Genomic DNA, 144,179 nt, shown 5'->3' on the forward strand with positions numbered 1-144,179 from the left:
TGCTGGCCACTACTTCCCACAGCTCCTATTGGACAGGAACAGTGAGCTGAGGCCCAAGAGATCTGTGGGCAGCCATACCTGCAGATACAAGGTAAACAACCTGTCTGGTGGCCTGCCAGAGGCTTACCCTGACGAGCCATGTGCAAAATGGGTTCAGAGTCTTTCATTCAAGCTCATGGGTTCAGAGTCTTTCATTCAAGACTGGATATTTTTCCAATACTTACACTCTACATCAACCATAAATTGTTGGGGCTGACACAAGAATTTCTGACTAATAAGCTAGCCTGTATTGTGCAGGAGAGCAGACTCAAAGATTGTAATTGGGATTAAAATTACCAAAACTATGTAACGCTAATGAGTGTCAAAGTTACAAGGTTTCAAGGGCTGGTTCAGAGAAGCTGACGTAATTCATACAAAGCCGAGTCAGAGTTCTTCTGAGGAAATCATTAGACTTTCTCATTAGATAACTCCTTCTGAATTTTCCTCTGGTCAGAGATCCTCTGAGAATAGCCACTGTTAATGGCAAATTGACATTTCTGTTTCCACCTGAAAGTAGGAAGTGGGGAGGACGAATGATGATCCCCATCTTGGCCAACATACCGGGGACCGATTCCGTGATCTCTAGAGCTAAGCGCCTAAGCTGCTTTTGCTTGAGCTAATGAGCAAAGACTCTGTAACTGGGGGCTGTCAACTCCAGGACTCCGTACTGAAAGGGACTTGTAATATGCACCCACCAGCGGGATACAAATGACTCATCATTTTAAAGAGGAACGTGTCAGCCATGTTTCTACTGAGCTCAACAAATGTTTAGTAAGATCAAAGCTTTGGGATAAGAGGAGGCTGGGCAGCTGGACAGTGAAGCTCTGGTGGGATGCATACTGTCCCCATGTCAGAACGGTCAGAACTGCAGCATTATCAGGATTCGGCCCTATGTATTGTAAACAAAGTGTCAGTGGATGTGTGCTTCAGCTGCAAATGTAAGCCATGTCTCATTAACCCCTGCCCTAGTAGCTGGTCACCCTTAGATTCTTTCCCCAATGTGCGGCTTTCTATGTGGTGCTGGTACAGCGACCATTTCTGCAACACAGGGGTGGTGTGCAGAAAACTCTGCATGGCTGCTTACTCCTCCGATATGTCCCTTTGTGGGACCTTGTACTGACCTCCCCACCAGGGAGGTAGGACTCGGGCTCTATATGAAGAGTCACCTTTCGGGATTAAGTATCAGAGGGGTAGCTGTGTTAGTCTGAATCTGCAAAAGCGGCAAGGAGTCCAGTGGCACCTTCTAGACTAACAGAAGTGTTGGAGCATAAGCTTTTGTGGGCAAAGACCCACTTGGTCAGATGCATGTAGTGGAAATTTCCCAGAGGCAGGTATAAATATGCAGGCCAGAATCAGGCTAGAGATAACCAGGTCAGTATGTAGGCTCCAACACTTCTGTTAGTCTATAAGGTGCCACAGGGCTTCTCGCCGCTTTCGGGATTAGTGACAGGAGTGTGCATCTCTGCGTTTACATGTGCATCATAGATTCCAAGGGCGAAAGGGGCCACTGTGATCACCTAGTCCGACCTCCGTCATAACACAGGCCAGTGAACATCCCTAAATTAATTCCTGTTTGAACTACAGCAGAGCTTTGAGAAAACCAGTGAGGCTTGATATTAAAATGGCCTGTGATGGAGAATTCCTCATTTTGGTAAGTCGTTGAGTTGATATTACCCTCACTGTCCAACATTTACACCTGATTTTGTTTAGATTGGAGGTTTTCAACCTATGGTCTGCCACCCCTGAGGATCTACAGACTATGTCTAAGTTTTCCAAAGGAGTCTGCAGCACTTGCATTTGAAATTTTTTTAGGGGTCCACAAATGAAAATAGGCTGAAAACCACTGGTCCTAGATTCAACTTCCAGCCATTGGATCTTTTTATACTTCTGTTTGATAGACGGAAGTGCCCATTATTAGATACGTGTTCCCCATGTAGGTACTTACAGACTTTTAGCAGGTCATCCCTTAACTATGGTTTTGCTAAGATAAATTGATTGAGCTGCTTGAGTCTAACACTATAAGGCACCTTTTCCAATCCTTTAATAACTTGGGTGGCTCTTCTCGCACCTCCAGGCTATCAACATCCTTCTTGAATTGTGGGCACCAGAACTGGAGACACTATTCCAGCAGGGGGCTGCACCAGTGTAAATACAGAGGTAAAATTACCTCTCCACATCTGTTTGAGGTTCCTTTGTTATTGCATCCCAGGATCACGTTAAATTCTCTTTGCACTGGAGGTACATGTTCTGCTTTTTATCCAACACAAATTCTAAGTCTTTTTCAGGGTCACTGCTTTTCAAGGGAGAGAACTGCCCCCCCATGTAAGTATGTCTTGTATTCTTTGACCCACAACACCTACAGTTTGCTTGTGCCCAGTTTCCCAAGCAATCCAGCTTGCTCTGAACATGTGATCTGACCTCTTCATTATTTACCACGCTGCCAAATTTTGTCACCTGCACACTTTATCAGCGATGCTTTTATGTTTGGACCATTTGCTCACTTATTTAGGAGGGTGTTAATAACATCAGAATGTGAGCCAGATCCTCATGGAGTATAAATCATGCAAATGTGGTTTTAGGACTCTAAATTTAGACACCCATACTTGGAAATCTAAGCCCATGGTTTTGCATATTTCCCTGAGTCTGATATATCGTTTTAATTTTAGCACAGTCTGATCCATAATAATAATTGCTAGAAGCTTACCCTGTAGCAAGAGAAAGTAGGGGGAAATTATTTCCATAAACAGAATGATAACAGATACTAAAAATAAACAAGTGCAAGTACAAACACAGCCTGGGTCAGAATGATCATGCAGCGTTAATATATTCTGGCCCTTGTTTTCTTATATGTTTTGACAGAGGTTCATTTAGGCTTGTGAATGAATTATTCCCTCATGTACAGTTAACAATAATTTGATTCCCCATAAAGAAAAATACCTGGAAAATAGGACAAGTCTATTTTTAACTGTAATAATTGTCAATAAATATTTACCTGAATGAGTCCTTTGTTAAAGGCATTCCTATCAGGCTAAACAAATGTTACAGTTACTAGGGGGTTCTGTGAAGAGAGCGATATTAATGTCATGAGACTTGATCCTGAGCTGGTATCAATCAGTATCATTCCACTGACTTCAGTGAAGCTACGCAAATTTATACCAACTAGGGATCTGGTGCCTGTATTCTATTTTCTACCCCAGAACAGAGAAATTTTCATCTCCGCATTCAGCTAACTCCCCTAAACCAGGTAATTAAAAACAATAATCACATCACAATTTGCTCGGTGTGAGCCGCTTTTGTTCGGAATAGTTCCCTGTCACTTTAATTAGCATCCTAAAAGAAAGTCCTTTGTTTCCAGCCCTCACATACGACTGATTTGCAAAGAGCCCTTGGACCACATTCCTGGCTCTCTCTTCTCATGTGGGAGGAAAATAACAAGGTATCACTGACACGCAGGCCAACAAATGGATAATGGAAGCATTGATTCCGAGATCTATAATTTTTAATCATTTTTAAACTAGCTACAAAATGTCAATCACGTCACAAACTGACAGGAGACAGAAAGAATTTCATTTTACATGCTTCAATGATATTAATCTCACAGTTTATCTAGATTTCATTCATGTAGGATATTTTTATTATTATTTTTCAATAAGTCAGCTACTAAACATCTCAGCGATTTGGTGTGCATAGCTCTAGGTAAGCAACAGAGAACTGTACTGATAACAAACCACACGAGGATAGCGACTAGGAAGATAGGGCCTTATAAAAATTACATTTCTTTGCATCAATTCCTATGGTAGTCGTTTCCTCCAAATGATAGTCTTCAAAAGCAACAGACAAACCCAATATATTACACCCGTTTCTTTTGGTCTTTGACATGTTTTCACCCAAAGTTTCAATTTTACTGGCAATGATTAAATGGCGAGTGCCAAATCCACCTTTTTTCATAATTAAAAAAATGACCATGGTTAAGAACTGTATATATATATATTTATATATATCAACAAGAGAAAAAGTGGCACTACTGCAAACTTGCTGGTATAACATAGTCCCAACACAGTCCCAATACCGAGCATGCTTTTGTTGTCATTTGTTGATGTGCTACTGCCATGGGAAAAGTCTCGTTTAAGTAGGAGTCTAGGAGTCTATTTATTTCTCATGCATAAATGCATAAATCACATCACTTTTTAGTGCAATGCTTGTTATAGTTATAGAATTCCACATCGTCTAATCATGAAATCAGAACAACAGAGGACAGCGATGGAGAACTGAAGACAGGAAGTTTAAGTGATACCCAAAGACAGGAGTATGGCAGTAGCTCTGTGGAATGTCACAGTTTTACAAGAACAATACTGTATATTTAAAGGTTAACAGCACAGTTAGCATTCCAACATTGTTGTCATTCAGCAAACATAAAGGAAAAAAGAACCAAAAATAAAAGAAAGCAACCCAAAAGAGAAAGAAAGGATCAAAACCAACAAACAGAAAAACCCCAATCGAACAATCCCCCAAAACTTCAAAGTTTGAGCTATAGCCATCAAATCAGCGCTATGTACAACCTTTGGAAAGAAAGATATCTAGAAAAAAATAATTACAAGTATCATTTTTGGAAAGCTGACAAACTACACAGGACAACATTTACAATGGGAGCTGATATGTGCATGTGTGCAAACCTAGTAGGTAAATACCATGAGAAAAGCGTGAAGACACTGCCATCTTGGACAGTGGAAAGAAAGAAATGCACCAGGTGGCATTTAACCACTGCCCAGCATTTTCGTTGCACGTTGGTTGGCTTCATCAATCCTGGTTTTGTTGGAGTCAGCCTAGGGAGAAGGAAGGGAAGAAACAATTGGTTACACAGCAGAGAGAGAACATCTGCTTTGCAAAGTATGTACAGGTTGAAACTTTGTAATCCGGACTTCCCTAGTCCGGCATCATCGGGATGATCATCGGGGCCAGGAGCGCTGCCAGACTACATGGATTGAGAGAGCGGAGTCAAGGATAGCAGCAGAGATCCAGGCAGAAGCAGAGCCACTGGAGAGAGCCTGTGGCAGGAGTAGGGCCACTGGATGGAATGCACCCAGCAGAGCCATGGGGGGAGAGGAGAACCCCAGGCAGCAGTGGGGAGGCCCAGGAGGAAAAGCAAAGCTCCTGGTGCATTGATCTCTCCTGGTCTGGCAAATTCTCTGGTCTAGGACCAGTCAGGTCCCGAGGGTGCAAGACCAGGGAGGTTCCATCTGTAGTAGAGTGTTTCACCGATCAAGGCCTAGAAGCACCTACCTTTGCTTCCCGGTCCTGGCCAAGTCAGGAAGGGAAAGCTCAGAAATACCATGAGAATGGCTGTTCTTGTGGATTTGGAGGCCCAGCAGGAAGAAATACTACATTGTAGATGGGGTCCATTCTTACCTCAAACTGCATGATTCTGGACTAATAGAAATCACCTTTCCATTAGCGCAGTAGTCCTTGGCCTTACCCAAAGCTTACTAGAGCCCTTGGGCTAGTCAATTCCTTTTGCATGGGATTTCTACCTCAGTTTGCCAGCCCAAGGGCCTCAGGCAGGCTTGGGGTAAGCATTTCCCATTTTTGGTTTTTGTCTGGGCTCCCAAATGCTAGCTCACACCCCAGGCAGATGTAAACTGATATCCCACCACTGAGGATAATGCTGAGAATCTGACCCAGTTTGAAATCCATCCATCAACAATTGCAACAGATGTGCAGCTTTTATGGACACAAGGCTTCATTCGGCTTTTCTATTATATAAGCCCGTGGGATGTTGTAGATCTGGGCCCTGCCCTGGCTGAATGATTATTTAAAACTTGTCCAGGCTGTCTAATGCTTTTGTTTGTGTTGTACTGGCAAAGCAAAGGGCAGAGAGGTTGTCCTCTCATGTAAAACCATTGAGAAAAGTCTTTTGAAAGTACATCAGATGGGATCCTCAAGTCAGAGCAACACTTGCTGTCCCCATAGTGGGAAGGGAGTAGGAGGTTTTATGCCACCCTTCCACAAGATCTACTGGCACAAATTAGAGCAGCATTAAGGCTGCTCTAATGTGCACCAACAGATAGCACAAAGGAGAATTAAGAGGGACCAATGATCTGGCCTATCAGTTCCACTGCTTGCTGGTGTGTAAGATGTAGACAAGGACTTACAATGCTCCCAAACCTTTATTCCTCACACGTGATTGTGCTTCAAAATCCCATTGAAGTGGCCGGCATTCAAGGGGAATGGGAATGGCTGGCATTCAAGGAAGGAAGGATTAGGTCCATAAAAAGAAGCAAAATTAATCAGATTTCTGGAGCCTCCTTGGAAACGGGTTCCAAGGAAGATGCTCCGCTCACTCCCTGCAACACTCCTTTGATGTGGAAGGAAAGGGTCCAAGAATCCAGTTCCACCATCTTGGAGCTCACTGGAATCTCACTGTAAGATGGCCAGGTGCGGTGGTATTTCTAAAGGGACGGCAATTGCTTCTGAGAAATGTAAATAGCCTCTGAAATAATCAGATTCTATCATATTGAATATAGGCAGTTAAATTAATCCTCCATTCTCCTCCAGGGATGAATCTAGCCTAGTAATTTTGAAAATAAAACAACTCCATTTTTTTGGCAAAGGGACTCATTTTTCAATGGGGTCCCATTTTGACCTGGGGTGTAGTAGCTGACCAAAGTCATCTTTGGAGATAAAGGAGCAGTATCTAAACTGAAGTCAACTGATTCAGCTGCATCCATGTGGATGTTGCTACACTGACTGACACCAGCTGAAGATCTGGTTTTAAATGTTCTTCCGTGTACAATCCAATGTACGTAGATGGGAGAAGTAGGGTTACCACCTGGTATCGGGTGTACTCCTGGAGGTTTCATTGAAGCACATAATCTTTAAAGATTAATCTTTTATTCCTGGAGCCTCCAGGACAATCCCGGAGGGCTGGCAACAAACTGGGAAGGGTGAGAATGGTGTTATTGCTTGGTTAGAATTTATTTCAAATGAGCCATTGGCCATTTCATTTTATTAGCTCATGTTTTGCATCACTGCTGCTTTTCATGATGACTATCCAGGTAGCAATATGGTGACACATTCCTGTCATTTCAAGGTATGGGCCCGTTCTCATTGCTGTTGATGGGAGTTTGGTCTGTCATTTCCGTGGCGGGGTTTGCAAAGATTTTGAACAGAACAAAAATTGTGGGGGGTGTGGGATTGGTGAGGCGGTCTGAAATAATGGGTCCTTTCAAAATGCCTGGGGAGTCTGGGTCTTTTTAGAGCCACTTTCTAGCCCATTCACAGGTACAAATGTGGAGGGGAAGAGAACTTTAAACCTTTTGGCTGCGTCTACACTGGCATGAATTTCCGGAACTGCTTAAAACGGAATACTATTCCGTTTTCAGTTTTTTTGGAAAAGGAGCGTCTACATTGGCAGGCTGCTTTTCCAGAAAAGCCCTTTTTCCGGAAAAGCATCTGTGGCCAATGTAGACGCGCTTTTCCGGAAAAGAGCCCCGATCGCCATTTTTGCGATCGGGGCTTTTTTCCGGAAAAGACTACTGGGCTGTCTACACTGGCCCTTTTCCAGAACAGTGTTCCGGAATAAGGACTTATGCCCAAGCGGGAGCAGCGTAGCTTTTCCGGGATAGTGGCTGATTTTGTACAGTAAAGCATCGTTGCTTTTCCGGAAATTCAAGGGCCAGTGTAGACAGCTCGCAGCTTATTCCGGAAAAGCGGCTGATTTTCCGGAATAAGTGGCCCAGTGTAGACACAGCCTTTCTGAGCAAAGGAGCCTCTTTTCCTGTTAAAGTGGCGAGGAGTCCTGTGGCACCTTATAGACTAACTGAAGTGTAGGAGCATAAGCTTTTGTGGGCAAAGACCCACTTCGTCAGATGCATGTCTACCCCTCTGATACTTTTCTCCTGTTGTGATTCTCCAGGGCAGAGACTCAGCAACTAGAACAGTAAACTGAGAGCTGGGTTCTAGGTCAGACTCTACCACTGCCTGGCTGGCTGGTCTCAGGCAAGTTACCTCCCTTCTCTGAGCTCAGTGTTCAGAGCTGGGGATATGGATAATCTAGAGAGCTAAATGAAAAGTCCTGTGAAAGGGTGAGAGAGTGTTACTATACCTCCTCTGTGTAAAAGATCTCAGGGGGTAGCAGTGTTAGTCTGTAACTTCAAAAACAACAAGTAGTCTCTATGCAAATTGTGTAGCTTATTTTGTAATTTGGCGCTGTCTACACAGCACCAAATTTCAAAATAAACCACTGTTCCAAAACATCCCTTAATCCTCATGGAATGAGGTTTGCACGGACATCAGAATAGCACATCCATTATTTTGAAAGATATTTAGAAATAATAGGTGCATTCTCAAGATGCAGAATAGCTATTTCGGGATACCGGAAGTATCCTGAAATAGTGCCGCAGTGTAGACATACCCCAAGAAGCCACAGGACTAATAAAAAATAAATAGTATCATCAGCTTTCATGGGCAAAACCCATTTCATCAGATGAGCTGGAGTGGAAATAACAGAAACAAAGAAACCAAGTGGAAATAACAGCTGCTTCTCATCTACCTACCCCGACCACACAGCTTCTGCTGGCTACAGTTCTCCGTTATTGATCAATGGGAGCTGCAGGACTGGTGTCCGCAGGCAAGGACAGCATGTGAAGACCCCCTGCTCTTACTTTCTCAGGGGCTGCAGGGACATGCCATATGTATATAAACTAGCCAATTAGCCCATCATAAGATGAGATTTTCAGGTTTCTCCTCCACGTCAGTCTTCTCTCCTGAGCCTCCGTTCTCTCGCTTTGTGTCTCTTCCTCTCTCTCCTCCTCCTACTGCCTCCCCTTTTCTCTCTCAGTTCTCCTCCGCCTTCTGCCTCTCTCTCCATCTCTCTCTTTCTCTTCTCCCCCTCCCTCCTCTCACTCTGCGTTTCTCTTCTCTTCCTCCTGCTGCGTCTCTCTCACTCTCTCTCATGCTGTCCTCCGCCTCCTCCATTCTCCTCTCTGTCTCCTCTCCATGTCCTCTGTGTCTGCTCCACTTTCTTACTTCTGAATCCGGTGCCCTTTCCTGACGTCCGAGATGCACGCTCGTCCAGGCCCCGCCCCCTGGCTGTTCGCTTTGGGTGGCGCTGTTGCCTCCCACTGTGGCACTCGGCTGACTTCTGCGTTGCTCAGCCAGGCCACCGTGCAGGTGCAAGCGGCCGTTTGGGCCCCGTGCTCCCCATGCAACACCCCCATGCTGCATGGGGAGCACGGACCCCAAACAGCCGCTTGCTCCCACGTGGTGGCCCGGCTGCATGGCGCAGAAGTCAATTGAGCGCTACGGTGGGAGGAAATAGCGCCACCCAGAGGGAACAGCCAGCGTTTCAGCGTTACAGAGTCACAGACATTAGGTTACTATATATATGATAACAGCATTTTATCAGAACTAGGTATTGTTTGAGTTTCTCCACTTTTGGTAAAGTTAATATTATTGCCATTAACATTTTTTGCCTTTGCAAGCGGCTAAAGATATGGCAGTATTCCTTATGTACTGTAGGTTTGGTGTTTTCTGTTTGTGTCCCATAACTGATTTGACAAATGCTACGCAGAAAGATATTTTTGCACAGTAATGAATGCAGTGCTATTTTTTTTAAATCTGTGGGCCAACCTCTTAACAAGTATAAATCTGCATAATTCCTTTGATGTCATCGGCGCTATTCTCATTTATACAGGATGTGGATTTGGCTCCAGGTATCTCTGGTTAGCTCTATTCATGGCAAAAAGGGCCTCTTGTGAAATTTTAGAATGCTGGAAAACTGTAAACAGTTTCCCATGAAAGAACAAGCCTGGGGCAAGGTTATATTTCATCAGAGATGAAGGCATGACAGTCAATTTGAACACGGTAAAGGCCATGGGTAGGCACTGAACTTGGTGAGAACATTACAGTTCACCTCCCTTAATGGGAGCTGAGGTAGGCCAAGGCCGAGCACTTTTGAAAACCCCATCATGTATTCATCACTGTAACCCAAAGTCCTCTGGAGAATGTGCCAAGCCTCCAGGACATTCTTGAGTGTTTATATCTGGATCTCAGACTTAAGGCCAGGTCTACACTAGACCTGGCAGCTCAGCTTAAGGAATGCAAATCCAGCTAAGTAGAATACATAGCTGGAATTGGCTTACCTTAAGCTGAGCTTGGTGGCATCCCCCACGGCGTGAGGCTGATGGGAGCAAACGCTCTCGTCAGCTTCCCTTACTCCTTGTAAAAGGAGGAGTACTGGATGCGGGTGACATTGGCCTCTGAGTTCAATTTAGTGAGTTTTAACTAGGCTTGCTAAATCAAACTCCGGAAGATCAATTGCAGTAGCAATGATCTTGTAGACAAGGCCTTAAGAGATGGAAAGAACAAAGGGTTTTATTAACCACTCTCCTTTGGAAAGGCAAGGCAAGTGCTCAGAGCTCTGAGGAAGCTCCAAGTTGCTCAAACATCCAGTTACACTCCAATGCTGTATATCCACACAGCTGGCATTGTTGTCTGCTTTGACAAAGAGTGGCAGTGGGGGGATTTGTAATGACTCCTAATGATGGAGGCTGCAGATTCCCATCTCCTCTGAGTGACAGCACCTCGAGCAACACAGTGCCCCAGATCCCCAGGACAGACCATTAGTCCATTGCTGACTCATGAGGAAGTGTCCTTCCTGAATCACCATCCCGGCTTACAGGAGCTCCTGGGTTTCTTCACCCTGAGATTCACCTGTTCCAGGCTTTGCTGGCCTTAAGTCTCACACACTGAAGTAATTGTAGACTCATAGAACACTAGGACTGGAAGGGACCTCAAGAGATCATGAAGTCCAGTCTCCTACACTCATGGCAGGGCCAAGCATCATGTAGATTATCCTGGACAGATCTGCTCTTAAAATCTCCAGTGATGGAGACGCTACAATAGCTGTAGGCTTCAAGAGACTGATTTGGTACCATTCTTGGGTTGTTTTCATGAGCCAAGGACTTGGTCAATTTAAGGATCCATTATTTTTCTGTGTTGGTCTCAATTGCCAGTGCTTAGAAAAAAGGAAGACTCCCCGGTTGGGAAATGGTCCCTAGTGACAATAATTTTTAAGGAAGGATGTTGAAATTTAAGCAGAGCTTGGTTCAAAGCGAAGTGTTTACCCTTTCAAAAACATGATGCTTGCTCTGTGAGCGTGGTGGGCAGGTCCATAATACAGGAGCACATGGATCTGTATTCTCACCCAATCCTTAAAGGTATGTCTACACTGCCACCCTAGTTCAAACTGGGGTGGCTAATGTAGGCATTCGAACTTGCAAATGAAGCCTGGAATTTAAATATCCTGGGCTTCATTTGCGTGTTCCCGGGCGGGCGCCATTTTAAAATGCCTGTAGTTTGAAGTACCTGCCCGCGGCTACATGCGACACGGACTAGGTAGCTCGAATTAAAGCTCCTAATTCAAACTACCGTTAAACCTCCTTGCAGGAAGAATAATGGTAGTTTGAATTAGGAGCTTTAATTGAAACTACCTAGTCCGTGCCGCGTGTAGCCGCGGGTAGGTAGTTCGAACTATGGTCATTTAAAAATGCGCCCGCCTGGGAACATGCAAACGAAGCCTGGGATATTTAAATCCCAGGCTTCATTTGCAAGTTCAAATGCCTACATTAGCCACCCTAGTTCGAACTAGGGTGGCAGTGTAGACATACCCTTAGGGACTGGCTGAGAATACAGATCCATGTGCAGACATACAGTGCAGACATACCCTAAGAAGCTAAGAGTCCTGCCAAGTGAGTGCTGTTCCTCAGGCTGGGTTTAAATGTCTGAGTTAGTTTAAGAAGCTCTGGTGTCGCTGATGTACATAGTTGTGCATCTAACTTTGTAAGAGGTTTGCATAAAGAGCCTCAGCTGGTACAACTCAGTGTCAGTGCATTAATACCTAAGCTACACCCGTTTGTACCAGCTAGTCCCCTGGTACACAGGCTTTACCTACACAACGTGCCTAGTCAGTGTTTTCAGCATCAGTGAGGATGTTTTCTAAGCAAGAACATGCCCTAAGCCAGCAATGGAATGTTCCTCTCTAGTATTCAGAGCATCATTCTGTCCCACAGGCACAAATGCCATCCACCCAAGTTTCATCCGTGTTAAATGACCTGCTAGGAAGATTGTCATGCTACTGTTGGCTGCTAGCATGGCATAGCAGGCACTTCACCTAAAAAAAGCAGGTGTGTATTGTGCCTCCCATTTCTAAGTTCAATAGGACACATGCCACGCTGTAATACTGTAATCCTTTTGTGGGTAGGCAATTTTCAGTCAACACTGAGCTGAATCTTAGCAATCACAACGCCCCTTCTCAGTTCTGAAGGTGCCACTAATTTCTCCGTGTATTCTTGCTCCTTTTCTTACTAAAGTTTAGATTTGCTCACAGACTTCAAAGAGAAGCTTCAGAATTGTCATTCATGCTTAAATTTGACACTTTATGTATGAGTCTCAACAAAGATGCTAATTATCTCACCCATTACAAAGATAGCTTCCCCAATTATCACCCCTAATATCATTATCTCATAGACACTAACCTCACCCACTCATCCCCCCTCTGTTCTAAAATCTGATTTGTCAACTGTATATGTGTTCACTTTTTTTGATTGTATCTCTTTGGTATATATGGTCATGCTAATTTTCTTCCACAGTTTGATTTGAGGAAGTGGGTCTGGCCCACGAAAGCTCATCACCTAAAAAGCCATCTTGTTAGCCTTTAAAGTGCTGAATAGTCCTGTCTTTTGTTTTATCACAGCTACAGTTACTCTCATCACATTGTCAGGCACTTCATTCATGGCATCTGATGTCACAAAGTGCTGTGGGTCCCTGAATGTGCTTATGTTTTGTACTGGGCTCTCTGATTTACCCAGCGGATGTGAGAAGTACATGTGGCCGCTGCTTTCTCTATTGGCTCCAGGTGTCAGGAGGCTCAATAGTGCAAGTTATTCTGGCTACGGTCAAGGCCAAACTCTCAGCCAACATAAATCTCCACTCAACAGAGCCACAGTGATTTACATCCACTGAGGTTCCACCCCGCCCCCCTTATTTTCCTTTCTAGAGATCTGACAAAACAAATGCAGGGACTATGTGGACCTTAGGCTGTGAGGCTGCTAATAAATTCTCAGTTGAGCCTGCAAGTTGCAGTAACCTCCTTGAATATAAAAATAGACCCAGACTCCAAAGACCTGCAGTGCAGCTCCAGTGCTGGTAGTCCTGACTTTTTAGCAGGTCTGGGCTTAATAGTGATTTCAAATGTGGTATCTATTATTTGCATTGTAGTAGCACCCAGAAGTCCCATAGGGAAGGGGGGGAATTAAACCTTCCCTACCCTTGAAGTGACAGGCAATTCAGCTCCCACCCCCCAAATCTGCAGATCTCTAGGGACTTCTACATTGGGAGCACACTCCTCCCCCCCAATCCCCAACCTCCTACAGGAGCCATACTGAGCTATGCTTTCTCCTAGCTGCTGCTGCCCGTAGCTCAGAAGGGCCAGCAGCACAAATTACTGTAGATGCTTCAGCAGCATGCACAGCTCTGTCCTAAAGATTTTGGAGGGAGAATCTGTCAGTTCCCTCACCCAGCTCCCTCTTCCCACAGCCAAGAAATGTGTCTCTGCAGAGTAACTGCCGAAGGGTCTCCACAGGGTTGGAGGAGGGGAATTGCCGCAGGGTGCAGGTGAAGGCTTGCAGGGCAGAGGGTGGGGGTGTTCCATCTGGCAATGCCTGCCAGGCAACGTGACTTTTCCGGATTAGGGTGAAAAAGTTGTTAGTTCCGGCAGCAACTCAGCGCTCACCTTCTCCATGATCCTGTCGATTTGGCGGTTCTGTGTGTCAATCTCGTTGCCCATATCCAGGGCCATGTGACGGAGATTTCCAATGATGCCGCTGACCTGCTCGAGGTTTTCGTCCATTTCACCTTCTCGGTCATCATTTGTTACCCTGCAAGAGAACACACAGCACTTTAGAATGGAGCTGGGCTCAGCCAGTCTGGGTACCTCTGCAGCTATCCAGAGGCCCTCATTCTTTTAGCCCTGCCAGGTCCTCCCCAACCTTACATCCATTTTCCCCTCCACTTTGAGCTGTCCAACCTTCCTCTGGGCCATCCACCATCAGCCACTCTAACCTAGCCACTGCCAGAAGTACTGCTTGCAGTGCTGACAGGTGTCAGTCTGGGCTGTCACCACCAGCACTGTAGCCTTTAGTGATGGCTCTTCTGAGCATCGCTCCTTTTGGACTTGAGATCTTGCCTTTGAGTGAACAGAATATTGGAGAGCTACGTGCAGGCTGCCGAGCCAAGAGATCCCCTCTACTTGCTTTGAGTTATTGGTGTCTAACTCATGACTAATCAAAGCACTGCCCAGGAGCAGCCTCGTGTCTGAAAATTTTGGCTTAAATGATTCATTGTTAAGTAATTAAAAAAAATTAACAGAACGTATCTTGGATTCATCAGCTTCAGAATACATTCCCTGTGGCCCCTGTTAATCCCGTATAATGTTGGCATCTTAACAAGAAGATTCAAGCTGATGGTGAGCAGACCCTGCAAAAGAGCTCAGTCATTCAGTCTTGAGTTATGCATCTCAACTCTCATAGTTGGCCAGTTGTGCAGGGACTTACCAGTCCGTGATTCAAACACTGGAAAAAGTTCGGCCTGCTTGGAAAAGCTTGGAAAGACAGGGTACGTCTACACTACAGCGCTAGTTCGAACTAACTTAGTTCGAATTAGTTAATTCGAACTAAGCTAATTCGAACTAATGCGTCTAGAACTAAAAACTAGTTCGAATTAGCGTTTTGCTAATTCGAACTAGCAAGTCCACATTGAGTGGACTCTGAACAGGGCTTAAGGATGGCCGGAAGCAGTGCCGGCAGGGCATAAAAGGAGGACTTAGAGCATGGAGATGCTGTCTCAGGCTAGCCGAGGGCTGCGCTTAAAGGGTCCCGACCCCCACCCCGGACACACAGTTCTAAGGGGTGCCCCGCTTGCAAAGAAGTTCTGGCTTGGAGTGCCCGGAGTACCCACACTGGGCACATCACACCACTCGGCCATCAGCCCGGCTGCACTTGCCGCAGGCTGCCATCTGGGGATAGGGGGCAATTGGGGGGCTGCAGGAGAGCTTCCACCCCCAGAAGCCCGCAGAGCCAGCCCAGTCCTCCCCATCGGGGGCTCATACCCCATTCCTCCCTCACCTCCTTCCACTTACCCTTCCCTAGCCCCCCTTCTTATTGATGTACAAAATAAAGATAACGTTTCTTCCAACATTGACTCTGTCTTTATTGAAAAAAACTGGGGGAGACTGGGAAAAGGAGGTGGGAGAGGGGAAGAGAAAGGCTGGGAAAAGGGAGGGCAACTAACATGATCAGGGGTTGGGAACAGGTCCCAGATGAAGAAAGGCTACAGAGACTGGGACTGTTCAGCTTAGAAAAGAGGAGACGGAGGGGGGACAGGATAGAGGTCTATAAAAGCAGGAGTTGGGTGGAGAGGGTGCATTCAGAAAAGTTCTTCCTGAGTTCCCATAAAGAAGGACTAGAGGACACCAAAGGAAAGGAATGGGTAGCAGGCTTGAAACTAGTAAGAGAAAGTTGTTGTTCTTGACAAAGCAAATAGTTAACCTGCGGAACTCCTTGCTGCAGGAGGCTGTGGAGGCTACAACTAGAACAGAGTTTAAAGGGAAGTGAGATCAAGTCATGGAGGTTGAGTCCATGGAGTGCTATTAGCCAGGGGGTAGGAGTGGTGTCCCTGCCCAAAGTTTGTGGAAGGCTGGAGAGGGATGGCACGAGACAAATGGCTTGGTCACTGTCTTCGGTCCATCCCCTCCAGGGTTCCTAGGGTTGGCCGCTGTCAGCAGACAGGCTACTGGGCTAGATGGACCTTTGGTCTGACCCAGTACGGCCATTGTAAGCTCAGGGCTCAGGGTCGGGGGTCTCAGTGGACCCCCTTGATTTTCATGCACACCTGCTCCTGGGTGACCAGGCTGGCAGCTCTCCTGCCCTAGACGGCCACTTTCCTGTGCCTAGTGCGGAGATCGTGGACGAGGTCCACGATCTCCGCACTAGCCCAGGAAGGTGCCCGCCTCTTGCGGTCCAGGGCAAGCTCCCGGGAGCCGCCAGCCTGGTCCCGGGAAGAGGGGGTGGGCTGGTGGGCATCGGGTGGGTGGCTCTGTGCCGTGCCAGGTGCAGGGTCTGCTGGCTGGGTGCTGGCAGGCTTGCACCTGGCACGGGCACCGTAGCCAGCCCGTGCCCCTTTAAGGGGTCCGGGGCCGGGAGGGGGGCACAGAGTTTCCCTGGTGTTGGCCAGAGTGGCCACCAGGGAAACCTGGGGAGGGCTAGCCTCCCACTAGTTCGAACTAAAGGGCTACACAGCCCTTAGTTCGAACTAGCTAGTTCGAACTAGGCGTTAGTCCTCGTAAAATGAGGTTTACCTAGTTCGAACTAAGCGCTCCGTTAGTTCGAATTAAGTTCGAACTAACGGAGCGCTAGTGTAGCGCCTAGGAAAGTTAGTTCGAACTAACGTCTGTTAGTTCGAACTAACTTTGTAGTGTAGACATACCCACACTGCTTTTCACCATCGCCTATGTTCCTTAATGGATCACAAACAGTGGCAATGGGATAACCCTGAAGACAGATCCACAGGACAAATATGGCACAGGCCATGGAAATACAAGTTTCCCCTGTGATATCATGCCCCCAAGGGCATACTACTGTGCCATCATGCCCCCAAGGTTGAAAAAGTAAATGGCGGTCTCAGTGTACCTGATCCGCAGCTGGGTCCCATTTGGGTCAATTCCCTCCAGTTCCATCACAGTACACATGCCATAGCATCCACAAAGTTAACAGAAGATTCTTTACCTATGAATCCAGTTACCTCTGTCTTCAGAGAGCAAAGCTTTGCACAGCGGGAGATCTTTCCATGGAGCAGCTGTCAGTATGAACGTAAATGCCACCTACCTCTCTGTTTTACAGACCCTCTAATCCATATTTACTCACCACTGTCTCCTTTGCTAAAAGAGAAGGTTAGCAGGGGGATGCCAGGACAGAACATTTTTCTGTTATAAATGGATTTCATTTCCGCACCGGAGGTTGCCATTAAATGTGCACCAGGTTATGCACCAGCTACTGCCCGTTACCCCAGTTCAGCCAGAGCCATTGGGTTGTGTGGAGCATTAAGCTCTGGCTAGTTCCACTGAAGACAACGGCACCTCTCATCTGCACTCACTCCAGGGCCTTGTTGAGTGGGAGCCTACACTGCTATTCTCTTAGGGTATGTCTACACTACCCCGCTAGTTCGAACTAGCGGGGTAATGTAGGCATACCGCACTTGCTAATGAAGCCCGGGATTTGAATTTCCCGGGCTTCATTAGCATAAGCGGGGAGCCGCCATTTTTAAATCCCCGCTGCTTCGAACCCCGTGCAGCGCGGCTACATGGGGCTCGAACTAGGTAGTTCGGACTAGGTTCCTATTCCGAACTACCGTTACTCCTCGTGAAACGAGGTGTACTGGTAGTTCGGAATAGGCACCCTAGTCCGAACTACCTAGTTCGAGCCCCGTGTAGCCGCGCTGCACGGGGTTCGAAGCAGCGGGGATTTTAAAATGGCGGCTCCCCGCTTATGCTAATGAAGCCCGGGAAATTCAAATCCCGGGCTTCATTAGCAAGTGCGGTATGCATACATTACCCTCCTAGTTCGAACTAGGAGGGTAGTGTAGACATACCCTTAGGGTACATCTAAACTACATGGCTCCGTCGATGGAGCCATATAGATTAGTGTACTCGAAAAAGGGAAATGAAGTGGCGATTTAAATAATTGCCATTTCATTTAAATCAAAATGGCTGCCGTGCTGCGCTGATCAGCTGTTTGTCGGCACAGCGTGGCAGTCTAGACGGGGATCTGCCGACCCCAGAACCCTTCGTCGACAGATCCTGTAAGCCTCATTTCACGAGGCGTAAAGGATCTGTCGACGAAGGGTTTTGGGGTTGGCAGATCCCCATCTAGACTGCCACGCTGTGCCGACAATCAGCTGATCGGCGCAGCATAGCGGTCATTTTGATTTAAATGAAGTGGTGATTATTTTAATCGCCACTTCATTTCCCTTTGCCATCCTGCCTAATCTACATGGCTCCGTCGACGGCTGACACACTGGAGCTTGTGGGACTCGTGTGCCCATCCTAAACATAGCAGTGCAGAGAGGAGGCGGGCTTAGCCTCTTGCTTGAGCCACAACTCAAAAGTGCTGTCTGTACAGGCATTCCTGCAGCCCTCGCCTGAGCTCGCTAGCCCTACCCTGACAATCCAGGCTAGGAGGCTGGTTGTTGATGTATCTGTAGCTAGAAAATAAGGGGGGTCTCAATTCAGTGATGCACTGTCTGCTGGCAATTGATGATAAACCACTAGGTATCTTGGAAAGTAATTATAAACTTGTATTTATAGAACACCTTTGAAAGTACTTTGCCATCATTAACTACTTACAGCCCCTCTCTCCCGTGTAGTACTGTGCCCACAGAGAAGCCCACTGTGACCCAACTATGTGGGCATAGAAGTTCACCCACATGCTATCCTTTGCAGGTTCAGGCCTGGTCTACACTACATTGGAAGGTTGAAGTAAAATACACAACTGCAGCTATGTAAATTACGCAGCTGGAGTCAACGTCTCTTACATCGCGTTTCCGTGTTGTTCATACAGCGGGAGGCCGATGGGCGCAAACGCTCCCCTTACTCCCTAATGAGTAGCACAAGTACCGGCACTGACTGGGCATCCTTTCAATTCAATCTAGCGAGTCTATACTAGACATGTTAAATAGAACCCTGCAAGATTGACTGTGGCAGCACTGGTCTTCAGCGTAGTGTAGACATGCTCTCAGTGCCTTAATCCTAACAACACCTTGGTCCAGTAGGCAAGTAATTATAATAGTCCCATTTTACAGCTGGGGAAACTGAAGGAGAGAGGTTAACGGCCACTCTTTCAAGAGGCCACTAATGGTGACTCCTGAGGGCCTTATTTTCTGATCTATTGGGCATACACCAGTCAAGCTAATGTCAACGAGAGCTGCCGACATTCAGCACCTCTGAAAATCACACCTCAGGTGGGTGTGAGCACCATCTAAGCCATAGAAAATGTTGGCCTAAGGAACTTCCCTAGTGCCACAGAGTGAATTAGGGTGTGTCTAGACTACCTAGTTTTGTCGACAAAAGTGGACTTTTGTCGACAAAACTATACCAGCGTCTACACTACCGCTGAGTTCTGTCGACATAACGTTGACAGAACTCAGCAGTTTTGTCGACGCTGGTATACCTCATTTTACGAGGCATAACACCTTCTGTCGACAGAGTTCTGTCGACAGAAGGTGTTATTGCTTGTAACACTGCGTCCAGACTACGGAGTTCTGTCGACAAAGCAGCTTGCTTTGTCGACAGAACTCAATGTGTCTGGACGCTCTTTGTCGACGGAAGTTTTGTCAACAGTATCTGTCGACAAAACTTCCGTCGACAAAACGCGGTAGTCTAGACGTACCCTAAATGAAGAATACAGGATTTCAGACAATATGGAAGAAATATATTAGCACCAGGGAAAATAGAAAGAAAACAGTGGATAACAAGGCTCACCTGCGGATAAAGCCACCACTGATGGCCATTTGCTCCCGTTCATCCACAACACGTGCAGGCTGGCTGGCTACAACCCCATCTTGATTATTGCCCCAGGCTTTTTTGTAAGCATCACTTGATTTAAGCCTATGCAAAAAAGAGGGTGAGCAACAAAGCACCAAGTAGAAAGAGACAAGTGCAAAAATCTTTACTTCTCCACGCTAAGAGCTACGTCAAGCAAATGAGTTTTAAGATAGAGGGGCTTTTATCGTATACCGATATATCATACGCCTCAACAAAACTTTTTTTTTTCTGCCACCACCACCATAATGCTTCAAGATTTCATTTCCAATAGAGTGAATTGTAATAGTCAAGTCTGCAACATGGCACACTGGATTTTGGTTTGTTGGCTTGGTTTCCAAGCACAAAAAAAACAAACAAAAAACCGATAATGGGAATAACATTCAGTTGTATTACAGCAACATGTGAGGATTTTGACATAGAACACAGAGAACATACTGGCAGACAGACATTGAAACAAAACTGCCAAATATAGTGTGTACATCACATCACAGCAACACACTGGTTTAGAGAAAAATAGATTAGGCTAGATTTTAACACAGTCTCATGCAAAAGGTTCCTTTTTAAATAGATATCTGTGGTGTAATGGGCATCTCAGGCCATAACTTTTCCAATGTTTTTAAAAGTATATAACATTGCAGGAGGAGGGGCTGGTTTTGAGCATTGGAGTTGCAGTGAGCGTAATTTCATTAGATTTCTCAATAATATATCGGTACTTGAAAATAGTAACCATACATCGACAGTTGATGTACAAACCTTTGTCCACAGAGACAAAAAGTAAAATAGGCAGAAGTGGGATGAGTGCAGGAGAAAATAAATACAAGCAAACTAGCATCAGAAAGGGAAATTCCTCTACACTTTCTTCATGCACCAGCTACAGGCATGAATAAGAAGTGAAGCATTCTCATTAAGCACAACTGCCCCAGTGGTTCATCATACTCTTAATGCACCAGCAGTAACAGCCCTTTGCAATGAGCAACACACAGGCAAAAATGGATCTTGGCCTTCTTCAGCAATCCTGAAACCTCAGGACTTAAAAAAAAAAAAAAAAAAAACAGCCTTCTAACAGGTCATTGCATTATGCAAACTTTCCAAGAGCCACTTTTGACTGAGCCGCCATGATGAGAAAAATTAAAATCCAGGCATACCTGCAGTGGCAAATATTAAGATGTGCAGCATACTTCGGGTTGTTCTGACACTTAAGTGATCAAAGGACTTCAATGGGAGAAATCGTCAACTTTGTGGTCTGTAACCACAGAACTTCATTTTGTTCCAGAAAGAAGCCTGTTTCAGCCAAGCTCTGGGGAACGGCAAATTTCCCAGTTCTGCACACACCTATGAATGTGCATAAAACAAAACAGCCCTGCAGCTTGCATTTGGTGGAGGGAGTGAACAAACTTTCAGAAGAATTGGGGAGGTTACTGAAAAAACTTCAGATATTCCCACCATGTAATTCCATACTCCCTGAAGTTGCCAGGAATTTGTTTTGTGCAAAGATGAGTTACATACCAAAAGAGTATCAATAAAACATCATTTAAGGGGATTTTCCAGAGACACATCAAAGCTGCTGTTTTTTGTCTCTTAGAATATAGTAAGACAAAATAAATTTAGGTTTTTTTTCTAGGTGAAGTGCATTATACACCATCTTTGGCGGCATTTCTGGAAATGAATTAGGGAAATGTCTCTAAACAGTGCTAGTAATTAGCATCCCAAATGCTGCACATATAGTTATTACTATGCATTTTCTTTTAGACCTTTGCCACATGCAGAGAATAAGATATCTCATGGGCATTCTTCTATCCACCCAGAGCCTGAACCCCCATTTTTTGTGCATGCCAACCTCCCACCCCAAAACAGCAGGTGAAATGTTGGTCTTGTTGTTAGCTTTGCCATGGCCTGCAAGGAGGCCAAGATTTCACCCAATCAGAATTTTGGCTGCTGAAGGAATGTAGGAATGGGCCCTAAATTAGAACCCGCGGTTCAGTTAATGTTATTCACATGTAGCAGGGAATTCTTATATATGAAAGTGTCTCCTTATTTATGGCTACCCAGGAAAAGGAACGGTGGGCACATTGCAGTGCTGTTGGTATTTAGGCCCTTACGGGTTTCGCTTTGTGCTGCATGGCACCTCTAAGAACAGCTGCCCTTTCTAGAGCAGTTGACTCCTGTCTTGATATCTGTGAAAACTGCCTCTAAAAAAGACGGCTCAATTCTAAAGCCTGCCAAGGTGAGCAACCTCACTGATCAGTAGCCTGGCTTGCTTATTGAGCCCTCATAGTACAACTGCAGGTCTGTTACTCTGAACGAATTGGTAACACTGCGCAGCACTGTGACACCTCTCCTAACTAATATATACTGCCTCACATACCTGCAGGACCCTTTCTATGTGCACTCAGGAGAGTCCATGGTGCTGCCATCACCGCCAAGTGGTAAATATCTGAGTGTCAAATTCTCAGGCACAAAAACTGAAACAGGTGTGTGGGTGTCAATGGAGCTAAACTGAATTACCACAGTTAGCCCTGAGTTTTTAGCGGCTTTGCTGTGAGTTGGTGCACTCAAGAAGTCAAGACTGACTACAGTAGCCCATGGGATTCTCTGTACCTACAAGGCTAGCTTAGGGCATTGGGTTTGCAGCAGATTCCCTCCCCAATGGAACTCCCAGGGGCACTGTTCCTATCTCAGGTACAATGACTCCAGGAGTGCTGGAGAAGGGAGACTGCTGGATCTACCCTGTGAAAAGAGTCAGCACGTGCTCCTTCCTGCAGTTCCACGCTCCAGTCCAGAGGGGAGACAGGATAGACCTGAGACTCCAGGCCACCCTGCAGCCCATGCGAGAGCCCAGCGGGCAGGGAGCTCTTGCACGGCATGTGTGTGCATGTGTCTCTCTTGGAAATCTCTTCCCAATGCCACTTTGTGCACCCTGGCAGGGCTAGTCACACTCTGGGGCAAAATGTCGACTGCAGCAGGTATTTACACCTTGGCGCAGCATATCAGAGTAAGACAATTGACCTCTTAAGCTGAACTGCTGTATTTAGGGCCTGTTCCCCTCTCCCAAACAAATACCAGTATTATATACCCCCTCCCTGCCAAGAAATTAACTTTAAAAGAAACGGTGATTGCTCAGAGAAAAACACTAGTCCTGCTGTTCTTGCTCAGTGAAAATTCCCAGGGAATTCTAGGGGAGTTTTGACAAGGTTTGCCAGAGTAAGAATAGCAGCAAGATCAGGCCCCAGTTATGAACTAAATTAGGCAGCTGTGCTCCTCAGAAGGCCGCAACATGTTATAATCACCCCAGTGAAAACTTAGGGTTTGTTAATTATAAATTGTATTCTTAATAACACTCTATTCTCATAACCTTTGCATTGCCTGACTGCATGCGAAAAATCTGGTCTTTCCAGTAGATTTCCATACTTCCTTACCCATGCAACCACATATCACATTTTTCTGCTGCATTTGAAACAAGTTTTGAAGTACTTCAAGAACAATTATATTGGAGTGTGATGGCATGCAAGTGAGCTAGACACATTTCAACATTTCTGCGTAGTGTACGCTCTACCCAGTGAAGGGAAATTTGGCATGACCAGTTCAGTGGTCCTACATTTTTATTCTTTATAACAAGATGGTAAATAGCACAGTTTGGGATCAAATTGCAAAACATCATGCTCTTTCAAGATCACGTCAAGGGAGGTATCTGTTGAGCAATGGGAAGATAATGATTTCCCTTCCAGAATTTTGAGAGATACTTATCCCAAATGACCTTTTCTGCATGTTTGAGCCACAGCTCTTCAACTTGATTAACCTTGATCATGATACTGTTTGTTTTAAAATTTAGGGTCTCCAGAAAAAAACAGTCCTGCTCTTACCATGATTTTTGTCAGCGAGGTAGCTGTAACATGGAGTACACTTTCTGTAAAATGTTGAAACTTGGATCATTAAAAGTCATTTACAGTAAAGTTTTCACTGCAGTATGCCTGATTTTAATGCATCTACAGTAATTCCCACTGAGTTGTCTACACTATGAGATGAACGCATTTGACCCAGAATCGTTCTATCTGCATGCCACATGCTCATCCTGTCCATGTGCCTAGCGAGGATGAGCTTCGCAAGGCTTTCAAGATCGGCCTTGAGTGCTCAAAAAGATTCAGGCAGGCAGGCAGCACCTACTTGTTACATGGACAGACACAAAGACCACAGAATTTTCCTAGGTCCGTCAAATTCTTTTCTGCTTCTTTCATGTCCTTATTGATTTGGTCCATTCCCTCTTCGATGCGTTCCAGTTGTTCTGATTAAACACAAGTATTTTATCCCCACAGAATGAAGCAAATGGAAAAGGACAAAGAAAAAAAAGACAAAAAACTTCAGACATTCACTGTGACAAAAAAACTGGACACCACATAGCAGAGCCGGTACCCAGTACCTACTTGTTACAAGGACATATGAAAAGGCCACAGCATTTCCCTAAATCTTTTAAATTTTTCTCAGCCTCCTTCATGTCTTGGTTGATATGGTTCATGCCTTCTTCAACACGATCGAGTTGTTCTGGTCAGGACAAAGGGATGACAGCATGGAATGAATTGTATTTTTTGCTGCTTGTTTGTCTTCAACAGAACATGAAAAATGACCATGGGAAACGGAATTAATAGCAATATTACAATGCATTAATCTGAGCGGATGCATTGCTGCTGGGATGTATGCCAAGCTAGATGTTGAAGTGCAATGCCTTTCACTAGCATGGGTAGAGTAAAGCAAAACAAAGCAAGAAAGAGAGAGATGTTTGAAATATATTAAACAGGATGTAATGGTGTAGAAACACGGTCATAATCCTTAAATCCAGAAACATAATACAATACATCCACTTACTAAGACACCAATGACATCCAAGAGAAAGAAAGAGATAGGGTTATCATCCTGCATTTATGCATGTTAATAAAAGAGCGAGTCTCTTTCAATGGACAATAACTTGATTACTTACACTTACAAAGGCCTTTGAATTGGATAATACGACTGGTTTGATTTGTGGGTGAGTAAGTGAAGGGACAGTTAATAATGATGTTAGGAATGGGCATGAGCTGTCTTGTTAAGACTTATGTCCAGGTGCATACTTTTTCAGGGACTGGGAGAGCTGAGATCCAAAAAGTCAGTTCTGGTCCATCTCTAGTCAGAAAAGTCTTCTCTTGGGGATTCTTTTGTAAGTTGGTAGTCAAAGGCTCTATGCTGATTTATAGACTCGGACCAAAGTTAATTGACTTCAGTGGGCTTTGTATTGGGCCCCTCAGGGAAGTTTACAACAATCTTATGCCACTATAATTCCATTTACTTTAACAGGGATCCTGATTTGCATTAGGACTAATGAGCGAAGCATCCAGCCCAATAAAGGGGTTAACACAGACATCACGCTGCTCCCCTGACATCAGTTGGGGTCTGGTTTACACTAGGGCTCAATTTGTTGCATATTTTTCTAGGTAACACTGTGGCTAAGAATAATTTCACACAGTAATTTCTGTCCTGAAATTAAAACTGAAAAAATTGTCCAAAGCAGCAATATGCAGTAATGTAAAATTCTAGGCTCAGTCTTAAGGTTCTAAAAATAGTCCTAACTCCACTAGGACCTTAACTTTGACTTCAACGGAGCTATACCATTTTGCACCAGCGGAGATTCTGGCTTTTCTTTTTCTTTTAAAGGGAAAAATGTATGATGTGTTGGACAAACATTGCTTACGGTTCTATTTTAATCTCTCAAAACTTTTAGTCAAGTAAATCGATATTGGTTATGCACAAATAAGGAATGAGCAACAAGTGTTAAACTGGCTAATTCACATTTCCTGCATTGGATACAGAACATATATCCAGACATTTCCGAGTGTTAGGTCGGGGGTGAGGGAAGGGGGAGAAGGACTAGAGAACACAAAAGTGTAATAGAAATACAATGTGATGCCTGAGTGAAACAAGCCATGTCAAGATAAAAATAATGTATTTTAGAAACGAGAGCCTGTTCGTGCCTCCATTAAAGTCATTGGAAATCTTCCATTAGCTTCATTGAGAAGAGGAGCAGTCCTCATTTCTTCCTTGGGTTTCTGATAACACTTTGAGATGAAGGTTTTCAAGGCTTTCTAGAGTATTTGAATGCCCATTTCCCATGACAATTAATTTAATGCATTTTAAATTATTTGAATGGGAGTTGGACATTTTACCTCCGGGGGACTTTGAAAATCTCAATCCCGATTACATAAGCAGAAAGTATTCTAAACCGTGAATTTACCATTCAGTATTTATGCTATTTGAGGGTTTTTTCCTAATATGAAAGTGAAAGTAGGTGTGTCAGCAGGTTGTATGTTGGTTTCACTTTTCTTGGTCTCATCCCCCATCTGGATGTTCATGAGTTTGGGTTCACAGTGCTGCGGGGGACTGTCTGAATCTAAATTCAACCCTACATCTTGAGGCCTAAATTACCTGATTGTGTTCTTTAGAAGGAATAGACCTCACCAGGTTTAAGAGTTAAACATTAATATGAAAATCTGAGCAGCATATTTCACCCTTTTCGTTAAATTGTTGATCAAAGAACCAAAAATAAAATGGGTAGTTTGTTTTGAGAAACAATATATTTTTGGTATTGAGGCTTAACAGAAGCTTTGATTTGACCATTATCATTAGAGTCTTCACAAACTAACTTAGCTGATCAGCAATTCTGCCTGACAGTGGCAGTGTCATTGGAAAAATGACCCTGTGATGTAAAAATGGCATTTCTGCTCACTTGCTCTGCTCCCAGTGCATTCAAAGTCAGCTGCTGCCGCTGCCTATTTGACTAACACTCTTTTGCTCTGCACAGCACATGCAGCTGTGGGGGAGCAATCTGGATTCTATTCTGACTCATGCATCATGATGAGAATTACTAGTTTAAGGCCCAGTTATGGATTATTTTTCACTGCGGGTGATGAAAGAACCGGACTTGCTGATCCCAGACGGGGCTATCAGTTAGATGAATCATCTTTTTACTTGAAAATTTTGACAAGGCAATCACCGAAAGTGGCAATACCTACAAAAACATATGGTGCCATGTTTACAGTTGCTTTGCAGAGGATAACCATGTATAGGTTCTCAAAATCATTTGGCCAGTCGGAAGCACTGAGATAAGACAGCAAGGGTCAATCACAGATCAAATATGAATGATGAACCTTGAGTACGATCTGGCACTCCTCACACAGGCAAACACCCTCTGAATCAAGAGTAGGATGGAGTTTTGAACTTTACTTCCAAGAGATTCCCTGTAATCTTCCTTTTCATGGCCAGGTGATGCAAGGCTTAACTGAAGAGTATATTTTGCATGGCTCAAGGACTTCTCTTTAAAACATGCATCTCACCACAGCTTTGCTTTAATTTATCATCCTTTAGGATTTGCGAATGTACCGCTGTTTGTGATTCCACTTGATGGCAGGTTATGTGATTCCTGAGGAACAAAGCTACCGACAGGCAATTTATCTTCCATTAAGGAAAACCTCATCAGTCTAAAAAGCCTGCATTGACTAGTAGCCTAGCAGTCTAGACATGTGTCTGCTCCTTCTAAACTGGCTTGTTTAATTTAAACCCAATAGGCCGGATTCTTAGTGGATTTAAATCAGCATAACTCCAGGGGCTTCAATGGAGCAATGCCAGTTCACCTGAGCTGAAAACCTGCCTACAGGCAACGTGGAGAAACAAGACTCTTGATCTGGATCAACATTCCAGTGGAATAAAAGTGCCGTGGGGTAACTCTGGATATGTTGGTTTAACAGATTAGAACCTGGCCCAGAGTTTTTTAATGATGCAGAATTTGGTGGCTAACAAAAAGTTAATGTCATATATATTTAACGGGCTTCCTCTGTTCTAATTTCCTCTCTTGTACCAGATCAGCTGGGGCAGAAGCTATGACAATTTTCACTACTAGATTTAGTATAACCGACTCTCCATCTCAAATAGCTATGAATGATGTGAATTCCAGCAATCCCGCCTGGAGAGAATGAGCACACAGTTTACCATGGCTAGAGCCTTATCTGTGAGAAAAGGGTACAGCCTCTGAATAACTGGAAGAAAAGGAAGCTCTTGATATCGGTTCTGTCTGATCAGTGAGTCCAGTGGACAAATCTATGGGACCCTTGAGGTTTTTCCCTATTGTGACCAATGTGGTACAGATGGGAGGGGAACCAGTGTCATGACTAGTTCTTCAAAGCACCTTTCCCTCCTGGCTAGCATCATTGTGTCTTGCTAAGGGGTAATTTGAGCCAGTTGTCCTCCTTCCAACCATGAAGTTTCTCTGACAGCTTTGACTTTGACAGCGGAAAATGAGCTACAGCTGCGTGTGACTGGAGTCATGTTGGCTGCAGAATTATGGCATCTCACAATCTCTCCACGTGGTCTCATGTAGGTACCAAAGGGGGATGGGGACATGGTAACTCTCTGTCGGACTCCTCAGGTAGAGTTGTCACCATTGTCTGTGTCTTGTCGGAGAGGACGGACCAGAGTCTTTGTAGTTACCTCAACAACTTCTTCAGCTTCGCCCTGTCAGTAACTCAGCGGTTCCTTTTGCTCAGCAGTGTCAAAAGCTGCAGGCAGGTCAAGTAGGAGGAGCACTGAGCTATGACCAGCGTCAGAGGGGCAACCATGCTAATCTACAGCCGCAAAAACAACAAGGAGTCCTGTGGCACCTTAAAGACTACCAGACTCATTTGGGCATCAGCTTTCATCAGAAGTGGGTCTTTGCCCACGAAAGCTGATGCCCAAATAAATCTGTTAGGATACACCTGCACTGCACAGCTATTTAGCTACCCGTGTCTACACGAGCCATCCATTATTTTGAAATATTTTTTGAAATAACAGACATGCTATTTCGCCATCCCAGTAAACCTTGTTACACGAGGGTTAAAGGATGGCTCAAAATAGCACATTATTTAAAAATCTGGCGCTGTGCAGATGTGCCAAATTTCAAAATAAGCTATTTTGAAATAGTTTCGAAATAAGATACACAATTTGCATAGCGCAAATTACGATCTTATTTCAAGTTTAGGGTGCACCCTTAGTCTATAAGATGCCACAGGACTCCTCAGTTTTTGTGTTTGTTTTGAGATCACAATCCATTGGAATGTGGAGTTCATGCCGTAATACTGCTGCTAGGGCGTTATCTCCATGATGTGGCCTGGGATGAAGTCCAGCTGTGATGTACCCAAGGCAACAGCAATTGTCACAGGTTATTGGAGCTTGGTTGTTACTGCTTTCTCAGCAATTTTGCTGAGAAATGGGAGAGGAAAGGTTGTCTGCATCCAGGCTTGGGTTTTTGAGGTCTGGTCAGCGCCTGACATTTTTCATTGGAGTTGGCAGGTTCTCCTCTCTAAAGGGTTGCTTTGTCCTGCTTTGCTGCTGGGCACACTTGTTCTTTGCTAGCTTTGACCATGCAGGCCAGGCCTGTATCTGTTTTCCAGGCGGTGGCACCATACCTATTTCTCAAGGATTCTTGGTTCTTGCCACGTCTAATACTGCCAAACAATCAGGCATGGTGGAGCATCTAAAGCCATCTGCTCCGAGGTAGATTTTTTCCTCATGGAGTTCATCTGGACAATCTTATCTGTGGCGTAGAAAGGGAGCTTTTCACAGAGGTTGCTGCTGGTGTCTGATGGTGGCATTATGCCATTGAGTTGATTCGCTTGTTCACTTGGTACTGGGGCTCTGTTGGCTCTGTGTTTGCTGCTGCAGTGGCAGGGAAGGGTCTCTTGGCTTCCTTTACTGAGGTAGTGCATTCCTAGTGGCTGACAAATGAAAGATGGAGGCATTCATCTGCCTGGTCTCGAGTGAAACATTTGTGTGAAACCCAGGCTTGCTTGTGCTGAAGTCAATGGGAAGACTTTCTCTTTCAACAGAAGTAGAGCCAAGCCTGCTACTTCTCTCTGCAGCAGACCACGCACATGAATCACCATACCCATCTCCAAGGACACTAGGGCTGAGCTAGCACTGTCTGAGCTTGCATCCAAGTGTGGTGCTCCTGGATATGAGAAGGCACTCTCTCCACCTGGAGGGTGAGGACGACAGCTTATGGAACCTTGCCATCCCGTTACGCTGATGGGTGAGAGCCACGTTTCACTTCATTGTCTCATCGCCCACTGTCAGCTGAAACTGCGAGAAGTGGTATCAAACTACTTTTGATATTAAATAACATATAACATATAGCCGCAGTCATGCAGAATGCAATGCTATTCACAGCCTTAAAAACAATTCTAACATCATAATCAAAGAGGCTGACAAAGAGGGCATTGTAGTCATCATGGACAGAACAGATTATGAACAGGAGGCAACCAGACAACTCACCAATAACAGATTCTACAAGCCTCTCTCCTGTGATCTCACTAAAGAATACCAAAAAAACCCTCTGAAACAACTGCTCATAAAGCTCTCTGATGCTGCTCAGGACCAGATTTACACTAACACCTCCCACCCCAATTCCTGAAGAGGAGTTTTCTGTCTGCTACCCAAGATACACAAACCTGGAAATCCCGGACGACCGATCATCTCAAGCGTTGGCACACTTACAACAGGATTATCTGGCTCTCTCCTCAGACCCCATGCCACCAGCACCCCTAGCTACCTTTGCGACACTACTGACTTCTTGAGGAAACTACAAAATATCAGTAATCTACCTGAAAACACCATCCTGGCCACCATGGATGTAGAAGCCCTGTACACCAACATTTCAAATGAAGATGGATTACAGGCTATCAGGAACACCATTCCTGATGACAGCACTGCACACCTGGTTACAGTGCTCTGTGACTTTGTCCTCACCCACAACTACTTCCAATTTGGAGATAATTTGTATCTTTAAGTCAGAGGCACAGCCATGGGCAACTGCATAGCACCACAATATGCCAACGTCTTCATGACTGACGTTGAACAACGTTTCCTCAGCTCTCGCCTTCTAACATCTTTACTCTATTTACATTACATTGACGACATCTTCATCATATAGACCCACGGGAAAGAGACCATTGAAGAATTTCACAAGGATTTCAACAGCTTCCACCTTACCATCAACCTCAGCCTGGATCACTCCACACAAGAAATCCACTTCCTTGACACTATAGTACAATTAAATGATGGACAAATTTCCACCACCATATACCGGAAACCCACTGACTGCTACACTCACCTTCATACCTCTAGCTTTCATCCCAGACACATTTCTCAATCTATTGTATACAGCCAAGCCCTAATATACAACTGGATTTGCTCCATTCCCACAGAGACAAAAACCTACAAGATCTATATAGAACTTTCTTAAAACTGAAATACTCACCTGGAAAAGTGAAAAAACAGATTGACAGAGCCAAAAAAGTACCCAGACATGAACTCCTTTAAGACAGGCCCCAAAAGGAAAACCGAATTCCACTTGTTATCATCTACAGTCCACCATTTATCCTGGAAAACAACCTTGGGAAAGGCCAGTTCTTGTTTACAGACAACCCCCTAACCTGAAAAAAATTATTTCTGGTAACCACGCAGCACAGCTACATCATAAGCATCCAGGAATCCACCCCTGCAATCACCCCGTTGCCAACTCTGCTCACACATCTACACAAGCGTTTTCATCACTGGACCCAACTATATCAGCCACCAAATCAGAGCTTCATTTAACTGCACATCCACAAATGTGATCTATGCCATCAAATGCCAGCAATGCCCCACTGCAATGTATATCAGCCAAACTGGACAGTCTCTACGGAAAAATTAATGGACACAAATCAGATATCCGAAAAGGCAACACACAAAAACCTGTTGGAGAACACTTGAATCTTCCTGTACACTCATTAATGGATCTCCAAGTCGCTGTTTTGTTTCAGATCAATTCCACAAGCCAAATACAAAGAGAAGGACTGGAGCTTAACTTCATTCACAAGTTTAATTCTTATACTAATGGTTTGAATCATGATATCAGATGGCTCGCACATTATCAACCAACCAAACAATGAAGGTGCTAATGGTTCTTGATGTCTGCATAGAATCTGGTATTGGTCATCTTCCTTTACAAGTGCAAACTAATGGTTCTTATCAGCCTCTTTTAACTATTTAGTCTTAAGGTGCTACTAGACTAATTGTTGTTTTTTTAAGTTTTTCCTGTTACATACTAACTCGGCTATTCCTCTGAAACTTATCTACTCACTGTCCTTTTTTACTTCTTCCCCTTCCCTCCTTGCCTTATTTATTCTTGAATTTGGACTTCCAGCATTCTGGTCATCAGAAGAAGTGGGCTGTGCCCACGAAAGCTGTTGATACCATCTACATGTTTTGTTAGTCTTTAAAGTGCTACCAGACTATCTGTGGTTTTTTAAGTTTTTCCTGTTACAGACTAACTCGACTAACCCTCTGATATTGCAAACAGTCATCTTATAAATACAGCTACATTTTAACATCCGTTAAAGTTAGTATCAATTGGAGAAATAACAAATTACAGTTATTGTAATTACACAAACAATCCTTTATTGCCCCATGGATTTGGAGTATAAGATTTATGATTTGACAAAAATGGAAGCTACCTTTTGTGGGTCACGGGGCTTGCTTTGGGCTGTATGAGTAACACTGTCAAAAGCTCTTAAATGACTTCACAGCCTAAGTCCCATTTTCACATGATTAGGGCCAGGTCTTTAAAAGGTATTTGGGTGCCTATAGATTCAGACAGGCGCCAAATGGGATTTTCAAATGCACCATGGCAGCTTACTTATGAAGCGTGAATGGGTACCTAGGTGATTTTGAATATCTTACTATCCACCTATCTGCCTAAATGCCTGGCCCTGCATCACTTTTGAAAATAGATCTTAGGCTGCTTAGTTATTTCAGCCCAGCTCCTCAATGGTATTCAGGTGCCTGACTCCCACTGATTGGAGATGTAAATTTTGTACATTATGATGGAGTTTGGGTTATAAAGCAACATCTTAGGAATAATATGAAGCATATATTTAACACTGTAAAAGGAGAACACAAGAGTGTGTTTCTTCTGCTTTTTTTCTTGATAAGATCTGCAACACGGACAAAACCAGGTAGTATCCTGTGGGTTGACTCTGGGAAACTGGACAGTCTACAATCTTCACTGAAGTCAATGGGCCAAATTCTGAGGTCCTCATACCCTACATGCAGAGGAAACCCTGCTGGCAGAGATATCAACATATGCAAAAGGAGGTCCATTCTCCTTTCCCTCAGTGTCTCCTACTCCCACCACCCAACCATGCCCTGTAGAATACATTAGGGCCTGTGAGGGTAGAGAAGTAGAGGAAGGAGTGGAACGACCATCATTCCCCAGGAATCCTTTTGTAGCTCAGGGAAAAAGATGATGTAACCTCAAGCCATGTTATATCTCACACCTCTCCTCTCACACTAGGGATGCCCCTTCATGAGGTGGAAGAAGTAATTGCTGGTAATGAAAGCCTTACCAAGCAGCTCCATTGGAGTCACATAACCAAGATGGATAGGCTTCAGGAGACCCACAGTGGCAGTGAAAGCATGGGGCAGCTGTGTGGGGCAGCTGTGTGGATGGACAAGGGACCTTTAAGGATTTTAGGAGCCTTTGGAGGGAACTCACAGCTTATTCATAAAGGGCAGAAATGAATGGGAAAAAAATCTACACAAGGAGAACCTCCTCCTCCTTTAAGCTTCTTTCAGTGGATAGCCCCTTGGGAGGAGCAGTTTTGATATATTCCTTACTGAGGCTAATTCCAATGGCTTTGGAGGGAATATCTGGCTCCTTGGGAGTTTTGGGTACCAAGTGTTGCAGGACCTGATCTAAAGCCCAATTGAGTCACTGGAAAGATCCCTGCTGATTTCAGCTGGCTTTGGTCCAGGCTCTTAGTTTTCACAAGTCACATTCCTTGGGTGGCCTGTTATAATGAAGAGCATTGTGATGGCTCACCTTGCAGTAGCCAGTTATGGGATACACTGTACTGACTGGCCTACAGACCCACAAACTAGACAGAGCTCTTACAGCCCTAAGGAGCTAGCCAAACGCCTAAATACCTCTGCAGTGATGGTCTCAAAGACCTTTGCTTACTGATGCCAGAAAGCGAGTTCTACCCTGTGCTATTAACATGGAAGTTGGCTTAGCTGTATCTACTAAGGTGTGTGCAACATCAAAGCAAACATGTTGTCTAGAAAACCTACCAACAGAAAAACCCAAATGGGTACGTTTAAACTGTTTTTTCTTCGAAAGAGGATATGCAAATTCCATGGGAATTTGAAAAGGTACATCTAAACTACATTTTTTTTTTCTGAAAGAGGATATGCAAATTCTGCGGGAATTTGTATATCTTCTTCCGATCGCTTTTTTGAAAGCGGGTCTTTCCAAAGTGAAAATAGTCTTGATGCGGGGTTTTTTTTTGGAAAAAAGCCCTCTTTTTCGAAAAACTGCAAAAACCTCCTTTTTTTAGGAATAGTGGTTTTTCAAAAAAGAGGGTTTTTTCCACCTCTCCCCTCTCCCCCGTGTCCAGACTACTTTCACTTTCGAAAGACCCACTTTCATAAAAGTGATCATAAGATATGTTGGGATGAGTGGTTGGAAAGATTAGATCTTCTGTTAGCCACCCATTGGAAAGATCACTGCAATATTCTTTTCTAGGTGTCACCTAATAATCTTAAGTAACTTGTGCTACAAGGTCAGTTGAAAAAAGATCACGCAGGTGTGTTAACAAATGCTTTCATTCATCCCATAATCTGCTAAGACATTCATGAGTTATGCACTGCAAAAACTGTATGGTTTTAAAAGACATCATAGGCATATTTTGTCCAATTACACGTAATAGGTGTATCGCAATTTAAAAAAAACAAGTTTCAGCAATTATTAATAGAACAACACTGCTAAATATTACACAAACATAATTAAAGTGCATTTAACATACTACCATGATTGCAATATTCCTGGAGCTTGCAGCATGCTCTGTCTCTTTTACTTGAGAAAACTGTAATCTATAATTATCAGAGTAATTTACTGATACAACCATAACCATTTTAAAGAAACTTTTATATTGTCTGAGTCTTTCCAGTTGTATTGACTGGCTGAATACTGGATCTTACAATGTCCATGTATGTTCAAAGGGACTGAAGCACAAAGATTCCTGGATTATAAGTGGTCAAATGGCCCAATCCTGAAACCCTTATGTATGCAATCTTTGCTCAAGTGTGCAGTCCATGTGTAGTTAATGGGACTACTCACATGACTGAGGACTCTTTGTATGTACAAGGCTTGTCAGAAAGATTCATTTGGTTAGTTGCAGGCTTTCACTCACAATATATGTGATTGATTTAGTTTTCAATGTGCAGTTCATTTCTGTGCATCGTAAAGGATACATGTTATTTATGTAGACACTGTATCTGGTTTGACACAGCTAATCTTTGATTTCTGAATCTCGTTGCTGTTGTTATTCATCAAAAATTAGAGCTGTGCAAACTTGATTCCAGTAAGAGTGTATGTGAAAAAAAGATTTATCTGGGGCTTTAAGGCTGAAACTCACTCCTGTGCAGACAGTCCCTATACTGACGCACCACTTCAATCCCACTAAAGCCCTTGAAATTGGGAAAAAGTTAGACTGAAGTGGTGCTACTACTTTGTACCTCCCCGTACTGAGGGGTGAATTTTGTACTCAAAGAAAACAGACTTAGGTTGTTTTTTTTTTTAATCAATTTCTGGCACTCCCTTTATAAATACTGAAAGGAGCTCTGTATGTGACAGAGAGGAGAATGTATCTCCTCCTTTGAAATAGGTTTTTCTTAGGACTGGATTCTGGATCTGGATTTATGATTGCAGATTTCACTGGTGTCTATAGTAGAGCTTAGTGAAATCCCAAGGCAGATGCAACTCCGATGAGTTTTGTCTGGTTTTGATGCAAAAGGCTATAAAACAAAGCTTTCGTTCGGAAAGGTCATGAACCTTAGTGCACTCTCCAGTACAGTTAGTTTGGAATTTGGAATGAAACACAATCCTGGGAGCGTTTCAAGCATTTTCCGTACTTAGCAGCTATTGCTGGGCAAACACGCATGGTCTGAATTGTGGCTTTGACAAGCAGGTATCCAGAATGGTTATGGGCCAAATCCTGCTTGTTTGCAAATTAGTGCCAATGGGAGTTTTCAGCAGACAAGGAATGGCCTGTGGACTTGTACTTGTAATGCCACGCGATAGTCACACATGTAGCTCCTATGTCTTCAACTGAGAGTTTGATATGCTCAAGAAAGCCAGGATCAGTGATAACCTGTTATTAACTGAGGATCTGAAGCAACGTTTACATTATGGTTTTGAATACTTGTGTTAGCCTTTTAGCAAGAAGAGGCAAAACCTCAGCTGGCCCAGCTCCGTTAGGATCTGGTCCCAAGCCTCTCACTTCGGGGTGATCGTTGGAATAATATGATAAGCACATTTCCACCTTTTCCCTTTAAAGAGAAATACCGTTGCAGGTAGCAAGGGCTCTGTCAAGAAGTTCTTTTGTGATACCAAGCAACTAATCCATGCATCCATGTTGCACTGTGAAATAACTGCATTATTAACAGGAGCTGTAAATGTTACACCAAAGTGGCACTCCATATATTGAGACTCAGAACTGAAAAGTCTCTTTGTAGACTTAACTTTTAATGAAACAGTCATTTCATGGTAACTCTCAGATCAAATATATGAGGTTCTGCTCTTAAAAAAAATAAGGAAGGAGGGAAAAAATATTTCCATTTAGATTCTGCTATAATGTTGCATTCATGTTAACATCCTAGAAGCAAAAAATATTACAGAAAAAGGGCTATTATGTTATCTACTCCATTCCCTCCTACTATAAGATCATTCCTCGTGCTTTTTTTCTGCAATAGAATGTTGTTAAGTGTCTAAACAACATTCTCCACTGATGTCTCATATTCTGTTCTATTGAAACAGGCATCAAAGTCTCCTGTTGGAGGCTGGTATGAGACAAGGCAGCAGGAATAAATAGTATATTGGGGCATTTGTTTTAGGAGATACCATTTTGTTGCTGCTGTGGGACTGCAGCAAAATGGATGCTCTTTAATTTTATTGAAAATATTCCAATTACTGCTCAATGGGCCAAAAGTGTCATTTCCCAGGGTTTATATTAAACATACCCAATGTCTGGTTTTGCCCATATCAGATCCATACACTGAGCTCCCTTCTAAGCCTGTAAGCGTCTGTATTGTACCTCATAATGAGCTATATTTGGCCATCATTTTTAATGCAGAGCTCCCATTGACTTCAATGAGCATTCTGCACAGGGAATGTGCATCTGATGTGCCTGTTTTATTTTCTCTATGGCTTGGGATTACTGCCTGCTCTTGAATCACAGCAAAAAAAGGAGAAATCATACAACACATGCATAAGTAATGCTGTATTTTAAACAAAGTATGCAGGGACACTTTCTCCCTCATTTGTGTGTTGCTATGGCTTGATCGAAAGCCCAGTGAAAGATTTTTTTTGTTTATTTCAATGTGTGTTGGAACAGGTCCCTTTGCATAAATGAGTGCCATATATACATACATCAAATGCAAAATAGACCTTCCCCCATATGCTTATTGTAGGTTACTCTGGTTCACAAAGAGGTTAGAGACAATAGGACTGACCAGATCTAACCTCTTACACAAATACATTGCTAGTGATCAATGTTCCCTCTAATCTTTTCCATCCACGAGCGGATTTTTTTCATCCATGTGCAAAATAAATTGTTATGAGCACCAAGGCATATACACCAAAAGCCTAGCTGTGGCTGCTCTGTTAATCAGCTGGGCAGCAATTGAATCTCTCCTGTACAAGCACACTGCTTACAGGGAACACTGCCAGTGATTAATGTATCATTGCATATCATTAATACACTTTTTTGAGAGTGCTTTTATTTTTTGACTGAAGCAATCTGAACTTACCTCCTTGCTCATCCAACATAACCAAAGTCCTGATACCAGCATCTTTACTCTACATTCCAGTAACGGAAGCAAGATAAGAAGAGGGAGAAAGACAAAAAAAAAAAGAGAGAGAGAGAGAAAGAGAGAGATCAGTGAGGGAACCATTAGCACTAGATTTGGGATTTAGGAAATCAAAGAAAAAACAGTAAAAGGTATGGTAGGGTTCTTAGGGCCTAGCTGAATAACTAGAAGCCATCATGTGAATGAATACAGTAACGGGAGCTGCGCATTCTCCGTGGCACCATGAACCCGTTGGTCCTCATTGGGGTGTAAAGCTCCTACAAAACATGTAACAGCCAATGGCTTCATTTGGAAATTAACATTTGAAACGACAGTCATGTTCTTAAAAGAAAGTTGAATCTTAAGGCTCCACAGCTGGCCACATTCATGTTGCAAACGCTCATTTGTTCCCTGGAGGAAATTCCAATGGAAAACATCTTGTGTAACCCACACACCATGGCTATGTCTATACTGGCAGGTTGTTGTTCCATAAATATGCAAATGAAGCTAAGCGTGGAATATCGCTGAGCCTCATTTGCATACCTAATGAGCCGTCATTTTTGCGGAAGAGGCTCTTGCGCCAGAAGGAGAGTCTACACTGCCCCTTCTTGTGCAAGAAAAACCCTCTTGCGCAACGCCGTTATTCCTGAAAATAATCAGCGTAGCGACATTGCGCGAGAGGGTTTTTCTTGCGAAAGAAGGGGCAGTGTAGACACTCGTTCTGGTGCAAGAGCCTCTTCCGCAAAAATGACGGCTCATTAGGTATGCAAATGAGGCTCGGCCATATTCCACGCTTAGCCTCATTTGCATATTTCTGGTGCAACAACCCGCCAGTGTAGATGCACTGGAATATAAAACAAAACATGTATAACAGCAATTAAAAGAAGTTCTTTTTCTTCCATTTTTAGGTGCTCCATGCTTCAGCATTCTAATTGCTAACAAATTAGCCTTTTCATAAAGGGCTTTGTCTAGCAAAGAATTTCATGCTTAATTTTAAGCACACGGGTCAAGCCATTGCTTAAAGTGCAGCACATGCTTAAATGTTTCCTGGCTCTTTTTCCTAATTAGAAAGCTGCAGCCGGGAGTGGCATATGATTTTTCAATCTATGGGTCAAATTCCACCTTGGAACTATCACTGTAAACTTGCATAATTTCAATCAAAGCAGAGTAAGCAAGAGTAGAATTTGACCTGTCAGTGACTATAGCATACTCTTGTTTAATTACAGTCTCATTCAAAGCCCAGTGGAGCCAAAGGAAATACTCCCAACAAGGTTTCCACAGCACCTTGGAGATTAAATGGATTGCTATATAACTGCTAATTATTATTATTATTATATGGCTTAATTTCCCAAGGAGGGAATGAAACTGGGATGGATAAAGAATAATTACTCAAAAGCCACATCAATCATTTCTGAAGCAGAGTGGCCCTCTTTCTCCCCTGGTTTGCCCCTTGTGCAGATGTTCACACCTGTGCAAAGTGTCTGCAAAGTGCACCTTTTCTGATATTGTGGCGGTCTGCACACACCTTTTCTTTGCCAGGTGCAAAGGACAGTGCAAGTTGCCAGGCACTGAAGAAATCTAGCCCAGAGAATGTATCAGCTGGTGAATGAGAATGACAATGAATGTTTTCCATATGTTTCAGTAGGTACATTTTAAAAAACAAATATATGCTTGATCTTGATCAAATCCGATAGCAGGCACAGAAACCCAGTTAAATAAAGAATTCTACTTCAATCAATATGGCATATAGACTTTGTTCTGAATAAATTAGTGCAGACAATTATCTACCAGGCCAGACTGACATTGCTCGCAGTTCACAAAGACACTAAAGAGAAGTGTCAATACCATAAAGACAAAAGTCTGGCCAATGAGGTATTTTGTAGTCATGCGTGGTGGCATATTTCTACAGCCCCTTTGTCGAGTTAGCAGTAGCTCTATGCAGTGCAGTGCTCTCCCTCCAGTCTGATTAAAGGAATTAATCCATTCTTTCACTCCTGGAATACACCTGATAGTTGAAAACATCATCTGCTGTAAATTAATGTAGTTCCATTGAAATCTGTGGGCTGGCTCCTCCGCTGGCATACAGAGAAACAGCTCCAGTGACTTCAAGGCAAATGCGTCAATTTACACCATCTAAGGACTTGGCCCTGTACACTTGCAATTGACGCCAAGATACACAGATTCCAAGGCCAGAAGTGACCACTGTGATCATCTAGTCTGACCTCCTGTGTAACATGGGCCATAGAACTTCTCCAAAATAACTCCCAGAGCAGCGCTTTCAGGAAAACATCCCATTTGTGTTGAAAACAGTCAGCAGGGGAGCATCCACCCTGACCCTTGGTAAGCTGTTCCAGCAGTTCATTACTCAAAATTAAAAGGTACATTTTATATTTGGTCTGAATTTGTCAAGCTTCATTGTGGTTCTAGCTACTGGCTCATGTGATACCTTTCTCTGCTGGAATGAGGAGCCAATATTTGTTCCTCTATAGATAATTTTAGACTGTCATTAACTCACTTCCCTTCACCTTCTCTTTGTTCCATTCAATGGCTTGAGCTCCGTGAGTCTGTGATAAGGAAAGCTATCTGTTCCTTTAGGATCACGCTTCGTTTTTGGCAGACAACTTGCTTCCATAGAGATACATTAAGTATGTAATACTCTTCCTTGACTAGGGGCCAGTCCAAAACCCGGTGAAATCAAAGGGATTCTGTTGCAATGGACGTCGGTGGGTTTTCAAATAGGCTTTCTATTGTCCAACGTGTTATTGTATGTAGTGCTTGTGAGGCTACCTTTTAAGGAATATTCAGAACAAAAGAGTGAAATCAGGAGGAAAACCTCTCCCCATTATAGATGAAGGCACATTAATGTATAAGAAAGTCAGCTAAGATCGTGACCTTGCATTAAGCATCCAGCTTGAAATGGTGTCGTAGGATTAGCCAATGAAACATTTCTACCCTACAGTTTCCATTCTGAAATATCAGAGAGTTTAGATGTGAAACCCCATCTTACAACATGAGAAAAGAGCCCCATTTGGTTTGGGGTCTAACAAAGCTGCTCTTAAGTCCACACAAGCTGCCAGTGCCTTTTTGCTGGAATTTCTGCAGTACTGATCTTGTTGGTTTATTTCCCCCCTCCCCAGTTCATGGCTAGAAACCATCTCCCCACATCCCTCTGCATCATAATTAGTTTTCTCTAAAGGCCAAGCTGCTTTCATATGGAAACCATGGAAGAGGCACCACTTTTCCCCTACTGGCTTATTCCATATTTAATTATTTAATCAGCCCAGGGTGAAAAGTGTGAACAGGAAGGGTTGTTGGCTCCAAGCTGTGCATGACTATAGTCCCCATCCTTCTGCCCCAATTCATTGCTATTTTGGGACACAAACTCTGCACCACAGCACTATAAAAAAAAACCCCCATAAATTCACAGCACATTATTACAACAACCAAGTGGCTCACACTTAGCATAAATAATCACTGATCATTAGCTATACTAAACGTATAGCTAAGAGAGGAGGCTGTAGAGGGGGAAGCAGGTGGGTTAAGATGCATACCCGTATGCAGGGTGCGTGTGAATGTTGAGAATGTAGCCCCTCATGGTCTTCCAAGTAAGCACGAGGCTTGGGCGGTGCATTACCCCAGGCTCCCTCCCACCATGTTCTGGTCAGCCAGGAGAAGGCAGGAGCAGCATGTTGCCTCAGCTTCCCTCCCCCGTGCTCCAGCTGGCTATGGGGAGGCTGGGGCTGATTATCCTCCACCCAGTAGAGAGGCCAGGAGTGGGGCTGGGCCACGCAGGCAGGGGGCCACGCAGCCACCAACCCCTCCCACAGCTCGCACTCCCCCCCACAAATTCCTGCGTACGGGCCTGAGATGAGATTGTTTCAGGACAGGGGGGAGACAAAAATATCCTTGAATTGTGAGGGAACAAGCCAGGAGAGAGAAAGAGGTGAAGTAGGCAGGAGGAGAATTGCAGCTGTTGTGTGCACTTGTCAACAGGTGTAGGACTTGACAATACAAGGCCCGACTCCATGTCAGCTGAAGTCACAGGCAAACGTCACTGATTTCAGTGAGGGTAGGAAATGAAAATGGGCCTTTTTACAGTTCATAAATGCATGACTCGGGGCTATTTCCTTCCCTTTGTCTTTGCTTGGATCTGCCATTGTTGTCAGTGCAAGTCAGGCATGAGGGTAGAAGCTGCCTTGCAATACTAAAGTCTGTCAGGGTAGATGACTTATTATGTGTCATCACCCCATAAATAAAATCTAACAGCTGAAACCATAGGTCAGGTGACTAAGGGATGCTGATGGGTGATATCAGGTCAGTGTTCCAGATTATAACCACCATGAACACTATGGATCGGCCCCGGAGTGAACAATCCTTTTCCTCCCACAAGGGTCAATTAAGCAAGCTTGCATTGCCACTCCCAGTGCTGTGAGGGATCAGAGGTCTTCTGTCTGTCAGTTTGCCATCGGTCAGGAGCCCTAAAACCCCCTAATCATAGACTCCTCGGGCTGGAAGAGCCCTCTGGAGGTCATTGAATCAAAAGCAGGGCCAATCCCAACTAAACTATCCCAGCCAGGGCTTTGTCAAGCCGGGGCTTAACATACCACTCTAAAGAGAAGGTGAAGAAGCATCGCCTAGATACTGCAATGAGTGGGGTTCTGGAAAGACCCAACATGGCTGAGGAGTCGATCACATCCCTGCCTTTTTCTCCATTGACTTCTATGGAGCTTAGTAGCTCCCTATAGCCTGATCCCAGTGTGTGTGTGTATGGGGCCCATAATAACTGACCAGAGGTCATGTACAAAGGGTGTTTCATTGCTTTAGCTTGACTATTTCATTTCAACCAAAATTACAATATGGACCAGATACAGTCCCCATTAGCCACAGTAGTCAGCCCTGCAGTACAGCTGAGACTTTAAATTGCTTCATCAGCTTTATCAACTGCTGCACCACATCTTGTAGGGACCTAATTTGCGAGACCCATTTTAGGGGAGTAGAAAGGCTGGGAGTAAGAATGGAGAGGATCGGGGTAGAACTAGAGAAGAGGATTAAGAAGGATTGATTGTTTTAAGGCATGTTCACCGAGTTAAGTGGCAGAGGGTGGAAGGGAGGAGGCAGTAGAGGGAGAGGCAGGTGGGTTGAGATGAGATTGTTTTAGGATAGGGGGCGGAGAGATAAAAACAACACTGGGAAAGCCACTGACTGGTTATGAGCGACACTTTTGAACACGCCACGCTTTATGATCAAAAAAGCCTGTGGAGACGCCCTCGGTGTGTGACACATCAGCAGGCAGTCCAGGCATTTGTCTGTCAGGCTTTCCCAAATTTCTCTACAAAGGAAGCGACGAGGAGTCCTGTGGCACCTTATAGACTAACTGAAGTGTAGGAGCATAAGCTTTCGTGGGCAAAGACCCACTTCGTCAGATGCATCTGACGAAGTGGGTCTTTGCCCACGAAAGCTTATGCTCCTACACTTCAGTTAGTCTATAAGGTGCCACAGGACTCCTCATCGCTTTTGCAGATTCAGACTAACACGGCTACCCCTCTGATACTCTACAAAGAAAGGGAGGGGAAAGGGTAGGCTCTTACCTCTTCAACAAGCTGCAGCATACGCCGGGTGCTTTCAAGGGACTGAAAGAAAAACACAGCAGAAAAACAGGTTAGAGTTGGAAAATGCAGTTTCCCTCACTAGTATGCAGGCTTGTATACATGAAGTCTTTGAGTACTTCCCCCCCATTCTCCAATAGCCAGATCACAGCTGTCCCCGCATGGGACTGCTGGGAGGCGAGATGGCGTTTCTCCAGGCACTCTGCCCTGGGAGGAAGCTGGAATTCTGCAGCTGGAATTCTGTTGCCAGGGATACATGCTCCTAGAAGGGGAGCATAGCCTTGTCCTTGTCCCCCTTCCCCATCTAAAAGGTGGGATCTGGGCTCTGAGACCCCCTCCCCGCCAGGTTTCAAACCTTGGGCTCCAGTCCCAGCCCAAACGTCTGCACTGCTGTTTTCAGCCTGGCAGCCTGAGCCACAGTCGGTTGACCTAGGCCCGGCCATGGGTTTTTCTTTCCAGTGTAGACCTACCCTTAGCACCTAATTCTTCCTTAACTCCCTCCAGCCTCACTCCTATTTTTTCCTCCCACTGGTACCTTGGCTCTTGAGATCAGCTGGAGCACTGGAGCTTGCAGACCCATGGTTTAAACAAGGGTAAATGGGCAGCAGGGCACTTTCAGGGAGAGACCCTGGATGCTGATGTATTCTGATATTCTCAGCCTGTTGCCCCCTAGGAGATGGGTCAATGGGAGAGGGGTGGAGTTCTAAATCCTGATGGGTAGAGTAGATTTTGTTATTTCATTGCCTTTTGCTCAGCCTAACTAAACCCAAAACAAAGTGAGGGCAGAACTGGGTCCTTAGAACCTAATCCAAAACCCACCCACATCAATGAAAAAAGCCTCCCAAAAGGGCTTTGAATCAGGTCTTTGGGTGAGATTTTCAAAAGGGCTCAGCGCTGGTTTAAGGCCATGTCTCTGCGTACAGCGCTGCAGGGTATCTGGTGTGGAAGCTCTGTGCCAATGGGAAAGAGCCAGTGCTCCCTGAAAGCTAAGCGGTTGGGTGGCCAACCAGGAGAGATTCAAATGCCACTCCGCTGATTGGCAGAGCCCACACAGTGTCCACTGCCAGCACCATGGGTTTCTACTGAGGGTGCGCATCCACTCATGCCTCGGTGCACATAAGAAAATGTATTCCACTCATGCATGGAAAACATAGGGGGGAACATTGGAGAGAGCTGTCCCATCAGCCTAATCAAACCATCTGGAAGAATGGCAGAAGCTATGTCAGAACTTCTCCCGCCGACATTGCACTGTGCACACGAACGCTCATGTCGGTTACACTGACATAGGCACAGTGTAGGCACAGCTTCACACCTGCTCCTTCTGAAGTTGGTGGGAGCTTTTCTGCTGACAGTGGGAGAAGAGACAGCTCAACTTTAAGCACTTTGGAAACCTCACCCTTAATATTTTTGGTTTTCACTGTGCTCCCTCAGTCTTTTCCCCTCTTCTCTACAATCTGGCTGATTCCACAGTGAAGAGTTCAAGGGGGGGAAGAGCAAACTTTCAGGTTAACAGAGCCATTCAGGCTAACACACCTTCAGGACACCTTAAATTTGTCCCCTCTACAATGTGCTCCACTCTCAGGTATGGGTCTCCCACATAGCCCCCTTGATTGGGTCCATTCACCGCCTCACCATGCTAGTTTCCACTGCCTATGGTGTTCTAGGAATCTCCTGCACTAGCTATACCCATAGGCTGTGTCTAGACTGGCCAGTTTTTCCGGAAAATCAGCCGCTTTTCCGGAAAAACTTGCCAGCTGTCTACACTGGCTTCTTGAATTTCCGCAAAAGCACTGACTTCCTACTGTAAGAAATCAGTGCTTTTTGCAGAAATACTATGCTGCTCCCATTCGGGCAAAAGTCCCTTTGCACAAAAGTTTTGTGCAAAAAGGCCAGTGTAGACCGCTCAGATTTGTTTTCTGCAAAAAAAGCGCCAATCGCGAAAATGGCGATCGGGGCTCTTTTGCGGAAAAGCGCATCTAGATTGGCACGGACGCTTTAGCATCTGTGCCAGTCTAGACGCGCTTTTCCGAAAATGCTTTTAACGGAAAACTTTTCAGTTAAAAGCATTTCCGGAAAATCATGCCAGTCTAGACGTAGCCATATTGTGCTTGGACTATTTAGTGTGCTGTGGCTACGCTATTTTAAAAATAGCTTCTGGGAATTCCAACTAAGTTTTTCCTAGCTACCTGGTTTGATTTACACTGTTCGAGCCTCCCGAGAAATTAACTAGCAGCTTGTCTCTCTGAGATCATTTGATCTGATATTGATGCGAATATCAAATCAAACTCATCCAAAGATCATTCTGATGGGCAAGACTCACACAGATAAACGCGCATCTGCTATGACTTTTGGACAGTGAGGATTGGAGTTGGATGTGAAGACCCACCATGGTCCTTGTATCTACCGGCTCCAGAATGACCATGACTCATTTTTATTGCAAGTTTTCCCTTTTCTTCCCTTTCCACAGAGGTCTCAGCCCAAAACGTTTAAGCCAGTGATTCCCAACTGGTGAAAATAAGGGTTCCGCAAGAATTCGGCACTTCCCCATCCCCTCTTAAAGGGGACAAAGCTTTTTGCGGTGGATTTGGTGGGTCCTTTTTTTTTTTTTTTGATAACTTTTGCCATGGCGACCCTAGGGGTTCCTTGAAATTCTTTCAAGCTGAAAAGGGTTCCATGGCCAAATAAAATTGGCAAACACTGGTCTAAACAGCCTAATGCTGCTGTCACCAACATGGTGCAAATCCAGAGTAATTCCATTGACTTCAGAGGATGGGAACTTGTGTTGGTGACAGCAGAATGCGGTCCAGCCAAATGACACAAGCGTAAAGCAAAAGCAACCGCAGAAGCACTTTGCTAGCGCTGTGCACATTTCTGGATGTAGCCTACGGATGGCAAAAAGAACCTCAATTTTTCCCAGCCTCCTCATGCGCCATTGGTTTTACCTCATCTGCCAGCTGGTCCGCACGCCGCTGCATTTCTTCCAGCTCATTGCGCATATCAAGTTCTTCTGCCATTTTAGCTGCGAGGGTGTTTGCCGAGGCTTCAGATCAAGGATCTGTGTTTGTTCTGCCTGTGAGCCTGCAGTACAGCAAATAGGGAAAAAATACTGGGGTTAAATGTGCTGCACTCTGCGGATTTGTGCTTAAACGTCAATTCCCTCAGAAATGCTGTTATATTAGTGCTCTCGCCAGCAATCTTTCATCAGGGCAGGCGGGTCGTACAAACTACAGAGCGCTCACGAATTGTTCAAGGTGATAGTGTATTCCTGGGCTATTAGTCATGCCCTTATATAGGAGCATGGATGGATCCTTGCTGCCTTCCCTAAAGAGAAATTAATTCATCTGTATTTTCTCATGAAAAACACAAATAAAAAATCCCATGAACTGCCATTACACACCAACCACTTACAAAATGCAGGTTAAGAAAGATGACATAGGCTTGGGCAGTGATAGAAATGTAGCCGTGTTAGTCTGGGGTAGTTGAAGCAAAATGCAGGACAATGTAGCACTTTAAAGACTAACAAGATGGTTTATTAGATGATGAGCTTTCGTGGGCCAGACCCACTTCCTCAGATCAAATAGTGGAAGAAAGCAGTCACAACCATATATACCAAAGGATACAATTAAAAAAAATGAACAAATATGAAAAGGACAAATCACATTGCAGAACAGAAGAGGGATGCGGGGGGGTGGGAAGGGGGAGGAAGGAAGGTAAGTGTCTGTGAATTGCTGATATTAAAGGTAGGGAGAGTGGGATGTTTGTGAGTTAATGGTATTACAGGTGATAGGCTTGGGCTGTAGTCAAGCTTCTCTAAAGTTGAAAAGATTCACCTCTAGGGTTTTGCTCTATATCCATATTATCTTGGGGTGTGTCTAAACTACATGGCTCTGTTGATTAGGCTGATCAGCAGAGGGCAATGAAGCCGCAGTTTAAATAATCGCGGCTTCATTTAAATTTAAATGGCTGCCACGCTGAGTCGGCAAACAGCTGATCAGCTATTTGTTGGCTCAGCACACTAGTCTGGATGCTCCCGCACCGACCTGAAAGCCCTTTATCGACCTCCCCGTTATGCCTCGTAGGATGAGATTTACCAGGGAGATCGATAAAGGGCTTTCATGTCGACAGGGGAGCATCCAGACTGCCCCGATCAGCCGACAAACAGCTGATCAGCAGAGCGGGGCAGCCATTTAAATTTAAATGAAGCCGCGATTATTTAAATCGCAGTTTCATTTCCCTTTGCCGAACAAACAAATCTTCATGGCTCCGTCGACAGAGCCATGTAGTCTAGACATACCCTTGCAAGCAGACCTGCTGAGAGGGGCTATCTGTCTCTGGCCCCGCCCTTCTGCCTGAGGCCACACCCCTTCTGGGAGTGTAGATTTGCTCCCACCCACCTGACTCAGAATTCTGAGATTTAAAATGACACCAGCTATGTTTAGAAAGCATGGCAGAGGGTTGTAGTCTGTCACCCCACATATACCAGTTGCCCACAAGGCAAGGAGTCATACATGCTGCTTCCAGTGCAATAAATTGGATGGTTCCCACTCTGCTGCTGGCCTTCCCTCTCCATTGTTTTTCCTCTTACGGGGCTGGCTTGTTCTTTTTGTGTGGATTTTTTTGGTGGGTTGTTATTGGCCTATGTTTATCCACTGTTGTCCTGCTCTCACGCTCCCTCGCTAAACTCCCTCGCAGAACTCTCGTGATCACTAGCACCTCAGTGTGCTTGCATGCGGTCTTGTAAAACCCTCTTCTCCCTCAGATAGCCCTATCCCCTTGTCAAGGTTTCTGGACACTGGAGCCTCGTAGGAAGCTCCCAACTTTGCTTGATAGGCTGATAGGCTCAGCGAACCCTTCTTTCCCCCCGCAAGCTGTCCATGCGCTACTGTTCAGTCAAGCAGGCCCATGGCAAGCAAGAAGCACACAACGGCAGACCACAAACTCACCCCACAGATACGCCGTCACCCCCAAGACTCCCTCGCCAAAGCCCCCTTTGCCGCTCCTTGCAACGGCAGGGCAGGACAGAAGAACTCCTTATAGTAAAGCTCGATCAACACAAACTACCCTGGACCTGCCCTGCCCTGGGCTTACGCTAGGGATGTTAAATTTCAATTAATCAGCAAATTGAGTAGTCAATGGCATTTCCATCAACTACTCGATTAGTCAATAAGGGGGGCACTCGCTTTCTGCACAGCGGGGATTGCTTTGGTCCCAGCTTATGCCATTTCCCCTGCTGCACCTCTGCCTCCCCTCCCCGCCTCCCCTTTTAAGCTGGCTCCCCCCCGCACCGGCTCCTGCTCCTCTCCCCTTTGGTACAGAGGTAGCGGGGAGGTCGGGAGGGGAGGGGGGAAGCAGCTAGTGGAGTAGTGACTCAACTACCTGATAAGCCTAGGCTTATCGGGTAGTCAACTAGTCACTCACATCCTTAGTTTACACCCTGTGCTGCTTTAATGGACTTAAAGGAGTCCGGGCAACCTCCAGCCCCAGGAGTCTGCCAGCAAATAAACCATAAAACCTTGTCATTATATACTGAAGGTGGGCTCAATCCTCACTCAGACAATGCTCTCGCCGATGCCAGTAGGAGTACACTCTAAGGACAGCAGGATGGACCAGGCAGGGCCACTGACCGAGGGGGGGAGGGGAAGACAAAGGAGAAGGATGCCCCAGGGCCAGGATTCCTGGCTGCTGCAGCAGTGGTGACAGCTGGAGCCCTGAGCCCTTTAAATCACCATTGGAGAACCGCACAACACACTCTGGGTGGCTCTGAGGGCTGAGAAGGTCGTGGGATGCGCTGGGCAGCACTGAGGGCCGGATGCTCCAGCCCCACCCCCGCCAAGAGCACAGAGCCATCTCCCCCCTTTGCCCAGGAGCCTGGCAAATCTGTCGGTCCCCAGCACCAGACCCCAACGTCTGCAAACAGGGATGCCTCCAGGAACATGAATAGCCTCCTTCCCCTATGCAAACTCCTCCTGGCTCTCGCAGACTGAGCCCCAGAAGTGCACATGGGGGGCACAAACACCTCCCCCAGGGAGCTCCATGCCTGCTGCCAACCCACCCCTCAGAAGATCCACACCACTTCTGTCACACTGAACGGGAAGGGCCAACATTTGCCTCAGCAACATGGGACATCCACCAGCCAGGTGTCCAAGTTAGCCTGGGGTGAGAGGAGCGCTGCACAATAACACTGCCCACGGAGGGCCACCGTGGTGTTTGCTTTGGTAACACATGCCCTTGAAATAAAGCTGCACAAAAGGCAGCTGGCTAGACGCAGACACAACTGTTGGCTCCCATTTCAGCAGAACGCACATACCAGCCCACCCAAACTGTCCAAGAAGCAATCAGCCAATATATGGCCGAGAGTTAAACTTGGGTTTGGATTAGACGTCCTTTCATATTAATCTACCAAGCTCTTTTTTCCCTCTTCCCCCTCCTCCTTTCCCAGGGACTCTTCAGCAGCAGGCCGACTTTTTCTCTGCATTAATCAACTTCCTCCAAGGCAGGATCCATGGCCTTCCGGCAAGGACCAGAAGGCCACAGATATTTGTTGCTGAATCAAGGTCTGTCTGCGTACAAATAAGAAAACCAGACAGCTGCTTACGTGCTCTCTGCAGCTTCTGCAAAGGATTGTTGTTATATAAGGGGGGAAATGTACGACCTTCATGCTTTTACACGAGCTGTGCTCTCACTTGAGGGTGCTCTAGCTTTTTCATTCTAAAGCAGGAAGAAATCCATCTTGAAGAGACCAAAGAGCCAACCCTCAAGCAACCAGCTTAGCATTCTGTTTACATCAATCTCAAACCCAGAACACATCACAATATCGCTGTCTGAGGGAGGCTAACATCTTGTGACGGGTCTCTTCAAATCTAGAAGTTATAATATATGGAGATATACCATCTCATAGAGCTGGAAGGGACCTTGAGAAGTCATCAAGTCCAGTCCCTTGCCCTCACAGCAGGACCAAGCACCATCCCTGATAGATTTGCCTCAGATCCTTAAATGGTCCCTTGAAGGATTGAACTCACAATCCTGGGTGTAGCAGGCCACTGCTCAAACCACTGAGCAATCCCACCAATATAACCCAGAGCAGTGGGTGGGTGGGCAGTGCCCCCTGGTGTTTTGGATAGCTGGGCAATTCGCAGCAGCATTAGGGACCGACTGCAAGAAATTCATCTGTGAGCCCAGCTGATGCAAATGCTGGCTTAGTGGCATGATGAATAATCAGTTGGACATCAGACGCTTTTGGGTCGCTTGCTGTCAGCAGACAACAAGTTTTGCCCCAAACCAGAGCTCTCCAGGGAAAGCCATGGCAGAAACACATCAGGGATCCTTCTGCTTTCAAAGAACAGGGCCGGCTTGATTATTTGCAGGGTCTAGTTTGAATGGGGCACTGCAGCTTGGACTGCCGGTGACCACACAGGTTGATTGGTTGACAGGCTGATTGGAACTGTTTCTTTTTTTTAATACAGCACGTAGAATGGATTGAAAAACACCACAAAGCACTGTTACAGACAAGCCATTTCACATTGTGTTTTAGTCATAAACAAGACTGCCCTACCATGGAGCGGATTCAACTTCATTTATAGACAACCATGCACAATAATCAATACAAGTTACTCATTGGCTCACGGTATGGTAAACGGTGTAATCCCTCTGGATGTCTGGATGCTGGCTAACATTGTGTGTATTTTGCAGTTGATTCATACTGTTGACTGCCCGTATATTTATAATCATCTTAAGCACAGGGGATGGTAAACGCTGGGGATGGGATTAGTTAGTTAGATACCTAACAACCAGTGATGTTCATAGGGAGCTGGGTGCTTATCTCATTTTAAATTAAAATAAACACTGACGCCAGGTAAAAACCCCTTCTGTTTCCCTAGACATTGCAGATTTGATTTATGGAAGCAATTATTCTTCGACAATTTAGATTAATATCTTGCCCACTGATACCGGATACTGTACTTCAGAGTAAATGTTAAAGTATCACTGTTAACAAAATAAAGTGTTTATCTTAGAAAAAACAAACTCTAGGGCAAATGCCAGTCTCAAAGTTCCAGCCATGTAAATCCACTGAAGCGTCTGCAACTAGATGGTTACTTGTTGGCACTCAAAATGGTCAGGATAGCAAATGGTTAATGTTTGGCATGGCCTTCTGCGTGTAAGGCCAGGCCTACATTAGGGGGCAAAGTCGAACTCAGACACGCAACTCCAGCTATGTGACTAGCACAGCTGGAATCAACCTACCTTAGTTGGACTTAACTTGGCTTCTCCACTACAGGGGATTGATGGGAGAAATTCACCCACTGACTTCTTACTCTTCGTGACCCAGTGGAGTACTGGAGTCCACAGGAGCACCTTCAGCGATAAACTTAGTATGTCCTCATTAGACTCACTAAATAAACCCCTGGGAAATCAATCTCTGCCGTTTCGATCTCCCAGGAAATGAAGACAAGGTCTAAGTCAGTGGGGGGTTTGCTCTTAATTTGATTGGGAACAGGAGGTGGTATTCTTGGAAAATCTCTCAGTGCAAAATTTGTGGCTTTAGAAATGCTTGGTATTTTAGCTTTTCAAAGCCAGCTGGGGGATTTGGATGCCAGTTCTTAGTTGTCTTTGAAAGTTTCTTACATGATTGAGAATATTTCTCTCATGGGTTTCTGTTTGTTTCACTATGCCACAATGATCCAAACCAGCTGTCTACACTGGCCGCTTGAATTTCCGCAAGAACACTGACGATCTCATGTAAGATTGTCAGTGTTCTTGTGGAAATATTGTGCTGCTCCCATTCAGGCAAAAGCCCTGTTGCGCAAATCATTTGTGCAAGAGGGCCAGTGTAAACAGCACAGTACTGTTTTGTGCAAAAAAGCCCCGATCGCAAAAATGGCGATCAGGGCTTTTTTGCTCGAAACCGCGTCTAGATTGGCCACGGACACTTTTCCGCAAAAAGTGCTTTTGCGGAAAAGCATCCTGCCAATCTAGACGCGATTTTCCGAAAATGCTTTTAACGGAAAACTTTTCCATTAAAAGCATTTCCGGAAAATCATGCCAGTGTAGACGTAGCCATGCATGTGTGTACAAATGTAAACACAAAATTTCATGCAGACCTTGGGCTTCTCACTTAAAAAATGTGGGCCCCTTGTGTTCATGGGCCCCTTTTAGGTACAGCAAAAAATACAAATACAGGTTAAACCTTTCTAATTCGGCACTCTCTGATCTGGAAATATCTGTGGTCCGGCATGAGTTTGATTAGTCGGATGGCCACATATCCTGAGTGTGGCAAAGTTTCCCGTGGTCCCATATTCTTTGTTGATAGAATCTGTTATTTAGCTCCAATTTCCCCCTAAATGTCTCCTAAGAACCCCCACAAAAATAGGGTTCTCACTGGGAGGCCCACATTCCCTTGCCCCACCCAGCTCACATTACTACCCTCTCAAATGTCACTAGATAGTTGGCAGGCCTGATTTCATACATGCTGACCCCAAGCTCTGGTTACCATTTGCTTATACAGGTTGAACCTCTGCCCAGGAAGCAGTGGAAGTGTTTGGTAATGCTGCTAGACAATATTGACCTCCCATGGTCTGGCAAATTCGCTCATTAGGAACTGGTCAGGTCCCAAGGGTGCTGGACAAGAGAGGTTCAACCTGTATTATACAAATTTGACTGTAAACCACATGTACAGAACTGGGCTCTGTCAAAGTGTAAACCCAAAGAAACTCCATTCATTTACATAATTGGAACTGGGAACAGAATGTATAAATATTGATAAAGAAGAAGATTAGGAAACTGAGGGTTAAAGAGAAAGTAATAAAGAAACTGACTTGAGAAGAACACATTGTCTACTTCAGTTTGAACAGCTCATTTATTATATTACAGGTTTATTTCGGTAAAGTTCAGATGCAATGAAGAATCAGGTAGCTAAAATGTATAATCTATGGGGAGTTATTCTAAAGCTCTGTGTGAACCATCTTATATCCCTGTAGAGGGAGAAATACAATGGGTGACCTTTAAAAGGAAGTATTTACTTTACTGGGATGTAAACTCTTCAAGGTAGTAAATATAGGAAAATGAAAATGCAGCTATTTACCATGGCAAACTCAACCCTGCAATAAAGCAACTGCTTTTTTTCCCCCCAAGCACTCTCATTGTATTAAAGTGCAGATCTATTTTTCCCCCGGATATTCTTAGCCAGAGGATGACTGCATTGGCACATTCTGCACAAAGAAAATATATGTACAGAGAGAGAGAACAGTACTTTGTATGGAGACTTTTCTTCTGTAGATTTCACAGAGCTTTGCAAAGATGGGTAAGCATTATGATCCCTATTGAACATAGGGGAAAACTGATGCACAAAGAGATTGAATGCCTTGTCCAAAGTTCCAGAGCATGTCAATGGAGAAGCCACAGATAGAACGCCCACAAAAATAGGGTTCTCACTGGGAGGCCCACATTCCCCTGCCCCACCCAGCTCACATTACTACCCTCTCAAATGTCGCTAGATAGTTGGCAGGCCTGATTTCATACATGCTGACCCCAAGCTCTGGTTACCATTTGCTTATACAGGTTGAACCTCTCTAGTCTGGCACACTCTCGTCTAGCAACATCTGAAATCCAGCATGATTTTAGTTAGCCAAGTTTCTTGTGGTCACAGAAAGTTTGTTTACAGCCACCAGTCCTGGCTCTCAGTGTTCTGTGCTGTTCTTTAGCTCCAATTTGCTCCTAAATGTCTCCTAAGTGCCCAGCAAGCAGTGGAAGTGTTGGTAATGCTGCTGGACAATATTGACCTCCTGTGGCTTGGCAAATTCTCTGGTTCGGCCCCAAAGGTGCCAGACTAGGGAGGTTCAACCTGCACTGGGACTCACCAGTCTCTGCCGTAACAGCTGTACTTGTGCATGCTCCCTGCAAGGTCCTCCATTGCTCAGCATGCCAGGCCAGCAGCGATTAATTCTCTCTCTAGCTGGTGTGACTGTTGCAAAGATTGCATGCTCTGTTGCAGCTCCTGCTACCGGCCCACCAACTGCTGCGGTCTGCTCCATCGTCTGGGCACCAAATACTCTGAGGCTTCCCCTGGGTGTCTCTGAATTGCCACCACTGGGGGAGTCCAGCTACTAGACGAGCCTTCACATGTCAAAGGGCCTTCTCCCTGCAGAAACTGTACAGAGTCCAGGGGCGGTGCCTTCACTGTGTGCTTTTAAATTCCCCCTACCACTCTCATAATGACCCTGTGCAAAATCTGATACAGCACCTGCAGTGGTTTTTGGCCCTCTCCCCAGGACATGAGGGGAGCAGGGCTCTCTGTCCCTTGAGGCCCCTGCGCAATAGAACTCAACGGCTGTGTCTAGGCTGGCCAGTTTTTCTGGAAAATCAGTCGCTTTTCCGGAAAAACTTGCCAGCTGTCTACACTGGCCACTTAAATTTCCGCAAAAGCACTGACTTCCTACTGTCCGAAATCAGTGCTTCTTGCAGAAATACTATTCTGCTCCCGTTCAGGCAAAAGTCCTTTTGCGCAATAGGGCCAGTGTAGACAGCTCAGGTTTGTTTTGTGCAAAAAAGCCCCGATTGCGAAAATGGTGATCGGGGCCTTTTTGCGGAAACGCGCGTCTAGATTGGCCATGGACGCTTTTCCGCTTAAATTGCTTTTGCAGAAAAGCATCTGTGCCAATCTAGACGCTCTTTTCCGAAAATGCTTTTAACGGAAAACTTTTCCGTTAAAAGCATTTCTGGAAAATCATGCCAATCTAGACGTAGCCAAGTAGTCCTAACCCCTACTCTCTCCTTTGGCACGTCCTTCTGACTCTTTCTCTGCCTTTGGGGCTGATGAGCTAATTGGCTTCTTATCCCACCCAGCTGGCCAGGCTGGCTGTCTAATGACCTCCAGTACCTCCACCTTCTGCGAGGCTCAGCCTCCCCAAGCCCTATAGTCTTGTATCCGGGAGACCCCGTTGAGTCAAAGAAGAATAATGCTACTGCATCAGGTTTCACCTTGGAAGCCTGTCATCCCTTGTTCTCAGAGCTTTGCCCATCTGAATTCCAGCTCAGATAGTGTCTTGAGAACATTATGCCTAAAAATAAATGCCAGCTGCTACCAGAATGTGCAGAAAGATTTATGTTTTTGAGGTGTAATCTGCCCACACTCAGTGCTATATACTAATGCTTACTGGGGTAGATTTTCAAAAGTGCCAAAAGGACGTGGGAGCATCATTCCCATGGGGCACGTGCTATTAAATCCCATGGATGTTCTTGAAATTCTTCCCACAGTATATAATTCTGCACCAGGTTTTAACTTTGTTCTACTTGTGGTACAGGCCTCAGGTGGCTTAGGGTATGTCTACACTACCCTCCTAGTTCAAACTAGGAGGGTAATGTAGGCATACCGCACTTGCAAATGAAGCCCGGGATTTGAATTTCCTGGGCTTCATTTGCATAAGCGGGGAGCCACCATTTTTAAAACCCCGCTGGTTCGAACCCCGTGCAGCGCGGAGGAGTAACTGTAGTTCGAACTAGGAAGCCTAGTTCGAACTACCTAGTTCGTGCCCCGGGTAGCCACGCTGTATGGGGTTCGAACCAGCGGGGTTTTAAAAATGGCGGCTCCCCAATTCAAATTTACATGGCTGCAGTGCTGAGCCGACAAACAGCTGATCAGCTGTTTGTCAGCTCAGCGCGCTAGTCTGGACGCTCTGCGCCGACCTGAAAGCCCTTTATCAACATCCCCGTTATGCCTCATAGGAGGAGGTATACCTGGGATGTCGATAAAAGGCTTTCTGATCAGCTGTTTGTCGGCTCAGCATGGCAGCCATGTAAATTTAAATGAAGCCGCGATTATTTAAATCGCCGCTTCATTTCCCTTTGCCAAACAAACAAATCTACATGGCTCCGTCGACAGAGTTACAGACTAACATGTCTACCTCTGAGACCTAGCTACAGATGTATTGCTATCACTTTGAAAGAGGGATGTAAGTGAGTAGTCAACTACTTGACTACTTGCATTTCTTCCCCCTGCTGCCTCTGATACAGAGGCAGCAAGGGTAGGGGGGGAAAGCAGGAGCTTGTGCTGGGGGATCCAGCTTAAAAGCCGGTACCCCCCAGCACCATACCTGCAGTGCTGCCTATCCCCCCCCCCATGCTATCAGCAGTGTGGCGGGGGAGCAGGGAAGGCTGTCGCGAAGCAGCCTCTGCCTGCGGTGAGCCCAGGTTCTCCATGAGCAGAGGCTGCTCCACATCCTGCAGAGCAGCCCCTGTCTGTGGGAGATCCCTGCGGGGCCCCCTAGGCACAGGATACTGCCAGAGCTGCCTCTGTTCATGACCAGCCTTAGCCACCATGGACAGGGGCTGCTTCATGGCAGCAGCTCCTCTCCGCTGGGGGTCCCAGCTCCTCGCTGAGACCCCCGGAGACAGGGGCTGCTGCCAGAGCAGCTTGTGTTTGCAGCCAGCCTGAGCTGCTGTGGGCAGGGGCTGCTTTGTAGCAGAAGCCCCTGTCTGCAGAGGATCCCAAGCTGGGACCCCCTGCAGACAGCTGGGCTTGCTCAGTCCTGGCTTACACCAGATCAGGGACCTACCCCCGCTGGGGCTCTGCAGTTTAAATGCAGTAGGAGCCAGGTTGCCCGCCTGCCTGGCTCCTAGTACAGTAAAACTTCAATGGTCCGGCATCCAGTGGTCCGGCACTCCTGATGGTCCGGCACCATCTGGAACCCGGAAGTGCTCCGGGCAACTGGACAATTGGGGCTGCTCTGCCCCCAGTTTTCCCGATTCAGCCACTGCTGAAACTGACCAGCAGCTGACTCGGGGAAGCCGGGGGCAGAGCAGCTCAGGTACTGCAGGGCTGGTCTCCTAGCGCCGCCCCTCGGTGTCTCTGCCCCAGCTGCTCTGCCCCAGGCATCCCCAAGTCAGCTGCTGCTGAAACTGACCAGTGGCTGACTTGGGGAAGCCCGGGGCAGAGCAGCTGGGGTGCTGCTGGGTTGGTCCCTCAGCGCCAAGGGGTGCATCCCCCCACTCCACCCCAGACTCCTCATAGCCCCCCCTTCCGATAGTCCAGCATATCTGATAATCCGGCACCCCCTGGGTCCTAAAGGTGCCGGATTATCGGAAGTTTACTGTACATTTAAACTGTGGAGCCGCAGCGGAAGTTGCTCCTGGACCTGGTGTGAGCCAGGACCGAGTGCCTTCCCTTATCGACTAATCATTTAGTCAGTACAAATTGTACTGACTACATGGTGAGCCAATTACCCGCCTCTTAACAGCCTTACTTTGAGCATTATTAACAAGTTATTTAAATATAATCATATATATAGTAGCCCAATGTCTGAGACTCTGTAATGCTGAAATGCTGGCTGTTCCCTCTGGGTAGCGCTGTTGCCTCCCTGGCTGTTCCCTCTGGGCGGCGCTGTTGCCTGAGTCACATCCTTCGCTTCCCGCCGTGGCGCTCGGCTGACTTCTACACCACTCAGACGGGCTGCCGCAGGGGAGCAAGTGGCACAAGCGGCCGTTTGGGAGCCATGGTCCCCATGCAGCACGGGAGTGCTGCATGCGGAGCACGGGGCCCAAACCGTCGCTTGTGCCACTTGTTCCCCCGTGGCAGCCCGGCTGAGCGGTGTAGAAGTCAGCCGAGCGCCACGGCGGGAGGGGAAGGGGGATGGGACCATGACGTGCGGCGTGACAGTAGCTCCAGGCCCCGCCCCCTGGCCATGAACACCGCCCCCCTGCCCTCCTTCACCTCCCACAGTGGGACTCAGCTGACTTCTGCGCCGCTCAGCCGGGCCACCGTGTGGGAGCAAGTGGTGGAAGCAAGAGAGAGAGAGACGGAGCGAGAGACCGAAGGCTCAGGAGAGAAGACCGATATGGAGGAGAGACCTGAAAATCCTGTTTTATGATGGGATAATTGGCTAGTATCTAAATAAATAGATATGTGAATTCAAAATAGATATGTGAATCCAAAACTTTGAGTAAAAATTGTGTTATATAAAAACTGATTGTCTGGATTCTCTAGGATTCAGTAAATTTGTAGGGGAATTGTCATCCAGTAATTCCAAAGAAATAAGGTTTGCCACTGATAAATTTCAGCATCATTCAAAGCTTCAGCATCCACCTTTTTGTGATTTGTGCTAATGTACACACTTGGGACCTGGTCCAGCTCTGCACAGGTCCACAAAGCATGTGACTAATTAATCTGTCTGCCATAGAAAACAGCAAAGATTAGCAATCAATAGGAGTAAAGCCTCAAAAAGGAATCATATTAGAATAGATCAGGAGAATGACCTTGCAGATTGGAATTCAGGAGACCTGGGTGTAATTCCCAGTTTGGCCACAATCTTCCCGGGTGTCCTTCAGCAAGTCACTCAACTGCCGTGTGACTTAATACTCTCTCTGTAACATGGGGATAATAATACTCCATTCCTCTCATCCTTTGTCCTGTGTAGAGAGCAGGCAAAGACCTTGGTTCAGAAAGAATCTCTCACAATGTGTTAGTACAGCCCTTGGCACAAGATGGACCCAATCTCAACTGAGGTACTTGGGAGCTAATGTAACAGAAACCATGAATAACGGCACGGTTATGACATGACCCCCTTCCTGCATCTTTCCCTGAGTTAGTCAGAAGACCACCAGGGAGCAAAAATCCATCTGGAAAGAGCACTCTTCTTTCAAAGGCCAAACCAAAGATGTTTGCTGAAGTATCAATAGATAGAATCGGGAGATATGTTGCAATTTGTTGGAAAAATAATTCAAAAGCAATTTCTTTATGGGTTGGTCTTCACACAGTTTTTGTACAGTTAAGGCTATCACCATATCAAAACTGAATGTTAAAGTGGTACAACCCTAATGTAGACATCACTGTACTGGTATAAATGTACATCTATTGGTATAGCACAGTGCTCCCCAACCTTTTGGGGCTGCCGGGTGCCCGGGGGCGGTGCCGCGCGTGCGCCACACGCCCAGGACGTGGGGCACAAGAATGTCTCAGGCTGGCCCTGGTCACTAGGTGGGCACACATAAATGCCCCAGCGGGCGCCATGGCACGCGTGGGCACCACACTGGGAACCACTAGATAGCTTATTCTCATTAAGCTATGCACCCTCACACTGGTATACCTCCCCACAGTAGAGGGTTATGCCACTGGAATGATGTCGATTTAAAAACTGATATAGCTGTACAAAAAATGTGTAGCCCTTGGTGAAAATGTAGCTAGTAATAAAATCACAAGGTTCCCCCAAATATAAGCGAAAGAACAGCACGATACCTTCAAAAAAATGTGACAACAGTGAGACGGTTGTGGTACCGAGAACAATAAGGATGTGTTCCTGACTGTCTATATCCAGCTGTCTCTCTTGGCTTATACTTAGGTTGTAAGCATTTTTGAGCATAGACCATCTTTTTGTTCGGTGTCGATACAACGCTTAGCACAACAGAGTCCTGGTCCACAGTTAGGGTGCTTAGGTTGTATGGTAACACAAATAACATTATCACAACAACAAATACTTCCCCACACTGAAAGAGAGAGACTTCTAATATTGGGAGCAAGACTTCTGCCGGGAGCAAGACAGAGGAGAAAAGGTTGTCATTGGCATTGAAAGTCTCCCTCGTCATGAAGTTGCTACAACCCAAAGTTAGACCTGTCCGGGAGTTCTTTGGAGTTACATACAAAGACGATGTGCTATCATCACTCTATATTGTCTCGGACTGAAACCCAACACTGACACCTGAGATGTGCAAGACACAAGAAGGATCATCACGTACTCCAGATCACTATTTTATAAATGTGTGGCTGCTGTGAAGTATGCAAGTAACGTTGACGCAAATGCTCTTGGGACTTGCAAAGAGAGGGGCCAATGAGTAACACATTCCATGCTTTTTGCTCCCCCAGGCGCTGAAATAGGAGAGAAGTGACAGGTGAAAAAAAGTTGCTTTTGACATCTCAGAGCTTTACAATAGGACCCAGAATGTATGCCCGGAGCCATGTCCCCCACATGACAAAGCAATTCATTGTTCTGCCAGTGGGCTGACAACACTTGTGTTTTATAAGGATGAAACGACAGCGGAGGTGTTGATACGCTGCACTTCACACACTGGTTTTCTTTAGCTGGCTTCTATACTGGAGAAGAAAGCAGAGGGCAGACATTTTGTCTTTCTTTCACCTCAAATAATTGATTTGCTTTCTGTGCATTTTCCTGTTAATCAAAACCTTTTCAAAGCATTTTTCAGCATTGTACCTCTTCATGGCCATTTCTCCCATCTATTTATCCACTCGAGTTGACTCAACCAAACAATATCTTTAGTGAATCGTGTTTCTATGGGCAGAAAGTGATGGACCTACCTCAGTGGGAAGTTAAACAAAAGAGCCACCATAGGGTATGGGGCATTCACATGGTCATAAATGCAGTTTATTTCTAGACAGTGGATGATTAAAGAAAATGGCTTGAACCTTGCTTCCAATTACCAACGTTTATTTACTTTCCTTAGTGAGAATTTAACTTGGAAGCAAATTAGAAAAAGTGCCATAAGCGATGTTGTAATAGCACTTCCTGAACTTATGGGACTTGTGCTCCTAGATCACAGAGCTGTTTTTTTGAAAATCCCTAATGTCTAGAGCAAACAAAAAGAAACATGTCTGGCTACAAGAAGATTCCTTTTCTCCTTTTGGTTCTATTTCCTCTAAGATAAGTCACAGCTTGTTCACACTTCTGCTGCTGAGTCACTAAACCTTGTTCAAAGAGAGCTCTTGTAGCAAGGGATAAAATGAATGCCCCATTGAAGTCATTGGAGAAATGAATAAAATGGGGACTTTTCAGCTCGGAAAAGAGATGACTAAGGGTGGATATGACCAAGGGCTATAAAATCACGATGGGTGAAGATAAAGTAAATAAGGAAGTTTTATTTACTCCTCATAAGACAAGAGTTAAGGCTCACGAAATGAAATTAATGAGCATCAGGTTTAAAACAAACAAAAGGAAGGCTGTGTCTACACTGGTATCCCTTCCGGAAAAGGGATGCTAATGTAGCACTTTGGAATAGGCAAATCCGTGGGGGATTTAAATATCCCCCGCAGTATTTGCATTAACATGGCTGCCACTTTTTTCCGGCTTGGAGATAAGCCGGAGAAAAGCGCCAGTCTAGACGTGATTCTCCGGAAAATAAAGCCTTTTCTGGAGGATCTCTTATTCCTACTTGAAAGTAGGAATAAGAGATCCTCCAGAAAAGGGCTTATTTTCCAGAGAATCACGTCTAGACTGGCGCTTTTCTCCGGCTTAACTCCAAGCCGGAAAAAAGCGGCGGCCATGTTAATGCAAATACCGTGGGGGATATTTAAATCCCCCGCGGATTTGCCTATTCCAAAGTGCTACATTAGCATCCCTTTTCTGGAAGGGATGCCAGTGTAGACACAGCCGAAGTGTTTAGTCACACAACACACAGTCAACCAGAGTATGTTGTGAAGGCCAAGACTACAACAGGGTCCCTAAAAGAACTGGATAAGTTAATGGAAGATAGGTCCATCTATTTTTATTAGCAAGGATGGGCAGTGATGGCGTCTCTGTTTGCCAGATGCTGGGAATGAAGAATAGGTGATGGATCACTTGACGATTATTCATTCTGCGCAACATCTAGCACCGGCCACTGTGAGAAGATGGGACACTGAGCTAGATGGACCTTTGGTCAGACCCAGTGTGACTGTTCTTTTTATGTCAAGGGGCACTGGCATTATTTGTGTGTGTGTGTGTGTGTGTGTGTGTGTGTGTGTGTGTGTGTGTGTGTGTGTGTGTGTGAGACTTGCTCCTTATCTCAAGATAGGGATGCAAATGTAGCCGACCGAAATTGCTAATGAAGTGGAGATTTAAATATCCCGCGTTTCATTAGCATAATCTCGTCCGTGCGCTATTCCAATCGCCAGCTGATTCGAACCAGGAAGTGCTCCCTGGGACGCTTTAGTTCGAATCAAACCCCTTGGTTCGAACTAATGTTACTCCTCATTTTTTGAGCAGTAGCATTAGTTCGAACCAAGGTGTTTCATTCAAACTAACGTGGTCCGGAGCACACTTCCTGGTTCGAATCAGCTGGCGATCAGAATAGCGTGTGGGTGAGATTATGCTAATGAAGCGTGGGATATTTAGATCCCCGCTTCATTAGCAATTTTGGTCGGCTACATTTGCATCCCTATCTCAGATGCCATGCAATGACCAGACCCCAAATATGATAGTGTGATCCGAGACATGCGTGAAACTAGAGTAAGATTCTGTGCAGCATCAGCCAACAGTTTGTCTGATATAAGGAGAAACCAAACTGTTACAGGGAGGCCAGAGTGTTTGTTTGCATTGATCCATTGATCTGCAAGTCCTAATTACTGCAGTTTTTGTGCTCTATAATCCTGTGATTAGGCCATCTGGAAATTCTATGGCCGTTTCATTTTAATTAGCAGGTGAGGTTTTCAATCAATGAAATAGGAAAATGAGTTATTCTGAAAGTCTGTATTCTATGTCCACAGGACTATGCTAAATTTTGTTCAAGGTATGCCTTGTGAAGTACAATTGAACCCTCATTATTTGCTGATCATTATTGTCCTGAAAAATGTGCATGGCAACATTATATTTAAAGTTATAAGATTCTACTTATGGTATGTATGGTGTTATCAAGACATATTTTAACTCTGGGGAAAAGGCCGGAAACCAGTTTCTCATAGACGAAAGGCAAAGTGATGCTTTGGCCAGGTGTTAGTGAAATCAACTGGTTAAATTGCTGTTCTTTGGTAGGTAACATGCACAAGAAATGTACGTCTTAGCAAAGAAACAGCTGAAGGTTTCTATAGACTTTCTGTCTCCTGAATCCTAGCTGGAAATAATTCTCAAAGAAGAGGAAAAAGTATAAAGAATGGGGAACAGATACCCTAAACCTTCTCTCCCTTCACCTCAACACCTAGCATCAACAACGCTTGAAAGACAAAGAAATCCTCACTAGACTAGGGTAGGATTTTGGCAGAAAGGAACCCAACCAATAAGACTGCTAGAACATGTGGTGGGAGGGGCTTTTGCTTTGAATTCACTTTGCTTGATAAGTTAGGCCTTAGTTGCATTTATTTTATTTTATTGTAACCAATTTTGACTTTTAGGTCTTATTACTTGTATTCACTTAATATCCATATTTCTGTTGTTAATACACTTGTTTTTATCTAAAGCAGTGTGCTTGGATTGAAATGTTTGGGAAACTCCATTTGAGATAACAGGTTTTGTGCATATACAGTAAAACTCCAGTTGTCTGGCATCCAGTGGTCCGACCCTCCTGATAGTCCGGCACCAACAGGAACCTGGAAGTGCTCTGGACAGCCGGACAATTGAAGCTTCCCCAAGTCCCCCGCTGGTCAGTTTCAGCAGTGGTGGACCTGGGGAAGCCCTGGGGCAGAACAACCCTTCTGCTCTGCCCCCGGCTTCCCCAAGTCCACTGCTGCTGAAACTGACCAGCGGCTGACTTGGGGAAGCCGGGGGCAGAGCAGCTGGGGTGCTGCCGGGTTGGTCCCACAGCGCAGCCCTCTCCCACACTGCACAATTCCCCGCTGATCCCTCCACCCCCACCCCAGACCCGTTATAGCTCCCCTTCCGGTACTCCAGCATACCTGATAACCCGGCACCCCCTGGGTCCTAAAGGTGACGGATTATTGGAAGTTTACTGTAATTATCTATTAATTAAAAATGACAGACTTTATATCAGCTTGCATTGCCTGGGATTGGGCTAGGCCATACAACGTGCACATTTCTGGGGGAAGTTCTGGGACTGGGAGTTTGCAGGTGTTGCCCTGCAGTGTAATTCAAGATTGGCTGGCCATAGCACTCATATAGTATAGCTGGGAGTAATTTACATGCTGGAGTCTGGGTGTGAGCAGACTCTCAGCTGAGCAGTGTAAAAGATACCCCTAGTTGGAAAATTAAAGTGACACAGCTGTTCAACAGCCCAGATTGTACCCCAGTGTCACAGTAATACAGTCAGTACAGTAGCCCTGTGTTCTTTATTTGATATTAAAGTCACTTAATTTTATTCTCTCCCTTCATTTTCAATTTTGATGATGCATAATTTCATCAGAGAAGCTGTCAGGATGAATCTAGCATTGTCGGGAGCTGACTGAAGGATGGCTGGAGGCTTTAGTACACAGGAAAGCATGGGAAGAAGTTTGGGGTTGTGAGATGTGCACAATAGCTAGCTATTTGTGCTAAAATGATTGGCAAAGAGATGGTGAGCAATGCTGACATTTAATAGGTCATGTCTTAGATTTCAGGCTTTCTGAGATGAATAAGACAAACCACTCCTCTCTGAGACATTGTTTCAGACTTTATGGAGTCAGAGAAATGACAGTGCATTGGTTTGTGCTTGGTTTACATTTTTTACAAAGTTTTCTTTCTAGCAATAAGGGCCAGAAAACAACACATACAGGCTACGTCTACACGGGCATGATTTTCCGAAAATGCTTTTAACGGAAAAGTTTTCCGTTAAAAGCATTTTAGGAAAAGTGCGTCTAGATTGGCAGGATGCTTTTCCGCTAAAGCACTTTTTGCTGAAAAGCGTCCGTGGCCAATCTAGACGTGGTTTTCCACAAAAAAGCCCCGATCGCCATTTTCGCAATTGGGGCTTTTTTGTGGAAAACAGTACTGTGCTGTCTACACTGACCCTTTTGTGCAAAAGTCTTTCGGAAAAAGACTTTTGCCTGAATGGGAGCAGCATAGTATTTCCAGAAAAGCACTGACAATCTTACATAAGATCGTCAGTGCTTTTCCGGAAATTCAAGCGGCCAGTGTAGACAGCTGGCAAGTTTTTCCGGAAAAGCGCTGATTTTCCGGAAAAACTTGCCAGTCTAGACACAGCCACATTGTTTTAGCACAAATAGACACTTCTAGGAGTCTGGCTTTGCGTGTTCTGGTTATTACTTGATAGCCATGCGTTCATTGGAATATATGATGAATAAGCCCAGTCCTTTCACCTCTCTTGCCCAGCATTTGTGTTCATTGGCAGGGGAGATCGTGGGATGCATTGTCAATATGCTGGCAATCCTAATCAAATGGGTTTTTTTTTCCATCCAGCAGAAATGATGTTGAGTCCCAGCTGTCCCAGTGTCTGGGGGGTATCTGGTGAAAGGAATGTAGGCTCAGTCTGTAACTCTAGGAAAGGTGCAGGTGATGTTATTAGGAAGAGAAACTATTCTGGTGAATTGGCGTGAGCGAGGAGCTCACCCTTTACTGCGGATATCTGCTTCTGATGGTCATCTGTGTGATTCCTCAGAGAATCACCTAAATAAGCCTCAGAGGCCAGAAATCCCTTTTATCTCCCTGGGTATGTCTACACTACCCCGCTAGTTCATTTCACGAGGAGTAATGGTAGTTCGAACTAGGAAGCCTAGTTCGAACTACCTAGTGCGTGCCCCATGTAGCCGCGCTGCACGGGGTTCGAACCAGCGGGGTTTTAAAATGGCGGCTCCCCGCTTATGCAAATGAAGCCCGGGAAATTCAAATCCCGGGCTTCATTTGCAAGTGCGGTTGCTACATTACCCTCCTAGTTCGAACTAGGAGGGTAGTGTAGACATACCCCCTGTCCTCTAAGTGGGGTCATAGTCACAATGATCTATTGCTCCTGCACAGCCAGCCTGCTGCTCTCCATAGAGTTTGAGGGTGACTGAAATCGTCCACACCACAGGTACCGTCCCACATTCATTAATGAGCTAGCAACGGCAGAACAATACCATGGACTCTTTGCCAGGTTGCTAACCAGCTCTGGAGCTCTTCCGAGGTGGGGGCTCCAATCTCCAAATCTCTTTCTGGGCTAGGCCCAAGCTCTCTCTGAAATCTACTGAGGATCTGGGGCCTAGAAGCTGAGTCTGTAGAACCTGGGACAGCAGGTGTTCTCAGAGTGCTGCCAGGAGGCCAGAGAGGCACAACCAGGAAGCATTATGGGGAGTAGGCACCATAGGGAATACCACCCAAGAGGGCCAGAATGTAGTACCCTGTGGCCCACTGGTTGGGCAAGTGCCCTATTTAACCCTAGGGATTGCCCTCAGGGAGTTGCCTGGGAAACCACAGAGATTGCTGCCATGCCAGACTTTCCTGTACAGCGACTACAATCGCTAGGGGTGGCCCTCAGCCCAGCTGTGACTGCTAGACCTGACTGCCTCCACACCACTCTCTTACATCCCGTTTCCATAGGACCACTGCTACAACAGGCATGTCAGAAGTGACCATTGTAGCGGTCACTTCTGCTACCACAGATAAGACCACATTTAGGTGACAAGACTGGACTCATCGCTGTGCTCAGACTTTCATCCTAAAAGAAAGCTACAGTATAAGATGGCCTAGTCCCATTCTACTGGAAGAAAAAACACCAAAGGGCTACTTTAGACAGTGGCAGAATTGAGTGAGAGAAAGAGATTGTTGGTCTTATTGTGTACAGAAGTCAATCATTTGCTTACAGGTATGATCATCTAGATACTGCAGAGATGAGAGCATTCGAAATGCAGATAGAGTTTAACCAACAGCAATAGGTACAGTCACAAAATTTCAAGTTAATTCAGCCCCTCATTTTTGCTTGCTGGTAGATGTGCACATATTTTTACCAGAGACCTCATATATTTTCAGAAGAAGGATCGCTCCGTCGGCAGACACAAGTCAGCAACTGACAAAATACAGACATTGTAAAACAGGATGGGTAGTTTTATTTTTACAGAATAATTTTCAGCAGAAGGTTGTTGGGAGGGTAGGAGTGGAGGGAAGATCTTATAGTCCTTGTGATATTTGATGAAGATGAATATTTTACTAATGAATATACTGCCCTTTTATTTAGAGGGATAGATCCTCACTTACTGTAAATCAGAATAGCTCCACTGAATTCAATATCTGTCTGTCAGTCCTTCCCGTATATGTCATCTGTCTGTCAGTCTGTCTGAGAGTAGTTTAAGTAAACCACAATAAGAGAAAGAGCTCCTCAATTTTAGTGCCTGCCCATGTCTAATAGTGATAGAAATGTAGCCGTGTTAGTCTGGTGTAGCTGAAACAAAATCAGGACTATGTAGCACTTTAAAGACTAACAAGATGGTTTATTAGGTGATGAGCTTTCGTGGGCCAGACCCACTTCCTCAGATCAAATAGTGGAAGAAAATTGTCACAACCATATATACCAAAGGATACAATTAAAAAAGTGAACACATATGAAAAGGACAAATCAAATTTCAGAACAGAAGGGGGATAGGGGGGAGGTAAATGTCTGTGAGCTAATGATATTAGAGGTGATAATTGGGGAAGCTATCTTTGTAATGGGTAAGATAATTAGTGTCTTTATTCAAACTTGAGAGTAAAGTGTTGAATTTAAGCATGAATGACAGTTCAGAGGATTCTCTTTCAAGTGAAGTCTTAAAAGGCCTTTGAAGCAGGATGCAGGTAATCAAGTAGTTGAGTCAATGTCCTTTGCAGGGGTCTCCAAATGGTAGGGCATGGCCCCCTGGCAGTGTGTGGAGGAATGTTTGTTGGGGGCCAGACCAGCTCCCACAGTGGGCAGGGAGGGAATGCCACCAGCCCATCTCTGCTGCTACCTCTGCTCCAGTCCCACCCATGGCTGTGGCCAAGCATGACTCTGCTTCTGGCTTCAGCTCCTGCCTCAGCCTTGGCCCCTGACTCCTGGCCCAGCTGCAGCACCACACTTGGTAGGGTCCTCGTGCCTGGCTCTGGCCTTGGCCCAGCCATGCCTCCACTTCTGGCCCTGGCCCCACCCCTGCCTCCTAGCCAGCTGCAGCTCTGGCTCTCTTACCTCTGCCCACAACCACCCCTCTCAGGAGCTACCAGGTCCTGGCCCTAATTGCCAATTATAGCTCGTGGGGAGGGGAGGAAGGGCGTGAGGGGAAGAGCACACACAGGGTGGGGGGGGATGTCACATGAAAGGTCTGGGAACCACTGCATTGGGGGGGGGGGGGGTTGCCCTGCAGCTGGGAAGTGTAATCCCTATCTATGGGTGCTCTGCTGATGGCTCCAGCACTGACTGAGCATCTCAGATGGGATAGACATCCTTGTTTTTGGGAGCTTGCTCAATTAGAGCTTGTGCTGGTACCCCCACTAAAGCTGGGAGTTATGGCTCCCGGGGCAGAGCCTATCCGGTGAGGGTACAGTGCACCATCGTGTGGCAACGGAGTGAAACACGGGGAGAAGAACGGGCACGAGAGGGGAAGCCCATTTAAGTCAACATAAGCCCTTGCTAAATATATCCACAAGAGGTTCATGTCCCCAGGCAGGCCTGGACAGAAGCATGTGATTTTGCCTGCAATCTAAGGACACGGCTGCCCACTAGTTTCTCTCAGGATGGTGAATGCAGGTTCATGGAAGAGCGAATAACACGGGGTGAGCTAAGAGGCACCTCTCCATTCCAGCACACCCTGTTTCATGCCCTTCCTGTTAGCTGCGCCCTAGGCAGTGCAAAGTGACTTTCTAGCTCTTTATTCTGCTAAGCCACCGCTCCTGCCACAGAACCGTCCCCACTGGCATGAGGGGAGGGAGGGAGCTGCCAAAAGAGAGAGGAATGGGGGATGTATCGGAGCTGGATTCTGCTATGTCTGTTTCTCCAGTGGCATGTAGTCGCGTGGAGAGTTTCCATCAGAAGTGCATGTTAAAGCTTCAGCGAGCCTTGGGAGAACGACAAATACTCCAGCATTTCTGAAATAGTTTTTCTTTAAATATAATGTCCATGGGACCTAATCCAAATCCACCTGTAGTTAATGGCCTATTTAGAGTACATAGTGGTATAAATATATAATGGGTTAATTGCCTGTCATTTGTGCATGTGAGATCATCTGCCTACCTCACTTATTCCTTCATCCGTCATCCTCCATAGGTGATGTGAGCATCCTGAACTAATCTCATATCTCAGAGTGGTAGCCATGTTAGTCTTTAAAGTGCTACATTGTCCTGCATTTTGCTTCAGTGGTAGCCATGTTAGTCTGTAACTTTAAAAACAACATGTGCTGTTATGGCCCCTTAGAGGCTAACCAAAATATATAGGATCATGAGCTTTCATGGGCAAAGCCCACTTCAACAGATGAACTGGAGTGGAAATAGCTGAAACGAAGAAATATATAGCACCAGAAAAGGTACCTATCAATTGTAGGATCTCTGTAATGAGGCTAATTAAGTGGGTTAGATGTGTCTCATACATAGCTTTTGATGTGGAAATGCAGCTGTTAATGGTAGGAGAAACTGGCTTTGTAATGTGCCAACCAATTAGTGTCTTTATTCAAGCCCAGGGTAATGATGTTAAATTTGTAGATGAATTCCAGTTCTGAAGACTCTCTCTGTAATTGGTTAGTGAAATTCCTTTGTAGAAGAATGGCTACTTTTAAATCCATGACTGAGTGACCAGCCAAGTTAAAATGTTCCCTTTACATTTTAAAATGTGCCCTTCTCCATTCCAGCACACCCCATTTCACGCCCTTCCTGTTAGCTGCCCTGTAGGCAGTGCAAAGGGACTTTCTAGCTCTTTATTCTGCTAAGCCACTGCTCCTGCCACAGAACCATCCCCACTGGCATGAGGGGAGGAAGGAAGTTATCATTTCTGATGTTTGATTTGAGTTCATTTATCCTTTGTAATGCAAGACTGTCTAGTTTGGCCAATATACATCCAGTGCAAGCAATGCCCTCTGCCAAACATTTTGGGTAAACCAGACACTCCAATTCATCGGAGGAGGTGGGTTTTGCACATGAAAACTCATGATTCTGTATATTTTGGTTAGTCTCTAATGGATCATATTAGTCCAAAAACAATGGACTCATTGTTTTTAATGCTCATGTAACATGTATAACCTGCCAGGCCTCCAGTAAGGCTGCCGTGCTCCATTTTCCTTTGCATAGAGAGATGATGTCCATTCTGATATGTCTCTCAGTCCAACACACACAAGCAACCCCCTGCATTGAAGTGTGGTCTATGCTATTAAGAAATTTGCGGTCCCCCTCCTTATTCTAATAGATCTATCTTCAGCTCTGACTTTAGGGGTTATGTCAAATCTCACGGCAGAGTTCCAAAGTGCTAAAATCCCAGGCCAGACCTCCAGTGGCTGCCAATCGGCTTAGCTCCCTCAAAGCCAGTGAGACTCCACGTGAGAGTTGCTGTTTATCAGTGTGAATGAGAGAGGTTCACAATCTGGCCCCTGAGCGTGCCGGACCTTTTTCTGGAAAACAGCCTAGGATTTTAGCTCAACTGATCATAGCACCAAGGGGAAAGAATTAGCTGCCCTGCTATTACGTTGGGGGGGGGGGGGGAATGATCTGGGTATTAGAGGGCTACCTCTGAGCTTTCACACTCACAGTTAATTGCAGGTGTGAATGCAGAAGCACAATGAATTGTGGCGATAAGTACTGCTTTTGGATCATTAGGCCTCAGGTTAATGACTGTTTAAAAATATAGATTTCCATACATACATCAAATATTGAAAACATCTGGCACTTGCAAGGTGAGTAACAAATTATATTAGCCACAGGAATATTTAATAGTACCCCACAGCCTTGTGTTACTTATTCAATCATTTTCCGAGCACACTGCTGCTCCCTGAATCTCACTTACGACTAATTCCTAGCTGCCTCTCACTTCTCAGGACCCAGTAGCAGAAATATGAATAGGCGGAACACACGTACACTGGCTTTCTCTCCTGCTGCTTATGAGAACTTGTCATTTTTTATTACTGCCTCCTGAGGTTGATTTAGAAACCTCTCCTTCTACTGAACTACCTTTCCAGCCTTCACAGGCTGCTGAAGAATCCATTGCACAAGCTTTAATATGCCACAGATTACACAGGCTCGCATGAGAGGATTTATGCTGCATTAATATAAAAGCACAATTTCCACTCGGGGAGGAGGGTGGGGGTTGGGTGCTTGTCAGTGTATTTTTTAAACCAATCAGCTAAACAACAACAGGCCGGATTGTGCCTCAAGGAAATCGCTTTCAATCACGTGACCTAGATTAACTGGAAGGCTGCAAAGTCATTTCTGCTCAAGTTGTTTTAACAGAGGAGCAAAATCTTTCCCTCTTCATGTAGGTTTTTAGTTGCTTTCATGCCATTTTGCTCATGTGAACATAAGAACATAAAAAAGGCCATACTGGGTCAGACCAAAGGTCCATCTAGCCCAGTAGCCTGTCTGCTGGCAGTGGCCAGCACCAGTTGCCCCAGAGAGGGTGGACCGAAGACAATGATCAGCAATTTGTCTCCTGCCATCCTTCTCCAGCCTCTGACAAAGGGTACGTCTAGACTACAGAGTTTTGTCGACAGATACTGTCGACAAAGCTTCTGTCGACAAAGAGCGTCTACACTACATTCAGTTCTGTCGACAAAGCAAGCTGCTTTGTCGACATGGCAGTGTAGACGCAAGGACAGTTTACATGCAATAACACCTTCTGTCGACAGAACTCTGTCGGCAGAAGGCGTTATGCCTCGTAAAATGAGGTTTACATAACGTCAACAGAACTCAGCGGTAGTGTAGACGCAGGTATAGTTTTGTCGACAAAAGTCCACTTTTGTCAACAAAACTCTGTAGTCTAGACACACCCAAACAGAGGCCAGGGACACCATTTCTATCCCCTGGCTAATAGCCTTTTATGGTCCTAACCTCCATGAAATCATCTACAAAGACAGGTATAATAGTCCAGAATGGTACTGTCCCCTCTCAGTATGGCAGCCTAACATTATTTGTTAGTATAATGTTTGCCACATTCTCCCTAGGAATTTTCCCCTTCCTTAACCTTTCTGATTGCATTACAATTGACATCTTGTACTGAGGTTTAATCCAACCACAGATGTTGCTCCAAAAGAAAAAGGGTAAAAGTTATCATGGCTGTTCTCCTTTCCTTGGCACAGTCTATATTCATTAACGACGATGATGAAAAGATTAAATCAGGCAATGATGCAATCTTCAGGGGAAAACCTGGGCACACATGGACTGTACAGAGATAGGCGATCACATTCTACTGGGTTCAATTTAACTGTTGGCCATGGGATTAATTTAGATCATGTAAATACAGTAAATAAGAACTGACTCTTAATCCCAGCAGTGAGACAAAAGCAGAGTATGAAGTACTCCAAAGGACAAAGATGAAGCAGGACTCCCCAAGAAACCCTATAAACTCCCAGTGCCTAAATCTGCCCTGAGAAATGCAGTTACAATTGCTATTGACGTCCAAAAGGGATCCCCAGCAGTGTTGCCTGTAAGCTGTGCACTTGGGCGGCCACTCAGAATAGATTCAAATATCACCCAGCTGATTAGCAAAGGGCCCACAGTCATCCACAGCCAGCAACATGTGTTTCTATTGGTGGTGCACCTCCACACATCCCTTGGTGCACATAACAAAATGTATTCCACGCACGAGTGGAAAAAAAAATTAGACAGAACATTGATCTCAGGTTCATTCATTTTTATAGCACAGCAAGATTTTACCAGCCAAAGAAAATCGGGAGGCTTGGAAAACACTAGCACTATGGTCAAGTGGTTCAGAGAGAGAAGCAGACCCAGGTAAGGGAGTTACTCAGAAGACATGCAAAAAGGAATGAGCACGATATGGCTAAATAGCTCTGCTGACTGAGAAGAGAAGGCAGGAACATGAAAATGACAGGAAACTCCCTTCTAAGAAATAGTCAGGGAAGAGATAATATACCATATGACTTTCAGCATTTGTCCAATCAAAACTAACCAGCTCACCTCAGATGTTGGATGGTGAATGATGGTTCACGAGCCATTTTACTACTATAACTATTCCAAGAACTAATTCAGCAAAGGGCTTCAATTAAATCTGAAAAAATTCTTATCAACTCAGGACAATTTGCAAAAAAATGTCAAAATCCATCAAGTAAATGATTAAACACGAGTTCTTAGCTTAGGTGTTCCTGTAAGTTAGCCACTGACAAGACCGTGTCACTACTAATGACCTACAGGTAGTGTTTGCTACAGCTGGGGAGCAAAATGTGCATTGTACAATTGAGGTCAAAGAACGTTTGTTTCACTGTGACTACAAAGATCAAATTCTTTGTTCATTTAAATACTTGAAACCAGCGGTGGGCAATAAGCAGTTTATGGGCCAGAGGCGGTTCGGCAGGGTTAAAGGCCACTAGATACTTTATTTACCTGCACACCTGCTGGTATGACTGCTTGCAGCTACCATTGGCTGTGGGTCACCGTTTCCAGCCAATAGGAGATGCAGAAGCGGTATCCCCGTCCATGCTGCTTCCCACAGCTCCCATTGGCTGGGAACAGCGAACCATGGCCAATGGGAGCTGCAAGCAGCCATATCTGCAGATGGGCAGGTAAATAAAGCATTCAGTGTCCTGCGAGGGGCTCACCCTGGCAAACAGTGATCAGCCCATAGGGTGCTTATTTGCCCATCTCTGCTTAAAACTCTCACTGACATCAGAGGGAACCACACGGAAGTACGTGGTGGCAGAATTTGGGCCTTTAAGACCTGCGGAACTATAAAGGGTAATGCTAATATTGCGGAATAAAGCATTTCTTATGTTAGATTAACAGAAACAGTTGTTTGGTTTTTTTTAAAGCATTAGAACAGCGTTTGTTTTACAATTCAATATAGCCCTAAAAATCATCCAGATTCACACTTATTATGCCAAATTAGTGCTAATTTCCACTGTTACAAATCCAGAGGCAGTCTGGATTTCAGTGCAGTTATTCTGGATTTACAAAAGTCTAGATAGACGTGGCAAAATTAGATTTTTCAAAAAAAAAATTGACATAATATTGGTTTGAGTATAAGCATTTTAAAATGCGTATCAATTTAAATTGCTGCAATTGCAAAATGAGGGATGGCCGGACAATATTTATTTAATGACTCAGATTTTAAAAAATACTAAGCTTCATAACCAAAACACAAAGGCTGTGTCTACATTGGCACCCTTTTCCGGAAAAGGGATGCTAATGAGACCAGTCGGAATTGCAAATGCCCCGGGGATTTAAATTTTCCCCGCGGTATTTGCATGAATATGGCTGCCGCTTTTTTCTGGCTTAGGGCTTTGCCGGAGAAAAGCGCCAGTCTAGACAGGGATCTTGCAGAAAATAAATCTTTTTCCGGAAGATCCCTTATTCCTGATTTTAGGTAGGAATAAGGGATCTTCCGGAAAAGGGTTTATTTTCCGCAAGATCCCTGTCTAGACTGGTGCTTTTTTCCGGGAAAGCCCCGAGCCAGATAAAAGTGGCAGCCATGTTCATGCAAATGCCGCGGGGAAAATTTAAATCCCCAGGGCATTTGCAATTCCGACTGGTCTCATTAGGATCCCTTTTCCGGAAAAGGGTGCCAATGTAGACACAGCCAAAGGGTGTGTCTAAACTACATGGCTCCGTTGATGGAGCCATGTTGATTAGGCTGATCGGCAGAGGGAAATGAAGCCGCGATTTAAATAATCGTGGCTTCATTTAAATTTAAATGACTGCCGCACTGAGCCGACAAACAGCTGATCAGCTGTTTGTCGGCTCAGCACGCTATTCTGGACACTCCCTGTCACGTTACTGAATTTGAGGGAAGCAGCCAGATCACTGCTGCACCCATCGGTGGAGGTGTTAGCCCCACAAGTGGTATAAAAAGGGGCCATGTGGGGTGTTGAATAGAAGCTTACTGACTGCTAATCCTATGTACGCTAGTCATGTGATTGTATAATGTCTGTGTGTGTAGTTAGGAATCTGTAATCAGTGTGGATACTGAATATTTCTCTGCATGTGGTTGAGCATTGGGCAGAGCCTGGCCTATGGACATGCTAATTAGCAAGGCCCTGTGGGACAACGGCACTCAATGGGCCAAGGATACACGTTAAGAATGAGGGCTGACACCTGAGGGCTGCCAGCAAGGAACACAGGGATAGGACGCTGGCCAGGTGACCTGCTGCAGCCAAGAGGAGACCAGGAAGGATGTATAAAGAGGCCATGTGGGAGACTCCATCTTCATACTCAGCTCAGCACTTCATCCCAGAGGCAGCAGTGCAGGGATTGAAGAGCCAGAAAGAACTATGGACCCATCCTGATCCTAGGATGTGCAACAAGGACTTGTAAGCCAGCAGCTGTAACATCTCTGCTAGAGCCTGCATTAAGAACTGGGAGATTTGATGCATGTAACGTACTATCCTTTAACAACCTTACTCTCATGCTTTTCTTTATTGTAGTAATAAACCTTTAGATGTTAGATGCTAAAGGATTGGCTCAGCATGATTTGTGGGTAAGATCCAGAGGGTAAATTGACCAGGGATCTATGACTGGTTTCTTGGAACCGGACAGTACTTGTTCGGGGTAGGTGGGATTGGGTTCTAAGACCCCCCCCCCACCAGTGTATGAGGCCCAGGGCCATCTGAGGCATGAATATTGCTGGGCTGTTGGAGGGGTTTTGCTCGTGAGGCTTCAGGCAGGCTGCTGAAGTGCTCTGTGGGACTGGTTTGTGGCCTGTTTGGGAAGGTCTCCAGTCTGGGGGCTGTAAGGAGCCCCGAATTTGAGCAATTCGCCCTGAGTGGATGCCCTCAGCTGTGTCCAGTCTCGGCCCGGTCCGTCACACTCCTGTGCTGACCTGAAAGCCCTTTATCAACCTCCCCGTTATGCCTCGTAGGATGAGGTTTACCAGGGAGATCGATAAAGAGCTTTCATGTTGACAGGGGAGCGTCCAGACTGCCCCGATCTGCCGACAAACAGCTGATCGGCAGAGCAGGGCAGCCATTTAAATGTAAATGAAGCCGCGATTATTTAAATCGCGGCTTCATTTCCTTTTGCCGAACAAACAAAACTACATGGCTCCGTCAACAGAGCCATGTAGTCTAGACGTACCCAAATTGTCAAGGAAACATGACAAAATATACAAAGTAAATATTTTTAAATTAAATTCCAGAAAGTTCTCAGCCAACATTTTTTGTACTTTGCCCATCTGTAAATGTTGATAAATCGATGGAAATATTTTTTTATTGCTTTGCGTGTTCGCTTAAATGTGTTTATTGATATTCAGGGATGCTGACAGAGGAGAGGGATCAGGACCAGCTACCCCAGGGCCCAGTGATTTAAAGGGGCGTGGGGCCCCCCACTGCCACTGCCGCTACCTCAGCGGCTGGAGCTGCGGCAGTCCCAGGCGGGGTGTGGATGGCAGTGCTTAGCAACTGACTTGTGGAGGCTAGCCCCGAGCCCCACCATTTCCACCCAACGCCCTGCCACTCCTCTGGGTCCAAAGCCAGGTCCCCTTCCCCATCCCAGCAAAGTCTGTCCCCAACCATGCTGACACTTACTGATAAAAATGTCACCGACGTATAAATTAAGAGGAGACTATGGCCCAAGGACAGAAGAGCATTAATGAAACAGTCTCCAGAGTGGCATAAATCATGACTCAGGTTAAAAGTCCTACCAGGACTAACAGGCACTCTTGCTGACAAAGCTACAGAGAGAGACCCCCCTGGCAAAGTCCCTGACAAAGCAGACCTGGCAGTGCGCAGCCTCTACCACACAGTACGTCTGTCCAGGAAAAAAATATGACGACACCACTGAAGAAATGCACAGCTATAGGAATGATAATGGGTTCATGCTCCAATCAACAAATAGGGTGGGAGTAGAAAAGCAGTAAGAGATAATACTAAGTAGACGTTATATGGATAAATGCAAGAAAGACGATTGATATAATGTTAAAGCTGTGACATCAAGCAATCAGTAGTAATTGTAAGAATGCTCCAGTACCAATAAACAGGTGAAGCAGCACATCTGTGGTATTTTTCAGTCCTTCTTCAACACTTAAATCCTAGCATGTTACTTTTTGGATCTAGTTAGATCTGTAAATAGCCCCGTCAGCACAGATCCCCATAGAATCAGAGTTCCTAACCAATAATTTAAAATTAGTCATTACAATAACAATCTCTCTCTCCTCACAGTGCAGAAGTAGTGATGAGGTTGGTTTCTTATGATGGGCTGCTTTACATTGGGTTGTAGCTGAGCATGGAAAGCCGAGTCAAAGAAAATGTTCTGGAATTGGGGAGGGTTTTATTTCTTGTTGGAGTGAAATCCATAGCTTAGCTTGTGCTCCTAGAAAAGTTCTGTCTCCTATGTTCTCAAATCTTCCTGTTGACTAATGATTTTCTGGTTCTAGTGGAGCATGGCTGCTATAGGAAGTTAAAGGTACGGTTAGATTACAGGGGGGTTTTGGGATACTGGAGGTATCCTGAAAAAACTCTGCAGTGTCCAGGGTACGTGTTTGCTCTTCCGCTTTTTTTTGTGGAAGAGCAAATGCACTCTTTCGGAAGCCTCTGTATTCCTCGTTCTACAAAGAAGAAGGGGGCTTCTGAAAGAGGGTTTTTTTCTGATATTTGGCTCAGTCTAGACAGGCCAAATGTTGGAAGAGCCTCTTCCAACAAAAGAATCGGGAAAAAGGTATGTAAAATGCGGAGCGCATTTTGTGTACCTTTTTCCAATAAAAACTTGCAGTCTAGCCGCACATATTACTGTTGCTGAGGGAGAGGTAATCTCTAAGGTGGCTGGGGCCAGTCCAATGGCAGGCTTTGAGACTCAGGACAGAGACTTTGAGCTGGGCTCTGTATTTATTCGAGAACCATTGCAGAAAGTGAAGCATTGGGGTTGTGTTCTCCGAACAGATTAGCTGTTATCAGTGAAGAAAATATAGAGAATATGCAACACAGCTAAATGAACATTGACGTACCTTAGGGTACGTCTAGACTACAGGCTTTTGTTGACAGGCTTTGTCAACAGATACTGTCGACAAAGCTTCTGTTGACAAAGAGCATCTAGAATACAGCCAGTTCTGTTGACAAAGCAAGCCGCTTTGTCGACGGAGAGTCTAGATGCTCTCTTTTGAAAAAGCACAGTGTGGATGCAATAGCGCCTTTTGTTGACAGAACTGTCGACAAAAGGCTTTATTCCTCGTAGAATGAGGTTTACCGCCGTCGACAAAACTGCCGCGTTCTGTCAACTTACTGTTGACAGAACTCGGCGGTAGTGTAGACGCAGGTATAGTTTTGTCAAAAAAGTCCACTTTTGTCGACAAAACCCCTGTAATGGTTGTGACAATTTTCTTTCACTATTTGATCTGAGGAAGTGGGTCTGGTCCACAAAAGCTCATCACCTATTAAACCATCTTGTTAGTCTTTAAAGTGCTACATAGTCCTGTATTTTGTTTCAGCTACACCCGACTAACACGGCTACATTTCTATCACTGTAATCTAGACACACCCTTCGTGCCAAATCTTGCAACAAGGCTCAGTGCCAACACCCCTCACAGAATTGGGACCTACCACTGAATATTGCTTTGATTTTCATTTTTTTAATGCAATTAATTAATTTAAGTTTTGCATTAACAAACTTCTGTGGGTAAGGATAAGATGAACAGTTGCACATGTGTTCTGTATACCATTTTGCTGAATAGATGCCATGTGAGGAAATACCTTGTTTGTAATGCATGCACACAGAGGGGCAGAGTCCAAAGATTGTAGTAGGAACTTTAACTCTGAATTTCCTTACTTTTGTGGGATTCAAATCTCAAAACTTCATTTATTTCATATTTTGCACATTATTTTCTTTTGTCTTTTTTTCCCAATACTCCATGTAAATCCACACTAATGTATCTAAGCAACACGTATTGTTGTATTGAAAAGATAACTATAGCAATGTGGATAGATTAAAGGCAGTATACTGATACATAGTCTGGTAAAGTGCTAGACTTCCACATAAATAGCTGGGATTTCCAAAGGAAAATCAATGGGATTTGGGTAGCAAACTCCTTTATGCACCATGAAAATTCCAGTGTACAGGCCCAAATCTATGACTCTTTATCACTTAACTCCATAATCCTTATTTATACAAGAAAAGGTATTGATTTCAATTGGATTCCTATAGGCTAAGGTTGGCTGGAAAATGGTAAGTGTTTTCTTGGGGAAAAAACTGTAATTTTTCATTTCTGGAAGACATTTTCAAGAATAGTAAAAAACAAAAACAAAACATACACAACTTTTTCCTTTGTTTTTTTGTTTTTTGAAAACCAAAACATATTTGAGGGTTTTAGTAAAAACTCTGAAAATTCTTGGAAGAAATAATACATTTTCCCACAGAAAAAGCCATTTTGATTAATTTTTTTTCTGACCAAACAATATTGCTCCTTTGTGCTACTTACTGACTTTTGTTAAATTCACACGTGCAAAGGCAGCAGAATCAGATCCAACTGCAATGATTTAAACTGAATAGTGACATCCCTTTTTCTCACGTTACACAATCTAGATTCCTGTGGAAAGAGTCAGTGAGTCTCTCATTTCTCGGTAGCACAATCTGAATGGCACAAACAACTCCTTGTGGCCGATAGAACATGCACTCTGTAGCTAACATCTCCCCCACATAGTATTGTTTTCTTCAAATGGTTTAGGCTGGACTGATTTCAGAAAGATGACATTTATTTTTCAGTAGGGAAAAATAGCAATGATTACCTCCTCTGTTTGAGATCAGAGTCCCTGGTGACCCCACTGCAGGAAATCCAAGCAATGTTAAAGTATCTTGCAGTGAAGCAGCCTACTCCATACCTGACCTTACGGTGAATTGAGGGCTGCAGCTTTAAGTGATGCTACTCTCTTAAGCTTTACAAACACATCTAAAGGGCATTCACAAGGGCATCTGATCTGGGAGCATCTGGTAGGTTACAAATCTCTCCTCTTAAGCATATCAAAATGGTCATTCCCAGAAAAATACAAATATTTATGTCAATTAAAGTCTTTAAAGGCTTCACATGTATTTCTCAGCACTGTACCAGCGCGAAGGCAGGGCCATGCTCTGAAACTCCCCAGCCTAAACCAGTCACTCTCTGCAATTATCCAAACAAAACAAGCATGGTTGCTATTAGAAGCCTCTTGAGTCTTGTCCAAAGGGCTTGTGACACATCTGGAGATGCATGAACAAGCTGGATTGCCAGAAGACCCGGAACGGCACAAAGTAGGGGATGTGTGATTTATTAAGGAATCAGAGAGGTGAAGGTGGGAATGTATGCTCAACTTCTAAATCAAATAATCCAGGGGGCGAATGTGTTTCCGTGAGGGAACTGGGGTATGACCAGGGAATATGGCACACCCCCTTCCTGTAAATGTAAGTATATTGCAGACCACTATGATCCTCTGACCCCTCTTCCCAGAGGAGCCTGAGAAACAGCAGTATCTCTCTGCCCCCCGGCGCCAGTTCAGATTCAGTATGCAGTACATTTCCTCTCTTTCCTGGGATGCGTCTAGACTGGCATGATTTTCCGTAAAAAGCATTTCCGCAAAAGTGCGTCTAGATTGGCACGGATGCTTTTGTGCAAAAAGTGCTTTTGCGCAAAAGCATCCATGGCCAGTCTAGACGCGATTTTGTGCAAGAAAGCCCCGATCGCCATTTTAGCCATCGGGGCTTTTTTGCGCAAAACAGTTCTTCCCTGTCTACACTGGCCCTCTTGCACAAGTATTCTTGCACAAGAGGGCTTTTTCCCGAGCAGGAGCGTGAAAGTATGTGCACAAGAAGCACTGGTTTTGTACATTACAAAGTCAGTGCTCTTGTGTAAATTCAAGCAGCCAGTGTAGACAGCTGGCAAGTCGGGGGGTTTTGCCAGTCTAGATGCACCTCTGCTGTTTTCCTGAGTCTCCCTCGCAATCAACTTAGCTGCCACTTCCACTAGCTAGGCCGAGGCTGCCCTCTCACGTGGCCAATACAGGGGGAGGAGGGGCTTCTCCAAGCCCTTGCGGACTGGAGGGAGGCCTTTCTGTGAGTCTGGGTACTGTGCTGGGGTAGGGGCAGAGACTAAGGGGCAGGGGGAAAAAGTGTAAAGGGCTTATTGGGGAAACAACTATGTCCCCTAAGCCAAGGCTGGGGAACCTTTTTTGGGTCGAGGGTTGCTGACCCACAGAAAAAAAATCAGACGAGGGCCGCACACAAGTGAGAAGCTGGAGGGGGGCTTGAGCGCCAGCATGGACTACCCAATGCTGGGGGGAGCCCTGAGGACCAGATCCAGCCAAGCCAGGAGCTGCATCTGGCCCCCAGGTAGATTTCATTGGAACCCTGCCGTCGGGTTCAGAGGGCAGCTGCTGTCAGCTGGAGATCTGTCAACCAGGCTTCAGGCAACCCTCACCAAGGTTTCCTCCCCCAGTACACCCTGCTGGGGGGTTTTGCCACAGGAGAGGATGTGCTGGCCCTGAGCTGCTAAGAATGTCTGACTAGTACTGCTAGTTAAATATTCAAGGCCTGGTTTGCATGTGTCAGTCAGAGTCTAAATTCTGCCATTTCAACCCACTGGCAGGGCGCCTGTGCTAATTTCTGCAGCGGAGCCTACCTGTTCTGCACTGGCAGACAGCAAATTCAGACACGGAAGAGTCTAGTGTATTCAATCGGACGGGGCGTAACCCTACAGAAGGGGTGGGCAAAAGGGCCGCCGCACGCCGGATCCGGCCCACCAAGTGGGTGGATCTGGCCCGCAGAGGCCCTGCTACTCCCCACCTCAGGCCAATTAGGGTCTGGGGCCAGGGGGAGCGTGCAAAGTTTCCTCCACGCCGCCAGGACTATGCGGCACTTGGAAGCGCCAGGTGCTCCTGATGGAACTGGAGGAGGCTTCACGCACTCCCTGCCCCCAGGCCAATCAGGGTTTGGGGGCAGAGGAGCACACAAAGTTTCCTCCGTCCTGGCCCCACCCTATGAGGAGCATGTGGCACTTAGAAGTGGCGCGTGCTCCTGGCAGGGCAGGAGAAGACTTTGGTCACTCCCCTGCCCTGCCAGGAGACTGTGGTGCTTCCAGGTGATGTGCAGGGTGGGGACAGAGCAGAGGAAACTTCACACGCTCCTCTGCCCCCACTCCCTGATTGGCCTGGGGGCGGGGAGCGTAGAAAGTCTCCTCTCAGTCAGGGGCATGGACACCTGGGGTACGTCAAAACTACATGGCTCCATCGACGGAGCCGTGTAGATTTGTTTGTTCGGCAAAGGGAAATGAAGCCGCGATTTAAATAATCGCGGCTTCATTTAAATTTACATGGCTGCCGCGCTGAGCTGACAAAGAGCTGATCAGCTGTTTGTTGGCTCAGCGCGCTAGTCTGGATGCTCCCGTCGACATGAAAGCCTTTTATCGATATCCCCGGTAAACCTCATCCCACGAGGCATAACGGGGAGGTCGATAAACGGCTTTCAGGTCGGCGCGGGAGCGTCCAGACTAGCGTGCTGAGCCGACAAATAGCTGATCAGCTGTTTGTCGGCTCAGCGTGGCAGCCATGTAAATTTAAATGAAGCTGCGATTATTTAAATCGCGGCTTCATTTCCCTCTGCCGATCAGCCTAATATACATGGCTCCATCGATGGAGCCATGTAGTTTAGACACACCCGTAAGGGGATGGGGGAGGGAGGGCGCAGGCAGGCAAAAGCACTCCCCCACCCCCAGACCAATTAAGGTCTGGGGGTGGGGAACTCGGAAGTATCCTGGCCCCACCCCTTCCGGTGCGGCCCGGGGCCACTTCAGAAATTTTTGAAGTGGCCTCCCAGCAAAATATTGCCCACCTCCGCCCTACAGGGCATGCAGAAGTGGCCATTTTAATATTTAATGCAGCAAAACATATTGCTCTGGAATTTGTTTTGCACTACAGCAGAAGTTGCAGGATGAAGGGATGGAGAAGTCTGAGAGCCTTGTCCTGGGCACAGTCCAAGCTACTGTCACTGCTTGGGAGGGTGTGGCTGCTGGAAGGGAAAAAGATGAGGATGCGGCTTCATATCAAGAAGGAGGTAGAATCTACTCAGACTTGTTCTTCTCCTTACAGTGTGCAATGCTGCTCGTTCTCACCATTCACTTGTCTGCACACTGCACCTTTACACTCTGTTTGACGATCTAATGTAATATTGTCAGTGCTTTTGCGGAAATACTATGCTGCTCTTGTTCGGGCAAAAGTCTTTTTCCGAAAAACTTTTGTGCAAAAGGGCCAGTGTAGACAGCAGAGATTTGTTTTCCGCAAAAAAGCCCCGATCGCGAAAATGGCGATCGGGGCTTTTTTGTGGAAAAGCGCGTCTAGATTGGCCACGGACTCTTTTCCGCAAAAAGTGCTTTTGCGGAAAAGCGTCCTGCCAATCTAGACGCGCTTTTCAGAAAATGCTTTTAAAAGAAAATTTTCCGTTAAAAGCATTTCCGGAAAATCATGCCAGTGTAGACGTAGCCCTGGTGTGTAAAGCACAGAAAGACATCATAAGGGCCCAGCTGGGGCCCAAATTACTGTGCTTGCTAACTATACACAACCATGCCAGGCCTAGTTGCATCCCTCTTGTGGTTTCTAAAAAAACAGACAGTACCTGCTACTACCAGGCAGCTCACAAATGCTGGAAAGGGTTACTATCCTGTTCCCGCACATTATACACATTTCTAGCACTGCCATTTTGTAGGGTGGGGTGATTCAGCAGGTTTCAGATGAGACCTGTGCCCTCTCTCATGGCGACTTTGCTTTTGTGCTTTGTGGCGTCAGTGTGTTCAATGAATGCTACTTATATACAGTGAAACTATTTAAAGACCTATGCTTAGGTCGTGCAGTGGTGCAAAAGTATGTTCTTCTAACCTGCACTATTGAATCCATACATTCTCATCCAGAGTGTCTGACAACTTCATTAAGGTTGGCTATCTTTACTTAGAAACAGACTCATATTTTTCTCGTGAAATGTTTACATCTAATTTGTGGAGAAGATCAAGCAAATTCCTCCTGGAAGGGCCGTCTTCCTACTGGCCGATATGTGTTCAGAGGAAAACCAACACAATATCTGGAGATATTGGGGAGCTTTGGTCAGCAACCTGAAATATGAGCCCTTGTCTCTCTTGACCGGTAATAATTAGCAGAGAGGTACAGTCAGTCTTGAGTCTGCTGTTGGCTAGGATTGCTAATGTCTCAATATGGGCAAAAATGAGGCAGCCTTCTTTCTTTAAACAAGCAGCTGAAGAAGCAGCCATCTCTAAATACTGATGATTTTACTATTGTCTCACCTCGGTACCCAAAAGCTGAGACACACAAAAATCAGAGGCCACCCCTGAAACACTTGGCTGTTCTACAGAGATTGAAATGACTGGGGAATGTAATTAAAAATGCAGAAAATGAACTTGAAGTGAGAGCAGCATTTAAGATAGACCTCTGCAGAAAGAAGCACAAAAATAGAAAAGAGTTTGCAATCATTACAAACATCCAACTTTACTAAAGTTTATGCACTCGTTAAACAACAATCATAAAATTCACGAAGAGGATTCAAACACTTTAACTCATCTGGTAAATGAGAGCATTCACAAAGTGAAAGAAAACAAGTATTTGTTTATATTGATAGTTTTTGTCCTCTTAAAACTTTTAACCAATGTTTTTTGGAAGTTAAACATGCATTTGGCCCACGAAAATAGTGAAAAACAAATGGTTGAGTAACAGGTACCTAAAGTCACTGCTGGTCCTTCTGCTTAGAACACACAATATAGTAGGTAGTAGTAACATTAAGTGGGTTTGGTAATTACTACATTTTTTAATTTTTTAGAAAAGTTGTCCTAATTTTTTTTGAAATTTCAAAACGTTTTGACTACAAATAAAAATCACTGATATTTTATTGAAAAGGTTCCTTCTTTACTATAAATTTCAGCATTTTAAATGTCAAAATGTTGAAATTTCCAAATCTGAAAAATGTCAATCAATTTTACTAATTACACAGGCAGTTACATAAAGCCGGATGAACACTAATTTTTTATAACCCTCCCAAATATTTTTTTCAGTTCTGAAATTTAACTAATTTCATATGGGATGACTGTAAATATAGGGGCCCAAAAGCTTTTTCTGATGTAACTGCATTGAAACAAATGGAGTTAAGACAAGCAAAGAGTTTGCCTCATTTTGTTTGCCTTCCTGGGAATAAACATTACTCCAAGAACTAATTCTTACACCTGCACATATAGGCTATGTCTACACTGCAGGCGTCTTGTGCAAGAAGCTTTTTGCAGAAGAGATCTTCTGCAAAAACTTCTTGTGCAAGAGAGCGTCCACACTGCATGGATGCTCTTGTGCAAGAAAGCTCTGATTGCCATGAACAGAATGGCCCTCCAGGGCACCTGTGCTTCTTTTGATAGGCTGTTTTTGCACAAGAAACCCCTGTTTGCTGTCTACACACACCTTTTTGTGCAAGAGCTCTTGAACAAAAAGCCCTCTTTTCTTCTGATTTACTGTAAATTTACTTGCGCAAAAACACGCTTGTAGTGTGGACTCTCCACAAATTTTGGTGCAAAAACTCTGCAGTGTAGACATAGCCATAGAGAACAGGCAAAATGATCTATAATAAAACCATCTGGTGACAACAATACTACTCCCCCTTTTCTGAGAAGGAAAAAGAAAACGTGTTGGGTTTCTGATTTCCATAGACTTGACATTTCTCTCTAATGAGAATTTCAGAACGTGACTATTTAACATCTTATATTAGTCCAACATTAATTTAAATACAAAATGTTCCTAGACTGAATCTCTCCTGTGGCTTTACAATACAATCAATGCAGATAGCCCACGACTGTGCTGTACTTTGGTTTCTCTATGAATTTTGGGGCAGCAACACTTCAAGCATGGTTAGAGGTGTTTGCAAAACGGTTAACAAAACTGACATCTGCTCTGGAAATAGAGCTTCTTCAGCTATAACCAGAGGGGATGCACTGATTTCCTGTGATGTGATTAAATGTCCAACGCTGCATCTCAACATTCAGCATGGGCAGTTCGGCTACAACAATGCCAATGACTATTTGCCATCTGCATGCACCATGGGGAGGGGGGAGCAGACGGCCCAGCATCACTCCTATAGTAGTGCTTGAGTGGGTGGATCTCATCTTCAGTTCCTGTGTTCACACAGCTCCCTCAACCTCTGGCCCCCTGTGTGTACTTTTCTAATCCCATTGGTCTCTTTCTCATGTTCAGTTGCTGTGATAATAGACCCATGACCCTTTGACCTTTAAAAATCAAATCATCCATAGTAATTTTCTACCTCTGGACTGTCTCTGACATGTGTGGAAACCATCAGCAGTTCTCAGCTTTTTCCATACAATCCCCCTCAATGATACAAAATAAACAAGTTTTGGGCTCCCCCATATTTAGCCTTGGAGACATGTAAAGTGGTTTTAACCCTCCTTCTGCTCCCTCCTCCTCCTCAGACTGGCTTACAACCCCCAGGTTCAAAAGCCACATCCTTTACTCATGTTTTCTTTTTGGCTAGCTAGGACATTGTCCAGCAATGTGGTCAAACGGGGTCTTGCTTAGTTGCATCTCCTAATTCTGTCAGTTTCTAGTCCAACGTAAGTAACCTGTTAGACAAGTTAATTAGTTCCTCAAATGACTCCTTTACATTGTCCTGCCGTGCTAGAGACAATCTTCTTAAGATATCAGCAGCTGATAATCCTTCCCTGGTCTGTGTTTAATTACAGTATTGTATTTCTCCATCATTCTTTGTAGCTTTGTGGGCTACATGATGATTGCCCAATATCGTCAGAATTCAGTGTAACTATGCCCTTGCACATATAGGGAAGCATGTGCATAGCTAACACAGCTTTTGCATTTTTTGCATAGTGACTTGGAGGCATGAACCATTGGCACTTGTCCTTGCAATACTCTGCCTTCCTCAAAATCCATGTTGGGATGCATCCATATGAGCTGGTGGAGATTTTTCAACTAAAAATGTTGATAATTGAAAAATGGCTTTGTTTTTCAAAATGAGATTCTGAAATCACCACTGTCAAATTTTTCATTGTTTTCTTTTCAAAACTATATACTTGTTACCCAATATTTTTCATAATTTTCTACATTAAAAAAATACTATCAAAAGTTTAACTTTGTTTGCCAAAAATTCCTACTCCCATCCCAACAATTCTAAATTTCAACACTTGCAATAACGGTTGGTTAAAATTATGAAAAAAATACGGAGAAAATTGTATAAGATTCATAAGTGTCTTCTATGAACCTTCCAAAACAAAAAGAACTTAGGAATTTTAATGTTTTATTTTTTTGTCCATCTCTGTTTATATCTGGGTATATTAATGGGCCTGTACTGCAGCTATGCCAGCATAAACCTACAGCATAGATGGAGACTGTGCTGCCTGAAAGGGTATTTCTGTGACTGTAAGAACATGCCAAGTGAGGATGCATTATTTCATTGCTTGGGGTGGGGGGAGGGAGGGGATGTGTTGTGGATTCTCCCACCACTAAGCAATGGAGCTATGGCAAGATGAAGTTCTTAAATTTTATTTTTCAGAAGTGTTAATGTATCCATTCAGACAGATAAAAAAAAAAAGACAAGGGAAACATAGCAGGAGTACAGCTGCAGTGACACCGTAATATGAAATACTCCTAGATAAATACTCCTGAGCATTGTAAGAAATAAATTCCCTAACAATGCCAACCAAAAGGAAAAAGGAAGATGCATCAGAAGCGCAGCCCGCGTGGAGTCAGTTTGTAATGCTTTCATGAAAGACCAAGTGTCTTCATAGCTGGATCTTGTGCCTCTATCGATTCATGTTGGTTTTTCCATGAGAGTGCTATTGGTTAGCGCAATGAGAATAGCAGATTTCCATTGGCACAAAATGATGCCTTTGGCCATTATAAGCCCTGCAACAATCCATTTCCTGATGTGACTCAAGCAGGATAGATCTGCTAGAATGCCCAAAACACAAACACAAGGGAAATTCCTACCCCAGTCTCTATGGACAGAGCAGCACACACTTCCTTCCCAAACATGAATATACTTTGACACTCAAAGCCTCTGAGACAAGTTTGCATTGGTTCTGTCATATCTCTAACAGGGTGAGTCCAGCTGTATAGGAACACTCTCGAGTCCAATAATCTCTCCTTAGAATTTTGTTCTGAAAGCAATGCAAAAGCAGAGACCTGCTATTTCTGTATATAGCGTCAGACGTTGCCCTACCTGACACAGGAAATGGAGATGGTTAGCTTCTTCCTCCATTTTTCTTATATGGAAAAGTCAATAGATAAATCAAGAAGTCCCTTCATTTTCAGGTGCAAGCCACAAAATGTTTCTGGCAAGCATACATTTTAAGGTGCACTTCACGTGGAATGTTATTTGTGGCCTGCCAACAATTCCCCAGCTCCTTCATAATTCTGAGTCAAAGCTTATTGTAGAAAGGACCTTGCTCTGTTGGTAGCTGGTATTCATCACGAAGATATGTGAAGGATCCTAAAACTGTCCGCTCAGTAAGATCTTTTATGGTTCACATGCCTTTTGGTTAGCAAGGTGGTTTTTGAGCTATTAGCACATTTGAATCAGGTATTATTCCAATAGACTAAAATGTTAAGTGCAGACCAGGTCTCATTGTGCTGGGATCGTCCTTTCGGCAATATCTTAGTGATGCTTAAAAGTCTAAAAAGGGTAGCTGTGTTAGTCTGTAACTTTAAAAACAATGAGTAGTCCTTAGAGACTAACTCAAACTCATCTCATCTGACAAAGTGGGTTTTGGCCATGAAAGCTCATGATACATACATACATACATATGTACATACGTACGTACATATATAATGTTGGTCTCCAAGCTGACATAGAGCTATTCATTTTTTTGTGATGCTACAACTCCAGCATAACAAGGCAGAATTTCAACAGGTGAATCTTGACATCTTTTCTTGTGTAGGGTGGTTCTCTGGTGGCTGCACCTCAAGGGACTAGAGCTCGGTAGCTTCCTATGGCCGAGTGTGACCACAATACCAATTCCAATATTACTGTTAATGGCTTCATCTGATGGCTCTAAATCATGTGCGATTCACATCCCACGGTGCAAGTGGCCAATACGGGCCAGTACCCCAAACCTGCTAGTTATTGTAGCTGGCATGGCGTACTGGAAAGACTCCCTGATGACCATCCCCAGCCGCCCTTCCACTGGCTGCTACATTTCTGTGTACAGGGCTTGGGCCTGGTGATGGTGTTGGGAGCTCTCTAGGCAACCAAGAACAGGTGTTCTGCTCCTTTCCCTACTGACCCTCCTAGACAGACATGACAGCTCTGTGGAGGGGCAGGGGTGAAGCAGGGATCTCTGCTCCTTTCCTGCCCCTCCCCCCAGGTTCTGTGGGATGGGGAGGGGGAAGGGGAAGAGGGTGGCATTGGGCAGTCACAAGGGGAGGTCACATGCCCCCCCCTTAGCTGGTGTGCCCTCCCCAGTGGAGCTGACAGCAGGCCCCCGAGCAAGGCAGGGGACTCATGGCTTGACGTTCCCAGAGGGGGTGGAGCTGAGAGAAGGGGCGGGGCTGAGAGGAGATGGGGCGGGGCTCACATTGCATGCCCCAGCCCTTAAGGCTGCCTGGAGGGTGTGGCGTGGTGGTCTGACAATGATTAAACGGGCGTGGGGTTCTGGCCACTGCCACCTCAGTGTCTGGAGCCCAGGCCCCTTTGAATTGCTGGGCCCTGGGGCAGCTGTACCTTTGCCCCCTTCTGTCGGTGTGCCTGACCCTCCCTCTCCCATACTGGTAAGATCTTTTGTTTACTTGCACCACCAGTCACATCCCTTGTGCATTTTGCTGCCAGTGAAAGTTCTAGGGAACACGTTTACTGACAGGAATGTTTGTAGAAACAGCAACTTTCAAATGACCATTGAGAATATTCCTAGAAAACTAATTTTGAATTTCTAACTGTAAGTGCTTGACATTGCCCCGAGTTTTGCTGCTAACACTTCCTGCTGATTGCCTCTTTGGCCTCACTTGGCCTGTTCCTGTCTGTGAATTAATCCTTCAGCTAAGACATGTCTAGTTTGAATCCACTCCCAGAAAACAGAAGTGCAAACATTCATGCAAATAAAAGGAAAAAACTTAAAATACAACAAAAAGTCTAGAAGCATAAATAAAAGGGTCATTCACTCCCCTGAGGTCCTCTTCAGCCCACTCTCCAGGTTCACTTCCCTGTCCCTTCTGGGCAGAGCCATCCTTATCCATAGCAGAAGACACACGTGAGTAGAGCACCTGAACATTTGGGGCACCCTAGAGCTTAATGTCTACCACCTGCCTCTCCCTACCCTGGTCTGTGGCTCTGCTTCCTCCAGAGCAGATCTAGTTAACTTAAAAGTGGAAAAGCCTGCCAGAGCTATTAGCAGAACATCAGACCTGTGAATGAGCCATTCCAGGGGCAATGAAACCATTTAACAGGGAAGTGCCAGCACCAGGTATATACTGTCCATTTCTGAATTTACTGTGTTAGTCAACAGGACCTTAGCTTAAAATGTTTCATTAGCATGTTGCAGAAGATTATACAATCTCATCTCCAAAAAATTCTCATCCTTCCCCCCTTATCTGCCATCAGGAATAAGGACACCAGTTAAACAGCACTGCATAGGGCCCCAGAAATTTCAAGGATGGCACTGGCTCTGGAATAGAGCCAGGATTCTCTGGTTTCTTCTCTGGAGTACCTCACAGTCTCAGCCCCACTTAGAATTATAGAACCATAGAGCTGGAAGAGACCTCAGGAGTCATCAAGTCCAGCCCCCTGCTCTAGGCAGGACCAATCCCAACTAAATCAACCCAGCCAAGGCTTTGTCAAGCCAACACTTAAACACCTCTAGGGATGGAGACTCCACTACTTCCCTAGGTAACCCATTCCAGTGCTTCACCACCCTCCTAGTGAAATAGTTTTTCCTAATATCCAACCTAGACCTCCCCCGCTGTAACTTGAGGCCATTGCTCCTTGTTCTGCCATTTGTCACTACTGAGAAAAGCCTCTCTCCATCCTCTTTGGAACCTCCCTTCAGGAAGTTGAAGGCTGCTATCAGATCCCCCCTCACTCTTCTCTTTTGCAGACTAAACAGACCCAAATCCTTCAGTCTCTCCTCACAGGTCATGCGCTCCAGCTCCCTAATCATTTTGGTCGCCCTCCGCTGGACCCTCTCCACTTCTTTTCTATAGTTGGGGGCCCAGAACTGGACACAATATTCTAGATGTAGCCTCACCAGAGTGGAACAAAGGGGAACAATCACTTCCACATCCTGCTCTAGGCCCTCTATAGGAATTGAGGCTCCTCCCTGTGGTTTCTCCTCAGCTTTGGTTGGGGTTTTCTGAAGCCTTTTTTATGAAGAAGCTCCGGTGCCCATCATGCTAACCCCTGGCCTCCTCAGTCCCTTCTCCTATAGCAGGGATGCAGTTAATTGTGCCACAGCTGGGGTTGATTGAAAGGGCAGGGCTAGCCCCAGGCAAGAGGCAGGCCAGCTTGTTACAGTAACAAAGAGCTTGTGCACCAGCAGCCAGATTCTGAGGCCTTGTCTACGCTACCAAGTTTTGTCGACAAAATTTATCTCCGCACTCAAAAGTCGACAAAACAAAACTGGCCAGAGGGTGTTCAGACTTGCTCCGTTGGCAGATCATGTCCACATTGGGGGCACCATTGTCAACGGGGTGAGCAATACACACATTGTGTATTGGGGTAGGTATCCCACAACGATGTATCGTGGGAAGGCAGCGCTGATCTCTGCATATCCACGAGGAGTAACAGTAGTTCGAATTAGGATCTTTAATGTAGCCGCGGGCACGGAGTTCAGACTAAGGGGGATTTAAAAATGGAGGCGCCCGGGAACATTCAAATGAAGCCCGGGATATTTAAATCCCGGGCTTCATTTGCAACTCCGCTTGCCCAAATTACCCTACCTAGCTCGAACTAACGAGCTAGTGTAGACGTACCCTTAGATACTTCCCAGAGCTTTGAAAGGGGAGGGGTGCACAATAACCTTGTAAGCTCCCATCAACTCCTTTTTGGGTCGGGACTCTACGAATGAGAAATTTCAGACTGATATCAGATATCATAAAAATGACTATTTTTAAAATCCTAGCACCATGAAATTGACCAAAATGAGCAGTGACTTTGTGGTAGGGTCCTAGCAACAAACAATCTGAGCCCCACACATGATTTGCAGAAATTACTCAGCAAAGAACTTTGAATAACAAGGAAGCCTGAGAAAATCAAGCGCTGGTGGCAGGCAATTTGTGAGCCAGAATAGAGTGGAAAATTCACATAAAGATTTCACTGCTAATTATTCTCCCACTTCTGCAGCTGAGTCATGCTTTAAGTATCTCTCTTCAGTGGATCATGTGGTTACTGAGTTGCTGATGAGCAAATTGGCTAGTCCACCCCCTGCTTAATACTTCTTCTTAACAGCTGATTAATCAAGAGTGATTCATTCATCTCCAGTCATTTCAGAATGATGTCCTGAGCAAATTCTCACTCAGACATGAAGACAGGAATCCTGGCCCCACTGAAGCCAATGATTTCAACAGAACCAGGCTTTCACCTAAAGTGTGTGAAACTTTTTTTTCTTGTTTCCTTCCAGCCAGTCTATGCACATATTTATGCAATTTTGGGGGTCTGATCCATTTCTGATATTTACGTGCTTAGCTCCATCGACTTCAGTGGTTCTGCACTGATGAATGATGGTGTTTCCTTGTGCTTGTGAGAATTTATGCAGATTTATTCTCAGTGTACAAGAAATCACTCATTTTACAATACACATCCCAGCTACATTCGGAGCGTCTTTTATACAAGAGGAGTAACTCCACAGCCTGTCTTTTTTGTTCTTGAACCTTGAGTTAAAACTGCTAAATCATCACTTGTACATTTATCCTTCTCTTCTACCGGGCTTTTTGTAAACTACATGGGAGAGATTGTCAACTAGTATAAATGGGTGTAATTGCTTTGACTGCAATGTAACTACCCTGAATTACACCACCTGAGGAACTGGCACTAAATGCCTAGTCAGAACAACAAAATATCCACTGAGTTTTATTTCAGTTGTGTATGGGTGTTGTGACGGTGTGCCAGACCAGCAGCAAATCTCTTGAACATGTGGAGGAAGTCACTTGGCTGTAAGAGTGGACTTGGTAATACAGGAGATCCTCGCGTTTCACAGAATCGCTATTCACGGTTCTGCATAATCACAGGGGTCTCCTTTCCTGGCCGGGGGGCGTAGTGGGGGCCAGGAGCCATGGGGAACTCACTGGGGCTCTTGCAGTGAGTTCCCTGCAATTGCCCAGAGCCTTGGTAAGTTCCCTACAGCTTCCAGCAGCTGTGTTGAGTTTCCCACTGCTTCCCTGAGCCCTGGTGATTCCTCCCTTGGCTCCTGGTCACCACGGTGAGTTCCTCACAGCTCCTGGCTACCATGGAGAATTTGGAAGCCATGAAGAGCTCGATGCAGGGGCCAGGACCTGCAGCTCCCAGTATTCGCGAATTTCACCGTTGGTGGTGGATGTGGGAACACATCCACTGCAAATGGCGAAGATTCCCTGTCTACCTCTGGTTGATGGGGAATAGGGAAAATATAGAACTGATGTTCCCAGTCACCTAACTTTTAAAGCCTCAGCAAAATTCAAGTATTCTTGGCACATGTGCAGAGGTACCTGGGACTAAGACAAAGCATATGAGGCTTGGTTTCACCACGGCAGGGAAAAAGAACATCCATTATGTCTTGTAGATAGGTGTCAAGTATCAGAGGGGTAGCCGTGTTAGTCTGAATCTGCAAAAGCGACGAGGAGTCCTGTGGCACCTTATAGACTAACTGAAGTGTAGGAGCATAAGCTTTCGTGGGCAAAGACCCACTTCGTCAGATGCATGTAGTGGAAATTTCCAGAGGCAGGAATAAATATGCAGGCCAGGATCAGGCTGGAGATGACGAGGTGGATCCAATCATCCTGTGGGCCTCATCCTCCTTGATTGGATCCACCTCGTCATCTCCAGCCTGATCCTGGCCTGCATATTTATTCCTGTCTCTGGAAATTTCCACTACATGCATCTGACGAAGTGGGTCTTTGCCCACGAAAGCTTATGCTCCTACACTTCAGTTAGTCTATAAGGTGCCACAGGACTCCTCGTCGCTTTTGTAGATAGGTATAAGCCTATTATGCAAATATCATCCATCTTACTATAAGTAACACTTCAACCCTGATTGTTACTATAAAGCCAGATTCTAATACCCTTACTTATACTAGGTGGCATTTAAGTCCACAAGAAACACCGCGTATTAACTACTCAATAGGGATACTCTTCAATGTGAATCAAGTCATCATAATCTACCCATAATGATTATGGTGAAGCATCTAGTTACTAGCAGAATGGGTCAACATTTTTAAACTAAACTAAATTGTTGAAAATATTGCCTGACAAAAATCAAAATATTTTGCCAATCTATTTCAGTTTCTGAAAAAGTCTTCATTTTGATAAAAATACAAAAGGAAAAAATTGTTTTTTCCCCTTTTCCCAGTAGAAAAAAAAAATACAAGCATTCTATCCATACCCCTTTTGCTTTTTTCCACTGAAAACCAGGCAAAAAAGAAAAGAGAAAATATTATTTTTCCTGCCAAAATTAAATGTTTTGGAATTTTTGAGTAAAACATGAAAAAAATCATTTGCATTTGTCAGCAAAAAATATTTTTGTGTGAAAATAATTAAACAAAAGAATCTCTTTTAATTTGTCATGAAATATTTACCTTTTTTTCGGCTAGCTCTAATTACAGCTTATCAACCACTTTTTGATTTGTGTACCCAGTCCCAGTTGCTGTGAGATTAATTCTTAGTTCAGGTCAACATTAGGGGTGGAGGGGGCGGAATCGGTTTAAGGTATGCAACTCCAGCTATGTAAATAACGTCACTGGAGTCAACGTACCTTAAGCTGAGCTTGGTATGGTCTCCACAGAAAGAGGTCAATGGGAGAAATGCCTTCTCTTACTCCTCACAACAGCAAAGAGTACCAGCACTGACAGGGGTACCCTCAGTGTTCGATTTAGTGGGTCTTTACTAGACCAAGTAAATCAAACCTTGGAAGATCAATCACCAGAGCACCAATCCTCAGATAAGTGGAGATGTGTCCTTAGTTAGAAAACTGATTAACAAGTTTGGAGCAAACTACTAACAAGCATCCCAGCCTATTTTCCTTATTACAGCTGAATAATGTATAGGCTGCATAGAAACCCGCATTGGAAGACTGTTTACTGCTACAGATTAAGGACCAAACTGTGAATCCCTTACACTGTTAAGCAGTTAGTGTCACAAATTGTCCTTAACAGCCAGGAAGTCAGAGTCACAAGGTCACTACTAAACATGATCTTCCAAATAGCTATCGTCTTCTCTAATGGAATTACACTGTGCGTAACTGCTTACCAGTGCGAGTAATGCATTCAGCTGGCTCCGCATCTTTATGTTGTCTCTCCAATTAGAGGCATTTTTTAGTCTCCACTATTTTCTTTTTTGTATCATAGTTTCCACGGAAGCATCACTAATTCAGAGTCTCTGCCCAAAACCACATCCAGGATTCTGCACAGGTATCTATGTATGCATTCTTTCTCATTTGTTTTTTCATGTAAAGAAACAATCCTGTCTTCCTTCCCTTATAAATAGTGGCTTGCTTTGATTTCCTGACTGAGAATGGCGTAGGAAATATGCTTTTCCAAGGAGTAGATGGCAATATTCACCGCTTCATTCACAGGTCGTTCCCTGTTCCAGAAACAACTAAGCTGCTATGATACAATGGCTGTATTCTGCAAACATTGGCTTCCTGCAGACAGCCATGTATATGTAAGTTGGTTCTAGCTGTGCCAAAAACAAATGGCACAAGAGACTAATTCGCAGACAGGAAGCTTAATAGTGTACATGTATTTTGTTTAAAACTGCCAACTATGCTATAATTTATGTCTTTAGGTGTAGACATGAGTAAGGGGTGATCTATAAACTGCACCGCTCCAGAAGTTGCCTTAGGAAGCACCATGCTTTGGAAACACAATTCTTTCCTGCTCCAAGAGGGAGTTATCCTGCTGCAGCCCTTGAAAGAGGGCAGATTACTTTTTCTCTCACATTTGGCCAGCTATTTTGGCCAGCAGTCCCTTCCTCATCCCCCACTACACCTCCCTGCCCCTGTGTTTGCCAGGAGCAGTGTGAATAACCTGAGCTTAAGGGATCTACGAGTTGCTGTTTTGTTTCAGACCAATTCCACAAGCCAAATACCCAGGGAGGGACTGGAATTCCACTTCATTCTCAAGTTTAATTCTCATGCAAATAGTCTAAATCAGGGGTCTCCAAACTACGGCCCGCGGGCCGGATGCGGCCCGCGAGGCCCTCTCATCCGGCCCGTGGAGACTGTGACGGGGAAGAAACTCCCCGCACTAACAGCCCCTCCCCTGGAGAAGCGCCGAGCGGCGCAGCGCCGCGGAGCTGGGGCGGGGAAGAAACTCCCCACACTGACAGCCCCTCCCCCGGAGAAGCGCCGAGCGGCGCAGCGCAGCGGAGCCCAGGGGAAAGCCCACGGGGAGGGGAGCGAGGGCGCACAGCCGCAGGCGCGGCAGGCGAGGAAGGCGGCAGGACCCAGGAGGAGAAGGGGCAGGGACGCCAGGGTGAGCGGCACGCCCCGTGCGTGCCGGCTCAAAAGGGGGAGGGGCCGGAAGGACAGGGGCGGCCGGCACTCACTTTCTTTTGGGCAGGCAGCCAGGAGAGGGAAGCCGGAGGAGCCAGCGGGACGGAGGAGGGACTCTGGACCCGCGCAGCCCTTGCCCTGGGCAGCGAGACTCCCCGGCCGGGGGTGCGGGGGATCGGAGCTGCCAACGGACGGCCACACGCCCTGCGGACCGACGGCCGAGCCCGGGCTCTGCGCGTCCCGCACAGCAAGAGGGGTTGGGACTTGGCGTGGACAATTGCTCCCTATTGGCCAGTGCGTTCTTATCCTATTGGCTAGCTCTCTCATGAGGTCACTAGTGGGCTGGGCTCTATTTTGGCATCCAGGAAACAATTTCACCATTCACACTAATACAGATGTTCATGTGTAGTGTATCAATGTGTTATTAAATAATAACTGAATAAAATAATATTAAATAAATAATTAAAAACAACATCCATGTTTTGATTGTTTTTTATTTGGACCTCAAGTGTGTAGTCGGCCCCCGAACTGCTGTTTGATAGTTAATGCGGCCCTCGGGCAGAAAAGTTTGGAGACCCCTGGTCTAAATCACGATATCAAGCAAGGGCTCGCACATTATCAACCAACCAAACATTGGCTGATTGGCTGTGTAGATGGCACCTTTTGGCACAAAACCCGCCTTTTGTGCAAGAGCCCTCACTTTTTTGCACAAAAACCTCTTCCGCAAAAAGGATTGGAAGAGAAAATGCAAATGAGAGTGCAGCATATGCAAATGAGCGCTCTATTTGCATTTCCTCTTCCGGAAAAAGCTTGTAGTGTAGCAGAAGCGCAAGAGAGAGGTAAGGAGTGAGGTTGTGCACTGACCAACAAGAGGCTTTTCCTTGGCTTGTAATGTTTCCCCACTAAATCCCTCCTATCTGGTTGCTTGACTTTGTCTTGAGATAGGAGCAGAGGCAGTAGTACATTAAACTCCCACCAAAGTGAGAAACACTTCAGCTCCATTTCTTATGTTTTTCACTATGCTACCAAATGCATCTGGCTGGTCGGAAGCAGCAGCCTTTGGTCTTTGTTGACACACATTAGTAAGGCTATAAAAATAAAAATATAAAAAGTCAACCGGGCAAACAAACCCCCAAATTCTGTCTCAGGCAAATATACAGGCTTGAATGCGATAGTAACATCACAATGGAATGTCTACACTTGCACCCTCTTTCGATAGAAGGATGCAAATGAAGACATTCGAAATTGCAAATGAAGCTGGGATTTAAATATCCTGTGCTTCATTTGCATATTTGCGTTATGGCGCTATTTCGAAATAACAGAGAGAAAACCCTTCTCTCAAAATAACCCTTATTCCTCATACAATGAGGTTTACCAGTTATTTCAAGAGAAGGGTTTTCTCTCAAAATAACCACATCTTAACAGCTCCTGTTATTTCGAAATAGCGCCATAACGCGAATATGCAAATGAAGCGCAGGATATTTACATCCCAGTTTCATTTATAATTTCAAATGTCTTCATTTGCATCCTTCTCTTGAAAGAGGGTGCAAGTGTAGACATACGCCAACAGAGCAGCAAGTTGACAGGCTGCATGGCCCTGTGGAGACCATGTTTACACAACGGTCTTGGGACACTTCCTTGTTGGCTTGGTAAGGTTTAAGGAAGAGAAATTCTAGCAGTGAGAGTTTACAAGCATCTGACCAATGAGGACTCCCTGTTGGTCAACGCACAGGCCAGTTTAGGAAGTGGTCTCAAGGGAAGCCACGTTCATCTTGTCTAGGTCACAAAAAATGCATCGGAAAGCTAATTGCCTGATGCCCAAAACCACATCCACTGAAATCATTGGGAATCCTTCTGTTAACATCAGTGTGAGCTGAGCTATGCTCCTGTGCAGAAAAAATAGACATTTTTTAGGAACATGGCTGAGTAACAAGAATTCCTAGATTTTGATGCTGAGCTAAAGTAGAGAATACTGATTAATTGAATTAATTGAGAAATAAGCTAAAATCAGACCCAATGGGAGAGAGCACTATCTACCCAAACAGATTAATACCATTTGGAGACTCCATTGCCCGAAATTCAAGTACTAAAGATTATTTTTGCTAAGTATACGTAGCACCGGGGGCAGCAACAGACCTGTTGGGCACCTGGACAATGGGAGCAATCCCAGAAGGGGCGGGGCCTCAGGCACAAGGGGCAGGTCTATGTCACCTCGAGTGCACCACCGACAGTCCTCAGAGCTGCTTGAAGTGCTCTGGCACCAAGAAGCAGTGGCGCCCGGACCCTTTTGAATTGCCTGGCCTGGGGCAACTACCCCCTTTGCCCTCCCCTGTTGGTGGGCCTGTGTAGCACCTAATTTTTGGAACAGTATCCGTTTCATAAAGCAAAGTATCCTAGGCCCTGTTAGAATATTAATGATCAAGTGCAGTGTTGCAACTTCAGTGAACAGGCTCCGAGCTGGAATATGGTGATCAAGTGTCCTGGTATCACCATGAACAAGTCACTTGACCCAAAACCAGGAAATGGGGAGAGGATTGTATGGGCAGTGGAGGGAAGAAAAAACCAACCAAAGTGAATGCGATGGTTGCTCTGACCAAGAGTTATAGCCATCTGCTTTCATTGGAAGAGAACAGAATGACCAAGAAATGCGATGGTTGAATTTGGATGGAAAGAACTATTGTGCAGCCCAAACATTCTTGTGCATCTCTGACTCAGACGAGAGAAAGCATTTTCCTGTTACAATGTTCTCTAGCACTAGCAACGACATCAGTGTGTTCCTTAATGAATGGATCACAGTTCATCTCCAAATCTTCCAGAAAGAAACAATCGTTAAAAGATGCAGACTTAATGCATTCTGTCAGGGACAAAACTGGTGGGCTGTGTCTACATTGGCAAGATTTTGAGCAAAAGCAGCTGCTTTTGCGCAAAATCTTGCCGCCTGTCTACACTGGCCGCAAGTACTTGCGCAGGAACACTGACGTTCTAATGTAGGAAATCAGTGCTTCTTGTGCAAATACTCTGATGCTCCCACTTAGGGACAAGCCCTCTTGCGCAACTATTCTTGCCCAAGAGACCAGTGTAGACAGGCAACATTAATTTCTTGCACAAGAAAGCCCAGTGGCTAAAATGGCCATCGGAGGTTTCTTGTGCAAGAGAGCATCTAAACTGGCAAGGATGCTTTTGCGCAAAAGCACATCTCTTGCGCAAAGGCACATGCCGGTGTAGATGCTCTCTTGCACAAATACTTTAACACAAAAACTCTTGCGTTAAAAGTATTTGCGCAAAATCATGCCAGTGTAGACGTAGCTGTGATGTTTAACAGGCTTTGATCCCGAACAGTTAGCACCAGATATGTGCACATATCGAGGGAGAGGAATTCAAAGGAGAAATGGCTACGTTCATCATGGATAGTTTGTCAAATTTGTGTGTTCAGATACTGGCATGGCATTCACAAGACTGATTATCTGAAAACTGGTTAAGCAGACAGCATTACTGGGTCACATGATCCAGGATGGCCGCTCCATATAGGTGCATTATACTTTAAAGATATGGAAAGAATGTCCTTGTGCCTTTCCCAGGAGAGAATAATCCAGTTCCAAACCTCTTGTAATGCTGACTTACACAAAGATGTTGGCAGTGGGGATCAGACCTGGAAATAGGGATGTTAAAATGCGGATAAATGTGTAACTGCTGCAAACTCAACCGTTACAGTTACATGCACCTGCAGCTGCTCTGGGGAGCCAGTGGGTGCAGGGAGCCGGCTTTTAAGCCGGCTCCTGGCAGGCACCAGCTCCAACCCGCAGCCCCACTCCTGGGGAACTGGCTGCTGCCCCCTGAACTGCTGCCTCTGACACAGTGGCAGCTGAGCAGGGTGGCAGTTGCTCTCCAGGAGCAGGGTGGAAGCCTGTATGTATCTGGGAACATTAACGGATAGGCTCAGGCTGATCAGTTAACCATTTACATGGTTATATGTTCACATCCCTATCTGAAAGCTAAATGCATGAGCTAAAAAGGCACATTTCAGCCAAGACTGTAGTAGGCTGATCAATTTCTAGGGAGGCCTAGCCACCACCACTGGGTGACCGAGTGCCACTCCAACAAAGCTGGGTTTATCTATAAAAGTCAACAGCTTATACATGTAAATTATCAGACAGTAAGTACTGGTTCCTGCAAGCCTCTTCCGTGAAGTCCATGGGAGTTCTGAATGATGGACTGATTACATCCTTAGGTCCACAAAAGGAGCTTTTTGGAAACTTTCCCTGGAATATTTTTGTTACAAATGACACATGCATCGCTCAAGCAACAGAATAGCCCCAACCTCTAAATTTGTGTCTCCAGATGATTGCATCTGTCAAAATGGGCATGCATCGATTTGGGTGTAACTCAGTCCCATGCAAAAACAAACTAGGTAGGTCAGCTTCCAGCTGCTTATTCTGGTCAAACCCAGGTTTGTGGATCCAAATGGGAAGAATGTCTAATTTTGCCTGAAAAGAAATGGTCAAACAAATTCAGAGATGAGGTTGGTCCTGGCTAAAAAGTTTTACTCAGGACATATGGCAAATTAGTCTAGAAGAGAAAAGTTCAGAATGAAGAATACAAAATAAAACCAACTAAGCAAGCTAATATACACAATTTAACTACTATGGCCTAGGAAGTTTGTAACCTAAACACTGCTCCTTATATTACCATAGGTCCTTGTCTCTTGGGCTGTGTCTAAACTACATGGCTCCATCGATGGAGCCATGGAGATGAGGGTTGTAGGCAAAGGGAAATGAAGCCGCGATCGTAGGATGAGGTTTACCGGGGATGTCGATAAAAAGCTTTCAGGTCGGCACGGGAGCGTCCAGACTAGCGCGCTGAGCCGACAAACAGCTGATCAGCTGTTTGTCGGCTCAGCGCGGCAGCCATGTAAATTTAAATGAAGCTGTGATTATTTAAATCGCGGCTTCATTTCCCTTTACCAAAAAACAAATCTACATGGCTCCGTCGACGGAGCCATGTAGTTTAGACGTACCCTTGCTGTTTACAATCTGGATGCCTTGCTTGAGGATTGGGTGGCCATGGCCAATTGATTTCCCCTGATCAGGGCACTCAATTATTCTGAAACCTCTCATTCTAACCAAAATTAAGTTTGTTTTGTTTTTTTAAATGCAGCAGGGAACAATAAGATGTTGAGATGGGATTTTCAGAATGTTTTCAGTGCTGGTCTGGGTAGCCTGGATCAGCATTCACATGGCATTCCACGTCAGTATCCAGCCTGGGCCAGGGAAGGAAATAACTTAATCGGCAGACCAAATTTGGTGGTGAATCCTTGTCATGTGCCCCCGAGGCACATTGTGCATATGCTAAGAAGTGCTGACCTAACTCTGCTCTTGTTAAAGCCAATGGGAATTTGATTGCAAAGGAAGCAGCGTAAGATCCGTACCGACTGCTTTGATAGTCTTGCCTTTAATCTCTATAGCTGCAACCTTTGCCCCATGTTCTTTCTCTCAGGCCCATGGTGCTGTGCAATGAGATGCTTTCTAGTTGTGTCTCCCAGTTAGAGAGAGTTTCTGAAAACTACTTTTTTGGTAGGAGAACTGGGCAGGAGGACATTTGAGAAACACCAAAGAGGAACAGGACTCCAGAATCCACAAGGTAACAAAGAGTGTAATGATCAAGGTAAAGGATGGTGCAGAGAAGAGCATAGGAGTGGATCTGAAGCAAAAATGGAAGGCAACCCAGAAGAACGATTCTGGGACAGCCTCAGAGAGTAGGGGATGGTCCCCGGAGAAAAGAAACTTGACAAAAGGCTCTTCTAAATGTGAGAAATTAGCAGAGAAGATGTTAGAAAGAAATAGGAGTAATCAAGAGGGAATGGGAACGAATTGTTGAGGTCCAGAAAGTCTGAGGAGAGAGCCAGTATATCAAACAGCTTGCCAAGAGAAAAGGAAAGTCCAGGAGCTGGATCTCAAGTAGGACATGAAAGTCCACCATCCCCAGGAAGAGGTGGAAGATGTGACTTGACATAAGGAGTATATTTTGGAAGAGACTTAGGAGAGTCCTTTTTCTAACCATCTGAAAAGGAGCAACATCAAAGAAACAGCTTCATTTCCTCTTCCAGAGATTTTTTTTTTTAAATCTAAACTACCAAACAACATTGCCACCTCCCACAGCCAATGTCCAAGATGCAAGATCCCCTAATGTAGGCAACATATTTATTAAAATGACAGCCAGTATCATGACATTTTATGCACTTTCACACCTGTGGATAAAACAGGAAAGGCAGGGGTCACACTCAGTCAAACCAATACCAAACAATGACTGCAATTCATAGTACTAACAAAGCTAAGCTAATTTGTCATCACACTCATTTAGGTAGACAGTGTCCCTCTCTGCTACCCTTCATCTGCAGGGACTGATCCTAATTGGAATGGTTGGGTGTTGCCCAACATCAATGTTTACCTCTATTGCAGCAAAGTGTTCTGGAGAAATGAGTACAGGGTTGAGATATTCTTCTCGTTCGGCCACTAAAACACTCTACGATGTTGGTAGGTCATGCCACCTCTCTGGCTCAGTTTCCTTACCTGTAAAATAGGGACAATCCTAGGGACTGCCCCAGTTCACAGGCTTGCTCGCTGGGAGGGTTAGTTGGTTAATATCTATTCAGTGTGTTGACCATATAAAATGCAGTGTATTCATTTTTTTATATTTTTCCCCTGGGATCCATGAGTCTTTTCTCTTATGAGTGTGGATCCAATGGGGTAAAGCACTGTGGAAGAGTGTTTTGCCTGACATTTTCAAGAAAGAAAAAAAAAAAAGCTCTCCTTCAAGAACTTGTTTCCACTAGCCTTTTCCATAACATACTGCCATCTGCCTGGCTGCTTAATACATTCGCATTAAATGCCCCGAGCACTAATCAGGCCATTCGGGCACTATTGTAATGAGCATCCACTTCAGTGTCCATGCAGCCCTTTTGCATTCTTATTCATTAACCTGTCAAATAGCTTTGTGCAGTGTTATCGCACTGAGCAAAGGATTGTCAGACAAGATGCATGACCTGTGAAACGTCCCTGCTCCCAGAACAGCCTCAAAGTATTAAGAACATTCCGTCATTAAGAAATGAATGACTAGAAGAGATGATGACTGCAAAACCCCCTGCTAATAAAGAAAATAATTTTAAAGAGACACTAAGCTGTCCCTTCTGCGTTACGTTCAAGATGTTGTCTAAATAGCATTTTAAATTATACTCAGCACATTCTCAAAGCCTTAAGGATTTGGGGTTTTGTTTTTTTATTTATTTCCACTGTCTTCTCCCGGATACAGTCATCTCAAAAATGCACTGACAGGTCTCCACAACAAACGTTACCACATCTGAGAGCCATCCAGTTTGTCTTTCAAACCCCCTTTACAGCAGGAGACAGAAGTGTTCTCAGCCCGGGCAGAAGTGGGTGACAGAACCCAAGAAAACATTTCTTAATGCTAAAGAGACAAGGTGGTATATTTCATCCGACCAGCTTAAAGAAATCCATGAAAAGGCTGTGCAGAGATTAGGGTTGCCGGATGGTTTCAACAAAAATACTTGACACACTTGATATTACATCACAATCTACATTCCATCTTATTTAGAAAATACCGGACGTTAATATTTTCTCATTTACATTTTCTCAATTTGTTTCCCGAACAGAAAGCTCAAATACTGGACTGTCTAGTTCAAAACTGGACACCTGGCAACCCTAGCAGAGACAATGCGTAGATTCAGGCCCGTATGCAGGTATTTGTGAGTGTGTGTGGGGGGGAGGGTAAGGGTAAGGGTGCTTTTTCTGTAAATATGGACTGCAGGGGTGTGAATACACCCTCCAAGGTTCCCCAAGTAAGCAGGGAAATCAGCCCCAGCCTTCCCCCAGTCAGCCAGTGTATGGGAGAGGGAGGTTCAGGCAGTGTGCTGCTCCTGCCTTATCCTCCCAGGCCAGAGAGAGCATTATTACTGTGGGGGACCATAGGGGATACTCTTGTACCCTTTGCACACACACCCTGGCTACGTCTACACTGGCACGATTTTCCAAAAATGCTTTTAACGGAAAAGTTTTCCGTTAAAAGCATTTTCGGAAAAGCGCGTCTAGATTGGCAGGGTGCTTTTCCGCAAAAGCACTTTTTGTAGAAAAGCGTCCGTGGCCAATCTAGATGCGCTTTTCTGCAAAAAAGCCCCGATCGCCATTTTCGCGATCGAGGCTTTTTTGCGGAAAACAGTACTGTGCTATCTACACTGGCCCTTTTGCACAAAAGTCTCTCGGAAAAAGACTTTTGCCCGAACGGGAGCAGCATAGTATTTCTGCAAAAGCACTGACAATCTTACATGAGATCGTCAGTGCTTTTCCGGAAATTCAAGTGGCCAGTGTAGACAGCTGGCAAGTTTTTCCGGAAAAGCGGCTGATTTTCCGGAAAAACTTGCCAGTCTAGACACAGCCCCTGCATACAGGCCTGACATTTCATTCATTTTCATACAGTCAAGGAAACAACTTTTTCCGCTGGATGTTTGCTGCAAATCAATAGTGGATTTTGATTTGATTGTGTTCACCCACCTTTTAGGTTTGCTTTCTGAGAGCCTTCAGGCATAGGCATGTATGAATACTCGCACAAAGCAAATGTTCACCTCAAAGGTTCAAATGTTCACAGAAAGAAAATTTCAAGTTGTAGGGCTTTGCATTGGGCATTTCCACTGTGTCAGTTAGTCAGGGCTAGATCCATAGGTCCTGGTGCTGTTCTCACACAGCTGGGTTTCACACCACTGTAACTCAAGTGGTGTTACTCCACTTTGCCATAGCTTTCTTTTTAAAAGAGGTTATGCGTATGAGCAACATTTGCACATGATGTATCTTAACACTCAACTCTGTTCGGATGCTCTTAGCACATTGCAAGTGAAAAAGCATTGATTTGTTTAATTTACAGTAGAAATCCCCAACGTTCACCCTTTTCGGTTGTTTTAAAACATCCATCTGGGAACAGTATTTCAGTGTCTAACAGATTAGGTCTGCTATTCAAATAGATTTCTAGGTCAAGCAGACACAGAGTGTAAGCAGAGCAATACATTGGCAGGTGAACTGGCATCATTATAAACTGTGATTTTCTTGGGACAAAATTAAAACAAGCAATTCACCTATTCTACAAATGACTGATTTATTTATATGAAAACAAATACAATGGAACAATACAAGAAAAAAAGGTTGTCTATTCAACTGTAGAGCTTTCGTGTCCGGCTATGCTTGTATCACAAATCCTGGAACCATTCCCCAGAATTTCCTTGAATTTAAAAGTATTTCAGGTCCACACACGTTATATAGAATGGCAGCAGCAGCTGAAGCTGTATAGTGCTGAAAGCCAAGAACATATCACATTCTGATATCTATGGGCCTGATCCAAAGACCAGTGAAATCCGTGGGTATGTTTTTGTTCAGTGGGCTTTGGATCAGGCTCTGTGAGAGCTGTAGATATATACACCATCCCTCCAGAAGCACTCAGCACTTTGCAGAATCTGGCTATTATTGTATTAGATGAAAACAATCAGCATAGAATTACAAATATGCCCTGGAAAATGCTCTGCAGCATGCTGGTACAGTATATGCAGTGTGTCTGTATTGTTTTTAGCTGTAATATGCACCTCCCTGTTAATTGGTAGGTTTTTGTACAAGAAATAGCAAATTGTGTATTAATGTCAAAAATCACATATGTGAAATGTCCTTTTGTAATCATGGCCTAACAAACACATTTTTGTTATTAGCAATTACACAGAACTATGATAATTATAATATTGCCCACAGTATCTACCATTATATTTTGGGCACAATAATTTTGCCACATTAAAAACACAAGGAAAACTATAATTATAAAAAAAGTAAAAATAAAATATCAGTTCACTTGCGTCCTGTTAGAAATGAATTCAGTGAGATATTTTCTTCTACTTTCACCCATCAACAGCTGAGTCCCACTGCTGGTAGAATGAGGAAATGGTGGGAGTTAAAGAGTTAAATGTATTTTTTGAAAATACCTGGTAATGGGGCAGTGATATGGGTTCTAAGATATTTCCAAATCTCCTTGATAAAGAGAAAAAGGCATAACTGAAGGACTAATCAACTGAAATGGAAAAACAACATAGGGAAATAAAATGCATTATCCTTTCTAGGGGAGAAGAGTTATTTGTGTATGCATGTGTTTTTAGAATGCAGGGCCCGATAGTTGTCTGTGATTCTGATGTTCTAAACACTGGTGTAAATCCAGAGGTATCAGTTGAAACTCAGATGGACTCATATCAGGGCAACTGAGAACTGAATCTGTCTCAGGGCTGTTAACCTCATTAAAAATCCTGCTGCTATACCACAAGATTGCAGCAGAACCCCAAACTGAATCAAACTCTTACAAGAAGATTGACCTGGTGTTGCTGGGGTCCTTAACTCAATTAATTTTGGTGTTTTGGAAATGAAAATGAAAATGTCCGTGCCTCATGTAAATCATTGCTCTGGGGTGGGGCTAGGGATGAGCAGTTCAGTCTGCAGACTGCCCTGGGGAGAGAGGATGACCTCAGCCTCCTGTCACCACAGCAGCGTGGAGCCAGGGGAAAAGCACCTCCCCATGTCTGCTGCAGCTCCATTGGGCACAGCCATAGGAAGGGTGCCTGTCCCCCATCTGGGGCAGGTCCAGATTCATCTGCCCCCTGCGCGCTCCCCAGCCAGAGCAAGGAATGCAGCAAACCGTGCACTCTCCCCTCACTGCCTGATAAAGGGGAACAGCCAGCAGTGTTCCCATATGAATTGGGGAAGAGGGAGCTTCAGTGCCCCCCAAAAGGTCACTGGGAAGGGAGCTGCAGGATGGGACAGTCCCAGAATGAGGGGGTACGCCCCCAGCTAGCCCCTTTCACCTGCCTGGTGATTCTGCCTCTTTTCTGTATGGTTTTATGAGAAGCAATCCCATTTCAGGCACATCCCATTTTTCTAGAACAATTATAATAGAGGAAGCTGCAAACCAAATTTGGTTGTCCTAACTCTTACCGTTTAGGAGGAGTTCTTAAATAGACAGACAGACTCACAAACAGACAAACTCTCTAAATATATACCAGATCAGTACAGGTGGGTATATTTCTTCTTTATCATCTTCCTGCCTCCTCATCACCGCCACCATTCATAAAAATACAAACTTTTTGCAAATCTTTCTGTTAAAGAATCAATATTTTAAACTTCATCATCATGAAACAATTAATGCCAAAGAGTAGGATATTAGGATCAGATTTTAAAAGGTGTTTAGGTGCCTAACTCCCAACGAAAGACCTTGAAAAGTCTGGGTCTCAGAGCCTATGTCTATACTGCATGCTTATTTTGAAATAAGAGTTCGGGTCTACACAGCAAGCCCATTAGTTTGAAATACTCTGACTTCTGTAAACCTCATTTCATGAGGAGTAAGGGAAGTCAAAGAAAGAGTGTTCTTCCATTGACTTCCTGCTGTGTAGACAGCACCACAAGTCGAGTTAAGCTATTTCAACTTCACTATGCAATTAACGTAGCTGAAGTTGTGTATCTTAACTCGACTAAGCCTGCAGTGTAGACGTACCCAGAGCCTTTGACTAAACTGCCAATTAATTTAAAACTCAACTGAAGCTATCGACTGAAAAATAATGGTGTGTTCATGCACTGGGCGAGACTCTCAATCAATTTGAACTTTTAGTTACACTAGCTGAGGATCTGGCCAAATAACTTTAATCACAGCTTGAAACAATAATAAAAGAAAGACTGAAAATCTTAGTGCTCCCTAAGTACCTAGCTAGAATCGGCAGCGTAGTCAATGCCGAATGAGCATTCAGCTTCCGAAGGAACAGTGAAACAACCGTGATTAATTATTTTGTGCCTCTTTTTTTCATTTGGATTAGAATCCAACCTCCTTTCCTGCATAAGACAAGATACCGTATCTATCCTTACCACCGAAGAAAAGCTATAAAGCTTTAATAAATGCTATTCTTTTTAGGACAACAGCATTACAATACATTTCAGATGAGGCATACACAGATCATGCTGTTGGCCCTTTTAAATTTTAAATGGCTAAAATGCGTAACAAAGACGTGTTGTAAAGATGAATGGTATGCACACTTTCTATTCGGATAATGTATTCAATCAGAAAATGCTGCATTTTTTCATTACCTGTCTATTCCCGGCTCTCATCAGTAAGAATTTATCATATTGATGGCCTTATCATTTAGGGCCTTCTTCAAAGTCCACTAAAATCTGTGGGAATATTTCCAGCTATTGCAATATGCTCTCAATCATGCCCTTAGTGCACCGCAAATTCAGAACACGGTGCTCTTCTCTTTGAAGAATATTGACTTAAAGCTGTCTTGAAATTTAAACTCATATTTGACATTTCATTATAACCTCTGTTGATTCCTGTTTGATTATTGTTTCAGACAACCATGATCATAACCGAAAAGGTGCTTAGGACATTAACATAATTACATTCTTCAGGCCAAAATGGATTTCCATTCCAAAATGCTAAAGGAAAGTGGCAAATGACAAAGGAAAACCTTTAAAACAGACATGTAAAAATGAGTGACTACCATCATCCAAAATCAGCAGAGAATAAGTAACTTCCTGTCCAGTATATTTGACTTCAGCTATGGAGGAAAATGCTAGATACTACAATGAGCCAGGATAGGACAGAGATTTCACCAAAAGAATATGAATGAGCGCTTTGGGGTGAAGGTACAAAAGGGAGTTGATGGGATGATGCTAGGAAAATAATTTATGTGGACTTTAGGAAAGTTCTTGCTGCAGTAGAATTCAGAAACCTAATCTGAAAGGCTTCACACAGTAGAATCTAAGAGTTACAAACACCTCAGGAATGTAGGTTGCACATAACTCTGAAATAATGTTCATAACTTTGAACAAAGAATTATGGTTGCTCAAAAGTTCACAAATAAACATGGTCTTAGTACCGTTTTGAAACTTTATTGTGAAGAAGAAAAATGCTGCTTTCCCTTTATTTTTATTAGTAGTTTACATTTAACACACACTGTATGGCAGTGCTCCCTGTAAGCTGCGTGCTTGTGCAGCCACTGAGGAGAGATTCAAATGCCACCTAGATGATTGGCAGAGTGCTCACAGCTCAGTTTGTTTGTTTTTTTTGTTTATACTGCTGGTGCACATTCACACATGCCTTAGTGCACATAACATAATTTATTCCGCAGATGGATGGAAAAAATCCACACATGGATGGAAAAGATTACAGGCAACACCGCTGTATAGTCTTTCTATCTTTGTTTTTGGTCTCTGCTGCTGCCTGATTATGTATTTCTAGTTCCTAATTATGTGTTTTGATGGGTCAGTTTGTAACTCTGGTGTTTGTAACTCTGTAAGTAAGAAACAGAAGGTTATCAAAGTTGGGAGTGGTTTGAGGTGTTGTCAATTAGGGATGAAAGGAATATGGCTACAGATGGACGAGTGCTTTGCTGAGCTGTATTTTTGACAATTTATGGCCATAAGAGATCACATCCGACCTTGCCCGACAGTAGGCATGCTAGCTCCAGCACCTTAGTCAAGTTCCTTCTTGCCATAGGAAATTATGTCCTGCCTACCTAAATTCTGCCTGTTTACAGTTGATCAATTCTTCTGTCTCCATTAACCACCCTGTATCTGAGCAATTCAGTTGTCAACAATTGCCTGATATTTTTCCACCTCAGAGGTGTTGTATTTCTGCAGTGGGTGAAGCAATGAGCTTTATTCATAAAGTTCTATTCTTAGTGTAAATCCAGTCACTCTACTGACAACAGTAGAGTTACACCAATGAGTCTTGAGTCACTGAGTAGGAGCTATCTAGTCCACTGTCTTTAGAGCAGTTCATAAATCTTTAAGATGAAAAATGCTGTATGAAAGTAATATTGGTATTATTGCTTGTGCTACACAGTTGGCAAGGTGTTCCTTTAAAAAAGTTATAGATAAAGTAGAAAGAGACACTAAAAGAATTTTGGTGACCTCTCTCCTTAGGGAAAACAGCGAATAATGCATCTAGCTATGCACTCCTATGCGGCCAACAAGTTACTGAACTGAACTGTGGCTAAGCAAATACTGCAGCATCTGCCCAAAGGGAATCAGTTCCAAAATCCAGAAATCAGACCTCACAACTGCAAAACACTTATGCACATACTTAATTTTTAGCATACTCTTAGTTCACAGGATTTAAAGGCATGCTTGAAGTTAGTAATATGCTTAAGTGTTTTGCTAAATCAGAGATTAAATGATCAGGCAGCGACTAATATTACAGAGAAGTAAGGCAGAAATTTGACAGAAAATATTTAGTGGGGTGAAGCTGCTAAATAAGAGATGTGCTACATTAATTAGCTGTCTAACTGCCGCTGTCTCTGAAATTGCTTATGTTCCTGGGCTCAAAAGGAAGAGAAATGAGTAACAAATTGTTTTTAAAAATCCCAATCCTAACTTGTTTGTATAAGAATCGGGCTCTGTTTCTGCTGAAATTAATGGTTAATGTCCCATTGAGCTTGATGGTGCAGGATCAGACCCTAAACGATATTTAATGAAAAAAAACCCATAATTCTAATTACTAAGTACGGGCTACATTTATCAGTAAACCCAAAATAGACTTTTAAACTCTAATGCCTATTAACATTTTTCATCTTTTTTTAATAGAAAGAGATTTTATTTTCCAATTTTTGTACCACATAACGATATTAGTGAAGAAACATTAAAGCTGTTCAAACCCTCAGCATGGATGCTGTTACACTAGCATAAAGGTGCTTATATTGATATATCTTATTCCCCTAAATTTAGATATATTAAAGCAGCCCAAAAGCTGCATGTAGACCACTCTTCACCATACGTTACGTCTGGATCCAAAGCTCATTTAAGTCAGTGGGAGACTTTTCATTGACTTTTCATTGACTTTTCATTTGACTTCAAAAGGCTTTGGCTCAGGTCCTTACTGCTTAAACCTACAGCTGCATGTTGACTCTCATGTCTAGGGAAGCTTCTCTGAAAAAACATTCCATTCTTCTTCTCATTAAAGAGAAAGTCCTCAGAGTGGTGTTTTCCAGAAGACCCAACATTTGGACTAGCTCTGTCGGCATTGAAACGAATGGTAAAATTTCCAAGAAGTTCAGTGGCAATAGGCTTAGGTCAATACTAAGCACTTTTGAATCCCCCCTCCCTCCCCTTATACTAGTTCTAGTGGATAAAATAAGTTACATAATATTCATCTGATTTCTTCGGAGTGCTATGCTCCCATTGTTCTCATTGAGTTTGATGGAAGCATCAGTGCTTTTGAAAAATCTGGCCATCTATATGTTTTTGTATGTGTCCGTTATCCCTTTGCAAACTGATTCTCCCGAGTCATCCCAATGATTATACATGCAGGGAATGTCCTCCTGGCTGACCTCTGTCTGCACTATGCAGAGGTATCGAAAAAAAAAGAAGCTTCATTCTAATTTTGACAGCCTGCATCTCTTGGCAATCAGATGGGACATTGTGGAATTCTATTTTGGCAGCTGTGTCTTTTAAAGGTGGACTGCAAGAGTCCCTTGCTGATGCTCCCTTGTCTCTGAATAAATAATAAGCCCATCTGTCTGCATCTCTCATTTTACCCACCTCACAACTTCCCCTTTCCCTCCCAATTTGTTTAGATCCACTTTGGTGCTGGTATTTCACGTGCTGAAGAAATTCCTTCCCCTAATGTCGCAAAAAGAGGTTGCCAAATATTTAGGAGCAGGTAAAGGGAGAGATTTCTCTCCCCTTCCCCCCCAACCCCAATCTTTTATTGCAGCATCTTCTTCCTTCTCAGTTAATGCAATTGATCTCAGGAGTCTGGGCTTTCTTTGAAGACACGCAATGCTACAGAAAGATTTTCCAGCCATGTTTTTCTAGCACCCAGCAAAGAATTTTGAAATATGAAGCAGGCGTAAAGATAGTACAGGCAGCTGGTGGGATACTGCAGCAGGGTATTAGAACCAGTTTACAAACTTCAGGAATAATCTAGCACAAGATTGGATTCCTGACCCTCTTTAGAAGGGCAACACTTTCCTTTCTCCCTTCCTCTTCCCCGCTCGCCCTTAACTCTTGCTGCCTTTCCCATCTTTTTACTCTTTTTTTCTCTGTTTCTCTCTCTTGAAGGAGCACTGTGATCTCATCCTCACCTCCCTGGCAGCTACACATATCCCATGGCCCCTAAATGGTGTTACTGGACTCTCAGCCCTTGCTGGGAAGGGGCTGCAGTCCCGTCATTCTATCCAGCCAGCTAGTGTCATGGTGCCTGCAAAGGTCAAAATTGCCCTCACACCAGCACTGAAGTTTGAGCCACATTTTCCACCTCTGATGCTGACCAGCAGGAAAATTACAGTGCTTACTTATATAATGAAAGAGGTGCCCAGGCGCAAGCAATTAGGTTCAGGGACTTCAATATTTTTTTTATACTTTCAAAACAGAGGTGCCAGGGATCAACTCCACTGGCACAAATTAATCCCTGGAAAATTACCTTCCCTGCAACAGTACTAGTGGAGCAGTGGTCCTCCTCCACCCTTTGTGAGGTACATTTCCAAGTCCTGCCTGCTCTGCGTAAAACCAGGCTGGAGCGCACCCAGCCCTGGAGGAGAGAGCAAACCCGTCCTGTTCACCCACTGCTGGCAGCAGACAGAACCCAAATAGACATGACCGATTTCCTGCCAGGTCCTGCCTTTCTCCAAAGGCTGGAGCTGAAAGCCCAGGGTAAGAGGGGCAGGGGTCTTCTGGCTTCCCAACACTCTTTGATCTCCTTCCCCTTCAGGGTAGCCTGCCAGGCAGACCCAAGTGAATATACAGAGTCTGGTATACAATGTGAATTGTCCTGTTGGCTTGGTGAATGTGGCAGCAGGAGGCTGGAACAATCTGTGCATCCACTGACTTTGATCTTTATCTACTCAGGTTTAGCACCCTTTCTCTAGATACTTTATGCACAGAGGTAGGGAGTGGGTGACAGAACATCTTTCTTACCCCCCCCCCTTTTCCCTTCTCCTATTTATTTCGAATTTCCTTATCCTCTAATCTTAACTCCGGTCATCTGAAGAAGTGGGCTGCGCCCATGAAAGCTCACGATCCCATCTACATGTTTCGTTAGTCTATAAAGTGCTACGAGACCCTTTGCTTGCTGGTTTTTTTCCCCTATAGGACAGAAGCCACTTCAAACGGGGGGAGGGGGGTTGGCAGCAAGGCGCCCTCCCCCCATGTCTATTTCCGGCCCCTCTGCATGGATGGTGGTTTTCTCCTGGAGGTCCTTCTGCATCTCCACTAGCCTCCGGCCTGTGCGGATGTGCCTCCAGCCACCCCCCTGGCATCACATGCTCCACCCCTGCAGGAGCCCAAGGAACGTGACGGCCACAATTCACCCAGGTTTTCCGAGCAGCCCAGGGGGAGACACTGGCCCCCGCCTCCTCCCTTGGGCGCCACTGCAGAGGCCCTCCCCCGGCGGGGAGCGAGCCCAGCCGCGCTTCACTAATGCCCGAGCAGCACGTCCAGGGGGCAGCCGCTCCAGCAGCGCAGCTTTGACGCAGCGACGCCAGGGAGCGGGCGGGACGTGCAGCAGCAGAGGCGGCCGATGAAGTTGAACCGGCGTCGCCCCCCCCCCCCCGCTACCCCCCATCCCGCGGGCTCGCCCTGCAAAGCGACCCGCCCGGCCGCCTGCCTCGCGCTGGGCTCTGCCCCCGGGGGAGCGCGGCCCGGTTACATAAGGCGGCCCGCTCCGCTCGCGGGGCTCTGCAGTCCCCGGGCAGCTGGCGCGCGCGTGTGTTCAGTCCTAGGGCCAGGGGGGTTTCACACCCGCTGCAGCGGCTCCCGGGCGGGCCGCGGGACTCTCCAAGGAGACTGCAGCCAGCGGGTCTCCGGGCAAGGGGGCGCACGGCCCGGGGGGAGACCCGGTCCGATCCCTACAGGCGGGGGTACATCCGCCCCCGTCCCGCCCCCTAGCTCCAGGGAGCCCTCCCGAGCGCTTTGCTTTACCGCCCCCCCCCTCCTGGTGCGTTAGAGCAGCAGAGCACGAGTGCCCGGGGCTCGCCTGCAAAGCACAAACACTACCCCCCCTCCCCCCGCTACCGGCAGCGCCGCGGGTTCGAGCCCCGGGCGAGCTCGCTGCGGCGGTGCAGCCGGGAAAAGCGGAGAGCCGAGCGAGCAAGCCCACCCCGGGCTGCTGGATCCAGAGGCGGTACAGGGCTGGAGGGGGGAGGAAACTGGCGAGCGATTGATTTGGGCAGTCGACCGGGCTAGAGGGAAGCGCCTTGGGAAGGTACAAATAAGACCCGAACGGGCACTTCACCCCATAGCCCGCTGCCGTGGAGGTGATGGGGGTGGAAGGGCAGGCGGGGGAGGGCGTTTCTCCTTCACTCCCTCCCCAGGACTTTGCAGCGTGTCACAGGGACGCGGCTCCCTTTGCACCCGCGCTGATGCTGCACGGTGCTCACAGTCCCCCTAGCGCCCCTAAACTTGCGGCCCGGCGCTAGTCGCTCTCCAAGGTCCTGAACCGGGCTCTACCCCAGAGGCTGCAGGCGAGCGCCGCTGGCCAAGGTGCTGACCCTCCTCCCCCTCCTCCCCACACACACACACACTGCTGCAGTGGGCACAGGGCGACCGCCCGGGGCTGGAGGCTATTGACCCCAGGGAAACAGAGGTGCCACCTGCTCCCTGTTCCCCAAGGGAAGGGGGAATAATGCAGCGGTTATTGCATGTCCACTGCCCGCCCGCAACCAGCTCCGCAGCCCGTTTTTTTGGGGTGGGGGGGAGGGAAGCCCCACAATCAGTCCCCGGGAAACAATGCTCGGACAGAAGGTGTGGAGGTTACCGCTCTCCTCCCCGCCTGCAGCAGCGGCCGTGCCCGCGGACACAGGCAGGAGACAAAAGGCTGTGTCCCGGCGCGCTCCCTTACCTTGGCTTTTGCAGGCAGGCTCCGGTGCAGGCAGCCCCGCGGCCGGTTCTCAGCCCGGCTGCTGCGGCTCCGGCTTGGGAGGGAAGGACAGTCGCTCCTGACCTCCCCAAGCCTCCTTCTTCAATGGAATGGGAGCTGTGCCCTCATCAAAGATGGCCGTCCCTTCCCACGTCAGCAGCTTTTAATAGACATCTATCAGGGGGTGGGGGGAGGAGAGGAAGTGGCGGGGGGAGGGGGGAGAGAGGCAGAGAGTAGTCTGCGCGAGCCTGAGGCGTCAGAGGCTGCTGCTGCAATCCTTTGCATTTCGCCTCCAGTTGACTAACAAGAGACGCCAGAGAAAACCACCCCCCAAATTAGCTCCGCAGAATCCAACCCGCCATGTGATGGGCTGGGATCTTCCAGGGTGCCCCATGCAGCCGCTGGTTTTCTGTGGCAAGCGGGGGGCCGATTGATGGTGTGTGTGTATAGGGAGGGGGGGTACTTTGCTGGAATAATTTTTTGGAGGGAGAGGAGAATGCAGTAGTGATTTGTTTTCGCTAAAGGGGTGGTCCGAGAAGGGTATCCCTGTGAAGTCTCTGGTACTCCATATATGGCCAGTCTACGTGGGTTACTATTTTGGTGTGTGATTTCTTAGTTTTTTCCCCCTTCAGAGCATCATGCCAGGGGAAGGGGGGGGGGAAGGGTCTCTATGTATTAATCTGACCAATTTTCCTCCTAAAAACCAACCAACTCAAAGATACTCCAGATTTTAAAACACGCGAATTTTGTTATCTTTTCTGGGGAAGGAGGAAAGGGGGGGGGGGAATCAGAGAGCAAAAGAAACCCGTCCCAACAGGGATGCAAATGGTTAATCCGTTCCAAGAGAAACGGGATGCTATTTGTTATTAATTAACGGCATGATCATTTCAGAGCGCACCTTATTTGGAACAAATCGAGCTGTCTTTATTTAATTTGAATGTTAGAAGTGGAAATTAAAAATGCGCTGGGGTTTTTGGTTTCCTACAAAATATTGGCTGTTTTTAAAATGAAGCATTAGTGTCGACTTCGTACCGTCGACTAGAGCACGCATTTTATTCTAAACAGAGTTGAGAGTTCTCTTATATAACTAGCCAGATCTGCAATTAAACAAACATAAACCAAGATGCTTCATTCATTTCCCAGGCTCAGCCATTCTTGTCAACAGGAACTATTCGGTGACGGCTCAGTGCGCATAAGGGAAATCCTGACTTTTTTCCCCCCCAAACTAATGCGTGGATAATATTGAGTCAAAAAGCAACCCCCCGATTAGGGAACATTCTAACCTAATCAAGTTCGTATGGCGTGGCTGGGAAAACCCGGAGAGACTAAATGCTATGCAGCTGTATTTGCATCTCCTGTGATTGTCTGGTGGAGCGTGTGGGAGGGAAGAGAGAAAAGCCGGTGATTTCTCCTCCCATGCTCTGTTGTGCCCCACAGAAAAACGTGATTGTCGATCGTGCCTAGCAATCACAGCAGCTGGCATCCCCTCCCACGAAAATATGTCCTCTTTTGGAATAAGACATTCAAAAGTTTGCTAATTATACCACACAAAACATTCCCAGACAAGAGGGGCTCTTTGATAGAATATCCCATAATCTATGCACATGGAAGACCCAGGAGAGGAAAAAAACCTGCCAGTTTTAAGGTCTGCAATAATAATGATATTACATAATATAATGAATTATAATTAATGTCTGTATATCTCCTCTATCCAGTTAAGACATTTGGGAAAATATCCCTATTAATACTATTTAATAAGGAGATTTATTAACACAAATGCCAGTTTTGAAAAGCAAGCCATTTCTATCCCGGTCCTGTATGTTTTAACATTATCCATTGTTTTGCTTAGGTGAAGATTCTAGATAAAATCTAGAATGTTAAAAATACAGAGTCAGCAGGCACATTTATGAGAGTTTGTAAATTGTCAATAGAAATCTAAAGTAAAAAAAAATTAAACAGTCTATTAGACATGCACTTTGAAATGAAGTTTGATTTCCAGTGAAGCAGTTAATAAATAATGTGCAATAATTAACAATAAAGAAGTGAAACTAAAGGCAAGTTATAAACTGCTGCTTTGATTAGGTCAGTAGCACTGCAAAATCCTGATTGGTTTTGTGCCAAAGAATGCCTTTGAGGAGCACTAAAGCCCATTAGAATTAAACCAGGGATGAATTTGGTCCGTTATATAAAAAGTTGGGAGGGGGAGAGGAAAGAGTGCTGTTGGCAACATAAAATTCAATGTTAGAAAAACTATGCAATTCCAACAGCAGACTTTGTGACAGGGGAAAAGAAGAGGAAATGTGCAAAAAGTGAGATGTCACAGATGGAGAATATCTTTATGCAGACAAAAGAATTATTACAAGTTCAATTGTAAGAAAATTGGATTGGAATATAAAATGAGCTTTCAAGCCCCACTGCACCACACTCATATTTTAATAAAACAAAGTGGGACAGTTTGATTAAATAGACCATGCACAATGACTGGTAGTTCTAATAAGAATAACCATCCATCTTGTTAAAAAATCTCAGAGGGGTAACCCTGTTAGTCTGTAACTTTAAAAACGAGTGGTCCTGTGGCACCTTAGAGACTAACCAAAATATATAGCATCAAGAGCTTTCCTGAGCAAAACTCACTTGTTTATGTCTAATGTTATATGGGTAAAGGATATGTTAGATGTTGTTTACAAAGGTGGAATAAGTTGTTCTGAGACATACAAGAAAGCAGCCTTTTGCAGCTAAGTACTAAGAATTCTATTGAAAGAAATGCTGCTAAGCAAATTTTAGCTGATTCAGTAACACTTTTGTGATACTCAGTTTAAAAAAATGAACTAGTGGGATGCATACCAGTTTATCATCTGTTTATGAAAACATTTAAATATTCATTGAATAGCAAATCTGAGAACTGATAGAAACGAGGCCTAAAAACAAGATAGCAGGAGAGACTGAAGAAAGGAACCGAAATTGGCTCCAGGAATGATTCAGCTATTCAGCCAGCTGAAGAGCTAGTGCATTCAGGCACAATCCATGAGTAATGAGAAAATGAACTTGCTTTGCTGGATGCAAATGTACATTATATTAACAGCATTCCTACATTATTGTCAGTGAGTCTACTGAGGATATTGAGTGCAGAGCCTGTGAACACACTGATAGTGTGAAAACCACAACACTTTTGTTTCATACATCATTCAAGGAATCAGAAAGATGGTGAAAGTTGTCCAGCTGGTTTAAATAAAATCTTTCCTCCTCTTCAGCCTCCTAAAATCAGAGTAGGCTGGGTAGAACTACACACAGATGCACACACACCTCTCTCCCTGCCTCCCTCACTGAAGTCAGACCCCCAAATAGGCCCCCAGATCATTCCCCTACATTTTCCAAGACAAACATTTTTGTGAATGGCTGTTTGTGGATGTATTTATTTGTGCTTGAAAATATATAAGCTGGTAATAGATTCTCTGGACTTGCCAAGAAAGAGAAAGAGCTTTACTCTCTTGGAATGTGAATTTTCACAGAGTAGTTGAATGTCTGAAGACACATCAGTTTCCGAACGTTGGCGCATAAAATGACACAACGAAATACACATTTTGGCATCTATATGTAAGTGGCCTACTTTTTAGAGCTGCTAAGCAATAGGAGCTGTGCTTGTTCTGAAAATTGAGCCATTTTTATTTAGGTGCCCAGATATTGCCTGAGATCAGTGATGGGCAACTTAGGCTAGCGAATGGGCTACATAAGTGGCCCTCTGTCATCTCTGTGGGCCTCAAGACTATTGTAACCAAGACAGTCTCCCAGGATAGCGTAGTTTTGCGACCTGCGCTGGCATACCTAGAATTTGCAGGGTGTACTGGCTAAACCATAGCAGCACTCTGATTGGATGCTCATGTCTCTGACAGTCAATGTTGCATGCAATCAGCACGCACCTCATTTCATGTGTCCTTGTTTTACCTGAGTGTCACGTTAGCAATACCAGTAGGAAAAAAATGACACGGGCAGAAACAAGTGGAATCTGGCAACTCTGCATGTGGGCAAGGATAAACAAAATGTTTCACAGGCCACACATACTCCCGGAGGTGCTTAACATTATACAGCCAAATTTTAACATTTTGCCTACACCAGATAATGCTTTTGAAAGAACAGGCAGTCAATTCCCCTTATTTTTTACTTTCTCATCAATATGATGAACTACTTTGCCATTTACATTTGTTTTGTGCCTGAATATTAGAGGAGCTGAGCATTGCCATGGGAGATGTAAGTGATCTGTATATCTCAGGATCAAGACCTTTATGTAGCTGCTTTGTATCTTACACTGAATTTGGTGGAGAGACATAAATGAGAGAAACAATTACTTACTCCAGGCTGTATGTGATTACATTTTCACTTGATCTAAGCTGTATTGTTTTTACACCTTCAGTAATATATTATTTTCAAAGAGTTAATCTGCAGTTGCTTACTCAAGATTCAACCCAGCACATTTGCATACCCAAGATTCAGTTCAACCTTATTTAGTGAATATGTAAACAGAATTTTCAGTTTAAATCTCTATTGTATGGCCTGATTTAATGCCCAATGAAATGAGTGGACAGATTTCCATTGATTTCCCTGGGCCCTAGCTAAAGAGAGGAAGCATTCTAGCTTAGGGTACTAGCTTAGGACTTGGGAGACCCTGGTTCAAGTCCTTGCTCTACCAGGGACTTCTTGTGTGACTTCGGGCAAGTCATTTAGGGTATGTCTACACTCCCCCCTAGTTCGAACTAGGGGGGTAATGTATGCATACCGAACTTGCTAATGAAGCCCAGGATTTGAATTTCCCGGGCTTCATTAGCATAAAGCCGCCGCCGCCATTTTTAAAAGCCGGCTAGTGCGAACCCCGTGCCGCGTGTAGCCGCGCGGCACGGGGTTTGCACTAGCCGGCTTTTAAAAATGGCGGCGCCGGCTTTATGCTAATGAAGCCCGGGAAATTCAAATCCCGGGCTTCATTAGCAAGTTCGGTATGCATAATTACCCCCCTAGTTCGAACTAGGGGGGTAGTGTAGACATACCCTCAGTCTCTTGGTGCCTCAGTGCTCTATCTGTAACATTGGGTTACCAGTACAAGGGTGTTGTGAGAGTGTATTAAAGATTGCAAGGAGTTCCAATAGCAGAGTAAAGAGCACTACATGTATCCCTAAAATAGACATGTTCCCTAGTCTTGCCATCCTCACCCAAAGCTTCCAAAGACTTCAGAGGGAGACATGTGCTCAAAAGAATTGTAGGATTAGAACTACAACACTACTCTTAACCTAATTTCACTAGGAAAGATCATGACAAGACGGAAGAGACAATATCTTTTTTATAGGCCAGAGTGTTTATTAATTCACAAATGGCAACATTTTCTTGTGGTATGGAGGGAAGATCAATACCAACTCTGCTGCTTGATGCCTCACAAAGCTATTGCACCCGGGACCCTATGGCAGGGGAAATTACACTGAGCCAGCAGCCAAAGACACTTGTCCAACTAGCATGAATAGCAGCTAGGGGCGGGGGAGGAGGTGCTGTGCTGTAGCTCTGAGGTGGGAATGGATTTCATACCCCCAACCACTCTGCACCCACTCTGCACAGAGTCTGGATACAGGGGCTCTGTACAGACTGGAGTGGCTCTCCTTCCGGAGGAAACCCTTTGTAATAAAGGACTGCTGGCTGAATATTTACCCAGGAAATCAGTGCATGGGGGCAGATGTAATGTAGTCCTTCCCAGTTATGATAAATGTCAGCATAAGTTATTCAACATTTCTTAAATGCAAATAAATACATAAAGGAGAACTAGCCATAATGCTATCGAAGCAATGCTGGAGCACCGTCAAGATAAATAATAAACTACTCATCCATTACTAATATAAAAAGTGGGCCAGTGACAAATCTCTCTACTTAGTAAGGGAATGGCGTATATTAAATACAGCATGAGGTGCGCTGGGAAATGAGAGAAGGCAACATGGACCTCTTTTTCTCTGTTTTACATAAGAAGAATTTGTGGAAAGAGGTGTGTGTAAGAGAGAGATTTAAAAATCTACTGTTTACAGAAAAGAAAGAATTATTAGTTGTAAATTCTTCTCATGTACAGTGGCTTTAACATGGACCAATATTTTCTAAAGCACCCAACTGATTTAGGCACTTAAGTCCCATTGACAATTAACAAGATTCAGGTTCCTAAACTGATAGGGTCTTTAAAAATCCTTACCCACTTTTCAAGTGATGGAGTAGGAAGGCTCCAAGCTTAGCAAACAGACCTTCAAAGGCTGGGAATTCCAATAAGCAGAAACCTAGAAAGGCATTGGTAGGACGTTATTGTGAATCAATTTCATCATGGATTTCCTAGGGAATATAAAGTGGGCTGTGAAAATAAAATCTTATTTCGCATGCCTAAACTAGAGGAGTCACACAGCCCTATGACTAACCCTTCCTTGCACTCTCCTTTGCAGTTTGTCATAATTAAGAACTGATGTAAAGGCTACACAAAGAGAGGCATTTACATGGCACAATTTTTACTGGCCTTACAAGACCCAGGAGCTATATTTTGTATTCTTGGCTGCCATCCACTGGAACTTTATCTATACATTAACTATTTACATCTATACACACATAGAGCACTCCTGTAACAGTCTCATAACTCACCTGTCTCATAACTAGACTTTAGATTGTGAGTGACTTGGAAAAGAGATTTCCAGGATTTTCCAGAGGCATCTTAAATTAACTTAATAATAATCCATTTCTACCTCACATCCTTAATATTTTAGTGCTTTCCATAGAGACAGTGCTGTATCCCAATGTGATGGGGCACCCCAGCCCCACACTGCAGATAACCTGTGGGTGGGGCCAGCTGGCTGAGAGCACGCCTCTCCCATGGCCTTGCCGGGCATGCTCCCTGGTAGGCAGCTCTATAAAAGGGCCTGAGACAGCTCTCACGGGGCTGACTGCCGAAGGGGAAGGACCTGCAGAGCCAGCTCCAGAGTCAGAGGAACCCGTGCAGCTTGAACTGATGCCCCAACCACTGCAACCGCAGCAGCAACTGCCGTAGCCACAGCACCAGCCCCGGCCCTGGAGACAGGGGAGAGGTATAGCAGCAGAGAACCGCAGGGAGGTGGGACGCAGCCCAGGGTAGGGAATGGCATTCCCCGAGTGCTTGGAAGGTTGAGGGGAGAAACCCCTTGCTGAGCAAGCAGTGGACCAAGCCACTGCCAATAGGGCCCTGGGCTGGGACCTGGTGGAGTGGGAGGGCCCGGCTTCCCCTATCCGCCCCGCCCCCTGCAGTGCTCTAGAGCAGAAGAAGGCCCAAAAGCTTAAGGACTAGGTCACAGGGTCATATTTACCCCAAGGGGGAGCTGTATAAAGACTGTGCTGCAGGGCCATATTTACCTCAAGAGGGGGGCCGTATAAGGACTGTGTGGCAGTGCCGTATTTACCCCAAGAGGGGAGACATATAAAAATTGTGCTGTATTTACCCCCCAAGAGGGAAGCTGTATAAAGACTCTGCTGTAGGGCCGTATTTACCCCAAGAGGGGAGCCGTATAAGGACTGTGCTGCAGGGCCGTATTTACCCCAAGAGGGGAGCCGTATAAGGACTGTGCTGCAGGGCCGTATTTACCCCAAGAGGGGAGCCGTATAAGGACTATGCTGCAGGGCCGTATTTACCCCAAGAGGGGAGCCGTATAAGGACTGTGCTGCAGGGCCGTATTTACCCCAAGAGGGGAGCCGTATAAGGACTGTGCTGCAGGGCCGTATTTACCCCAAGAGGGGAGCCGTATAAGGACTGTGCTGCAGGGCCGTATTTACCCCAAGAGGGGAGCCGTATAAGGACTGTGCTGCAGGGCCATATTTACCCCAAGAGAGGAGCCTTATGAGGACTGAGCCACCGGGCCAAATTGACGGAGACAGAGGGGCAGCGATTGCCCTGATGCTGGCCATTGGGCCATGTGGTCCCTGATAGGCAGACTCGCAGGGGACCCTGACCAAGGGGCCGCACCCCTCGACACCCAGAAGAAGTAACTTTAACATAAATACCAATTAAAACCAGCTGTGATTTGTAAAACAGCACGAAAGTGTGCTAGAGATGAACATTTCTTCATTGGAATAGCCCCATAAGGACAGATTAGCTAGCTCTTTGAGTGTCTCTGGATACACACCGAAAACATGATGGGTCAAATTTACCTGTGGAATGTGATGTAAATCACACTGACTTCAGTGCAAGTTGTACGACCTGAACTTGATCTTTGTATCTACAGGAAAAGTGAATTTCTGAAGGCAACAGATGTTTCACACCACCAAATAAAAGATATTCCTAGCGATGATATCACAGTGACTGCCAGCTTGCATTTATACATCGAAGAAAATAAAATCTTGCCTCATGCTGGTCTGAAAATAGTTTTGTGTCCTAGTACAATGCTAACTAATGAGGCTACTTGCCCTATGACTGTATCCTGAGTCATACCTCAGCAGCAAATAACACCATCCCTTGGATTTAGTCTGTGGTTAAGCTGCAGGAACTGGATTGACTTTTTGCCCTTGGTGAGATAGGGCAACTGCCTTTCTCTAGCATGCAAAGACTATTCCAGTGGGGTGGGAGGGAGAAATCAATTTGTGATTCTCCACCCAGGAAGGCCAGTCAGCAACTTGCCGTGGGGCACAGAGCATAGTAAGGCATGGAGGATGTCCTAGTCACCCACTGCAGTTAACAAAGTTCCCCAGCCAGAACGATTCTTTCTTCTGCTGGAATCTGGTTTCCACAGGCGAGAGAGTGGCACTGCCTCATGCAATGGTTTTCCCACGTAACAATTTCCCGCACCGGTTTTCTTGCCATTCTCATCCCATTAACATCCTTCAAAGATCATCTGAAGAGCAGTCTCCAGCAGGTTGGCATCAATCCCAAAGAATTTGAGCAAACAGGACTCACTGGTGATGACTGATAAGATCAGCATGTGACAAATGTGAGCGGTATCAATGAAATTATCCTCAGGATGCATGTGAACAGTACTACAGAGCTGCATCATTAAACATCAGAGATACAGACTTGTCAAGCCCCCAGTGCAGCTAACTCTGCAGCAGGGTTTTGACTGTGGAATCATATGCGTAGTCACGTGTGAGAACTGCAACAAAATTGTCATTAGAAGCAGCAATGGACTATTCCTCCTATTACTACTCATCATCATTAGCTTATCATACCTCTAGATTCATTTCCTTTTGAAAATGCTGACATTCATTCACACAGGGCACATCTACACAGCAGGGCTGTGTCTACACTGGGCCACTTATTCCAGAAAATCAGCCGCTTTTCCGGAATAAGCTGCGAGCTGTCTACACTGGCCCCTTGAATTTCCGGAAAAGCATTGACGATCTACTCTAAGAAACTATGCTGCTCCCGCTCGGGCAAAAGTCCTTTTTCCGGAAAACTGTTCCGGAAAAGAGCCAGCGTGGACAGCACAGTAGTCTTTTCCACAAAAAAGCCCCGATTGCGAAAATGGCGATCGGGGCTTTTTTCCGGAAAAACGTCCGTGGCCAATGTAGACGCTCTTTTTCCGGAAATACTTATAACGGAAAACTGTTCCGTTTTAAGCATTTCCGGAAAATCATGCCTGTGTAGACGTAGCCCAGGACTAAAGCCGAAATAAGCTACGCAAGTTGAGCTACGTCAATTGCATAGTTTGAATTGAGATAGCTTATTTTGGCTTTTGGTGCTGTCTACGCAGCAGGAAATCCAAAAAAGAGCACTCTTCCTTCGACTTCCTTTACTCCACATAAAATGAGGGTTACAGGAGTCAGAGTAAGAAGTCCTCCAGCTCAATATTATTTTGACGTTATGTCAAAATAACTTCTTGTACTGTATGTGCGGACTATGTTATTTCAGAATAACTGACGTTGCTGTATAGACATAGCCCTAGAGGGTTACATTCGGATTCAATTGACTTCAGTAGAGTTATTTTGCATCTGCACTATTCTGAGATCATACTGACATTACCTGGCTAGCACACTACATTCCACATCCTAATGACTTAAAAAACCAAACAATGGGTACTTAAGAACAATTTGCACCTTCTCTATCAGCTTCATGTGGCATGAATACTTTAATTGACTATTTCTTTCCCCCTTTTTCCTCCCCCTCCCTATTTATTTTGGAACTGGACTTTTATTAACTCCATTCATATGAAGAAGTAGGTTATGCCCATGAAAGCTCATGATACCATGTACGTGTTTTGTTAGTCTTTAAGGTGCTGCTAGACTATTCATTGTTTTCAAAGTTTTTCCACAGCTGAGGAGCGAGCCCTTCTTAAATGCTTTTGGAAATTGACAGTACACTACAAATATTAAGTTAAAGAAATGTCCTCCCTATGGCAGTTTACAATAGATAAGACAAAGACAAGACACAGGATAATATTTCAAGGAAGTTCTGTGCAAGTTAGTCCTTTTATGGCTCCTTTAATTTCAATTCTCTGTCTTTACTTCATAGTGTGTTGAGTAATAATGTGCACTATTTGTTCCTATATTCTCCCATTTGCTTTCTTTTGCATAACTGTGATGATGAAAAGACAGCAGTGCAATGCTAAAATATTGGTAACAACCCTCAACAAATGCCCTCTTTGGCCACTAAGTTTTCCGCAAGTGAAATGAGCAGGTTTTCCCCGTCTTTGCTTAAAATATGGTTTCAGCTATGGATAGATATTGTCCCTACAGCCACCGTTGCCAGGAAATTGTTAGAATGTCTGACATTTAAAGCTATGAAAGGGGCTTCAAGAACTGAAAAATCCAATTAGTTCCATGTTTGCAGGCTTGTAATTTTGAAGTCAACTGAGCTATAATGATTTACCCCAGCTGAGGCTCTGGCCTGTGCTTTTTAATAACAGCAGTACATTAACCCTGCAGTGTGGATCCCCATCCACTTACAAGTGCAACATATGTTTGGGGCAGATCATCAAATGGTATAAATTGGAATCAGTCCATTAGCTTCAAGGAACCCAGGCAGATTTACACCACCAAAGGATCTGGCCCACAGAAAAGAAAGCAATTTTCCCCCATGAACAAAAAGATCCAGGAAATAAATATAACTCTCCTAATGAGACTAGAAGATAAAGCTAGTGGCTCCCCGACAGAGGTATTCAGTAGTCAAGATTGCTGTTATAAACAACACTGCGCAAACCTCCCCTAAGGACCTCAACCAATATTGCTAGGAAGATTACATTTGCTACAGCAAAGAGGAGTACCAAATCCAGTATACTTCCCGTGGCATTGTCGTGTATAACTAATTGGCCAGTTAGTATTTTTAAAGTGCTTTGAAGCTGCAAAATGTTGTACAGCTACTAGGAATTGTTATCGTACAGGCACAATACTTCAGAGTAAAGCAAATAACCCTTTCTAATGCACCACTTCAACTTCTACTGAAGTCAACAGAGATCCAACTTCAATGGGAGTTGGATTAGTCTATTGGGAAGCAGGGAGAACTCCTGCAGTATGAGTATTACTAGTCCTATTATAGAATACTTAGCTCCCACATTTTTAAGTACATGATTTGGAAAAGATGTCTTATATGGGCTGGTAGGCAGGTCTGTGGTACTTATCAGAGGGGCGGAAGCAAAAGGATCCAGCACTGGCTCAGTTGTTAGGAAAGATTGTGACTCAAGTATTTTTAAGAGAGAAAGAGCACGGCAGATGCCTGGAAGGGGGGCAGAGAGGTCATTTATTAATGGGCCACCATAGGGACAAATTCATTGCGCTGTTGTAACTTAGTGCCTTTTTAAGAGTTGATATTTTGGATTGAGGTAGTGTCATTGTTTAAAGAAATCTCTAACTGTTCTTAAGTTCTGCAAAGTTATTAGCCTCAGTAACATCCTGCTGCAGTGAGTTCCACAAGTTGGTCACAGTCTTCCTACAAAAAGCAATTATCTCCTCTTTGCTCACATGCCTCCTCATTGCTAGATTACAGGAAATAAAGTGCAGAAGCCCCCAAAAGGCTTCCATTAAAATGGCAGGGGAACAGACCCACAACTGGTGAACACCATCTTAAAGCCACAAATGGAGCTGTACCCGGGTACCCCGGCTAAGGATCTGGCCCTCATTTGTATCCAACTCTGCCTTGGTATGCAGCTGCCAGGTCTTCTGGCTGTCCTCACCGCCTTGTCCATGCTATAATCAGCAGGCCAGTGGCAGAGGCCTCTTGTCTCACTATGCTACTTGCCATTGGCCAGCTTTGACCAGAAGCAACGAGTTAATAACACAGAGAAGGGCTACAGTTGCTGCTTTTCCTTTCTGTTTTCTTTTCACAAGGGGGATCTGAGTGAATGTGCGTGGGAGGCTGACAGGGTGTTGGCCGCTGATCAGAGTGCATTTCCTGCTCTCCTCTTCCTTAAACTGGGTCATCCTTATTTACCCTGTTCCTAGCCTTCTGCCACATTGTAGGGTTTTTATCTACAGCTGCCCTCCCATACAATCCCTTCTAACAATACCCCCTGCTCTTCCCCATGTAGAATACAGGGGAAATAGATAATTGCACAGCTTGTTCTCTCTAGCCCAGAGGGACACAGAAGCATTTAACAGAACAAATCGGGAAGGGCCACCTATTCTGGGCAAATTATAAAGCTGTTTTCTCTTCACTGTACTCCTTGGCTGGCATCATTTCCTCCTCCCTTCCAACAGTCTCCCTGCTGTAACAGCAACTGCTGCTCTCTCATCATGTAGTTAAAATTCAGTTTGAGGCTAAGTGACTCAGCAGCAAACTGCAAGCAAGGGAGTTGGGTGGGATTTTTTGTTGAATTTTCATCGCTCACAAATTATTGCAAAGAGGAGATCCTAGAGAGGGATGAAAAAGGAGAAATATTATAGTGTAGATACAGTGTTGACTGTGGTTTCAGGGACTTTAGCAATTACCAAAGAGATACAGATTTTCAGTTTCTTATAACCCAGTGCCTGGGGCTTATTGCTCACCACATAATAGGGCTATGGATCCCCATCTGCATGACATGCTCATGTCTGAAAAACTCAAGAGATCCCAGTCCAGCAATGCCTGTTTCAGCTCCTGAGTAAGTGAATAGTCTCATTGACTTCAGCAAGGTTTGGGTTTTGGTGGGATGGGTCTTAGCCACTTGCAAGAGGATAAAGAAAAGTATAGAAAATACTCCTATGAATCAGAAGTGGTTCCAAAACACAATCTTGGAAATGAACCCATTTCTTGAACTGCAGGGAGAACTAGAATTCAGGCATTAACCTAGATGTGAGTTTCATGCCTTGCCTTTCATGGGCCAAACCCCAAATCAAAACATCTCTGAATTTTAGATGGTGGGGAGTTCAAAATCCAAGTAGAAACTTTGGATTAGACGGGCCCAAGCAACTTCTTTGATCCAGAATATGCAGCTCAGAAGGACTTGGTGACTATTCCTAGCCAATATGCCAGATAGGATTTGATTAACTTTTTGTCCAGAAGGAAGAAATGCTGTGCATGTAATGCACCCCCAAAAGCACTAAAAACCTCCTGTCCTCCTCACAGAGCCCATCAGACATCAGCAAAGGTTGTCAGATAGCTGTCAGGAATACTCTGGGTCATTCTTCCCCATATGCAGAATACACAGCTGCATGGGGCACCTGAAAATGTGGGGCACCACTGGGTCTTAATGTCTGTCCACCCACCTAACTCTTCCTATCCCTGTTCTGTGAGATTGCTTCCTCCAGAGAGGATCTAGTGAACAGCGGAAAAGCCTGCCAGACCTATTAGCAGAACACTGAACCTGTGAAAGGGCCCAGTTGTAATGAAGTCATTTAACAGGCATTTGTCTACCTATTTACTATCACTTTCTGCATTTACTGTATCATGAGCTTTTGTGGGCACAGCCTATTTCTTCATGATACCATCGACATGTTTTGTTAGTCTATAAAGTGCTACCAGACCATTTGTTGTTTTTTAAGTTTATCCTGTACAGGCAGGGGCGGCTTCTGGCTATAGGCCGACTCGGCCGTCGCCTAGGGCGCCGCCTTCAACGGTGCCTGATGATGATGTCACGGGGTGCCCAGGGCACCCAATGATGGCGTCACCCCATTGATGGCTCATTGACGGCCATGCAGGCGGGGGCGCAGATCGTGCGTTCCGCCTGGGGCTCCAGCTGCCGCAGCCCGCCTCAAGCCGCTCCTGTGTACAGACTAACTCGGCTGCCCCCTGAAGCTTCTGAATTTACTGTGTTCATCTACAGGACCTTAGTTTGAAATTTGCTTTAAAATATTTCATTAGTGTGTTGCTGAAGATTATAAAATCACACCTCTCAAAAAATTGCTCCCCCCCTCAGTTGCCATTGGGCATAGGGGTACCCATTTAATAGTACTGCCCAGAGCCCCATAAATCCTAAGGATAGCCCTGAAATACCCAGTTACTCATTTGAATTTAACCTCTTGCTTTGATTTTAATGCATCACATTAGATATGCTACTTCTCCCTGTCAGTATCTGGGAGACTCAAATTGTCTTCTCACATGCTGTATGGAGAGGGAGAATGAATATGGAGCTGGAATAGATTTAGGAGATCTGGCTTCTAGTCCCAGCTATTCCACTGACCTTCTGGGTGACTTTGAGCAAGTCATTTCTTGGTTTCCCTTTTCATCTCCCCCTCCCCCTTCTATTTAGATAGTCCATATCTGAACAGATTACAATCTTTTACTGAGTATTATATGCTTAGAAATGGGACTTGGTTGGTGCCTTTGGGCACTTCTATAACACAAATAACAACAGAATATCATGTAAGCTGTTCCTGAGTTTTATTGTTTCTCTCTTCGGGAAAACATGTATAAAGCAAAATGACAACTGAAAAAAATACTTATTGAAAATTGTGTATGAAGAATGCAATAGATACTATAGATTCGAATATTGCTAGTAGAGTAATACTGCATTAAGAACTGTGCTTGGGTAGTGTGATTAATCACTCAGAAGTCAGGAAATGCCACAATGGAAGCAATACATACATCTTACAATTTGTTTCCTCCCTCGTATGTTGAAAAGTATTTTATGTTCTTTGTAAACATGATGTGATTTTTTTCTTTGACTCCTAACCAAACAATCAATGGGTATCAGTGATGCAGGAGTTGGAAACAACTCTAGTTTTTTGAGGGTGGGGAGCAGAATAGGGTCATGGACAGCTTTCATGTTGCTTCTATTTCAGTGATCTCCATTTCTGATTGGGAGCTGACAAAGAATATTTCTTCTTTTCCACACATCAAAAACTACAGCAGGTGCCTGTTTTCTAGGACACAAGATCTGTATTTAAGATTGACTAGTACGGAGATTTCTCTTTATTAAAGAAATGGAAACACGTGTATTTTAAAGTGCTAATCATGTAAACTCATTGATGCCTTTGGAGACACATCATGATCCCACCTTATCCTCCCAAAATCACAACCCATGCTGTAAGAAATTTGTTTATTATCACTCCAGAGAAGAGTTATAAAGGGAGAAAGCATAGGAATATTCTGTTGTGACCTAATTTCTATTCTCAGTTTACATGGGCAGGGCTCGACAAACCGCTGTTTCTACTCACCCGTGGTGAGTAGATTTCAGCCGGTTGCTCCGTGCACCTCATTCACCGGCACTGGCACATGCGTGGTGCGAGGCTGGCGAGTAACTCTGGCCGCAGTTTGTCGAGCCCTGTACCTGGGTATACATCCAGAGTAACTCAAATGATTTAAGGGGAGTTACTCTTGTTTTACACAGCAATATACATATGAGGAAACTTTGGCTTTATGAATGTCCAGTCATAAAGGAAGTTACAGCTTTTGACTAGGAAGTTAAAGCTGCACATTTTTATACTTTTTTTTTCAAACCAGCAAAAAGGGATATTCTAACAGTTTTGCTTTATGCATGAAGCTTTCCCCACATCTTCATTAGTGATGGGAATCTGACGTGCGAAGGAGTAGAAAAAGGTTGCTTTTTTTCCCCTGTGGAAAATGTATATGAAAATGAAACATTTTTGGTTGAAATTTCCAGCAGAATAGTTTGGCCTTTTCTCAGAAAACCAAAACCTGACATTTTTCTTCAAAGTTCAGCAAGTAGAAAGCAAATCTTTTAAACTAAAAACTGTTGGCTACTGAAAATATTTCTGTCAAAATCTGCAGAAAACCTAAGCCCCCCTTTCTCTCCAGTTTTCAGGGTTTTTAACTTTCTACTGGAAAAAAACTCATTTTTTAAGCATTAAACTACTTTTCAGTGAAAAAATGTCATGTAATCAAAATCACATTTTTTTCCCATTAAAATTTTTCCCTGAAAAATGTTTTCACCAATCCAACTTGTCCAGTATCAGAAGGGTCTCTATGTGAATCTATATCCACAAAAATAATGAGAAGTCTGTGGCATCATAAAAACTAACAGAGTTATATACACATAAGCTTTGATTGGCAAAAATCCACATAGTGAGTTTTTGCCCACAAAAACTTATGCCCAAATATATCTGTTAGTCAATCAGATTCATCTGAAAGACTAACAGATATATTTGGGCATAAGTTTTTGTGGGCAAAAACTCACTAACATATATTTGGGCATAAGTTTTTGTGGGCAAAAACTCACTAACAGATATATTTGGACATAAGTTTTTGTGGGCAAAAACTCACTGAGGCCAGATCTACATTACAAGAGAAAGTTGATCTAAAATACACAACTCCAGGTATGAGAACAACAGAGCTGGTGTTGATGTACCTTACGTCAAATTTCTGCAGCATCCCTACTGTGGAAGGTCAATGGGAGAGTTTCTCTTACTCCTCATGACCCAGTGGAGTACTAAGGTTGATGGAGGTGCCATCAGCGGTTGATTTAGTGTGTCCTTACTAGATCCGCTAAACCGAACCTTGGGAGATCGATTTCTAGAGCATCAACCTTGGGGTAAGTGAAGACAAGCCCTGAGTCAGATGCACGGTTTTTGCCCACGAAAGCTTATGCCCAAATAAATCTGTTAGTCTTTAAAGTACCACAGGACTCCTTGTTTTCTCTGTCCAATGTATATAAAACAAGCTCCTGTTGCATAACTGATATTCATTAGGTCCATGTCCTAGCAATGCTTAATACAAAGATTAGTCCAGGAGGTCTCATCTTAATACCTCTGCTACATTTTTTACATCATGTTAAGTTCCAAACACTTCAGTGTAATTGTCCTTGACAATCAGTGTCAATGAGAACCCCTGTACTGGCCTAGCAGGGAGCTCTGGAAGGTCAGGATTTCAGTGCATTAGTGGAGTGAGGAGAAAGCTTTTACATTGCCTGATTGCATTGTCTTATGTGCTTTCAAAGATTAAGAAAACAAGAAAACAGAGTCTAAAAAAATGAGTTCAGGATCTGATTTAAAGTCCATGGGAGTCTTTTCATTGATTTCTATGAGCTTTGAATTAGGCCCTAAGGCAGTGTTGTACATTTGAAGGATGCTTTGGGTTGTTATGTGGAATAGTCTGTTTAAAATGACAGCATTTCTGATCAGGGATCTCTCTTATCGCTTGGCTACTGTGGCTGAACAGCTGCCTATGATCCAAGGGCCTGATCTAAAGCCCATCAAAAGCAATAGAAAGACTCCCGATGATTCCAGACCTTGGGAGAGCAGTTGGCTCTGTGATCATAAAGGATCTTTCTGGGCGTAACAGGAGTGCAGTGGTAGGGAGATGGAGTTCACCTAAGGGCTGTCTGGATTCTGGCTGCCTTGGTTTGGAAGCTTAGGTCAGGTCCACACTAGACCTAGTAGATTGGATTAAGGTATACAGTCCAGCTATGTAGACTATGTAGCTGGAAAAGCGGTAAGGAGTCCTGTGGCACTTTATAGACTAACAGATGTATTGGAGCATAAGCTTTCGTAGGCAAAGACCCACTTTGTCAGATGCATGTCGTGGAAATTTCCAGAGGCAGGTATAAATATGCAGGCCAGAATAAGGCTAGAGATAACAAGGTTAATTCAGTCAAGAAGGGTGATGCCCACTTCTAGCAGCTGATCTGGAGGGTGTGAACACCAAGAGAGGAGAAACTGCTTTTGTAGTTGGCTAGCGATTCACAGTCTTTGTTTAATCCTAAACCGATGGTGTCAAATTTGCAGATTACCTGTAGCTCAGCAGTTTCTCTTTGAAGTCTGGTCTTGAAGTTTTTTTGCTGCAGGATGGCTACCTTTAGATCTGCTACTGTGTGTCCAGGGAGATTGAAGTGTTCTCCTACAGGTTTTTGTACATTGCCATTCCTAATATCTGCTTTGTGCCCGTTTATTCTTTTACGTAGGGAAACCCGCTTCTGGAAATTTCCACTACATGCATCTGATGAAGTGGGTCTTTGCCCACGAATGCTTACACTCCAGCACATCTGTTAGTCTATAAGGTGCCACAGGACTCCTCGTCACTTTTGCAGATCCAGACTAACACGGCTACCCCTCTGATACTATGTAGCTGGAGTGAGCTTACCTTAAGCTGAGTTTGGCACCTCCTCACTGTGGGAAGCCGACAGGAGCAAACACTCCCCTTGGCTTCCCTTACTCCTCGTGACTATGAGGAGTACAAACACTGTCCAGAGCTGCCCTCAGTGTTTGATTTATGGGTCTATACTAGACCTGCTAAATTGAACACTAGAACATCAATCTCCGGCACAGCAAATGAAGACGTGCCCTTAGAATTGTCATAGTTCTAGCAGGGAAACAGCCTTCTCCTAAGAGAAAGGCCTTATTTCTGGTGTACTCCTTTGATGAGCTTGAGAGCTATATTCGGCGTTTGCACAAGTGACGACGAAAATACTGCAAGACAAAATGGCCATAGCCCTAGGACTGTCTAACTTACCCCAATTCACAGCCATCATTCCTACCTTGTGAAGAGGGGCTAGGAGTCCAAAGACAACTGACAAGGAAGTCATAATATGTTTGGTTCATTGTTCTTTCACCCCTCCACTCCTGGGCTCTGTCTAGACTGGCAAGTTTTTCCGCAAAATCATCTGCTTTTGCGGAAAAACTTGCCAGCTGTCTACACTGGCCACTTGAATTTCCACAAGAACACCGACGATCTCATGTAAGATAGTCAGTGTTCTTGCGGAAATACTATGCTGCTCCCATTCAGGCAACAGTCTTTTTCCGAAAGACATTTGTGCAAAGTGCCAGTGTAGACAGCACAGTAGTGTTTTCCACAAAAAAGCCCCGATCGCAAAAATGGCGATCGGGGCTTTTTTGCGGAAAACCGCGTCTAGATTGGCCATGGACGCTTTTCCGCAAAAAGTGCTTTTGTGGAAAAGCGTCCTGCCAATCTAGACGTGCTTTTCCGAAAATGCTTTTAACGGAAAACTTTTCCGTTAAAAGCATTTTCGGAAAATCATGCCAGTGTAGACGTAGACCTGAAGTGGATATAACCAGAGGCAGGGCTAGCTTGTGACTTGGACTCCATGCCTATGCGAAGAAATCAGAGCCTTTTTGTAAGCCCCTACCTGAATCCCGATTCATATGAGTGAGAGGTGCTACTTCACATGTTTACTCTGCCACTGGCACAGCTGGGTAGGAAGCGAGCAAGGAATGGGTGAACCCTGGATTCACGCCATCGCACCTCTTCTCTGGCGACAATAGCTGACACAGAGGGAGTGTAACAACTCATTGCTGGTAAAAGGCCGAGAGCATATTATCATGTTCCGGGGAGCAACGAGGAAGTTGAGAAGCCTAAGTGGGTTGTGCCTCTTGGATCTGATGATGGTGCAGCGGAGCTTCCAACTCAGCTCTTACTCAAGCCTGTACCTCAAGTCACAATCGTACCAGCTTTTCCTTTGGCACACTCACCCTTTGTTTTTGGCCCTTTAGCCATGCCAGTGTTGAAGGGTCCAGACTTTTGGGTTAAGTAAGCCATGGATTGCCACCTAGCTACTAGAAACCCTGGGTCATGCTCTCCATGTAGTGTAGCTCTCTGCTGTTGAGCTCTTCCTGATCCCTCAGTGTAACAGGCTGGTTAGAGAGGACCAGTCTGACCCTGGAGAAGGGAAACAGACTGCTGGCATTTACAAGTAAGAGAAAGGGGAACCTGTTGGTTTTAGAGGAGCAGACAGCACCTGGGAGAAGGTCTGAACACCTGCTGGGAAGGAAAGCAAAGGCCAGTGCCTCTGTGCTGAAAGGACTAAGAGCAGCGAGGTGTGCAGTGGAATTAACAAGCGAGGATTTGTGGTTTAATCTCTATAATGGTTTTAAGGGTGTAGGAAGCTCAGAGGAGCTTTCGAACAACAGAAGAGGCTTTCAGGCACTCTGACCACACGGGCAGTGCTGAGATCACAAGAGGTAGTCAATAATCTAGCGATAAGAGGGCACATGGCCCGGTAGTTCAGATGCACCCTGGCCAAAGCAGATCAATGATCACAGCAAAGAGGTGTCTCTCTCCGAGAGTCTCTTCCATACACTCCCGTCACCACTATATTTCTCTCTTCTTCAGCCATCCTGCATGGCTGTGGACATTAAGAACATGTCTGCTGGTTAGCAGCCCTTCTGTGTCTAGTGGCTTGCTCGGCTTCTAGACGAGTCCACCTGCCATTCCAGCTTCCTTCTCAAACCCGCTGGCTGCCAACCTGCCTGGGAGTAATCTCTTACTTGCTCCCTGCCACATGCTAGTGAGAGAGAATAAGGCACAAGATTTAACTGTCATGAACTACCACAAAGCATCACCCTCCAAGAAAAAAATAAAAGGGCGTTGCCCCCAAATCTCCTTAGCACTCTGTAGGCTTTGCTAAGCATAATCTTTGCCCTCATTCCCCTCACCCACTCTGCCTAGAACTGCCAAAAAGGCCTGGGATTCTCTTGCTTTTTGAGTAGGCCTCAGCTAGGTACTAGTCTACCCTACAGGCAACCTGAGTTTAATTCCCTGGTCTGCCACTGGCTTCCTGTGTGGCCTTCAGCATGTTGCTTAGCCTCTCTGTACCTCACTTCTCTTATGTCAAGGGGCTGCTGTGAGGATACATATATTAAAGACTGTGGTCATAAAAGCTGTCTAGCTAGGCAGATTTCTTCTGGAAGACTGGCTATCAGAGCAGTCATTGGTCCAGACTATCAGAGCAGTCTCAAATTCCAAGCATGGTGGTTGAGGAAAAGTGGAAAGAGCTTTTCCTCTCCCAAAATGTGCCCTGCTATGTTGCCCAAAGCCCAGGCAAATTAGAATACACAAGTGCTCTACAACAAATTAGCCATCCTGTGTTGCTTGGATGTTTATTTCCTATCCAGGCGCTTCCAAAGGGCTCAGTTTGCAGTCCCAGATCACAGCTGGATGTGACTTTATCCTTGCAAGTAGGGAATCCATGAATTCTCATTTTAAAGGGGCATCTGAGATTTGGGGCCTAATAACCCTGCCTTGGACAAGTGTAGAGGATTTTGTCCTGCATTGGAACAACAGTTCTGCCAAAGTGCGCACACAGTGGGATCCGTATGTTGCATTCCAGTATTCTCTGCTTCCCTAAGTGGATCCAGGAAGCAAAATGTAAGTTAGAAGAGCCCTGAGACTCCTCTGGAAGCAACTGCCCCAGAATCCAGGGAGCACTAAGCAAGATTAGAGCCACTTCTGAATCATATACACCCTCCCTCCCTCTCTGCCCTGAGCACCGGGGAGAAACAACTGAAAAGTGACCCCATGCTTCCCTCCTTTAGTGTAAATCAGGAGTATGCTGATGCAAGTCACCAGAGGAGCCTGGATGTAGAACAAATGTAGCAGACAGCATTTAAAACAGGCGCGATTCTCTTTGATGTCACCTGCATTACGGCCGATTTGTGCCAGCGTAACTGATAGCAGATCTTGGAGCACGCTCGTCATTCCAGAGAAGGCACCACAGGCCGATGTGAGCTGTGCATCTTGCACCAGGCCCATCTCGCTTTATTCCGTCTCTGGGGTTCAGCTCGGATATATAAATCTAGGGATGCTGAACACCGCTCTAGGCCAGAAACATGCCTAGCACTAAAGACTAGTTAGCAACTGGCATGCGTCACGGGTTGCTTTTCCCCTCCCCCTCCCCAAATATCTACAGCGCTTGTATAACTGTGGATCCAAAGCATGTAATTTCTGCTTGGAGGTGATTCATTCCTTCCCATGTAGTATTTTACTCCACTGGGGCCGCACACACAGCATTAAGCTATGATTATGTTCGGATGTGTGGTGTTATCATAGTTCAAGTGTGTCAAGCCTCTATAATAAATATTGCAAAGCAAATTTCCCCTGCCCCTCACGCTCGCCTTATTTACATGGATGGCTAGGTGCAGAGATAGACGTGTCAGATCTTTCCTCTGGAATATTCATAGAGTGTGACTTATTTTATAGGGTGAGATTTTCTCCTTCCCTTCTCCCCTTCCCCTCCTGAATTCTGTCTGATTTGTTTTCATTGTACTCTGACCTTTCCGGTGTTGTCAGGTTTGATCCTGACAGATCCTGAGTCCTGAGTGCCTGCAACACACACTTGCTTGGTTGGAAGCGCTGGTTGCCCAGCAATGCTCTGGACATAGAGAGCCAGATTCATTCCTGCACGGGTGTCTTCATCAGTTCAGGAACAGAGAGGAGCCAGTTTCACAGTTTAGACCTTATCTACACACCAAGGGCCATTGCCTTAAGTTTTGCAATTCCAGCTTCATCAGTGTTTCTCAAAGTGGTCCGCAGAGCCACCCTGAGAAACCTGCTAACTGGCCGCTGCGATTTCTTTATTTACCGGCTCCACAGCCACAGAGCCTCACGGCTCCTATTGGTTCTTGTTCGCAGCCAAGAGGAGCCGCAGGAAATGGTGCGGGCAGCTCCCCTTGGCTGCAATTGGTGAACTGGAGCCAATGGGAGCTGCAAGGCTCCAGGGCTGCAGAGCCGGTAAATAAACAAACTGCAGCAGCCAGTTAGCAGGTTTCTTAGAGTGGATCTGTGGACCACTTTGAGAAACACTGCGCTACGTGAATAAACTGTCACCTCAACTCCACTTCCTCCTCTTGTTTTGGTGGAGACCTGGAGTCGGTGGGACAGTGCTCAGTAGTCCATTTATCCACAATAGATCTACCGCTGCGGGATCAAGCGCTGCCCATCGATTGAGCCTGTAGTGAAGACATGCCCATAGTGGCCACAAGGACTAACATTAGCCCCAGTACAGGCGGGATGGTGTGGTGTCTCTCATGGCTGCTCTGAGTTGTATCTCTGTTTCAACAGCAGAATAACCACAGAGTGAGCTAGTCCTGGCCACATCCCCTCCCATCCTGACATGCCCATTCCCTACTCTGGATCACCCATAGCATACGTCTGCCCTGCCTCCAGCCGCCCTAGGAACACCCCAGTGCTATGGTGTGGGAAGCAGAGAGATGGCAGAGCTAATCTTGCCCTGCTGTGTTCACTAGGGAACTCATGTGCCTGTTTTGTGGCCCCACTGCACCAGCCTGACAAGCTGAGAAGGGCAGAGGGCAAGCATGGGGCAGAGGGTTCAGGCAGAATAGTCAAGCTCTTATTGTTTTGTTTTGGGGAATTCCCCTGTTCCTATGGGTCTCTTGGCACTTGCCCTCTGCAAGTTAGGTACATGCATAGCTTTGCTCATTGTCTTCAGCTTGTTGTCAGAATGCACCCTTTGGCTTCTCCCTAAGATCTCCTGTGCCAAACACCCTACCGGTTCGTAAGGTCTGATTCCATCCCACTAAGGCAGCAAGAGCCTTGAAGTGGTGCCAAATTTCTTTCAGCCCAGGATCCCTTCTTTTGGTAGATCTCAGCATCCATGCACACACGCGTTGCCTGATCTTCCGTCCGTGAACACTGCTGGCCTCAAGTTTGCAGCCCAAAGCATTATAAAATTACGTGTCAGGCCCCCAAAAGTACCAACATTGACTTAAAAACCAAAAGTGTGAAAAACATTAGACAGTCTTTGGAGGGCTGTTTGTTGGCTTGCAGAGGGTCATTTTTCCAAGCTTCATTCTGCTGCGGGGAGAGATAGAAAACTTACTTTGCTTTAAATGGCTGCGGTGCTTCAGGAGCATTCACACGAGGCCAAGAGTCGGAGCTTCCAGAAAAAAAAAAATCCTCATCACATATGAAGAGGTTCATGAAAAATAAGAAACAGGACTATGAAGCACTTTAAAGACTAACAAGATGGCTTATTAGGTGATCACCTAATAAACCATCTTGATAGTCTTTAAAGTGCTTCATAGTCCTGTTTTTTGTTTCAGCTACACCAGACTAACACGGCTACTTTTCTATCACTATGAAAAATAAGAACACTGGAGAGCTTTGCTACTAGCTTTGGAGGGGGCAGGATCAGGGCCTAGATGCTATACTCAGGGTCTGCGTCTTCTGTAGGTCGGCTAGTCCAGCTGATGTATGATCACCTGCCATGCCGGGAAGCTGTAGGAGCCGTTCAGGAGAACCCCTCCTGCTGCTCTCTCTAGAGCAGTGCGGCTCTGTCATGCCCCTTGCGAGGGATGTGAATGGTTAACCAGTTACAGATGATGCTTACCAGTTCCAGCTAACCAGTGGCACAGATGGATTGGAACAGCCCCCATCCACTGCTCCAGCCCAGCTGAACCCACTGCACTGGGAGAAGGGGACACTCCAGCCTGCCCAGAGCAGCCCCCACTTGCTGGAGCAGCCCACCATGCTGTGAGCGGGGGAAGGGCACTCGTATCTGGCTGGGCCTACCACACCACACCATGGGCTGGGGGGGGGGGGTCTGGAAAGGCTCCCTGCCCCCCCCCCATTTAAGGGGGTTAACCTGTTACACCTAACGTTTAAGCAGTTCATTGATTAAACAGGATTTTACTTCCCTGCCCCATCCGATGGGTTAGCCTTTCACAGTGATTATGCTGCCTCGTGGCTTCCTTTCCTTGGATTGTGACAAGCAGCTGCAGTATTTTAGGCAATGTAGCAGCCAGACTATGAGTCAACACCGCCTGCCAGCAAAACCCTTGCAGACTGTCAGTTACTCCCAGTCTTCTGTTTAGCGACTTTGGGCCAAATAAGCTTTGTCTTCCTGACTATGCGAAGGCCTTTGCACCTGGAGAGTCCCCCCAGAAAGCAAGGGCTGGAGGTGGAGCACAGCATGAGTTAAGGCGTTTGAGTTCAGCCTTTCTGTGGCTGATTTGCATCTGGTGAGATGACATTGTTTTTGCTGTTCAGTTTCTCCCCACTTCCAGACACGTGCAGACAACACCACAGCGTGGGCAGATGCTGAAGGCAGCAGCACCCTGCGTCTATTCGTATACTGCGTACCACTTCCTCACTGAAAGGGAGCTGGATCTAGTTTACCTGTGTGAAAAATTGCTTGAGTTTGCACTGCTGGCATAGCTCTCTCTCTGCATAGAGCCACTGGGATTGCTGCCACGCTATGCACCAGTTCTGTTGCTTATTTGGCAGATACAGTAGTCTTGCATGGCGCTAAGTACGAATCTATAAGTGAGAGGAATTCTCCCACACACCAACGAAGAACTGATGTACTGCCAAATGCCTACCCCTGCTGCTGGTTTAATGTTTTTTTTTTTTAAATTCTGCATTTTAATCTTTTTTCCAAGACGGCTAATAGTATCTCACATTAGATATCTGTACAAAGGGAGGGAGGCAAGAGATCCAAAGAGAATATTAACAGTATTATTGAAAATGGTCAGCCTCGTCATCTGGCCTGTTTTGCGATCAAATGCGTTTTGTTCTTCTGTGCTGAGAACATATGAGCTCTGATTCAAAGCTAATCGGTTACACACAGTCCTCGGATCCCTTCATTCATTACACTCTGTTAGCCCTGCACATTGAAACAAATCTGCAAAAAATTGGGGTATGCCAGGAAAATGTAACGCACTGGTTGTAACCGCAAACTAATACAGAATAGTGCAGTATGAAAACAAAAATGTAATGACAAGTGATAGCCTCTCTCTTTCTCTTTAATCCAGCCTATGGAAAGAAGGGCAAACTGCAGCTTGCCACAAGATCAGTGCAGATGGGCAGCACCCATGCAACAGAATAGGGAGCTGATTATGACTCAGTGACTCCTACATAAAACAGCATTAGACTGCAACAATCTGGGCCTTAGAGAATTATAGCCTAGCTATAAAATTGTATAAGTTGGGTTGAAACCTCCATACATAGGTTATCAGTCTCTTATATTCTGTAGAGCTTTCCCTACAGAAGCACCATTAGGTTTTACAAACAAACAAACAAACAAACAAACAATTTGAATCATAGAACCATAGAAGTGGAAGGGACCTCAAGAGGTCATCAAGTCCAGTCCCCTGCCCTCATGGCAGCACCAAGCACCATCTAGATCATCCCTGATAGATGTCTGCCTAACCTGCTCTTAAATATCTCCAGTGATGAAGAGTCCACAACCTCCCTAGGCAATTTATTCCAGTGTTTAACTACCCTGACAATTAGGGAATTTGTCCTGATGTCCAACCTAAGCCTCCCTGTTGCTTCTTGTCCTATCCTCAGAGGCCAAGGAGAACAATTTTTCTCCCTCCTCCTTCTGACACCCTTTTAGATACCTGAAAACTGTTGTCATGTCCCCTCTCAATCTTCTCTTTTCTAAATTAAACAAGCCCAATTCCTTCGCTCTTCCCTCATAGCTCATGTTTTCTAGACCTTTCATCATTTGTGTTACTCTTCTCTGGACCTTCCCTGATTTCTCCACATCTTCCCTGAAATGTGGTACCCAGATCTGGAATGTAATAATATTTGTATTACCATCTGGGGCCTATCCCAAGACTGGGACCTAGCATGCTGGGTGCTTCACACATGCATGGAATGAATCCGTCCCTGTCCCATAGATTTTGTAGAATAAATAGATAAGACTGACAAAAGGTTTGCGAAAGGGAGCAATCCTCCCTGATCTCCATGTGGGGAGACATTCAAACATAAGAGTACATTAAAAAAAAAAGCCAAGTATTTGGGGAGGGATATAAGCCCTCCTGCCTCTGGACATAAGGTAGCTAGAGACTGGGGAGAGTTTTACCCTGTGGTAGATTATTCCATAAATACCTCCTGCCAGTGCTTTTTTTGTTTACCCCCCCTCTTCTAAAACAGGGTGGGGCCATTTTAAGAGACATGGCCCCCTGAAGACATGCAGCCCAGCCAACTGTCAGACATTTGTGCACAGAGGTAGCAGGTTTAAATGGGTAGCAGGTTGAAAACTAATAAAAGAAAGTTCTTCTTCACACAGCATGTAGTCAACCTGTGGAACTCCTTGCCAGAGGAGGCTAGGACTATAACAGAGTTTAAAGAGAAGCTAAATCATTTTATGGAGGTTAGCCTTTTATGGACTTATTAGCCAGGGGATAGAAATGGTGTCCCTGGCCTCTATCAGAGGTTGGAGAAGGATGGCGGGAGACAAATCGCTTGATCATTGTCTTTGGTCCACACTCTCTGGGGAACCTGGTGCTGGCCACTGTTGGCAGACAGGCTACTGGACTAGATGGACCTTTGGTCTGACCCAGTACAGCCATTCTTATGAGGTGCCAGTAAGCTCCGTTCTTTCCAGGTAAGCTCTGACTGGAGGTGCTGGTACCGTGTTTGCAGGTGCTGGCACTGTGTACCAGGCAGTACCGTCACAAACAAAGCACTGCCTCCTGAAGGGTTTTGTCCACCTTCTCTGAGACAGCTGGCACTGACGCTGGGCTAGTCGAATGCTGCTCTGATCTGGCATGGCCATTCCCACGTTTGCCTGTTCTCGCTGGGTACTGTGCAATAGACTCAACCAGCAGGCTGGCAGCTTGTGGGGGCTGAGCAAGCCCCTGCAATACAATGTGACATGGGGAGTGAGCCTGCTGCTGGGCATGTCTTGAGAAACCCACAAATAAATAACTCATCAGCCTGCATTGCGAGATTGGTCCTGAGAGGTCGATTGAATAGACTCCACGCATGATTTATGGTGGAAGCAAATTGGCTGCAACTTTTATTAGATGCTAACAGGACTTAAGCAGACCAGGCACACAAAACAGGCCAGTGCAGTTACACTGTCAGCGCTGTCCTTACCGCTACACAGAATACACAGCTGTGTAGGGCACCCAACAATGTGGGGCACCCTGGGTCCTAATGTCCATCCAACTGCCTCTTCCAATCCCCGGTCTGTGGCTCTGCTTCCTCTGGAGAGGATCTAGTTAATTTAAAAGCGAAAAAGCCTGCCAGACCTATTAGAAGACCATCAGACCTGTGAAAGAGCCATTCCAGTGACAATGAAGCCATTTAACAGGCATTTGCCAACCCCAGGTATATACTGTCAGTTCCTAAATTTACTGTAAAAACTTTAAAAACAACAAATGGTCTAGTAGCACGTTAGAGACTAACAAAACACGTCAATGGTACCACGGGCTTTCGTGGGCATAGCCCACTTCTTCAGATGCCCGGGGTGTTGGAAGTCCAGAACCAAGAGGTTTAAAAGGTTTCGTTTCTACCTACAATAAAATTCTTTGGGGGCATACCAAAGAATTGTCTTACTCTGCAAATTTTCATGTGGAATTTTTAAGGTACTGCCAACATTTTTTCAATTAGTTTACATAAAAGTGGAATTGGGCTAGCTGGAAAACTGGGCTGATCATATAAGACAATATGAAGAAGGAGAGGAGAACAAAAGGCTAAATTTAAGCTAGCAACCTGCAGCTTCAGCTTGGCTACTGTTTCTAATCACACAGACAGAGTGCTTCATGAAGCCATTATACAGAACATTCCTTACGGCCCTCGTCCAGGCCAATAAGTCAGTGCATGGTGTTCTTCCAAACAGATCAGCCTCTCTCGGAAGGGAGGC

At 45.0% G+C, this 144,179-nt stretch overlaps 1 protein-coding gene across 2 annotated transcripts; it reads right to left on the reverse strand.

Annotated features, from left to right (window-relative positions):
• Positions 1-3,514: 3,514 nt before the first annotated feature.
• On the reverse strand, positions 3,515-115,635 carry SNAP25 (synaptosome associated protein 25). Of its 2 annotated transcripts, none has more exons than XM_075925671.2 (8): positions 115,483-115,635; positions 46,179-46,314; positions 43,219-43,260; positions 37,592-37,640; positions 23,852-23,969; positions 19,628-19,753; positions 13,829-13,973; positions 3,515-4,862 (listed from the first exon to the last, which is right to left on the reverse strand). In XM_075925671.2, the coding sequence occupies exons 2-8, from the start codon at positions 46,248-46,250 to the stop codon at positions 4,794-4,796; spliced, it is 621 nt and encodes a 206-aa protein (XP_075781786.1). In that variant the 5' UTR covers positions 46,251-46,314; positions 115,483-115,635; the 3' UTR covers positions 3,515-4,793. The 2 variants fall into 2 exon arrangements, with proteins under 2 accessions (XP_075781786.1, XP_075781787.1); XM_075925672.2 differs by lacking the exon at positions 23,852-23,969 and adding an exon at positions 24,109-24,226.
• Positions 115,636-144,179: the final 28,544 nt, after the last annotated feature.

The sequence above is a fragment of the Pelodiscus sinensis genome, chromosome 3 (assembly GCF_052426305.1).
Source record: "Pelodiscus sinensis isolate ZL-2025 chromosome 3, ASM5242630v1, whole genome shotgun sequence".
Lineage (NCBI taxonomy): Eukaryota > Metazoa > Chordata > Testudines > Trionychidae > Pelodiscus > Pelodiscus sinensis.

What these genes read in the sequence shown, in the direction of transcription:
- SNAP25 (XM_075925671.2), bottom strand. Translation starts at nt 46,250, where the DNA reads ATGGCAGAAGAACTTGATATGCGCAATGAGCTGGAAGAAATGCAGCGG. An exon ending in TGCTGCAGCTTGTTGAAGAG is followed by an intron (nt 37,641 to 43,218) that starts GTAAGAGCCTAC and finishes ACTGGAATGTAG; the next exon opens with AGTAAAGATGCTGGTATCAG. An exon ending in TGTGTCTGTCCATGTAACAA is followed by an intron (nt 19,754 to 23,851) that starts GTAGGTGCTGCC and finishes TTTTTTGCATAG; the next exon opens with GCTTAAATCAAGTGATGCTT.